The sequence below is a fragment of the Ascaphus truei genome, chromosome 6, assembly GCF_040206685.1.
Source record: "Ascaphus truei isolate aAscTru1 chromosome 6, aAscTru1.hap1, whole genome shotgun sequence".
NCBI classification, from domain to species: Eukaryota; Metazoa; Chordata; class Amphibia; order Anura; family Ascaphidae; genus Ascaphus; species Ascaphus truei.
The window spans coordinates 25,562,823-25,707,001 of record NC_134488.1 but is presented as its reverse complement, the minus strand read 5'-3'; the positions used below and the strand labels follow the sequence as shown (position 1 = coordinate 25,707,001).

Here is a 144,179-nt window from a genome sequence, read left to right as displayed (position 1 = left end):
CCCAGTCACCGTCACCCAGTCACCGTCACCCAGTCACTGTCACCCAGTCACCCAGTCACTGTCACCCAGTCACTGTCACCCAGTCACTGTCACCCAGTCACTGTCACCCAGTCACTGTCACCCAGTCACTGTCACCCAATCACCGTCACCCAGTCACCGTCACCCAGTCACCGTCACCCAGTCACTGTCACCCAGTCACTGTCACCCAGTCACCCAGTCACTGTCACCCAGTCACCCAGTCACTGTCACCCAGTCACCCAGTCACTGTCACCCAGTCACTGTCACCCAGTCACTGTCACCCAGTCACTGTCACCCAGTCACTGTCACCCAGTCACTGTCTCCCACCCACCCAGTCACTGTCACCCAGTCACGGTCACCCAGTCACGGTCACCCAGTCACTGTCACCAAGTCACCCAGTCACTGTCACCCAGTCACTGTCACCCAGTCACTGTCACCCAGTCACTGTCACCCAGTCACTGTCACCCAGTCACTGTCACCCTGTCACCCAGTCACTGTCACCCACCCACCCAGTCACTGTCACCCACCCAGTCACTGTCACCCACCCACACAGTCACTGTCACCCACCCAGTCACCTTGTCACCCAGTCACTGTCACCCAGTCACCCAGTCACTGTCACCCAGTCACCCAGTCACTGTCACCCAGTCACTGTCACCCTGTCACCCAGTCACTGTCTCCCACCCACCCAGTCACTGTCTCCCACCCACCCAGTCACTGTCACCCACCCACCCAGTCACTGTCACCCACCCAGTCACTGTCACCCACCCAGTCACTGTCACCCACCCAGTCACTGTCACCCAGTCACCCAGTCACTGTCACCCAGTCACCCAGTCACCCAGTCACCCAGTCACAGTCACCCAGTCACCCAGTCACCCAGTCACCCAGTCACCCAGTCACAGTCACCCAGTCACAGTCACAGTCACCCAGTCACTGTCACCCAGTCACTGTCACCCAGTCACTGTCACCCAGTCACTGTCACCCAGTCACTGTCACCCAGTCACTGTCACCCTGTCACTGTCTCCCACCCACCCAGTCACTGTCTCCCACCCACCCAGTCACTGTCACCCACCCAGTCACTGTCACCCACCCAGTCACTGTCACCCACCCAGTCACTGTCACCCACCCAGTCACTGTCACCCACCCAGTCACTGTCACCCACCCAGTCACTGTCACCCACCCAGTCACTGTCACCCAGTCACCCAGTCACTGTCACCCAGTCACTGTCACCCAGTCACTGTTACACTGTCACCCAGTCACTGTCACCCAGTCACTGTCACCCAGTCACTGTCACCCAGTCACTGTCACCCAGTCACTGTCACCCAGTCACCCAGTCACTGTCACCCAGTCACTGTCACCCAGTCACCCAGTCACTGTCTCCCACCCACCCAATCACTGTCACCCAGTCACTGTCTCCCACCCACCCAGTCACTGTCACCCAGTCACAGTCACCCAGTCACGGTCACCCAGTCACTGTCACCCAGTCACTGTCACCCAGTCACTGTCACCCAGTCACTGTCACCCAGTCACTGTCACCCAGTCACCCAGTCACTGTCACCCAGTCACTGTCACCCAATCACTGTCACCCAGTCACCGTCACCCAGTCACCGTCACCCAGTCACCGTCACCCAGTCACTGTCACCCAGTCACCCAGTCACTGTCACCCAGTCACTGTCACCCAGTCACTGTCACCCAGTCACTGTCACCCAGTCACTGTCACCCAGTCACTGTCACCCAGTCACTGTCACCCAGTCACTGTCACACAGTCACCGTCACCCAATCACCGTCACCCAGTCACCGTCACCCAGTCACCGTCACCCAGTCACTGTCACCCAGTCACTGTCACCCAGTCACCCAGTCACTGTCACCCAGTCACCCAGTCACTGTCACCCAGTCACTGTCACCCAGTCACTGTCACCCAGTCACTGTCACCCAGTCACTGTCTCCCACCCACCCAGTCACTGTCACCCAGTCACGGTCACCCAGTCACGGTCACCCAGTCACTGTCACCAAGTCACCCAGTCACTGTCACCCAGTCACTGTCACCCAGTCACTGTCACCCAGTCACTGTCACCCAGTCACTGTCACCCAGTCACTGTCACCCAGTCACTGTCACCCTGTCACCCAGTCACTGTCACCCACCCACCCAGTCACTGTCACCCACCCAGTCACTGTCACCCACCCACCCAGTCACTGTCACCCACCCAGTCACCTTGTCACCCAGTCACTGTCACCCAGTCACCCAGTCACTGTCACCCAGTCACCCAGTCACTGTCACCCAGTCACCCAGTCACTGTCACCCAGTCACTGTCACCCTGTCACCCAGTCACTGTCTCCCACCCACCCAGTCACTGTCTCCCACCCACCCAGTCACTGTCACCCACCCACCCAGTCACTGTCACCCACCCAGTCACTGTCACCCACCCAGTCACTGTCACCCACCCAGTCACTGTCACCCAGTCACCCAGTCACTGTCACCCAGTCACCCAGTCACCCACCCACCCACTGTCACCCACCCACCCAGTCACTGTCACCCAGTCACTGTCACCAAGTCACTGTCACCAAGTCACCCAGTCACTGTCACCCAGTCACTGTCACCCTGTCACCCAGTCACTGTCTCCCACCCACCCAGTCACTGTCTCCCACCCACCCAGTCACTGTCACCCACCCACCCAGTCACTGTCACCCACCCACCCAGTCACTGTCACCCACCCAGTCACTGTCACCCACCCACCCAGTCACTGTCACCCACCCAGTCACTGTCACCTTGTCACCCAGTCACTGTCACCCAGTCACCCAGTCACTGTCACCCAGTCACCCAGTCACTGTCACCCAGTCACCCAGTCACTGTCACCCAGTCACTGTCACCCTGTCACCCAGTCACTGTCTCCCACCCACCCAGTCACTGTCTCCCACCCACCCAGTCACTGTCACCCACCCACCCAGTCACTGTCACCCACCCACCCAGTCACTGTCACCCACCCACCCAGTCACTGTCACCCACCCAGTCACTGTCACCCAGTCACTGTCACCCACCCAGTCACTGTCACCCACCCAGTCACTGTCACCCACCCAGTCACTGTCACCCAGTCACCCAGTCACTGTCACCCAGTCACTGTCACCCAGTCACTGTCACCCAGTCACCCAGTCACTGTCACCCAGTCACCCAGTCACTGTCACCCAGTCACCCAGTCACTGTCACCCAGTCACCCAGTCACTGTCACCCAGTCACCCAGTCACTGTCACCCAGTCACTGTCACCCAGTCACTGTCACCCAGTCACTGTCACCCTGTCACTGTCACCCTGTCACTGTCACCCTGTCACCCAGTCACTGTCACCCTGTCACCCAGTCACTGTCTCCCACCCACCCAGTCACTGTCACCCACCCAGTCACTGTCACCCACCCAGTCACTGTCACCCACCCACCCAGTCACTGTCACCCACCCAGTCACTGTCACCCACCCAGTCACTGTCACCCACCCAGTCACTGTCACCCACCCAGTCACTGTCACCCACCCAGTCACTGTCACCCAGTCACCCAGTCACTGTCACCCAGTCACCCAGTCACTGTCTCCCAGTCACTGTCACCCAGTCACTGTCACCCAGTCACTGTCACCCAGTCACTGTCACCCAGTCACTGTCACCCAGTCACTGTCACCCAGTCACTGTCACCCAGTCACCCAGTCACTGTCACCCAGTCACCCAGTCACTGTCACCCAGTCACTGTCTCCCACCCACCCAATCACTGTCACCCAGTCACTGTCTCCCACCCACCCAGTCACTGTCACCCAGTCACGGCCACCCAGTCACTGTCACCCAGTCACTGTCACCAAGTCACTGTCACCAAGTCACTGTCACCCAGTCACTGTCACCCAGTCACTGTCACCCAGTCACTGTCACCCTGTCACTGTCACACTGTCACCCAGTCACTGTCACCCAGTCACTGTCACCCTGTCACTGTCACCCTGTCACTGTCACCCTGTCACTGTCACCCTGTCACTGTCACCCAGTCACTGTCACCCTGTCACTGTCACCCAGTCACTGTCACCCAGTCACTGTCACCCTGTCACCCAGTCACTGTCACCCTGTCACCCAGTCACTGTCACCCTGTCACCCAGTCACTGTCACCCTGTCACCCAGTCACTGTCACCCTGTCACCCAGTCACTGTCACCCTGTCACCCAATCACTGTCACCCTGTCACCCAGTCACTGTCACCCACCCACCCAGTCACTGTCACCCACCCACCCACTGTCACCCACCCACCCAGTCACTGTCACCCAGTCACTGTCACCCAGTCACTGTCACCCAGTCACTGTCACCCAGTCACTGTCACCCAGTCACCCAGTCACTGTCACCCAGTCACCCAGTCACTGTCACCCAGTCACTGTCACCCAGTCACTGTCACCCAGTCACTGTCACCCAGTCACCCAGTCACTGTCACCCAGTCACTGTCACCCAGTCACTGTCACCCAGTCACTGTCACACTGTCACCCAGTCACTGTCACCCAGTCACTGTCACCCAGTCACTGTCACCCAGTCACCCAGTCACCCAGTCACCCAGTCACCCAGTCACTTTCACCCAGTCACTGTCACCCAGTCACTGTCACCCAGTCACTGTCACCCAGTCACCCAGTCACTGTCACCCAGTCACTGTCACCCAGTCACCCAGTCACTGTCACCCAGTCACCCAGTCACTGTCACCCAGTCACTGTCACCCAGTCACTGTCTCCCACCCACCCAGTCACTGTCACCCAGTCACGGTCACCCAGTCACCCAGTCACTGTCACCCAGTCACTGTCACCCAGTCACTGTCACCCAGTCACTGTCACCCAGTCACTGTCACCCAGTCACTGTCACCAAGTCACTGTCACCAAGTCACTGTCACCAAGTCACTGTCACCAAGTCACCCAGTCACTGTCACCCAGTCACTGTCACCCAGTCACTGTCACCCAGTCACTGTCACCCAGTCACTGTCACACTGTCACACTGTCACTGTCACACTGTCACTGTCACACTGTCACTGTCACACGGTCACTGTCACACGGTCACTGTCACACGGTCACTGTCACACGGTCACTGTCACACTGTCACCCAGTCACTGTCACCCAGTCACTGTCACCCAGTCACTGTCACCCAGTCACTGTCACCCAGTCACTGTCACCCTGTCACCCAGTCACTGTCACCCAGTCACTGTCACCCAGTCACTGTCACCCAGTCACTGTCACCCAGTCACTGTCACCCAATCACTGTCACCCAGTCACGGTCACCCAGTCACTGTCACCAAGTCACCCAGTCACTGTCACCCAGTCACTGTCACCCAGTCACTGTCACCCAGTCACTGTCACCCAGTCACTGTCACCCAGTCACTGTCACCCAGTCACTGTCACCAAGTCACTGTCACCAAGTCACTGTCACCAAGTCACTGTCACCAAGTCACCCAGTCACTGTCACCCAGTCACTGTCACCCAGTCACTGTCACCCAGTCACTGTCACCCAGTCACTGTCACCCAGTCACTGTCACACTGTCACACTGTCACTGTCACACTGTCACTGTCACACTGTCACTGTCACACGGTCACTGTCACACGGTCACTGTCACACGGTCACTGTCACACGGTCACTGTCACACGGTCACTGTCACACGGTCACTGTCACACTGTCACTGTCACCCAGTCACCCAGTCACTGTCACTCAGTCACCCAGTCACTGTCACTCAGTCACTGTCACCCAGTCACTGTCACCCAGTCACTGTCACCCAGTCACTGTCACCCAGTCACTGTCACCCTGTCACCCAGTCACTGTCACCCAGTCACTGTCACCCAGTCACTGTCACCCAGTCACTGTCACCCAATCACTGTCACCCAGTCACCGTCACCCAGTCACCGTCACCCAGTCACTGTCACCCAGTCACCCAGTCACTGTCACCCAGTCACTGTCACCCAGTCACTGTCACCCAGTCACTGTCACCCAGTCACTGTCACCCAATCACCGTCACCCAGTCACCGTCACCCAGTCACCGTCACCCAGTCACTGTCACCCAGTCACTGTCACCCAGTCACCCAGTCACTGTCACCCAGTCACCCAGTCACTGTCACCCAGTCACCCAGTCACTGTCACCCAGTCACTGTCACCCAGTCACTGTCACCCAGTCACTGTCACCCAGTCACTGTCTCCCACCCACCCAGTCACTGTCACCCAGTCACGGTCACCCAGTCACGGTCACCCAGTCACTGTCACCAAGTCACCCAGTCACTGTCACCCAGTCACTGTCACCCAGTCACTGTCACCCAGTCACTGTCACCCAGTCACTGTCACCCAGTCACTGTCACCCAGTCACTGTCACCCAGTCACCCAGTCACTGTCACCCAGTCACCCAGTCACTGTCACCCAGTCACTGTCTCCCACCCACCCAATCACTGTCACCCAGTCACTGTCTCCCACCCACCCAGTCACTGTCACCCAGTCACGGCCACCCAGTCACTGTCACCCAGTCACTGTCACCAAGTCACTGTCACCAAGTCACTGTCACCCAGTCACTGTCACCCAGTCACTGTCACCCAGTCACTGTCACCCTGTCACTGTCACACTGTCACCCAGTCACTGTCACCCAGTCACTGTCACCCTGTCACTGTCACCCTGTCACTGTCACCCTGTCACTGTCACCCTGTCACTGTCACCCAGTCACTGTCACCCTGTCACTGTCACCCAGTCACTGTCACCCAGTCACTGTCACCCTGTCACCCAGTCACTGTCACCCTGTCACCCAGTCACTGTCACCCTGTCACCCAGTCACTGTCACCCTGTCACCCAGTCACTGTCACCCTGTCACCCAGTCACTGTCACCCTGTCACCCAATCACTGTCACCCTGTCACCCAGTCACTGTCACCCACCCACCCAGTCACTGTCACCCACCCACCCACTGTCACCCACCCACCCAGTCACTGTCACCCAGTCACTGTCACCCAGTCACTGTCACCCAGTCACTGTCACCCAGTCACTGTCACCCAGTCACCCAGTCACTGTCACCCAGTCACCCAGTCACTGTCACCCAGTCACTGTCACCCAGTCACTGTCACCCAGTCACTGTCACCCAGTCACCCAGTCACTGTCACCCAGTCACTGTCACCCAGTCACTGTCACCCAGTCACTGTCACACTGTCACCCAGTCACTGTCACCCAGTCACTGTCACCCAGTCACTGTCACCCAGTCACCCAGTCACCCAGTCACTTTCACCCAGTCACTGTCACCCAGTCACTGTCACCCAGTCACTGTCACCCAGTCACCCAGTCACTGTCACCCAGTCACTGTCACCCAGTCACCCAGTCACTGTCACCCAGTCACCCAGTCACTGTCACCCAGTCACTGTCACCCAGTCACTGTCTCCCACCCACCCAGTCACTGTCACCCAGTCACCCAGTCACTGTCACCCAGTCACTGTCACCCAGTCACTGTCACCCAGTCACTGTCACCCAGTCACTGTCACCCAGTCACTGTCACCCAGTCACTGTCACCAAGTCACTGTCACCAAGTCACTGTCACCAAGTCACCCAGTCACTGTCACCCAGTCACTGTCACCCAGTCACTGTCACCCAGTCACTGTCACCCAGTCACTGTCACACTGTCACACTGTCACTGTCACACTGTCACTGTCACACTGTCACTGTCACACGGTCACTGTCACACGGTCACTGTCACACGGTCACTGTCACACGGTCACTGTCACACTGTCACCCAGTCACCCAGTCACTGTCACCCAGTCACTGTCACCCAGTCACTGTCACCCAGTCACTGTCACCCAGTCACTGTCACCCTGTCACCCAGTCACTGTCACCCAGTCACTGTCACCCAGTCACTGTCACCCAGTCACTGTCACCCAGTCACTGTCACCCAATCACTGTCACCCAGTCACGGTCACCCAGTCACTGTCACCAAGTCACCCAGTCACTGTCACCCAGTCACTGTCACCCAGTCACTGTCACCCAGTCACTGTCACCCAGTCACTGTCACCCAGTCACTGTCACCCAGTCACTGTCACCAAGTCACTGTCACCAAGTCACTGTCACCAAGTCACTGTCACCAAGTCACCCAGTCACTGTCACCCAGTCACTGTCACCCAGTCACTGTCACCCAGTCACTGTCACCCAGTCACTGTCACCCAGTCACTGTCACACTGTCACACTGTCACTGTCACACTGTCACTGTCACACTGTCACTGTCACACGGTCACTGTCACACGGTCACTGTCACACGGTCACTGTCACACGGTCACTGTCACACGGTCACTGTCACACGGTCACTGTCACACTGTCACTGTCACACTGTCACTGTCACCCAGTCACCCAGTCACTGTCACTCAGTCACCCAGTCACTGTCACTCAGTCACTGTCACCCAGTCACTGTCACCCAGTCACTGTCACCCAGTCACTGTCACCCAGTCACTGTCACCCTGTCACCCAGTCACTGTCACCCAGTCACTGTCACCCAGTCACTGTCACCCAGTCACTGTCACCCAATCACTGTCACCCAGTCACCGTCACCCAGTCACCGTCACCCAGTCACTGTCACCCAGTCACCCAGTCACTGTCACCCAGTCACTGTCACCCAGTCACTGTCACCCAGTCACTGTCACCCAGTCACTGTCACCCAATCACCGTCACCCAGTCACCGTCACCCAGTCACCGTCACCCAGTCACTGTCACCCAGTCACTGTCACCCAGTCACCCAGTCACTGTCACCCAGTCACCCAGTCACTGTCACCCAGTCACCCAGTCACTGTCACCCAGTCACTGTCACCCAGTCACTGTCACCCAGTCACTGTCACCCAGTCACTGTCTCCCACCCACCCAGTCACTGTCACCCAGTCACGGTCACCCAGTCACGGTCACCCAGTCACTGTCACCAAGTCACCCAGTCACTGTCACCCAGTCACTGTCACCCAGTCACTGTCACCCAGTCACTGTCACCCAGTCACTGTCACCCAGTCACTGTCACCCAGTCACTGTCACCCAGTCACTGTCACCCTGTCACCCAGTCACTGTCACCCACCCACCCAGTCACTGTCACCCACCCAGTCACTGTCACCCACCCACCCAGTCACTGTCACCCACCCAGTCACCTTGTCACCCAGTCACTGTCACCCAGTCACCCAGTCACTGTCACCCAGTCACCCAGTCACTGTCACCCAGTCACCCAGTCACTGTCACCCAGTCACTGTCACCCTGTCACCCAGTCACTGTCTCCCACCCACCCAGTCACTGTCTCCCACCCACCCAGTCACTGTCACCCACCCACCCAGTCACTGTCACCCACCCAGTCACTGTCACCCACCCAGTCACTGTCACCCACCCAGTCACTGTCACCCAGTCACCCAGTCACTGTCACCCAGTCACCCAGTCACCCAGTCACAGTCACCCAGTCACCCAGTCACCCAGTCACCCAGTCACCCAGTCACAGTCACAGTCACCCAGTCACTGTCACCCAGTCACTGTCACCCAGTCACTGTCACCCAGTCACTGTCACCCAGTCACTGTCACCCAGTCACTGTCACCCTGTCACTGTCTCCCACCCACCCAGTCACTGTCTCCCACCCACCCAGTCACTGTCACCCACCCAGTCACTGTCACCCACCCAGTCACTGTCACCCACCCAGTCACTGTCACCCACCCAGTCACTGTCACCCACCCAGTCACTGTCACCCACCCAGTCACTGTCACCCACCCAGTCACTGTCACCCACCCAGTCACTGTCACCCAGTCACCCAGTCACTGTCACCCAGTCACTGTCACCCAGTCACTGTTACACTGTCACCCAGTCACTGTCACCCAGTCACTGTCACCCAGTCACTGTCACCCAGTCACTGTCACCCAGTCACTGTCACCCAGTCACCCAGTCACTGTCACCCAGTCACTGTCACCCAGTCACCCAGTCACTGTCTCCCACCCACCCAATCACTGTCACCCAGTCACTGTCTCCCACCCACCCAGTCACTGTCACCCAGTCACAGTCACCCAGTCACGGTCACCCAGTCACTGTCACCCAGTCACTGTCACCAAGTCACTGTCACCCAGTCACTGTCACCCAGTCACTGTCACCCAGTCACTGTCACCCAGTCACTGTCACCCAGTCACCCAGTCACTGTCACCCAGTCACTGTCACCCAATCACTGTCACCCAGTCACCGTCACCCAGTCACCGTCACCCAGTCACCGTCACCCAGTCACTGTCACCCAGTCACCCAGTCACTGTCACCCAGTCACTGTCACCCAGTCACTGTCACCCAGTCACTGTCACCCAGTCACTGTCACCCAGTCACTGTCACCCAGTCACTGTCACCCAGTCACTGTCACCCAGTCACCGTCACCCAATCACCGTCACCCAGTCACCGTCACCCAGTCACCGTCACCCAGTCACTGTCACCCAGTCACTGTCACCCAGTCACCCAGTCACTGTCACCCAGTCACCCAGTCACTGTCACCCAGTCACTGTCACCCAGTCACTGTCACCCAGTCACTGTCACCCAGTCACTGTCTCCCACCCACCCAGTCACTGTCACCCAGTCACGGTCACCCAGTCACGGTCACCCAGTCACTGTCACCAAGTCACCCAGTCACTGTCACCCAGTCACTGTCACCCAGTCACTGTCACCCAGTCACTGTCACCCAGTCACTGTCACCCAGTCACTGTCACCCTGTCACCCAGTCACTGTCACCCACCCACCCAGTCACTGTCACCCACCCAGTCACTGTCACCCACCCACCCAGTCACTGTCACCCACCCAGTCACCTTGTCACCCAGTCACTGTCACCCAGTCACCCAGTCACTGTCACCCAGTCACCCAGTCACTGTCACCCAGTCACCCAGTCACTGTCACCCAGTCACTGTCACCCTGTCACCCAGTCACTGTCTCCCACCCACCCAGTCACTGTCTCCCACCCACCCAGTCACTGTCACCCACCCACCCAGTCACTGTCACCCACCCAGTCACTGTCACCCACCCAGTCACTGTTACCCACCCAGTCACTGTCACCCAGTCACCCAGTCACTGTCACCCAGTCACCCAGTCACCCAGTCACCCAGTCACAGTCACCCAGTCACCCAGTCACCCAGTCACCCAGTCACTGTCACCCAGTCACTGTCACCCAGTCACTGTTACACTGTCACCCAGTCACTGTCACCCAGTCACTGTCACCCAGTCACTGTCACCCAGTCACTGTCACCCAGTCACTGTCACCCAGTCACCCAGTCACTGTCACCCACCCACCCAGTCACTGTCACCCACCCAGTCACTGTCACCCACCCACCCAGTCACTGTCACCCACCCAGTCACCTTGTCACCCAGTCACTGTCACCCAGTCACCCAGTCACTGTCACCCAGTCACTGTCACCCAGTCACTGTCACCCAGTCACTGTCACCCAGTCACTGTCACCCAGTCACTGTCACCCTGTCACCCAGTCACTGTCACCCACCCACCCAGTCACTGTCACCCACCCAGTCACTGTCACCCACCCACCCAGTCACTGTCACCCACCCAGTCACCTTGTCACCCAGTCACTGTCACCCAGTCACCCAGTCACTGTCACCCAGTCACCCAGTCACTGTCACCCAGTCACCCAGTCACTGTCACCCAGTCACTGTCACCCTGTCACCCAGTCACTGTCTCCCACCCACCCAGTCACTGTCTCCCACCCACGCAGTCACTGTCACCCACCCACCCAGTCACTGTCACCCACCCAGTCACTGTCACCCACCCAGTCACTGTCACCCACCCAGTCACTGTCACCCACCCAGTCACTGTCACCCAGTCACCCAGTCACTGTCACCCAGTCACCCAGTCACTGTCACCCAGTCACTGTCACCCTGTCACCCAGTCACTGTCTCCCACCCACCCAGTCACTGTCTCCCACCCACCCAGTCACTGTCACCCACCCACCCAGTCACTGTCACCCACCCAGTCACTGTCACCCACCCAGTCACTGTCACCCACCCAGTCACTGTCACCCAGTCACCCAGTCACTGTCACCCAGTCACCCAGTCACCCAGTCACCCAGTCACCCAGTCACCCAGTCACCCAGTCACCCAGTCACTGTCACCCAGTCACTGTCACCCAGTCACTGTTACACTGTCACCCAGTCACTGTCACCCAGTCACTGTCACCCAGTCACTGTCACCCAGTCACTGTCACCCAGTCACCCAGTCACTGTCACCCAGTCACTGTCACCCAGTCACCCAGTCACTGTCTCCCACCCACCCAATCACTGTCACCCAGTCACTGTCTCCCACCCACCCAGTCACTGTCACCCAGTCACAGTCACCCAGTCACGGTCACCCAGTCACTGTCACCCAGTCACTGTCACCAAGTCACTGTCACCCAGTCACTGTCACCCAGTCACTGTCACCCAGTCACTGTCACCCAGTCACTGTCACCCAGTCACTGTCACCCAGTCACCCAGTCACTGTCACCCAGTCACTGTCACCCAGTCACTGTCACCCAGTCACTGTCACCCAGTCACTGTCACCCAGTCACTGTCACCCAGTCACCCAGTCACTGTCACCCAGTCACTGTCACCCAGTCACTGTCACCCAGTCACTGTCACCCAGTCACTGTCACCCAGTCACTGTCACCCAGTCACTGTCACCAAGTCACTGTCACCCAGTCACTGTCACCCAGTCACTGTCACCCAGTCACTGTCACCCAGTCACTGTCACCCAGTCACTGTCACCCAGTCACCCAGTCACTGTCACCCAGTCACTGTCACCCAGTCACTGTCACCCAGTCACCCAGTCACTGTCACCCAGTCACTGTCACCCAGTCACTGTCACCCAGTCACTGTCACCCAGTCACTGTCACCCAGTCACTGTCACCCAGTCACTGTCACCCTGTCACCCAGTCACTGTCACCCTGTCACCCAGTCACTGTCACCCTGTCACCCAGTCACTGTCACCCTGTCACCCAGTCACTGTCACCCTGTCACCCAGTCACTGTCACCCTGTCACCCAGTCACTGTCACCCACCCACCCAGTCACTGTCACCCACCCACCCAGTCACTGTCACCCACCCACCCAGTCACTGTCACCCAGTCACTGTCACCCAGTCACTGTCACCCAGTCACTGTCACCAAGTCACTGTCACCAAGTCACTGTCACCAAGTCACTGTCACCAAGTCACTGTCACCAAGTCACCCAGTCACTGTCACCCAGTCACTGTCACCCAGTCACTGTCACCCAGTCACTGTCACCCTGTCACTGTCACTGTCACACGGTCACTGTCACACGGTCACTGTCACACGGTCACTGTCACACGGTCACCCAGTCACTGTCACCCAGTCACCCAGTCACTGTCACCCAGTCACTGTCACCCAGTCACTGTCACCCAGTCACTGTCACCCAGTCACTGTCACCCAGTCACTGTCACCCAGTCACTGTCACCCTGTCACCCAGTCACTGTCACCCAGTCACTGTCACCCAGTCACTGTCACCCAGTCACTGTCACCCAGTCACTGTCACCCAGTCACCCAGTCACTGTCACCCAGTCACCCAGTCACTGTCACCCAGTCACTGTCACCCAGTCACTGTCACCCAGTCACTGTCTCCCACCCACCCAGTCACTGTCACCCAGTCACGGTCACCCAGTCACTGTCACCCAGTCACTGTCACCCAGTCACTGTCACCCAGTCACTGTCACCCAGTCACTGTCACCCAGTCACTGTCACCCAGTCACTGTCACCCAGTCACTGTCACCCAGTCACTGTCACCCACCCAGTCACTGTCACCCACCCAGTCACTGTCACCCACCCACCCAGTCACTGTCACCCATTCACTGTCACCCAGTCACTGTCACCCAGTCACTGTCACCCAGTCACTGTCACCCAGTCACTGTCACCCAGTCACTGTCACCCTGTCACAAAGTGACTGTCACCCTGTCACCCAGTCACTGTCACCCACCCACCCAGTCACTGTCACCCACCCAGTCACTGTCACCCACCCAGTCACTGTCACCCACCCACCCAGTCACTGTCACCCACCCAGTCACTGTCAAGTCACTGTCACTGTCTCCCACCCAGTCACTGTCTCCCACCCAGTCACTGTCTCCCACCCAGTCACTGTCTCCCACCCAGTCACTGTCACCCACCCACCCAGTATTCCACCCACCCAGTCACTGTCACCCACCCACCCACCCAGTCACTGTCAAAGTCACTGTCACCCACCCAGTCACTGTCACCCACCCAGTCACTGTCACCCACCCAGTCACTGTCAAGTCACTGTCTCCCACCCACCCGTCTCCCACCCACCCACCCAGTCACTGTCTCCCACCCACCCAGTCACTGTCTCCCACCCACCCATCGTCATTCACCCAAGGGTGAGAGTGATGTGAGGTGCAAGGGGGAGAGTGATGTGAGGTGCAAGGGGGGAGAGGGATGTGAGGTGCAAGGGGGGAGAGGGATGTGAGGTACAAGGGGGGAGAGGGATGTGAGGTGCAAGGGGGGAGAGGGATGTGAGGTGCAAGGGGGGAGAGGGATGTGAGGTGCAAGGGGGGAGAGGGATGTGAGGTGCAAGGGGGGAGAGGGATGTGAGCTGCAAGGGGGAGAGGGATGTGAGCTGGAAGGGGGGAGAGGGATGTGAGCTGCAAGGGGGGAGAGGGATGTGAGCTGCAAGGGGGGGAGGGATGTGAAGTGTGTTTGATGTGGAAGGGGGGTATTATGTGTGTGGGTGAGGGGGAGAGATGGGGGTATGGGAGATAGATGGGGAGTATCGCAAAGGTTGATAGTGTTGGGTTCTGGGGGAGAGATGATGGATGATGGGTGATGGGTGATGGGTGATGGGTGATGGGTGATGGGTGATGGGTGATGGGTGATGGGTGATGATGATGATGATGATGATGAGTGCTGGAGGAGAGATGATGATGATGATGATGATGATTATTTTACCCGTGCGGCCCAATTTATTTTTCCTTGGAGCAGTTCGGCCCTTCGCACTTTACGAGTTGTGCAGGCCTGGTTTACATGTTTGTACGTACTTCACGAGATTTCTTCTTCGCCTTTCCAATGCTGTTTTTCTTTTTAAAATGTCATGTTCTGTTAAGGTGACATAAGTGATTTCAATATTAAGTGCCTGGGTGCTTAAAATGGCAGTCCATCCCAGTGCAGACTAAAGGTTACTATGGTTACCTCAGAAGCTGGAGATTAAGAAAATCATTCTAACACTAAGCAGTACATGCTTAGGGGGCAAGATACTAACATTATATGAGTTAAAGCAGCAAAACGTGGACAACCCTATGGTTTTTTTGTTTTGCTTTTTAATAAATTAGTTTTGTAGTATTAGAAAATACTGTCTGCATTTTTTTTAACTCCTAATGCACATCTCACACACACACACCTTTTTGAGCTTTGCACATTGGCAACAAAGTATCACAAACAGCCCTGTTGCTGTATTCCAAACAGCAGACTGTCTATTACTCTTCAGAATAACATGCTGTAACAATAATGTGTTACATTTAGTAATATAATGTTACATATCAGCTGCAGCATTTCACTGACTGTAGCACAAAATCAGAAGGCGGCCATTATGTTAGGCACACAATCAGGATTTTGACAGATTTATAGCAGGAGCACAAAACGATTGCCAGCTTAGGTTGGAAGGTAGAATTATACATTGTCACACGCATTACATATACAAATAAGAAGAAAAAAAAGGGGAGGGGGAGTAGTAATGCTGCTTTAAGTACCCAGGACTTCTACATGTGGGGCACGAGTAGTGAATAAGTGGGGTATTGCGATTTGTTGCACCCCAAAAATCAGTTTACACATGGAAAATGAGAAGGCAGCGCTGTACGAGGTCTTCTAGCCCAGATCGTCCCCCGTCTGCGCCTATCCCCCATGAGAAGGGGGCAAAACCCCCACCCCCATGGTAAGAATTTCTTTAGGGTGGAGGCAAGAAGGACAGGCCAATAACCAGACATAGACCCATTAAAACATACGTTTTATCAATTGAGAACCTTGCAGTTATTCCTGAACAAAACCCTTTATTTAAGTAAATACGATAAAATACTAATATTGTTGAATTAGATTGTAATATATATTAGCAAGTTAACTATATCAAGCAAAATAATTTCCCCTTAGGCCACGAATATAGTGGTCGCGCGCATCGCGAGCCACGAGTACAAATGTGTGTCCCTCAATGAGGCCGCCCATAGTGCGTGCGAGCGCTAGAGAGCGATCGCGTGGGCGATTTTTGAAAATACAAATGAATTTGTTTTTTTTTTTGGCGCAATGGCCGCGTCACGTGAACGGTTCAGCCAACGAGGGCGGACCAGCCTATGACGCGTCCGCTACACCTCCGCCACGCCTCCCCAATCGCTGGAAGCTGAGTTCACCCATCGCTCGGGCTGGGGGGGCACACGCGACGCCATGCGCTCGCGCACACACGCCCCCACTATAATATCAGCCTTACTCCCTGTGAATCATTGAAGATTTTACCTTTATCCCAGGCTGTGCTGATAAGTTGTGTAATGCGGCAGGCATAATAAGCTTATAGGGGTCCATGTTAAAATGGATTAGAAGTAAAGAGTGACACACTGTGCTCATTTGCATATCATTACCCAGAATCCCTGGCTGCAGTGAAAGCACTGTTTGCTAAGAGATAATGGGGAAAGGCAGGGTTGCAGACGTGAATGTGCTCACAAGTAGTATTTTTTATTTACGGTGCACCTTTGCTATTGAAACTAAACCGTTTAGGCTTCACATTCCCTAAATACTCAAAACTATTTAACTTCCCACACATACTCCTATGAATGCCAAGATTCTTTAACCCCTTCCAGGACCGTATGCTACATTAACCCTCTGATTGCCGGAAGGGTCTGGCCGTTTTGCAGGAAACAGAAGACCGTTTCCTCACTGGGCAGGTAGCGTCCGGGACTTCATGGGAACGTAAAAACCGGGACAAATGTCACGCATGCGCCGACTGCGCAGGTTCGATGAGCACTTGACGACCGCACATGTGCAATCGGTGTTTGCCTGTCGCGCATGCGCGATCAGAGCTTGCCAGTTGTGCATGTACATGAGCGATCGGCAGACGCCGATCACACATGCGCACGAGCAGCCGGCAAGTGCCAATCGCGCATGCACAGTCAACGGGCTAAAAAAATCTGAGACGGCACCCCAAAAAGTCAAGGCAGGGCCCTTAAAAATCGGGACTGTCCCGGCTAAACCGGGACATCTGGTCACCCTACTGATGACTGAAAACCCTGTGTCTTGGCACTTTTTGCTGGCCTTTTGGTCGAAAAAGGACTAAGTTGGAGGATGATTAGAAACTTCTGAGGAAGATATCCGCTGACTCATTACAGCCAATCTCCTTGGCCTTCTATCTAAAGATCTAATGGACTGAGAAGGATCGAGCTAAACCTGTGTGAAAACGGTCACAAGTTCGAGCACTTCTCTGAGAGCTTCTCTGTCTTTTAGCTTAGATCAGGGGTGTTCAACTCGAGTCCCCAAGACCCCCCCAACAGGTCAGGTTTTCAGGATTTCCCTGCTTCAGCACCTGTGCTGAAGCTGGGTTATCCTGATAACCTGACCTGTTAGGGGGTCTTGAGAACTGGAGTTGAGCACCCCTAACATAGATTAAGTTGAAGTGGTTTACACTTGATTCTCTGGCCTGGCGGGAAGCAGACAAGAGAGTACTGTACACAGGGATGGTGCTATTGATACAGAATACATGATGTGAACATGACTAGGCACTATGCATCTACACTTTTGCACAAACATTCTTTTCCTCACTAACGGGCCTATGCAGAGAGCAGCGGTGGAATTAATTGGAGATAGTAATAAATAGTACCTTTTTTGGCGTGATTTAATCTCCATATGCAGAAAGGTCATAAAACTGCATTTAAAATCATGTCTGCATATGGAGAGTTTCAATCGGCGATATGCGCGCTGTTGAAACTTGTTGTAAAAAAATCGCGTTTTTTTTTTCCCCCCCCCACCGGCCGCCGAGCTCCAGCTTTTTGCCAACTTTTGTTGGCGGAGGTAAATGTTGAAAATCGCGCCATTTTGTTGGCGTGAACAGCCGCTAGATGGCGATCGCGCCTTTCTGAATACGGACGTTTTTAACACTGGAGAGATTTAGGTTCTCGCCAGCCGTGCGGCGAGATTTTCAAATAAAAAAAAAAATGGCGCTTGTTTCAAAACTCGCCATTACCTGCCTTTCTAAAGGCAGATTTTGCCAAAAAAATGGCGCTTTTCCCGATAACGCTGCTCTCTGCATGAGGCCCTAAGTACCTACATCGGCCATGAGAGCAGGGAAATTGCTGAACTTCCAAACCTACTCGGCCTGGTCAGGGTGCATATGCACAGTTCTGAGGCACTATGCACGAAAAAGACTATTGTTTAGTGTTGCAGGATACATGCAACCACACACGCGGGTTCTTTGGATAAGGCTTATTTATTTGAGCCTTAAAACATACAGACCACCAAAAACAAATAGCTTCTCATCAGCAAACAAAAGAAAATAGCTTCTTCTTCAGCAGACAGAACAAAATAGCTTCTCTTTAGTATGCAGGAGACAGACAGTTCATCACACATGTACTTTGCATCACAGACTTTACAGCAGTAATCTCTTCAGCACTTTCAGTCCTGTCTCCTCACCAGCTCGCTTGCATGTGTGTACAGCCTGGGGTTTTAACACCTTCATTATGCAACTGGGGTCAGACTAATTAAGCAGCCCTTCTCAACTTAACCTCGTCACTGCTGCACTGCAAGCCTAAACATAGGTTTTCCAGGCATATTCTGACGTTCATTCACCCTGTCACATTCTTCCCCTGTTAGTGTGTGGCTGGGGCCACGCACGGCTGAAGCCCGATCCTCCACCCCTTCTCTAGAAAATAAGTCAGCATTCGCATTTTCTTTTCCAGGCCTGTGCTGAATCTCAAATGAGAAGGGTTGGAGGGCCATATACCACCTGGTCAATCTAGCATTGGAGTCCTTCATGCTATTTAACCACTTTAATGGAGCATGCTCCGTCACTAGAGTAAAATGGACTCCTGCCAGGTAATGCCTCAAAGCCTCGATTGCCCACTTTACTGCGAGGCACTCCTTCTCAATCACCGAGTAGTTTTTTTCCCTCGGGAACAATTTCCTACTCAGAAAAAGGATCGGATGTTCCACTCCCTCAAACTGTTGTGACAACACTGCCCCTAGCCCTATCTCTGATGCATCGGTTTGCACTAAAAAAGGCCTGTTGAAGTCTGGGCTTCTAAGGACGGGACCCTCTGATAGACACCTTTTTATGTCCTCGAAGGCTCTCTGACACTCCCTTGACCATACCACTTGTGTAGGGGCGGACTTTTTTGTGGGGTCCGTTAATGGGGCTGCAACTTCCGAGTAGTTGGGGATGAACCGCCGATTGTACCCTGCTAAACCCAGCAGAGCATACCTGTGTTTTTATTGGGGGGGGTCGGAACTTCTTTCAGGGCAACTACCTTGTCGGCTAGTGGCCTTACTTTTCCACCACCCACTGCATACCCTAAGTATTTGGTTTCTGCCTTACCTAAGGCACATTTCTTAGGTTGGCTGTGAGCCTTGCCTCTCTTAGAGATTTGAGGACCGCTTTCAGCCTATTTAGATGGGCCCGCCAGTGTTTACTATAAATGACAATGTCATCTAGGTAGGCTGCGGCATAAGCCCTATGGGGTCACAGCACCTTATCCATGAGTCTCTGAAATGTGGCTGGGTCTCCATGCAGTCCAAATGGCATTGTCACAAACTGGTATAAACCCATGGGAGTGGCAAAGGCTGTTTTGCTCTTGGACTTTTCCTCTAAAGGTATTTGCCAGTATCCTTTTGTTAAGTCTAGCGTGGATATATATTCCGCGTTACCAATGGCGTCAATTAACGCATCCACCCTTGGCATCGGATATGCGTCAAACTTGGATACCGCATTGACCTTTCGGATGTCCACAAAAAAAAAATCTTACCTTCCCATCGGGTTTAGGGACAATAACTAGTGGACTACACCACTCACTGCATGATTCCTCAATCACTCCTAAGTGTAACATTTCTTGTACCTCCTTCTCTACCAGGGCCCTACGACTCTCAGGCAACCTATAAGGACGGGAACTTACTTTTACCCCAGGAATCTGTCTCAATCACATATGAAATTAAATTAGTTTGCCTGGCAAATCAGAAAAAACATCATGGAATTGTGTAATTATTTCTAACAAGTCCCCTTTTTGTTCAGAGGACAACTGTCTACCCATTGGGATTTTATCATCACCCACTATGTTCTCCCGTGGGGGCTGAGGACCCAAGTCCGTTTCCTTCTCCACCGGGTGGATGAATAGAGCCCGCTGCATCTTCCAGGGTTTCAGCAAGTTCACATGGTAAACTTGTTTACCCTTCCTGAACCCTGGTTGAGCGATCTCGTAATCCACATCACCCGTGCGGCGGAGTACTTCGAATGGGCCCTGCCATTTGGCTAGGAGTTTGCTTTCACAACTGGATAACAACAACATCACCTGGTCTCCCGGGTGAAACACTCATGCGAGCATTTTGATTGTAATGTCTCTCCTGACTGTCCTAGGCTGATCTAAGATTCTCCCTAGCAAAATGGCCGACCACATCTAGGCGCTTCCTAAGGTCTAGTACATATTGCAGGATATTCTTAGAAGGGGACCACTGTTCCTCCCAGGACTCCTTTAGGAGGTCTAGGATACCCCGGGGTTGGCGTCCATACAGCAGTTCAAATGGAGAGAATCCCGTGGAGGCCTGGGGAACTTCCCGCACTGCAAACAGCAGAAAAGGGAGAAGTTCATCCCAGGCTCTCTTCTCTGAATCTACAAATTTCCTCAGCATCCCTTTTAGAGTTCGGTTAAATCTTTCCACCAATCCGTCAGTCTGTGGATGGTAGACCGATGTCCGAACCAACTTGACCTCTAGTAATTTTAAGACATCCTGCATCAGTTTAGCCATAAAATTTGTACCTTGGTCTGTCAACATAACCTGGGGAAGTCCAACCCGTGAGAACAGCACCAACAACTTGTTGGCTACTTGCTTCGCCGTTGCTGTTCTCAGGGGGAACGCCTCAGGATACCTTGTTGCATAGTCAACTATTACAAGAATAAACCTGTGTCCTTTCGCAGAAGGTTCTAGAGGTCCTACCAAGTCTACCCCAATCCTTTCAAAGGGAACTGATACCAAGGCTAGAGGAACCAAAGGGGCTGTTTTTTGTCCCTTCGGACTAGTTCGCTGGCACTCCGGACATGCCGCACATAACTTCGCAATATCACTATGCATCCCTGGCCAATAGAATCGGGACGAAATACGGTCCAATGTTTTATCCCTGCCCAGGTGACCACCCCAAGGGACAGTATGGGCTAGAGTGAACACAGATTTAACAAACGCCTTGGGAACCAATATCTGTCTGGTGACCTCCCTTGTTTGTGTCTGCCTATTCACCCTATACAGGATATCATTTGATAATTCAAAATGGGGGAATACTATCACCCCCTGTGCATATAAAATCTGCTCATCAATTTTTACCACCATGTCATACTGTCTAGCAAGGACTGGGTCTTCCCTTTGCCTCTGGCGAAAATCAGGGAGGTATAGGTCTGGTAAATCTCCAGGGCCCATATCCCCCTCCCTTTGGCCATCCCCAGCCATCACTTGTGACCTCTGGCTACTAGAATGGTCACCTTGAGACCCAGATTTCTGCAACCAGTCCTGTTTGTCGGAGCATCTTTGCTTCCGAGTCTTTGGAACCCGGTGTCGCCTGGGGAAAAGGTCTGCCGAGAAGGGGAACAGTTGCCAGGGATCTCCTGAGCCACAGAATAAGGCTCCTCGTGAGAGACTGGGGCCATTAGGTCCGAAAAGAAAGGCCAGTCCCGGCCGAGCACAACGGGGGCAGGGAGCCAAGGAGCGAGTCCTACTTCGAGGTAGGCCTCCTGACCCTTTACGTGTAGCCGGATTTTGGCCGTCGGATACCGTCTTACATCGCCGTGTATACATTCTATGCTCCATGGAGAGTCAAAAGAACACACGTTAGGCGGTAACAGTCCCTGGAAGACCAGAGTTTTCCCAGAGCCCGAATCTACAAGGGCCTGGACGGTTTTTCCCCCAACCTGGGCTGGAAGTAGCCAGGGCTTGTAGTTTTCTCCCGTGAAGGCCGAGGCGACGGTCCTGCCGAATGAACAATCCATCCGTGGACAGTCCACATGCCGGTGGCCTTGTTCTCCGCAGGCGGAACATGGAGAGGGTTCCCTCGCAGGAGGGGCCCGTAGATAGCGCTCCGCTGGACCGGATACTGGAGACCAAGCATCTGGTGGGTCCTGTGGGCGACGTCCTCGGAAGCTCTCATTTTGCTACGAGCCGACATCAGGAAGTAGATGAGGGTCTCGGCAGGAGCCAGCATTTGGACTCCGCCCTTGCTGGAACGACTGCTTCTTCCGTTGGACTTGGTGGTAGCGCGTGGATGGGCCGTAGGTTCCCCGTTGATCTGACCTCCCTCTTTGGGCTTCCGTAGGTGCTGGTGGAGTCGGATCCGTCGGGTCCAGGACACTCGCCTGCTTCTCAGCCCCAAGGAAGTTCTCCACGAGTCGGACCGCCAAAGCTAGGGTTTCAGCAGCGTGGCGTTTTACCCACGAGCGTGCGGAAGGGGGTATTATTTGTAGGAATTGTTCCAAAACCACCTGCTCAAGAATTGCCTCAGTGCACTCCTCGGGTTGTATCCAGCGCGTACACAAGTCCAATAACTGCTGAGCGAGGACCCGGGGTCTCATCTTAGCGGTGTACTTCATGTTCCGGAACTGCTGCCGGTAGGTCTCTGGGGTCAGACCTAAGCGATCCAGTATGGCGGCTTTTACTTGTCGGTAGTCCATTTCCTGATCTGCAGGGAGGCCCTGATATGAGGCCTGGGCTTCTCCTATGAGGAGCGGGGCCAAAGCAGTGGCCCAGCGATCTGCAGCCCAGCCCTGAGCTTCGGCAACTCTTTCAAATGTCAGTAAAAAAGCCTCTGGATCCTCGTTTGGAGCCATTTTCCTCAGGAGTACCGGGGGTTTGTTTGCAAGTTCTGGACTGGCAGACCCCTGGAATTGGGTCAACAGCTTGGCCATCCGCTCCTCCTGTGCTGCCTGCTGCTAGGTTAGGAAGAAACAAAAAAACAAGGCGCACAACGCACATAGTGAAGTACAATAAAAATTTAAGTTTACTTATAAAAATATATATAATCTGCGTACATCAATAGAGTAATATATGAGCAGTTGGTAATTGGGTATACCACACCAGTACACAGCTCCAGAAGGCACTCCTCACTCGATTGTAGGGTGCAGGGGATCTCTCCTCATCTGATGTCAAGCTGGTAGTTGTGGAAGCCGTCTCCCTCTCACTCAAGACGGGGCAGGTCTCAATCTCTGCTGCCGGATAGTCCTGGAACATCGATCCTCATCAGCGTGTAGCAGCCTCCGCTCACATCCGCATCCAAGCACGTTAGTCACGTGTCGCTACTCCTCCATGGAGCGCCCGATAGTGACGTCACAGTCCGGTCGCACTCTTCTACGAACCGCCTGCAAGGGCTCACTCAGTGCGGTGTAGCGAAGGATACACGCGGCTTCCTCTCTATGGTTTTCAAGACGCTCTATCTCCGCCTCAAGAAGGGCTGCAGACGCACCATATGTGACTTTTCCACATTCAAGGTTGAATTTTTCTGATTATATTATCACTGTGCACTGCATATTGTTTATTGTGTTTCACTAATTATTAGCTGCGCACCAATCACTTATTTGCTAGGTTAGGAGCTGGGTTTGCTGCTGCAATAGTCTTTCATCTCTCTCTGCTTGTAGCCGGGCCTGCGCCTGCATCAACTGTCCCTGCTGTCTGGTCTGCTCACACAGAAACTCTTAAAAAAATTCTTCCATTTTTCTCATTCTTGTGTGTGTGTGTGGCCCTTTAACTGCAGGGGCCTTTCAAAATCCCGGCACTTCTTGACACCATATGTTGCAGGGTACATGCAACCACACACACACACACACACACACACGGGTTCTTTGGATAAGGCTTATTTATTTGAGCCTTAAAACATACAGCACACCAAAAACAAGTAGATTCTCATCAGCAAACAAAAGAAAATAGCTTCTTTTTAGCAGACAGAACAAAATAGCTTCTCTTTAGTATGCAGGAGACAGACAGTTCATCATCACACATGTACTTTGCACCACAGACCTTACAGCAGTAATCTCTTCAGCACTTTCAGTCCTGTCTCCTCACCAGCTCTCCTGCATGTGTGTACAGCCTGGGGTTTTAACACCTTGATTATGCAGCTGGGGTCAGACTAATTAAGCAGCCCCTCTCAACTTAACCTCGTCACTGCTGCACTGCAAGCCTAAACATAGGTTTTCCAGGCATATGGCTGGTGAAGTTCATTCACCCTGTCACATTTAGTAAGCGTTTTGGCTGAAAACTGCGTGTCTTGAAAGCTCTTGTAGGACTTTCGGCCAGAAAGAATAGCAAGTGAAGATATTCTGAATCCGTAATGAAGAAGACACCTGAGAACCGTGAAACCCTGCTGATCTTCCATGCCTTTTGGCTGAAAGTTTAAGGGAGTGTAACAGACCTGTCTAACCTTGGGCAAGACGGTCATACGACAACCTTCACCCTCCCCCCCAATCATGAGTACTCTGTGAATTTGAGCACCAGTAAGGATATTCTTCTTGTGCCCATTCAATAAAATAGCTTTCTGTTAGTAGGTTTGCAGGTCATGCACATCTTTATCCCAGCCTTGGATGTAAAAGCTGTGTAAAACAGCAGGCAAGCTTACATGGATCCATATTGAAGAGGATACGATTTTGGCTATGAGTCCCATCTTAGGCTTTGGGCCACCAGCCTCTTTCCTCCAGTCTGGAGGTCCCCGCTGGCTCCTTACGGCATGGCCGACTGCGTGCTGTGACGCGTTAGCCAGCCGGAGCTACAAGGAGCTTGTGGTTTCGGCGAGTGTCGCGTCACGTGACACGCAAGGGAGCCAATCACAGATTGGATCCCAGCAGCCAATCCGATTCCCCCCTTTGCTCCGATCCCCCCCACCTACGATTTCTCCCTTCTGCTCCTCCGATCCCCCTTCTGATTACCCCCCTGCTCCAATCCCCCCCCCGTTCCGATTCACCCACCCCCGTGTGTATTTGCCTGTGTGTGTATGAGTGCCTGTGTGTGAGTGCCTGTGTGTGTGTGAGTGCCTGTGTGTGTCCTTCCCTCTGTGCTGTTCGCCCCTGGGACTCGTGGATTCAGAGTGCGAGGGGCTCAGGGAGTGAGAGAGGTCCCCGACGGGTGGGGGGGGAGGAGGTACGACAGCCCTCCGTTCAAACCACGCCCCCCCCGCTCAAACCACGCCCCCCCCGCTCAAACCACGCCCCTCCCGCTCCGGCTCCCTACGGTCAATTGCCTCTCGGCGCGCTGCCTACATGCAGTGCGGGCACGCTGACTGAGGGAGCGGGGCCTCAGCCTTAAGTGTCACATTTAAAGTGTGTGGCAGAGTTAATTTTGGAGTTGACATTGGAGGTGAAGATTTGTGGAAGTTCTGGACTCTGCACAACAACTTTGCATCTGTGAGAAATGCAAATGTTTCCAAAAGCTGTGATTCTTTGTGCTCTTCCTATCCTCCAGTACCTGGGAAGTCTCTCCTCCTGCATCTCACTATGCCCTCCCTTCTGCTTTTTCTGTTTCCCGTTTCCTCACTCCTTTGCGAACGTCTCCCTTCTCTCCAACATCCCCACTCCACCATTATTTATATACTTCTCTCCCAACAACTTCTTTACCCCTCAATAAAAAACACCCACACAAATCCTCTATTCACACCCTCTATCTACTCCTTCCTGCTGCTGGGGATGTCCCCTAATCCTGAACCCAGACATACACACCTGTTTTCACCCATGCCTCCCTGCCATCTCTTCCCCTGTAAAGTGTGTTAACCCTCTCATTTTAATACTGACTAACCTTAAAAAACTCGCCCCACAAATCCAGCATCCCAATAGCCTGCACTCATGGCTACTGTCCCACATTCAATCACTCCTACCACCCATTGTGATCAAGCACTGCCATTTACAGCACTTATTCCCTCACCTGCTGTCACTGTATGTTCCCCATAAAACCTCTTAGATTGTAAGCTCTTCAGGGCAGGGATTTCCTTTCCTATTGTCTGATTTTGCGACACTTATTGTATTATAATTCCCTTTACTGTATTCTTTGTGAAGCGCTGTGTACAGTTTTGGCGCTATATAAATAAAGACATACAGTACAAGAAGCAAAAAGTGACTCAGTAGGAGTGTGCATTTGCATGGCATTATCCAAGCAGTGGAAGCACTGTATGCTATGTGATTATGGTGTAAAGCAGGTTCTTGTGACTGTGCTCATGAGTATCCTTTATCTGTCCAGGTTTTGTGTTCCCATTTGCTGGTCTGGAACAATTGTGTCAGTTCTGAAGAAACACTACATAGAATGTTGTAGTTCCTGCCCTTAAGAGCTTACAATCTAATATTGGTAATACAGTGACTTTTCCAAGGTCCCAAGGAGCTGACACGGGGATTTAAAATGAGTTCACCCACTTCAAAGACAGGTGACATTACCACTGAGCTACTCCTTCAAGTTACAGGTTATTTCAGCTACAAAAGGGGTTAAACTTGATGTCAGCAGGGTTTATTGTCTGCCTGGGCTGTTATTCTAACATGCTTTTGTAAAGGTGGATAATGGTGAATAGGCTGGCTTAGCCATTCACACTGCATTAATCTCCAAGTGAATGGATGTACCCTGGCCCTGTAACATCCATTTCTGTGTGTTTACTGGAGGGGGAAGGGAGAGGGGGGGAGGAGGAGAAGTTGTCAATTTAGATAAATGATTGGTTGGAACAGCAATCATTCTCAGAGGGAAAAAAACACAAACTTTTTCACTGAACCATGTAATTTCTACTTTATTGTGACACCCCCCAAGTAAAAAAAGAGATTTTTATGCTGGTCCCTTAAAAACTGCTCTATAACCTAGCACTAATCACTGAAACTTTGCTGCATTTTATGTATCTATGTATATCTTTATTTATATAGCGCCATTTATGTTCATAGCTCTTCACAGCAGTAATACACGTAACAGAATAATATAACATAATGGGAATAAGTGCTTCAGACATGACAGTAACAATAGGAAGGGGGGTCCCTGCTCCGAAGAGCTTACAGTCTAAGTGGTAATTAGGGAGAATTTACAGAGATCGTAGGAAGGTGTTATGGTAAGTACGTCTGCAATGGGTCAAGGTCAGTGCATCTGAGATATATAGTATCAGCCAGCGGAGCTACCCATATGTTCCGTTAAAGAAGTGCGTTTTTATCATTTCAGTTTCATATACTGTATATTGCATGCTGAAGTTCCCTCTCCCTGATTACAGGCCACGGTGCAGATCGCTCAGAGACGCCATTGTATATGTGGTTGTTCTGGCGTTCAGCTTTTGGGGCCTGTTAGTTCAGATATTGTGCACAAACAATATTAAAGTCCCCAGCGCTAAAGTCCAAGATACCGTGATCTTCAGATAGTCTCTGATCTTAAAGATGATAGCTGGGCTCTGTTGAAAATGTTCCAGATGGGATGTGTCCTTGGAATAGACAGATGCACGTCTGAAATACAGATGAGAGGCACACCTGATTGCGCAGCGTTTTTCTAGCAATCAGATCCCTATCTAAGACAGTGAAGATTCCTACTCACATGATGAACGCCAAAGTATTCAGTGGAGAGAATCTGTGCTTGTTCCCCTTCTTTCAGCTCCTCTCACGACCCCACGTGCAGGCAGCTTACTGGAGGTGGCCTCAATCCACAATGGCGTCGGGGGTGGCTCCGTTGCGGACCCCCACCGAAGAGGGAAGGAATGGGCACAATATGGTGTAGTTTGAAACACTTTTAATTGGCTAAAACATTAAAAAACACAGTAAAATACACTCACATGGTGCAATATCGATTGGTATTGCTCAAATTGCCGTCCGCAGCTTGCAAATCCTGCCCGTAGAATGCACAGAGTCCCTGCATGCAGACACGCTGGTAGACTGAGCGTGTGACGTCACCGCTGCCGGGAACTCTCCTTGTAAAAGCTACGGTTGCTGGGATGGCTCAAAAGACTAGGCTCCTCCCTACGCGTTTCGTGACACGTGGTCACTTCGTCAGGGGGTAGTGGAGCCCAGTCTGTGATGCCTTTTGTACTATCCCAAATTGAGAGAACCTCCTACTTAGGGTGGGACCTGGCTGTTTGAAGGGAGGAATATCAGCTCTGATATTAGCAGCGCGATAGGGGTTGATTCCTAAGCATGAATAAGCGCATGTACCCACATAGTATAAAAAGACTGAAATTTCTTAGTAGTAATGGCAATACCCACATTAAAAAAATCGAACAGAAATGGAATAAAAGTATATCCCAATTGCATAAGGACAATAGGGGATTGCCATGATGCAATTAGCACATTTGGAATTGGTCAATATAAAGACATTTTATGGTCAAACTGCACTACATCGGTAAATAGTAAAGCTTGATCAGTATTACCCCTTATACTATCCCAAATGGAGAGAACCTCCTACTGGGGGTGGGACTAGGCTAATGAAAAAAAGATTATCGGCTCTGATAATGCCAGCGCGATAGGGGTTAATTCCTTGGTGTAAATAAACACATGTCCCCGCATAGTGGTGGCAATATTCACAATCATAAAATCAACCTAAAATCAAATAAAGGTACATCCCAATCACATAGGACAAATGTGGGTTACCATAATGCAATTGGCTTGATCTAAAATTGATAATAATAATAATAATAACAATACAGTTCATGCCTAAAATATACCACATATGAATAGGAATAGACTAATGGTCCTTCAAGAAGGCTGCCAAGTCAAAATCAATGTTTAGACCTAGGGGGGTCAGGGTCTTAAGTGTGTAAATCCAATAGCTTTCTCTTTTGGAGACTAGATTAAGCCTGTCCCCCCCACGCCAGCTACTCTTGGGATTGTCAATTCCTACACACAATAACCCTTCAGGACTCTGATTATGATGTTGCCTGAAATTATTTGAGACACTGTGTGTCTCGAGGCCCCTTCTGATGTTATAAACGTGTTCTGCGAACCTGCGTTTAAGGGGTCTCCCCGTGCGGCCCACATATTGTAGGCCGCACGGGCATTCCAGTAAATAGACGCAGAAGTTGGTTTTGCAATTAATGAATGTTTTTATGTCATAGCTTTTACCTGTCACATTGGATCTGAAGGTCTTAGTTTTTTTACTATGTTTGCAACCAATGCAGCTTTGACATGTATAGTAGAAGCCTTTGAGATCTTTTAGCCATGTGACATGGTGATCTCTTAGACTGTCTAGCGGACAGCTGGGAGATAGGGAGGATTTTAAATTTTTTGCTCGCTTAAAGACTATTTTTGGTTTATTGGGGAGTATAGTTTTAAGGATTGGGTCTCGTTGGAGAATGCTCCAATGTTTGGTTAGTGTCTTGGATATAATTGGAGCTATACCACTATACTGTGTGATAAAAAACGGGAATGGGGCCTGACCCACGTCGGCCGTCTGTTTCCTACCACACAGTAGGGATGCTCTGTTGGTCTCATTGACCTCCTTAAACGCGAGATCCAATTCCTGATTCTTATACTCACGTTCAATGAACTTAGTTTTCAACTCCCTAATTTGTTGTTGGTATACAGAAGTTTCGGAACAATTCCGTTTGATCCTAAGTGCTTGCCCCTTTGGGATGTTACGTAACCAATTGGGGTGATGGTGGCTGGATGCCAAAAGGTAAGTGTTGGCATCTACTTCCTTATGGTAGGTTTTCGTGTGGATGATGTCATTTACTACATAAAGGGAGAGATCGAGAAAATTAATTGAAGTCCTATCATGACTGAACGTGAATCTCAGGTTCCGCATATTGTCATTCAGATATAGTTTGAATTCCTCAAGTCTGTCTAATGACCCCCTCCAGACACACAGCACATCGTCGATATATCTTTTCCAGAGCACCAGGTTTGCACCAAATGGGTGGGAGGACCTGATATGATCCTCTTCCCAGATGGACATAAACAAGTTAGCGTAACTCGGGGCAAACCTGGTGCCCATGGCAGTGCCGCATGTCTGGAGGTAGAACCTATGGTCATGACTGAAGAAATTATGCGTCAGAATAAATTTGATTCCATCCAGAATAAAATGTTTCAGTTTCTCGTCTACCTCAACGTCCTGTTCTAGGACTCTTTGAATTGCATCCAGTCCCATCTGATGGTCAATGACCGTATATAGCGAGACTACATCGCAGGTGACCCAACACAGATCTTCCCCCCACGTCAGGTCCTGTACAAGATTTAACACCTGTGACGTGTCCCTAATGTATGACGGGACCTGTACCACATATTTTTGGAGTAGATGATCTAGGAATTGGGAAAGGTTGGAGGTGAGGGAATGAATCCCGGATATTATCGGGCGGCCGGGGGGTCGGGTGAGGCTCTTATGGATCTTTGGGATGAAATAGAATACAGGGATTCTGGGCTGTTCAATCATAAGAAATTCCCTTTCCCTGGAGCTGATGATCTCATCCCTAAGACCCTGATCCAAAAGAGCCACACTTTCTTCTCTGAAGGTGTCAGTTGGATTAGACTCTAATACCTTATAGGTAGTAGTGTCTCCCAGAATTCTGAGTGACTCCTCCCTATAGTATGAAGAGTTCATCACCACAACTCCTCCCCCTTTGTCTGCTGCTTTGATTACTATCTGGGAATTGGATTCGAGGGATTTAACTGCCGCCTTTTCCTCCTTACTTAGGTTTTGTTTGTGACACTTGAAATCATTACTGGCTTCCTCTAAATCCGAGATTACCATTTCTGCAAAGGTGTCTACAAAGTTCCCCTTCATGCCTCTCGGGTAAAAGGTGGACGGCTTTTTGAATGGAGTGAGGGGAGGTTTTACCACTACTGGATTGGCATTCGGTGATATCACTGATCTACTCACTGCATCCTTCAGATAGTACTTCTTGAGGGATATTTTCCTAAGGAATCTGTGGACATCAACATAGATGTTGAACATGTTTGGTCCACTTACTGGGGCAAAGTTTAAACCTCGAGATAGAACTTCTAACTCTACTGGTTTGAGAACTACACTGCTAATATTGAATACATTGTTCTTTACCAATCCCTTTTTGGGTTTGGTCTTCTTCTTTCCCTTTCTCTTCCTTGTACCTCCTCTTTTCCCTCGAGCTCTTCTAATCTCTGCCTCTTCTTTTCTACCCTTACTGGCTCCTGCCTGTCTGGTTGGGCTCTTGTATCCCTCCAATGCTCCCGCATTGGTGCTCGGCCCTGGCGCTGTTCTAAAAAAGAAGAGGAAGAGGATGAATTCTTACTTTGATTATTTGTCTCATAATTACCTCTGTGGGTTCTATCTATGGGTGATATTTCACGATAATGATGGCCCTCATATTTCCTATCAACCGGCGATCTATCCCTATAATCATGTCCCACATGGTGTTGTTCCTCTAGAGGACCTGTATGTGTACTTACATCTCTCTGCTCTTGCTTATTAGATTTCTTTTTCCCTTTCCCAGGGTTTGAGCTGGACTTGATGTCTTTTTTTAGGGTTTCACCTTTCCTTTCCACTGTTAAATCTTCTGACATATTGCTCCTAGTGGAATCTATCCTACCTCTGGGTGGATCTGATACTTGATTTGATTCATAATCTCCTGCTTCTACTTCAACTATTGTAATTGTTTTTTCTATTTTCCAGTTCCTCTGTCTATTTTCATCATAGTCCTTCTTATCCCTGCTAAATTTTTTATGCTTTGTTAGTTTGACCTCCTTCTCAACCTTATCAATTCGTGAAGATGTCTTTTCTTCCAGGGTTTTGTACTCTGGAAGCTCTGTGAAGGGTTCCAACTGTTCTTTAATTGAATTTATTTGCCCATCCAAAGCCTCCAGTGTAACAGCCCTACGTTTGATAAGGTGTAGCATGAGATTGACTGAACATGTATCTAATATACAGTTCCATTCTTTCAGGAATTCCTCATTGTCATAGTCAGATGTTGGTGGTTTCAGGACTCTAAGCCCTCTGGGAATCCTTTTGTTCTCTAGATACTGTTTTAGAGTGAAGGTTTCCCAGACCTGCCTCATCTCCTGCGTCAATAATTTCTCTAATTTTGAAAACTGGGTCTCCAGGCTTTCCTTATCTGTTTCCATAAGGTCACTGGTATCATTGAAGAAACCGGCTAGGGTTTGTCCCCTCAGTGCTCTATTGGTGAATAGTGCCATGGTATGTGTGGTTGGCTGCTGAGGGGTTAAGGAATACAAAAGATACAAAACAAAGAAAATAACCCCTCTAAAAGCGCTTACCTACACTAAATTAAAGGTGTGATGAATAATGTGCTAAACAATAATAAGTGCTAAAACAACAAACAATCTAACAATTGCTGTAAGAGCAAGCAGCTAGGTGACAATAATGTCAGGTTATTCCAAACCTGATACAATAGGTGCACAAACAATATTAAAGTCCCCAGCGCTAAAGTCCAAGATACCGTGATCTTCAGATAGTCTCTGATCTTAAAGATGATAGCTGGGCTCTGTTGAAAATGTTCCAGATGGGATGTGTCCTTGGAATAGACAGATGCACGTCTGAAATACAGATGAGAGGCACACCTGATTGCGCAGCGTTTTTCTAGCAATCAGATCCCTATCCTAGCCGGTTTCTTCAATGATACCAGTGACCTTATGGAAACAGATAAGGAAAGCCTGGAGACCCAGTTTTCAAAATTAGAGAAATTATTGACGCAGGAGATGAGGCAGGTCTGGGAAACCTTCACTCTAAAACAGTATCTAGAGAACAAAAGGATTCCCAGAGGGCTTAGAGTCCTGAAACCACCAACATCTGACTATGACAATGAGGAATTCCTGAAAGAATGGAACTGTATATTAGATACATGTTCAGTCAATCTCATGCTACACCTTATCAAACGTAGGGCTGTTACACTGGAGGCTTTGGATGGGCAAATAAATTCAATTAAAGAACAGTTGGAACCCTTCACAGAGCTTCCAGAGTACAAAACCCTGGAAGAAAAGACATCTTCACGAATTGATAAGGTTGAGAAGGAGGTCAAACTAACAAAGCATAAAAAATTTAGCAGGGATAAGAAGGACTATGATGAAAATAGACAGAGGAACTGGAAAATAGAAAAAACAATTACAATAGTTGAAGTAGAAGCAGGAGATTATGAATCAAATCAAGTATCAGATCCACCCAGAGGTAGGATAGATTCCACTAGGAGCAATATGTCAGAAGATTTAACAGTGGAAAGGAAAGGTGAAACCCTAAAAAAAGACATCAAGTCCAGCTCAAACCCTGGGAAAGGGAAAAAGAAATCTAATAAGCAAGAGCAGAGAGATGTAAGTACACATACAGGTCCTCTAGAGGAACAACACCGTGTGGGACATGATTATAGGGATAGATCGCCGGTTGATAGGAAATATGAGGGCCATCATTATCGTGAAAGATCACCCATAGATAGAACCCACAGAGGTAATTATGAGACAAATAATCAAAGTAAGAATTCATCCTCTTCCTCTTCTTTTTTAGAACAGCGCCAGGGCCGAGCACCAATGCGGGAGCATTGGAGGGATACAAGAGCCCAACCAGACAGGCAGGAGCCAGTAAGGGTAGAAAAGAAGAGGCAGAGATTAGAAGAGCTCGAGGGAAAAGAGGAGGTACAAGGAAGAGAAAGGGAAAGAAGAAGACCAAACCCAAAAAGGGACTGGTAAAGAACAATGTATTCAATATTAGCAGTGTAGTTCTCAAACCAGTAGAGTTAGAAGTTCTATCTCGAGGTTTAAACTTTGCCCCAGTAAGTGGACCAAACATGTTCAACATCTATGTTGATGTCCACAGATTCCTTAGGAAAATATCCCTCAAGAAGTACTATCTGAAGGATGCAGTGAGTAAATCAGTGATATCACCGAATGCCAATCCAGTAGTGGTAAAACCTCCCCTCACTCCATTCAAAAAGCCGTCCACCTTTTACCCGAGAGGCATGAAGGGGAACTTTGTAGACACCTTTGCAGAAATGGTAATCTCGGATTTAGAGGAAGCCAGTAATGATTTCAAGTGTCACAAACAAAACCTAAGTAAGGAGGAAAAGGCGGCAGTTAAATCCCTCGAATCCAATTCCCAGATAGTAATCAAAGCAGCAGACAAAGGGGGAGGAGTTGTGGTGATGAACTCTTCATACTATAGGGAGGAGTCACTCAGAATTCTGGGAGACACTACTACCTATAAGGTTTTAGAGTCTAATCCAACTGACACCTTCAGAGAAGAAATGGTGGCTCTTTTGGATCAGGGTCTTAGGGATGAGATCATCAGCTCCAGGGAAAGGGAATTTCTTATGATTGAACAGCCCAGAATCCCTGTATTCTATTTCATCCCAAAGATCCATAAGAGCCTCACCCGACCCCCCGGCCGCCCGATAATATCCGGGATTCATTCCCTCACCTCCAACCTTTCCCAATTCCTAGATCATCTACTCCAAAAATATGTGGTACAGGTCCCGTCATACATTAGGGACACGTCACAGGTGTTAAATCTTGTACAGGACCTGACGTGGGGGGAAGATCTGTGTTGGGTCACCTGCGATGTAGTCTCGCTATATACGGTCATTGACCATCAGATGGGACTGGATGCAATTCAAAGAGTCCTAGAACAGGACGTTGAGGTAGACGAGAAACTGAAACATTTTATTCTGGATGGAATCAAATTTATTCTGACGCATAATTTCTTCAGTCATGACCATAGGTTCTACCTCCAGACATGCGGCACTGCCATGGGCACCAGGTTTGCCCCGAGTTACGCTAACTTGTTTATGTCCATCTGGGAAGAGGATCATATCAGGTCCTCCCACCCATTTGGTGCAAACCTGGTGCTCTGGAAAAGATATATCGACGATGTGCTGTGTGTCTGGAGGGGGTCATTAGACAGACTTGAGGAATTCAAACTATATCTGAATGACAATATGCGGAACCTGAGATTCACGTTCAGTCATGATAGGACTTCAATTAATTTTCTCGATCTCTCCCTTTATGTAGTAAATGACATCATCCACACGAAAACCTACCATAAGGAAGTAGATGCCAACACTTACCTTTTGGCATCCAGCCACCATCACCCCAATTGGTTACGTAACATCCCAAAGGGGCAAGCACTTAGGATCAAACGGAATTGTTCCGAAACTTCTGTATACCAACAACAAATTAGGGAGTTGAAAACTAAGTTCATTGAACGTGAGTATAAGAATCAGGAATTGGATCTCGCGTTTAAGGAGGTCAATGAGACCAACAGAGCATCCCTACTGTGTGGTAGGAAACAGACGGCCGACGTGGGTCAGGCCCCATTCCCGTTTTTTATCACACAGTATAGTGGTATAGCTCCAATTATATCCAAGACACTAACCAAACATTGGAGCATTCTCCAACGAGACCCAATCCTTAAAACTATACTCCCCAATAAACCAAAAATAGTCTTTAAGCGAGCAAAAAATTTAAAATCCTCCCTATCTCCCAGCTGTCCGCTAGACAGTCTAAGAGATCACCATGTCACATGGCTAAAAGATCTCAAAGGCTTCTACTATACATGTCAAAGCTGCATTGGTTGCAAACATAGTAAAAAAACTAAGACCTTCAGATCCAATGTGACAGGTAAAAGCTATGACATAAAAACATTCATTAATTGCAAAACCAACTTCTGCGTCTATTTACTGGAATGCCCGTGCGGCCTACAATATGTGGGCCGCACGGGGAGACCCCTTAAACGCAGGGTCGCAGAACACGTTTATAACATCAGAAGGGGCCTCGAGACACACAGTGTCTCAAATAATTTCAGGCAACATCATAATCAGAGTCCTGAAGGGTTATTGTGTGTAGGAATTGACAATCCCAAGAGTAGCTGGCGTGGGGGGGACAGGCTTAATCTAGTCTCCAAAAGAGAAAGCTATTGGATTTACACACTTAAGACCCTGACCCCCCTAGGTCTAAACATTGATTTTGACTTGGCAGCCTTCTTGAAGGACCATTAGTCTATTCCTATTCATATGTGGTATATTTTAGGCATGAACTGTATTGTTATTATTATTATTATCAATTTTAGATCAAGCCAATTGCATTATGGTAACCCACATTTGTCCTATGTGATTGGGATGTACCTTTATTTGATTTTAGGTTGATTTTATGATTGTGAATATTGCCACCACTATGCGGGGACATGTGTTTATTTACACCAAGGAATTAACCCCTATCGCGCTGGCATTATCAGAGCCGATAATCTTTTTTTCATTAGCCTAGTCCCACCCCCAGTAGGAGGTTCTCTCCATTTGGGATAGTATAAGGGGTAATACTGATCAAGCTTTACTATTTACCAATGTAGTGCAGTTTGACCATAAAATGTCTTTATATTGACCAATTCCAAATGTGCTAATTGCATCATGGCAATCCCCTATTGTCCTTATGCAATTGGGATATACTTTTATTCCATTTCTGTTCGATTTTTTTAATGTGGGTATTGCCATTACTACTAAGAAATTTCAGTCTTTTTATACTATGTGGGTACATGCGCTTATTCATGCTTAGGAATCAACCCCTATCGCGCTGCTAATATCAGAGCTGATATTCCTCCCTTCAAACAGCCAGGTCCCACCCTAAGTAGGAGGTTCTCTCAATTTGGGATAGTACAAAAGGCATCACAGACTGGGCTCCACTACCCCCTGACGAAGTGACCACGTGTCACGAAACGCGTAGGGAGGAGCCTAGTCTTTTGAGCCATCCCAGCAACCGTAGCTTTTACAAGGAGAGTTCCCGGCAGCGGTGACGTCACACGCTCAGTCTACCAGCGTGTCTGCATGCAGGGACTCTGTGCATTCTACGGGCAGGATTTGCAAGCTGCGGACGGCAATTTGAGCAATACCAATCGATATTGCACCATGTGAGTGTATTTTACTGTGTTTTTTAATGTTTTAGCCAATTAAAAGTGTTTCAAACTACACCATATTGTGCCCATTCCTTCCCTCTTCGGTGGGGGTCCGCAACGGAGCCACCCCCGACGCCATTGTGGATTGAGGCCACCTCCAGTAAGCTGCCTGCACGTGGGGTCGTGAGAGGAGCTGAAAGAAGGGGAACAAGCACAGATTCTCTCCACTGAATACTTTGGCGTTCATCATGTGAGTAGGAATCTTCACTGTCTTAGATAGGGATCTGATTGCTAGAAAAACGCTGCGCAATCAGGTGTGCCTCTCATCTGTATTTCAGACGTGCATCTGTCTATTCCAAGGACACATCCCATCTGGAACATTTTCAACAGAGCCCAGCTATCATCTTTAAGATCAGAGACTATCTGAAGATCACGGTATCTTGGACTTTAGCGCTGGGGACTTTAATATTGTTTGTGCACCTATTGTATCAGGTTTGGAATAACCTGACATTATTGTCACCTAGCTGCTTGCTCTTACAGCAATTGTTAGATTGTTTGTTGTTTTAGCACTTATTATTGTTTAGCACATTATTCATCACACCTTTAATTTAGTGTAGGTAAGCGCTTTTAGAGGGGTTATTTTCTTTGTTTTGTAGTTCAGATATTGTGTTTATTCTCATAAAATATATTATGACACTTCTGTGCACTCTGTCTTTTTCTTTATATTCCATATATTTGCAAAGCAATGAACGTATGTTAAATTATGAAATAACCATGTGTGTATATGTGTGTTTGTCTATATATATATATATATATATATATATATATATATATATATATATATATAGGGCCCCGGGTATACGGCGGGTTCCGTTCCAGGGGCCCGCCGTATAGTGAAAATCGCCGGAAAGCGGATCCGGCGATTTTCAGGTGTTTGCATGCGCAAATCGGCATTTTTGCCGTTCTGCGCATGCGCGACCTACAGTATGCGCGCGCAAACTACGGTCTGCGCATGCGTGCCGGGCGCACCCGCCCGTTCTGCGCATGCGCGATTTAAGATCCAAGATGGCGACCCCCTTCTCGGTGCCGCCGTATCGCCGACAAGCTGCCATTTAAACCTATGAGAAGTCTGTGCTACTCTACGTTTTAATAGGATATGTTGTGGAAGAATGAGGCTGGGGGGGGGGGGGGGTGTGGGTGTGTAGTGTGTGGGTGTGTGTTATGAACAACAGAGGGTAGAGAGCAGTAGTTTATAACCTTTTTTTAGTTAAGGAACCCCAAGTGAAATTCTGAGGAACCCCGAACCATCTCAAATAGCAACTCTGAGATCAGATGCAATGTAAATTCTTCTATATTTGATACACTTTTCAAATCACCAGAAAATGACAGGGAACCCTTTAGGGATGCCCGGGGAACCCAAGGGTTCCTAGAAACCCTGGTACAGAGGGTATGTTAGTGGTGCTGATCATACACCTGTTAAAAAATGGAATGACAAGGATACATCAGAATTTTTTTCTCCTAGCTGTATACTTACTAAATAGTGACTACATGGTATAAAAGGGTGAGAGGTGAGTCCTTTGAGCATATGAAATTTACGAGCTCTTTCACGGATTAGGTGACACACCTGCAGTCCTTCTTTCCCCTATATCTAGATGTTAAAAACATCTATCGGCAGGTTTTAAATACAAGAAACTAGATAAACACATTTCTTACATATGACGCAGCCACAGTAAATTAAAGTTTCACTTTCAGGTGGATTAAACACAGCTTTTCAATATCTTAACAGTGCTATAGGTCAGGTGGGGCACAATCTTTTTCCCCTGCGCCCCCCTGCTGGCTTTACCCCTCTCCTTGCCCCCCCCCCCCCCCCATCTTACCTTGATTCAGACATCCTGGCGTCACATTTTCATGGCATCGTGACGTCACATGACCCCGCAGCATCATTTGACTTCGCGTTGTCATGATGACGCGTCACCAGGAGCGTCAATTGAATCAAGGTAAGTAATGGTTACAGAGGCCTTGCAGCTCCCCCGGCATTAATTTAAATGCCCTCGGGAAGCGTGCGGGAGCCTCTGTAAACCCCACGCGCCCCCTCCCCCTTTGCATAACACTGCTATAGGTAAGATTTGGTAATCAGATTGTGTATTTAACGAACAGTCAGAGTGACGGTTCCGCAGTTACTAAGGACGGCATTTTCTGTACTTAAAGATGCATAGTACCAATCCTTCTTGATGTGAAAATCTAGTTTCCGAGTATGTGTGTAGCCAAAAAAAAAGAGTGAACCATGCTATTAATCATTATGATTAGTAGCATTACTGTCATTAACTGTCATTATTTGTAATATTAGGGTCATTATTATTATTAGCAGCAACATCAATATAATTATTACTTTTATTAGTATCTGTAGCACTGTTCCCTCCCCCCCACCTCCATCCCTGTGGGAGATACACAGCCTCTGCTACCTGTGTGTGGTGTGGATACCTGTTAGGACCAGGAGAGCCGAGTTGGATCTGCAATGATATGGAGATCAGGACAGGCTTAGGTTCTTTCTGTAGTTCTTCTCATTGGTGTTAGCGCCTCCAGCCGTAGTGGGTTCCTGGGTGTCCAGAAGTCAGCCCCCACCAATTGCATTCGTCTCCCTCCTGCCCAAGGACTGATACTTAGACAGGAGTTGGTTAACAAGGGTCTTTATTGTATGGCATGCATCCACTGCAGATCTTCTTACAGCGATGCAGTTTCGGAGGTCCCAGACCTCTGGCTGGTGATGGCCCCTGGTCTTACAGGGCCTCTGTGGCTGAATCAGATGTTCCCCCAGCAGCACGCTCATCCCGCCATGGGAGAGACTCACAGCGCTCTGCTTCCTCTCTCCTCCAGAGCAGGAACAGGACTCAACCAAATTTGCCACTCCCTCCTAGGAGGAACAAGGGGCAGGCTCATGGTCTATACCTATACCAGATAGGTATACACAGGCCATGAGTAACCACCTCTTATTTCACTCATAAGAGGGGCATGAGGGGGTCAACAAGCCCACAGATTAACCCCTTACAGCCTGCAGCTAGCAGGACTTACATAACAGGATGGGGAAAGATAAGCAGAAACGACATACCCTGATCATATAATTATTATTACCACTGTCATTAATATTATTATTATTAGTACCACCAATGTAAGAGAAAAAAATTAGTGTTTCTAAAATGAGGTGCAAAAATTATTTTTTGTGCCACTCCTCAATGTTAGACACAGCACCCACACTTTTTAATGTCTAGTTAGTGCCACTGACCCGCACCCCCATGTTGTCCCACTAGCAGCCATCACAACTTATGATCAGACTACTGATACAGTACACTCACATATAATTTGTAATGGCACATTCCACTGCAACCTAAACAGAGGGGGGGTGACCACACCCATTGCTCCCAACACCAGCCTCCGCCTCACCTCATCCCACACATATGTACAGTACAAGGGGATGATAATTGGGGGGTAATCACACGCTGAGGTCCCTGTGGTGTGTTTGAGGAGATGGGGGCGGTAAGGTGCATTCACACACCCCGCCGCAGCAGTTGGTGCGGTCCTCTGTGACGTCACCATCGCGGCGGTTGGCCGGTTGCCGGGGAGGAGACGCCATTGCTGTGTCTGTGGCACAGTGAAAGGAAGGCGCGGGAGGGGCGGACGCTGGGCCCGGAGTCTCCCTGTCCATCGGTTTTTTAATTCGGTGTCCCCGCCTGTCTCACGGTTTCTCGCAGCAGCTGCCCGGGGGGGATTGGTATCTCGCCCGCCATGGCGTGCGGGGCGACGTTGAAGCGCTCGTTGGAGTTTGAGGCCCTGCTGAGCCCTCAGTCGCAGTCTCCGAAACGCCGCAGATGCGCCCCCCTCCCGGGCTCCCCGGCGAACCCTTCCCCGCAGCGGTGCGGCCTTCGGCCCGAGAGTCTGCAGCAGGGCCAGCAGCAGCCGCCGCAGCTGGGAGGAGACCGCAGGCTCACCCCGGGTAATAAGGGAGGCGGCGGGGTATATATATATATATATATATATATGTGTGTGTGTGTGTATATATATACACACATTTATACACACAGATGCTTAATAGAATGTATATACAAAGTGTACCTGTATAGAAACACATCAATGTGTGTGTATATACATATTTATGAACATAAATATTAGATAAACATATGTACTTATTTCATTTTATGGGCCTCATCGATATTACATAGTACATTTATAGTGTTCTGGGCAGGTAGCCATCAAGCAATTTTATTCTCTCCTCTTTGTGTGTGTGTGTGTGTGTGTGTGTGTGTGTGTGTGTCATATCTAGATCAAATATTGCAAATGAGGATGTGATTAACCTGTAACACCATTCTCCAAAGTGATTTTGTCATTATTAAAAGTAGGCCATGCATGGGTATCTGTTATAAAAGCATTATAGAAAAGGGTAACATGAGTTGCCGTTTTAATGAGAAACATCCATTAGGTTTAGGCTTGTTTATCAGGTAATCTTCAACTCTCATTTCATCCACAACTAAATACAATTCTAGCTAATGTCCTGGTTTTAGTCTCACTTTGACCTTCTCCTGACAGTTTCTTGAATATTGTATATATTTTGCCGAAGGATTTTAATTTCATTGCTTTATGTCCGTCCCACTGCTATTTTAATTTCCACATACCTTTGTGTGAGTCCCAGCATTCATCTTTCTGTGCTCTCTTTTGGATTGTCATATTTAGGGACTCTCATTTTGGCTACAGTGGCAGGTTGGGATTCTCCCTGGTGCTTTCCAACCCATCGATCTTATCCCTGAAGGCCTGACCTTTATTCTCTGACCAAGTTATTGAAAAATAGTTTGAGGTTTATGTTCTTGTTCAAAAAGTAGAGGCCTGGTTCATTGTTGATCTGGGCTTCTGACAAATGCAGTACTGTCGTCAGCAGTGTGTATTTATATAAAGCATCATTGGTTTTTAATCTTTTGTTTTGTTTTTGTTTTTTTTTCATTTTTATAGCTTAGCAAATTGTTTCATTAGGAGAAGCTGTGGTGACATTTTCACACTAATCTGAATCCTCAATCTTATTTCTAGATGGTAAATACCAAGTTGCAACCTCGCATTCATTAGTTTTTAGGTCATTTCTTAAAGCAAATATACGTAATCAATCTTTTCTGTCCCCCAGGTTAAAATGATCTGACGATGATATATATGTATATGGAAGAGACCTCTATTTGAATTAATTTTTTTTTCTTCCCCATGTTCATTTGATGAATATGTAGTGATACTCGGATGTGAAACACCAAGGATCTTATGTCGTTAATTTTTGCATTTTCCCCCTTATCTATTTTAATGTTTTTCTTTTGTACTCCATTTAAAAGACCAAAGTGCTCAGCATGGTAAAAAAATAATTATCTTTTTATATATGAATCATAGAATCTATAAACATAAGTTGATTCCTGACTTATGGTGTAAATGCAAGTGCTAACATATTTATTTACATTAGCAAACATTAAAGTATTCACAGCGTCAGTATGATTTCATGCTCCCATCAGTCAGTGCGAGACAAGTTTTCAGCCATATTTTTAGTCAAGCTGGCAACTGCACAGTAAATTAATCTGATTCTTTTCTGAGACCGATTTTATAAGTTGACATTGGGAGCAGTAAACAGTGTTTCTCATTGTCACCATGCAGAGTAATTATGCATTCCAGTCTTCTCAATAAAGCTGATGCAATTGTACTTGAGGCAGCCAAGAATTCCTTAGTCTTAAGTGTTAATCAGGAGGATAAATAATTCTAACTCTGGCAGAGTCTAACAAAGACATCCGCTACCTATCCTCATACATAGTCATTCAGTTAACAGATACGGGTTTGTTTCACCTCTTGCATGCTAGAGTTCATGAAATTAGAGCTGAAAGGAAGTTTTAAATGTATATAATAAGTCTTGCACTATTTAAAAACCCACCAGATAAATGAGCTTGCTAGTTTTCATTACTGCGCTTTGCATTCTGCAGAGGGAGCCTTGTAGATTTTCCTTAGTGGCTAAAATGGCTGCTGTTTTTAATTGAGGAATCAATGGTTTTGTCTCGATTTGTAAATGCCTATTACATTGTTTAATCAATGCTTTGGTGCCACAATGGTAGGAAAGGGGTTAAAGGAAACCTTACCATTTAGTCTTTTAATTACACATTGTTTTTTAAAGTTTCCTTTAGTGATTGCGCCTGAAAAATATCACACTTAAAAATGTCAGTGTTGCAGGTTTCAAAGCCTTGAACAAAACTTTTTGAGAACTGCTGTCTGACGATCACGATTTTATTATCTGCAATTTTTGCGTCTGCTGTAGGTCCATCAATGGTTATTAATTTCCCCCATAAATGTTTACGTTTTGGAAAATACTAGATGTTGAAACCTGGGATGGGGGGGAGGTTGTTGTCTTGTCCCCTTGTGTGGTGTCCTTATGTTTAACAAGAGTTTGCATGGGAAATGCCCCCCCCCTCTCTGTTTTTTTTATTTATTTTATTAGTCCTTGTCCGTAGACCAGGTGGGAAGAGATGGAGGGAACACTTGATTGCCAAGGTACCCCTTAGGTAATTTCTAAGGAGCAATTTGAGTACATTTTTGCTTTAAGCATTTTGCATTACATTTGTTTAAGCAACTCAATTACATTAAGTTATTGACATATGGTAATTTTTATTTTATTTTATCCGCATCGTTCCATTAAAAGATCTGCAGTGTTACAGAAATTAAAGCCTGAGCCACATTTACCGACCTACATTGGTAGGCCAATATGTTTGGACCACTTACCACCCAACAAAGACTAGGTCCCTGCTGCTGCGCGCGCTGTGGCGTAGGCTGCATGGACAAGAACTGACCCTCAACAGGGCCGGCCTGCTACCTACCTTGGCTTCTGCGCTGCACAGCCAGATTTTTCTGAAGACAAAAACTGTCTTCAGAACTGGCGACAGAGCGCTGGCAATGCCCCCGCGGCGGTTCAGCCAATGAGGGCGAACCTGCCGGGTGACGTCATGACCCCTGTCCCAGTCACGCCCACCCGTCATTCCCCCTACAGCTCAGTGCAGACCGGGGATCTCTGCTGCACGCACTGCGAGCCTGGCAGGCGCACGTGCTCCACCGGGGCCGCTGCCTAACTACTGTACTAAGCGCTGCGTATATGTTTGGCACCATATACATATATATATATAATTGCAAAAAGCCGAGTGTCAACGGTATTTTCTGAGCCAGTGAGACTTGTGCTCATAGATAAAGATCAGAAAGTCCTCAAAGCATTTGGTTACCATAAAAACATTGACTTTTTTTTTTTTCTTTATCGTCTACATTTAACCAAATAAACAGGCTGATGCTGGCAGCTCACTTTGGATCTACAGTAGATTGACTGACTGAGTTGTTTAGACTAGTAATGGGAGAATGAAGGGTTTAAACATTTGCTGGTGATTATTGGACAGTCTGGAGCCACACAGAAGAAGACTTTGTTTATTTGAGTCTTGTGTTTGACAGTAGACTGGCTAATCTTTTATTATATGGAAATTTACATTTGTTGCAAATAAATATGTTTAAGTTGGCCTTGGGCACATTGTGCATATTTAGCTGGATTATTTTATTTACAGCTGAATATCAGCTGTCTGTTCTCTGCAGTGTTTATAATCTTGTGAATGTTTACGTGAGAATTTGCTGTATTTAACCATTTTGGTATGAGACATTTTGGCACCAGGTCATGTGATTGTTACATAGATCACAGGCTCTGAACCCCCTCCCCAACCGCCAACTCATCTCTAGAGTAAACAAGATGGGTGTCCTGAGGATGTAATGGTTTTAAATATGCTACAGCAAATACAGTATTAATTTGCAATTTCAGTCCAAGATACTGTAATCTGGGTCCTGGTCTTCCTGCTGTGTTTTTTTTTTTTTTTTTTTTTGTGTTTGTTTGTTTTCATTGGTATATGGTGATGTTGATGGGTCATTTAATAAAACAGTGGTGTAATTGCATTCCTTAAAACAGGGGAGCGCAAACTTTTTTTTTTCCTGCGCCCCCATGCCTGCAGTTTTCCTCCCTCCTCGTCCCTTACCTTTGCTCCAGCGGCGTCATGCCATGGCAACATGGCGTCACGTGACCTCCTATTGAACCCCCAAAATAACCACAACATATATATAAGCATATGAGTGTCACAGAGGAGTGCTACTGAGCATGGCAATATATATTTAAAACCAGAGACAGAACATAAAACACAGACAAAGCTCAGTTTTAGCACATCCAGTGAAACTCATACACGGTACAGTGCCTAAATATATATGTATGGATGTGCTAAAACGGAGCTTTGTCTGTGTTTTATGTTCTGTCTCTGGTTTTAAATGGAAAATTATTTCTCCAGGATCTGATTTTTTTTTTTGTAACAATTTCTTTTATTGGTCATTTTTTCAAGCAAATTTTACATACATTTCTGTCTTGAGCCCAAGATAGTTGTACATCATGACCAATGTCTTTTTCTCATTTTCCGCAGAAGAAGACAGGATCTGATTTTTAAGCATATCCGCTACTAACGTTTGTCTGGCCTCATTGTTGCAAGCAAAGATAACAATTTACTTATGCTGTGGATGTGAGGACAATCCTTGCCAAAAGTTTGTAAAATAGAAACATTGGGAATATTTATCTGGTTTCATTAAAGCTGCAGTTCAAGCTGCCGTTTTTTATTTTTTTAATATATATTTTCCCATTCAATATGTGCATCAATACAATCTGCACACTGACAAGTGATTAGCTAAGCTGCAGATCGATCCGTTCTCCTGTAATCAATCGCTTGCTCAGGGTTATTTAATTCAGTTATTGCACAGCATTTTGGGTAATGTAGTTCCTGGAATATGATTGGCTGGGCAGTTAGTTACTAGATACAATTGGTTCACTGCTAGAGAGGGCGGGTCTTAAGAGCCATAGCCTATCAGAAGGGGATGGGGATGACACTTTGGAAATGGTTCCTACATTAGAAACATTAACAAGGTCTTTAAAAATTTTTTTATTTTTTTAAATGCTACAAGTATTTTCTCATAGTACAGAACTGATTTATTAAAAAACACACAAGTAGGGTATTGCTTGACCTGCTGTTTTTTTTTTTTGTTTTTTTTTACTTGCTGCTTTAAAGCCCTCATTTGCCTCCGTTTCAGATATTAAACATGTCACTACAATTGGTCAATCTTCTAAATTATCACACTTTGTTTTTCTGGAGTACATAGATATGTATGTATACACACGTGTGTGTGTGTGTGTGTGTGTGTGTGTGTATAATAACTTTAATGACCTTTTAACCCTGACATCTCTGCATTATTTTGTATTTCATAATGTTTCTTGCTTGGCTCTATCATATATATTTTTAAATCTTGTACTTATTTCTCATAATGTGAATTGGCCATGTACTTCAGGAATGACCCCTGTCTTATATGCATATAACAATCTTACTTTATTTGATCATATAACATAACTTGTATAAATTTGGTCTCTTGGTTTATACCTCGAGGGCAGGATCAAATTACAGGGGTTCTTGTTTTTGATGGGTGACCAGAATGAAATACGGTTTAGAACCTATTGTCTTTCATTTCTTGTAAAGCGGTTACCTTGTTCATATATTTAAATCAACATATGTCTAAACTGTTTTTCGGCTTAGCTGAAAGGTGGCAAGTGTCATTAATATGCAAGTAGAATAATTTTAATCAAACTTCTCCAGAAGCAGTTCACATTTTCTAGTAAAATTATTCCGTTTTAAAAGATTTCTAGCTTTTAGCTTCGTTAAATCGTATTTTAAAGAGGAAATCCAAGATGGTGGTTTTTTTAAATACAGGAATGAAGCAGGGGTCTCCGGAGCAGAACCCCATTAATTTCAGCTCGGGGGACCCCCTGCTTCGGAAGTACTTACCTCCGTAGGGAGTGCTAGTAGCCACTCCGGTGTTCACTGTGCTTTCAGAGCTCCTGGGCACTGCGGGCCAATAGAAACCAGTGACGTCATCAGGTTCGGCTTCCTGTTGGTCCATGTGAAGAGGAAGCTGAAACCTGCAGGAGATACTGTTACACGCTTCGGTAGTAAGTATCTCCGGAAGCAGAGGGTCCCGGAGCTGAAATTAATGGGTTCAGCTCCGGAGACCCCCTGTTTCAAACCTGTATTAAAGACAAAAACCGGCATGCCACATTAAGTGTACGTTATTGCCATGGTCCTGAGTGCTTTGTGCACTCAAGACAATATTTACCAAGCAGTTTTAAGTCATATAACGCACCTTGTGGTCCATTCACTTGAGTGGGGTCTGTAGACATGTTAAAAAAAAATCTGTCCCCTGATTTTATTCTTGTAATTAGAGATGAATAAAGTGTTTGTTTTTGTTTTTTGAGGGGGGGGGGGTGGTTCTTCATGAGGCGAAATGAGCCTTGTGCATTCACGAGATCACATTTTAATTGCTTTTCTTGGTGCAAACACACACCTGTACATTGATGTTCCAGGCTAAATATGAACATATATTCTTGCTTTCCACACCTGGGTGTTTAGTTAATTCAGCCATAAGAAGTGCTTTCATTGTAATCTAGATATTGTTGTTTCCTGAGAGGCTCATAGAAAATTGATTTTTTTTTCTAGTTACTTACCTGTTTGCTTTGCATATAAAAACTTCAACCAGAAAAATGAACCAACCATATGGATGAGCAATTTGATCAATAAAGGCGCAGTTCTGCCTATACTAAAAAAAAGTTTTTTTTTACATTTTGTGTGTATATACACATCTTACTGTAAAGTAAGGCTGTCTGTCTGTCTACACTAAGCTAGCTTCTTTTTCCCTGCTCACTTACGTTTTTAACTGTTCCTAAAAATGAGCCCATAATTAACATGGCTAAGAGCATTAATGAAAAGGCGGAAAAACAGCAGAGGTTTGTCATATGACCACACTACTGCAGGTGGGTGACGTGGAACCCTGAAAATTCAGTACCCAGTTTCTCAATATTTAGAGAAAAACCTATTTTTGCCATAAAAATATGGCAGCATTGCTATCGTCTGATAATGTTGTGACTTTCTGTTGGTCACCAGAGCAAGTCTGACCCTGGCAGAGGTTTTGTCTACCTTGTATATTGAGGACAGAGGGGTTCCCAGAGTAGGGCACGCTGCATTTGCATGTTCAGAGGCTAAAAATGAAACTAGCCGTGCAGATTGCTGCTTTAAGGGGCACCACTTTGATTTCATTGTGGGGTGTCATTCTTGTTTTTTTTAGAGTAATGCATTGGTACACTGCTCCAATGTCTTTCTTGGGCAACAATGGAGGGTGTGGTATGACGTCTGCCACAAAGTGACACACCACATGTGCATCTTAAATAGAAATATATAAAAATAGTAATTACTCGATGCTTTGTGTCTCGCCCCAAATGTGTCACCTCAATGTTTTGTGTTTTTGTTGTGGCATACTGTATGAAAGGGTTGCTCTTCAATACTATTTCATTTATCTCCATACTTTCTAGAGACACAATTAAGTTATAGTGGGTAAAAGCCAATTTGCCATATTTTCCCATTAGTTTTTTTTCTGGCTGCCATAAAATAGCCTCTTGTAATTAAGCATAAATGTAACCCGTTATTGTCTGTCCCTGGGGTGTGAATTACTTACGGGTGTTTATATAGCTTTTCAGAAAATGGTCCAATTTTATCAAGAGAAATAAACAATTTTGTGGGGAAACTTTTTTTTTTTTTTTTTTTTTTAAGTCCCACTTGTTTTATCCTGAAACCTTTTTGCTTCTTAAGCATGTACGTTGATGGAAAGCTCTTTGCAAAAGCATTTCAGAAAAAATTGAGCCATCTCGCATGCGAGTAAAGCGATATGCTTTTGCCTCAGCTCATTTGTCATGTAGATCATAATCAGAAGCAAACATTCTTGATAGGAATGCAGTCATATGCTTTAGGGTCCCCCCCTAACCTTTGTGTTTTGTTTTTTTCTCTTAAATAAACGTGACACATGGAATGTCTCTTTGATCAGGAGACCATTAAGAATGGCATATAGTGTGTGGGGTGTGTGTGTGTGTGTTCTCCCCCCCAGTAGCGCAGTTGGCACGCCCGTAGGCAAAACAATTTATGGTTGGTGCATATCCCATAAGAAACACGAGGGTAAAATTAGAAAGTGTATTTGTAAAGGTGGCACATCACAACCAACGTTTCGATCCTTGCAGAGGGACCGTCCTCGGGTCTTCCTCAAGATTGCTGCTTTGAGAGCTGGAATAAAATACATTCAGTAACCAATTCGGCATATTTATTTTAATCTCTTTGCAACAAAATGGTTAACTGCATTTTTAGTGTGTGTGTATACGATATAATTCATTTAGAGCGAGAATTAGGGGCCTTGGTTTTAAATTAGTTTTGATGTGGATGCTGATTGTGGACCTTGGATATGCTATGCAGTGGGGTAATTTGACCATAGTGGTAGTTCTAGAGCTGATCATATTTTGTTTTACCTTTTCAGAACAAATCTTTCAGAACATTAAACAAGAGTATAGCCGCTACCAGAGACGAAGGCAGCTGGAAGGAGCTTTCACTCAAAGTGAGGCTGGGCCTTCAAATGAGGCACATGTTAGCTGTTCATCCCTCACAGCACCAGCCTCTCCAGGTAAGGTGAACAAAACCCTCAAACCGTACTGGAGGTTTTTTTCTGAAGACCCATGCTATCAAACTGAGAGAACATATTCTTATATTGTGCTTGGGGTGTGTGGGCAAGGAGGTTTTGCCTGGGGGGGGGCGGCGCTTTAAGGGTGGGGCACTGAGGCTATATTGGGGGTGCAACAAGGCTATTTGGGGCATGGCATGTCTTGCATCTTAAATTGGCCTGTGGTCACATTGAAGCCAGGGCACACAGCCATTTAACAACACTTTTGCCTAGGTTCACTGGTGAAGAAGGACCAGCCGACTTTCAGCTTGCGACAAGTGGGAATCCTTTGTGAGCGTCTCCTGAAGGACCACGAGGACAAAATAAGGGAAGAATATGAGCAAATTCTCAATACAAAGCTACAAGGTTAGAAAAAATACTGGTTCATCTGTTTTTGCCTGAAGGGGGGGAGGGGTGGTCACTTCTAGCCATTTGTTTTTAAATAAACGTGGGTCCCCCCCTAACCTTTGTGTTTTTTTTTTTTCTCTTAATAAACGTGACACATGGAATGTCGGTAATAAAAAATAACAAAATTGGTGTTCCCCATATGTTCTATTTTGAAAGTGGGCTCCATGTGACGCCCTTTTATAGCCTGCAGTACGGTGTCCGCTTCTTTCTCTACCCGGGGAAAGATCCAATCAGGAACAACCGGTGCACAGCCGAATGAAACAAGGACACAGTGACCAACAAAAGGTTTTTATTGGATGAAAGAGTAGTGCTGGCTAATCTGACGCGTTTCAGGTTAGCCAACACTTCATGTTTTTTATACATTAAAACCCTTTTTTGGTCACTACGTCCTTGTTGCTTCATTCAGCTGTGCACCGGTTGTTCCTGATTGGATCTTTTCCCCTGCTACTTACCCTTGCTTGGGTGGGAGCACGCCTGACAGGAGTCATCTGGAGCGCTCCGTGATTATTACCCACTTGATCAACTTTGTTGTGCCTTATAACACGCTAGTTAATCTGCGTAGTGGTTACCGCTCTCTCCACAGCAGTGTGGTTGACAGCCCTGGTGGTTCTGTCCTTATGGGACGCCTGCAGTGGTTTCCCTCTCGTGTAGTTGTTATAACACTTGGAGTGTGTGTCACCACAGGACCGCATCCACCTTCATCTGATTTATCATTGATACAGTAAAGACATTTGGAATTGGTACATGGTTCATTATTCGTTACTGTGTTGTCATTGAGCACTGGTTTTGTTTTTAACCCACTCTTACCTATTCTTTCTCTACCCAACAAGGCGGACTACAAAAGCAAGGGGATTCATCAAGCTTCAATGGGGTGTGTTGCACCCTGCGGTAACTGCCATTCAAGTCAAAAGCCATTACTGGCAGATTGCTGTGCAATACCCCCACATCACAGCTTGATGTATCCCGGCTAAAAGAAGCTGATCGGAAAATGTCATATCGCAATGTTTTCCGGACTTGCTAACCGTACTCATGGAGTGTGAGGCTTAGCAGCCACACTCGTATGGGTTTTGGGCTAATTTATTTAGAAATAAAATGGTTAAAAAAAAATAAAAAATTAGGGGCGGGGTGGTTGGATTAGAAGGGAAAACATATTGTACTGTATTGTTAATACATCTTTAACATAAATATGCAGGAGAACAGCACCTCAACTTCTTTCTTTTATGTATTTTTTGTTCACTTGCTACAGAGGGGCCTTATTTACCCAGCTGGGCCGGGAACTGGACTTGTTGTGCCCCCTCAACCTTTATCCAGCCGCCTGGGATTGTACCAGTCTGCACTGGGATTAATAACAGGACATTTAAAAGCAATATGAATACATATTGATATTGTTCTTTAATGAACTATTATAAATGAATGGGTTAATATTTATATATAACATGCTTTCTGATCATTTTAGGCGCCTCTTAGAATGCAAGGTACACATTTCCTGTAAACAGTTTCCGGGGGCTTTTGGTCATTTTTTTCAGTGTACTTTCCAATATATTCACATTGATTTGTTACAAAGCAAGTTCTTCAGGTAAGTTGGTGAACTAGATTTTGCTGTTGAATGATTCTGTTTACACAGAACATTGATTGGAGTACAGAAGTTACGTGTAATTCATATAGTTTTTGCTGTGATTGATGGGGATAGATTTGCACATAGTAATGTTAAATATCTGACTTAACATATCTAGTTTTTACTGGCACTTGTGCTTGCCAAACTAAAGACACTTTGAGGATCTTTGATGTAAAATCTGTATAAGTAATTGGTAGAGAATTCTTGTATGACTTGAATGTGCACTATTTTAACCTAGGCCTTGGTGTTATTTTTAAGTGGTTTAAAAACACAGCAACAATGATTTACCTTTTTATGTAATTTAAACTGCAGGATAATCTGAACACCTGTAACTATCGTTTCATTTGAAAATAATCTTGGTCTTGAAAATAGATGTTATATAGACTGGCCAGGATTACCCATTCCAGTATGCAAATACTTTCTCCTGCTATATAGCCTGGATTTCGAGCTGGTGCTTCCCTTCCGTAGGCCATTTCCAGAGCCATATTACTAAGGTAACCACGGGTAAAAGCTCTGTCCCAGGTTATGTAGAAAAACAGCGAATACTTGGAAAAATGGTCATAGAAAATGAATTTGCGCCGAAGCATTTAACAGCTAATTATATCCACGGCAATCGCACACATCGTGGCAAAATAGGATGAAACCGTTCTCAGTCAAATTTGGCTTCCTTGCAAAAATAATCATTCTGTGTCATGTGAAAAATGAATGTTTTCCTTCTGGAGTACTGAATTAATGCTTTTCAGATACTTTTGTGATCGACTAAAGGTGGCATCTGAACTTCAGATAGAACAAGATAAATTTACTTGTAGGCTTGAGGACCGACTGTCATCACTGAGACATTAGATAGTTAAAATCATCCATGGAAACATTATGACCGTAATACCGCCAAAATTATCTTGGGTCAACCCCTCTGATTTTAGCGGGGTGTTTTTCCCCCTCCCGCCCACCCCGTACACTTGTTCCAGAGATGCTGGAGTTGCCTTACCTGTGTTTCTTCATGTGATTTAAATCTCTGTCCAATAGGAAGCCACAGGCATGTTTTCTTCCCATTTGCCACTGCTAATATACCTGCAGTTTTAATGCCTGTTTTACCATGTTAATCATAATGGCTGAAAAAGAATATCTGGACTGAATGTCGTGAATATACGCTGGTAATGGATGTGCCTAATGTACGTTCTTTCTCCCTAGAACAATATGAATCATTTGTGAAATTCACACACGATCAGATCATGCAACGGTACGGGACAAGGCCTACAAGCTGTAAGTATGAGCGGTAACAACCATATAATACATTTTGTACACATGACTAATTTAAAAAGCGAAATGCATTGGTACGCAGTTTTAGGGGCGGTATTTATTTATAAAATGTGTTACTAGGAAGTAATACATTGAGTTACCTCTAGTTTTCATGTCCTGGGCACAGAGTTATGACAAATACATGGTTACAAATACATAGTGAAAAGGGTTATACAGTACATTACATACAAGACATTGCATGCACAGTTAAAGATAATATATTCTAGGTGTATATAACAGTTGCCGACCAGATTAAAATGTGAGACAGATTTAGTTTAGAAAGAATTTAGACTGGTGGTGGCTGTGAGAGTCTCCGGTAGACTGTTCCAGTTGTGTATACGGTAAGAGGTGTAGAGGCCGGATACTTTGTTGAACCTTGGGACCATGAACAGTCTTTCTGAGTCAGATCTCAGATGAGTGCTGCATGTGGGAGGGGTGAGGAGCTTGTTGAGATAGGCGGGTAGCTTGCCCAGAAAGTATTTGAAGGCAAGACAGGAGAGATATTTACTTTGCGCCTAGACTCGAGTGATGATCAATCTAGTTCTTTGAGCATTTTGCAGTGGTGTTGTAATTGCATTGGAGGACAAAGCGGCATATTGAGTTGTAGAGGGTATAAAGTTTGCCAAGGTGAGTTTGGGGTGCCATATACTATGTCCCCATAGTCTATAATTGGCATCGGCATCTGCTGTGCAATACCCTTTCTGACCAACAGACTTCGGAATAGTAGTTTGCTTGCAAGTAACCAGAAGTGTTCTGCCATTGGCAGATGGCAAAGCTTACATGAGGTGGGATTCCTACATGGATTCCTGTTACGCATCCTCTGAAATCTTTGCAAGTTTATAACCTCCGGTTTGAGATGGCAAACTGATATACAAATATATCCGGTGACAGTACGAGGAGCTTTCAAAAGAACTATTCATCCCAAGGGCAGTACAGAGGACTATGGGTCATCCTTTAAGGTTGGAGGAAATTAGATTTCACCAGCAACAAAGGAAAGAGTTCTTTACAGTAAGGGCAGTTACAATGTGGAATTCATTACCCATTGAGACTGTTGGCAGATACAATAGATTTGTTCAAAAAAAGGTTGGACATCTTTTAGAAGGGAAAGGTATACAGGGATATACCAAATAAGTAAACACGGGAAGGATGTTGATCCAGGAAGTAATCTGATTGCCAATTATTGGATTCAGGAAGGAATTTATTTTCCCCTTTATGAGATTATTGGATGATATAACACTGGGGTTTTTTGTTTGCCTTCCTTTGGATCAATATACAGTAAGGCTTCGTTCAGGGTGTCAGCTGCAGGACTCGGAGGGAGGGCGTGAGGGAGGCAGTGCTGCAGTTTGCTGGGCGATCTGTGTTTATCCCCCAGCAGACTTTTCAGTGTTGGGGAGGGGGCGGGGTTACACACGGCAGGGTAAGTATCCAAGTTGCAGTCATGAAATCATTCTGAAGAATGATTTCATTGGCTGCCTTGGTCCCTGTGACGCTGCTGCAGCTCCAAAAAACGAAATTTTCGTTTATTTAAACTGTTGTCAGCTTCAACTCCTGACTTCGGAGACAGGGCAGTTGCTACCCTGAAAACCAGTATTCAAATTGAATACTTTGTTTCTCACGGCAGCACGCCCTCCCTCCGAAGCCAGCACCCTGAACGAGGCCTAAGGAAGGATATAGGATAAAGTATCTGTCTAAATTTAGCATAGGTTGAACTTGATGGACGCATGTCTTTTTTTCAACCTCATCTACTATGTAACTATATGTAGTGGGCGATAGATACTACAGTGTGTTCAGAGGGAAGCTGATGACAGCTTAATTATTTCATGCAATTAGAATCAATTTTGGGGGGGTAATCAAGGAAGCTGCTGGGAAATGATCATGTGAACTGGCCAGAAATAACCGATAGGACTTTTGGAAGGAAAAAAAACCCATACATTTCATGCCCGGGGATAGAATCAAACTGACTTATAAAAAGTAATGATACTGTGTAGAATTGATACATTTACTGGCCAACTGATGTTCAAAATTGCAAGCATCTTGGACCTTGAAACCCCTTCAGACATATCTGAGATCTAGGCACAAACCCTCCCTCCCTTTCATTCCACAGATAATGAAACAATGTTTAGTAATGCTGCTCTTTAGTAATGCTGCTCTTTAGTATAGTTTCCTTGTCTAACAAAGCTGTCAAATTAAAAGGGGTATCTCTTTGAACTCTGAGGGACCATATTTCTGAAGGGGGTTTAAATCTTACAAGACTGCCTGAAAGTATATTGAATAAGGGGGCATTAGTGTATGAGACCTGAAGGTGCAAGGAATAACGGGAGTATGGGCATAGTTTACACCAGTGGTGTCGTCGTCCCCCTCTCCCCCTTAGTAACATTTTTTAAAAGTACTGTATATGTATTTCAAGAGAAACTTGGCCTATTACTAGTTCTGCTCTCCGAAGTTGTGCTTGGCAGAAAACAATGCAAATAGTTGTGGGTCGTAACTTGGACGGTTTGCGTCCCTCTAAATTACCCACTGTTGATACTGTACAGTACTGCAATATATTTCATTACAACTAATACTGTTCCATGTGTTTCTCTGCAGATGTGTCTTGAAGTTTTCTCTGGCTGTCCGGATACTAGCTCTGGTTTAAAGATTACAGCTGCTCTACATTCTTGCAACCTGCACCACTTATTTTTTTTTTTTTTTCTTTGTTCCATCCTGAGAATTGTACAAATTATTGCTGGCTCTTTTGCTCCTGCTGAAAAACCTTCCAAGTTTTCCAGTTCCATCAATGGACATTTTTTGTTTTTATACTGCTCGCTCAATAAAAAAAAGTGACTGTAGTCTGCCATGTTGTATTTTTTAAGAATGCTTTAACAGCAACTGCTTACCACATCCTGCCCTCAAAGGCATTAAACACCTGGACCATTTTTTTTAATTTTTTTTTAACGGAGTGATCATATATATTTTTTTTTTTTGGTTCATTTTACCTCTGTGAATAATTCATTTAAAAGGATTTTTGACTGTTTTTGATGCACTACAATTACGTTTAAGAAACAGGCTTAGGGTCCGACAAGGATACACGATGTAAGGACCCCGCAGGTTATAACTATGGCGTATCTAGTGAATAGTGATTGTAATTTAGTTGCTGTATAATTGCACCTATCCCGCCCTGTTTGTTCTGAAATCCGTGTGGAACGCTCTTTTGGGTTCCGGATGGAAAATTGATGATTGTTTATCAAGTGTGTATTTTTATTAATCGCTGGGAAATGGAAGTGTGGTTGTTTTATTAACAAAGTTAAAGAAAACCTTTCATTTTATATCTCACTTAGCATGAAAATATGGGGGGGTGGGGTGTTTGTTCATGTGAGCTGCACTAAAATGTTGTTTGGGGAGGATAGGTAAATCGATTTTTACACAGCCTTTGGATTAAATTGTGCCTCTAGTTTCCTTTTTGAAGTGGCAAATATCTGTCTACACCAGGGGTGGCCAACTCCAGTCCTCAACAGGCCAGGGTTTCAGGCTATCCCTGCTTCAGCACAGCTGGTGCAGTCTTCAACTGAGACACCTGTGCTGAAGCAGGGATATCCTGAAAACCTGACCTGTTGGTAGCTCTTGGGGACTGGAGTTGGCTACCTCTGGTCTACACTGACTTCTTGTGAACACGTAAGCCGGGAATGTGAGTAGCGTGTGTTTTTGGTTAATAAGGGAAAGTACGTAGTCTTCATGTTAACTTGCATGCTCTGGCTGGATATAAGGTCAGTCTGTAGCACCTCTAAATCATAAAGAGCATTAAGTCACTGGCATGTGTTTCTGCAATCGTTTGACAGGTTATGTATATCCCCTTTAACAGTGCAGTTTCCTCTGTGCGTTAAATTTTCACATTTTGCGCTTTCTTCCTCACTATACAAAAGGGCTGCCTGTTCATCTTTCTAGTTTTCACTCCTGGCAGAACTTTTATTCCTAATAAATGAAACCTAAAGCTGAACTTAATATGGTTGATAAGCCCCCACCTTTTGTGACATATCTGGATTCAAAGAGAACTATTCGAATAAGTACAATGGCGGGTATCGCTGGTTCAGGCGCGGTACAGCAGAACACGCTGTGACTCTGGGCTGTGTCTAAAAGTCGGTGTGGAAAACGGCTGTGTGGTGGAGCACGTTGGAACAAGCAGAAGTTGCCAGGAAGACAAAATCTACTGTGTGGTTTGGGGGCCTTTTTAAGCTAAATTGAACATAAAAACAGCGATGGGGAAAAATAAAAAAAAGGTAATCTGCTTTTAAAGCCATCACACTGAACTCAAGATTGGTTTGTTTTTTGGGGGGGAAATGCATATTTAAAAAATGCTGGAGGGACTTTTATTAACTGATGTTGCACAGGAAAGAAGTAGGAGGTTCATTTAAAACGGATTACGGATGTTAAACCAGTCGTTTCTATGAGCTATATAATACATAGTGTTAAAATGACCCATACTGTACTTAGGAGTCATGTTTTGTCAGAAGCTGAAATGCATTGAGATTCTTTACGAAACCCATGAATTCCTGCTTCATTTAGACCAGTCCTCAGTGTTGCTGCCAGGGAAAGAGGACACAAAATGAAACTCTGCATTTTAGCTGCCGAGTATCCAAAGGAACATCACTAAACATGGAGCGACCGTGTGCACATTAGTGAACAATATCTCAATTGTAGAGTATATATTGTGTAGCTTCTGAATTGTACAGTACTTCTAAGATTTGACCACTTAAAGGGATAGCCATATAGTGGGCTTTCTCTTCAGTGTCTTCATTAGATGGATTCAGTCACCATAAACTTTTACTTATTTTTAGCCCAAGAAAAATGTATGTTTTGATATTCTCCTAGAACACCGAATTCATGCATGTCTGCTATTTATCTGTTTGATAATTGCTGAACAAAATAAGATGGGTATTTAGTCTGATCAGAAATACATTGGATAAAGATTGTCTAGCCCTCCAGAGCATTTACCATAGATATGTAAAAGATGAAGTTTGCAATCAACTCTTAAACCTATTGAACATGCATTTAATAAATGCAGTCTTTATTGCTGGAGTTAAAATTCAGATGCTCTTTGGAGCATTTAAGCATTGTCCTAGCTGCTTTTATATTTGCTTCTGCCAGGCTTGGTGATTGTTATATTGGGTTTTGTTGTATAACAAGTTTACTCAATTGCTGTAAAACTAAATAACAATATCTACTTTACAGCCTGGAAAGTTTGCATCCAGTGTGCTTTTCTTATACTTTAGCAAAAGTTCAACACTTGGGCTTCTGGCTGAAACATCCCCTAACTCCTGATGTGGTGAAAACTGGCAATTTATTAGTGTCGATTAAAACCAGGGAGTTGAGATCGTAGAGCAAGAAAAGTGTCCCTTAGGCTAAAGCCCCAGGGCACGTGCGCCATGGTGACTGGTGGCGCTCGTTACCTGCATCAGCGTGACCTGATGGGTGGCAGAGGTGCGGCGTGGCCATGTCACGCGGCTGGTTTGCCGTCATTGGCTAAACCAGCGGTGCGCAAACTGTGGGGCGCGACCCCCAGGGGGGGCGCGAGACTGCCGACGGGCGCGGGGTTTACAGAGGCCCCGCGCGCTTCCCGAAGGCACTTAAATTAAGTGCCGGGGGAGCTGCAGGGCCTCTGTAAACCTAACTTACCGTGGCTCCGGCGGCTTCCTCCCTGCGTCGCCATGGCAACGCGGCGCAAAATGACGCTGCGAGGTCATGTGACGTCCCGTTGCTATGGCAACGGGACGTCATTACGCCGGAGCGCGGGTAAGTTGGGGTTGGGGGGGGGGGCGCAGGAGTGAGGGGACAGCCGGCAGGGGGGCGCAGGGAAAAAAGTTTGCGCCCCCCTGGTCTAAACCACTGTCGTGATGTGACCAATGCTCAACCGCCACGCTAAAAGAGAAGTCTTGTCTTTTGGCAAAGGCGACCGCGTGGACAGCCTAAAATATTGCAACCCAGTTAACTGATGGATATTTGCAATCCCACCCACCGACCTTTAGGTCAAATCAAAGGTGGATCCTCTTTTTTTTTTTAGAAATTTTAAAATGTAGATGTATGTCTCTCCACCTCAAAATAATTCATATGTTAACAATGGGGTGAGTGATTGTTTCTTCCGGCTTTCTTAATGCTGGGGAAAATACACCAGAAGTAGGGCTGCTATCGGTGTTGGGGTAATTCACAATTGGAACCAGTCTTTTTAAATTGGAAGACCTAAGAACCTGGAACCCATAATAAAGTAAATGGGGTTTCCCCTCACACTCTGGCTGGCAGAACCTGTTCATCGAATTTGGGGTAACTCTAACCAAACATTAGATGTTAAACCAGTTGATGGCAGTCATGTATGACACATTAATTTTGAATAAATATGTCTGCTACACCATAAAGAGCCAAATATATTATGTGGCTCAAGTTCCTTTATTGAACCCTAAATACTGCTTACAATCAAAGTTTGGAGTAACACATTTGCTTTTTCCCACCTATCCCACAAAAGTTGGGTTTGTTTTTTTTGTTAAATTGGCTTTTTGCTAAAATGCACGTTCATGCCTTTCACAAGATAGTCCAAGCTGCTGAAACTTTTAATTGGTATGTGTGAAAATATTTGCCTTTTCTGTCTGCATTTATCGATACTTGCCAATGAATGTTTGACTAAACCTAACCAAAAACTGCAAACTTGGTTTGTACAATTTTTTTTTAATGTAGTGTTAACAATTCTTAGTTGCAAATCAATAAAAATATTCAAGATTGATCTGTGTCAATTTATTTGGGAATATGGTGTTGCTGTTGTGAGGTCCTTGACTATTGCGTTATTGATGTCAAATGTCTGGGCGGGGGGGGGGGGGGGTGTAAAGAAATGGTTAGTAGATTTCTTTGCTGCCTAATGCTGCAGTAATAGCATTTGTACTTTACTGTCGTTAACAAACTGGGTTAGGCAAGGGTGGCCAAAAGAACATCAAACTAGGAGCCAGCCAGCAGTTATAGGTCTGCCATCCTGCCTTTCCCCATTATCTGTTTGCAAGCAGTGCTTCCACTGCAGCCAGGGATTCTGGGTAATGGCATGCAAATGAGCACACAGTACCACTTTTTGCTTCTTATCCATTTTAACACAGACCCCTATAAGAGTATACCTGCTGCATTACACCGCTTTTTGGCACAGCCTGGTTTAAAGACGTGCAGAGCTAGTAAACCTACTCAAAGACACATTTCCACCTTTTGTCTCTTATTAGTGTGAGGATTATAGCAGAATAAAATCACATTGGAGTTCCATGGCATGGATTACTTTTGCTCTATTATACCTTTTATTATAGGATCATTGTTGCAGCACTGCACTTAAAAGGAGTTGGTGCAGTGCAGGCCGTTTGGCATTCAAGGGGTTACATTTGTAAAGTGGATCCAGAACCACATGACCGTAGCGTCAAACCTGTCATCCATCGTCCTTTCGCCCTGGAGATGGCATATGGCTGCACCAGTTAATATTAATGCAGCATTGCCACCTGCAGGTCACTTCCAGTGGTAGAATCAGTAGTGCTATTAAAAGACGACACATAGAAGCAACAGCAATCCAGACCATTTTCAGTATTTTTAAAGATTTGAAAGCAGGGGTCCTCCTTGCAGCTTCCTATTGGATGACTATAATCCAGGGGTGGGCAACTCCAGTAATCGAGAACCACCAAACAGGTCAGGCTTTCAGGATATCCTAGCTTCAGCACATTTAGCTCAATCTGTCGCTCAGTTTCGACTTGTGGGCTGGAGTTGCCCACCGTTGGTATAATCCCTTAAAACCCAATCATGTAAGCCACCAGGAAAGGAGGTTTGCTTCCCATGATGTGGCCGTGTCATGGTTTTTAAGCTCGGGCTTCTAAGGTGAGATCGCATTTAAACGCCATCAGGCAGGAGAATGGAAGAGGACTCCCAACTTTTCCCTTTTCTTCTTCTGAACCAATGGTCCGTATCTTGAGAACCGGTGTTTCCCTGGAACTGGAGACAACACGGTTCCTCTCCAGACAGAATTGCTGCTTTCAGTTGCAATCCTGGTCGGACACCCTTGTTTCTTGGATACTTAACAATTTAGTTGCTGGTGTTCCTGTCTGGTCATTTAAAGCAATAGAAAGCCACATCATTGTACCCCCCCCCCCCCCCCCCCCCAATGGCATTGCAGCTTGTTATTGGTCTACAGAACCCACTACATTTGGATGCCATTTTGATTGACCTAAAAGGGAGGAAAACGGGCATCTAGCCAGTACGCATCTCTGAAACTAGCGGGTCCAAGGAGCTAAAAAGAGCACGTTTCAGCTCCAGACAGGATTACTGCTTTCAGTTGCAATCATGATCTCTGCTTTTCAACTAATAAGAAGAATCAACACATGTTCAGGTGTTACAGATTTGTCAAAGGTCCAAATGATGGAGAAAGAAATGCTGGGTATTCCCCAAAGAGACCGAAAAAAGAAGGAATGGGTTAGAGACCAAGTCCGTGACATCACCAGAAGGGGGAAGTGTTAAATTGTCTTTAATACATTATCACAGCTACATATAATAATTCTGCATTTAGTTTAGCACACAAAGGAAATGTTTATTTGTCCGAAGTTACTTACAGATACAATAGTAGATATATGATAGATCACATCAAATATGTCATATGCTTTTCAAAGATGGTAACCTGTCATTCCTTCCGCTCTCTGTGTGAAATCCATTCTCTCAGCTTTGCTGTTACTCTGTCTCTCTAGCTAACTAATCTGTCAGTCTTTTATACAGAGAATATTACATACACCGCATCCTGTTCTCCGTAGTATGACTGAATATGGTATCGCATGTCTTTCCAGAAGGATCGATAGCTTCCTAACCATTATGGTAATCACCCTGGTATCTCCTTGAAATCTTATGACCGAATCCGTTCACAGGTAGATGTGACATACTGCTGTCTTGGGCTAACTATAAATTAGCTACACCTCTTTTACTTAGAATAATCCCCTTGTAACTTTATCTATTGAAACTAGCCATATTCTTTGCCATCAGATGAACCTCATGTAACATCTGCCTTTACATCAATAATTTCTAGGAGGAGAAAAAACATCCTAACATTCCCCTCTGAATTATATTTCTAAAACATAAATAAATCCTTCCACAATCCCGCAGCATTCGTATCACATCCAAAAATGATAAAGACAGTATGTCAGAAGATCATTCTAAAGTAAAGAATTCTCGCAGGAGAAATGTGATGTCTTTTGTAAATTCCCTGTGGAGTTTACAATCTATGTTGTTGGTGCCTGAGGCACGGGGAGATTAAGTGACTTGCCCAAGGTCACAAGCTGACACCGGGAATTGAACCAGGCTCCCCTGCATTAAACTCTCAGTGCCAGTCAGTGTCTTTACTCACTGAACCACTCCTTCTCCCGTCTTCCCATTTTGAAAATGCATCTACCACTATCAAAGCATATTTTAACCCATTCTTCCCTAAAGGTAAGGGACGAATGTAATCAATTTAGAATGTGAACCATGGACCATCTATAGGTGCAATGCGTTGTATAGGTGTTTTGTGTCCTTTGAGCCTAGGATTAATTTGTGCACAAATGAGACAAGATTATACTACCTTCTGTACAGTATCTTCCATCTCATCCCAAAAGAATTTTCATTTGAGTACTTCTAACAATCTCTGTTGCCCTATGTGACCCAAACTTTGAGGATTGTAACGTGTAAAGCAAATCTTTAAATGTCAAAGTACAACAGGACGTAACTCCCCATTCTGGTCATGACATAAAACCCTATTCTCAAAAACAAAAGGAGGGTTTAAATCGACCCGAGAAAAAGCAGTAGATGCACCTTTCGCTCGTTCCTTTGAAAAAGAAAGAAATTACGTATCTGCATGTCTGCTTTTAAAATAGGATCTGTGATTACTACAAATACTGCTGTTAACACCATTTGTTTAGCCAAAGAGACAACTGTATCACTTCCTTCAGTACTAAAAATAACTGTCCTGTTTTATGCTTTGGTTTTTGCAATTCAACTGAACAAACACTAGGTGTCACTAGAGAATTCCTTCTGATTCATCAGCTGGCAGTAAACCTCTTACTCTGCCTGTGGTGATCTCTAGTGGTGTTCAGATAGAGCATGGTGTGCTGCTGTACATCAACCATTACATGTGTGGTCTCCTACAATAATTTTTATTCTGCGCCCACAATGTTGGAAATTGTTGCACGATCTGTTTAATCATGAACTATCATTAACATCAGGCCACTGATAATCACTATCGATCAATTCAACTGTATAAACACTTCCTACAGGGCCATATTCAGAAGGATCTTTCTGCCCTTACAATCTTCCCAGATCACTTTATTTCCTAAATCCACAATCCGTCCTCGTTTTTTTCATGACATCTGTACCAATGATATTATCAACACCTTTGCTGTTCCAGATATCAATTTTAATCTGTAAATGTCCTGGTATTTCTAGAGACATTTCAGATACCAATGTAGCAGTGGAACTTCCCTTACCATTAAATCCTACAATAGTACAGAGAGATGTCCCTGGCAATGATGGTAACTTCAGTCGTGTCACACTCACTGTGCTCCAGTATCAATCAAAAACTTTGTATCATAACTCCCTAAGATTCCCTTTACAAAAAGGTCTTCCTTCTCTGTCCAAATTTACCGGGATTAATAGTTCAAGGGGACATGGTTTCAGATTTTCTAGTCCTGTTGAATTAAGTCATCAGTCTGTGTGAGTTGAGTTACAAACTGAACCCTACTTTTGTGTCATATCATTAGTGTCGGTGTAAGTACTGGTTTCAAATCCTGTTTATGTGTCGAGTCATTAAACTCTGTAAAACTGGTTACCATGTCTCCAATCTGTTTAGCAAGTGGTGCATATGCCACGGGAGCTGTAAACTGGACCAATCCATTCTCGTTCCCCAAACTTTCGTGTTTGTTGAAAAAACTGTTTGTAATTCTTTTTAAAATGTCCATTTTGCTTACAAAAACAACATTGGAAATTGTCATGCTGCGGAGATTTAACTCTCCGTGTGTTGTAATAATTCCTGTGATTTTGAGCTGTGTGAGTAATTTGACTATCCCAGGGACTGTTAACCCTTTGAGTGCATAATAGAAATCCCTGTTTTTAACCATTTCTGAGAGTTTAAGTCTAGGATTATTCTCTTTATCAGGATCCATTCATTGTTCTTGAATACTTAAAAATGATTTATCAAGATCCTTTTTTTTTGTTTTGTTTCAAATCAATTTAATCTTTATCACTAACATTCAGATCTGTATTAATGTTAGGATTATATGAAGAAAACCCTTATTCCTGCACGCACACATTTCATATTACACAGTACATGCTTCAATCTGTTGCTGTAGATCATGTATGTGTCTATTTAAAATGTCACAGTTTGACATCTATCTGTTTTAGTAGGAACAACATGTGACTTCTCATCTTTGAAACCATAAAATTAAACATCTTTACCACTTTCATAACATTTCATAGTTTTTATTTACTTATGGTTACACCACTGCTTCCATGGGATTTAAGATGCTAAGTAGCAGACAGGTGCTGCTAATCAAATGCCCTTGATTAATTGATCATCAGCAAGTGTGACCACCTCTATAAAAGCCGAAGTTTTAGCAGTTTGCTGGTCTGGAGCATTCAGGTGTGTGTTAACACAATGCCAAGGAGGAAAGACATCAGCAATGATCTTGGAGAAGCAATTGTTGCTGCCCACCAATCTGGGAAGGGGTATAAGGCCATTTCCAAATAATTTTAAGTCCATCATCCTACAGTGAGAAAGATTATTCAAAAGTGGAAAACATACAAGACAGTTGCCAATCTTTCCAGGAGTGGACGTCCCAGCAAATTCACCCCAATGTCTGACCGTGCAATGCTCAGAGAAATTGCAAAATACCCAAGAGTTACATCTCAAACTCTACAGGCCTCAGTTAGCATGTTAAATGTTAAAGTTCATGACAGTACAATTAGAAAAAGACTGAACAAGTATGGTTTGTTTGGAAGGGTTGCCAGGAGAAAGCCTTTTCTCTCTAAAAAGAACATGGCAGCACGGCTTGGGTTTGCAAAGTTGCATCTGAACAAACCACAAGACTTCTGGAACAATGTCCTTTGGACAGACGAGACCAAAGTGGAGATGTTTGGCCATAATGCACAGCGCCACGTTTGGCGAAAACCAAACACAGCATATCACACAAACACCTCATACCAACTGTCAAGCACGGTGGTGGAGGGGTATGATTTGGGCTTGTTTTGCAGCCACAGGATCTGGGAACCTTGCAGTCATTGAAAAAGAAAAGAATCAAGATGTTGCAATGGCCCAGTCAAAGTCCAGTCCTCAACCCGATTGAAATCCTGTGGCTGGACCTTAAGAGAGCTGTGCATAAACAAATGCCCACAAACCTCAATGAATTGAAGCAACTTTGTAAAGAAGAGTGGGCCAAAATTCCTCCACAACGATGTGAGAGACTGATAAAGTCATACAGAAAACGATTTCTTCAAGTTATTGCTGCTAAAAGTGGTTCTACAAGCGACTGAATCATAAGGTGTACTTAGTTTTTCACACATGGCTTCTCCATTTTGGCTTTATTTTGTTAAATAAATCATGACACAGTGTAATATGTAATGTGTTGTTGTTCATCTGAGGTTGTATTTACCTAATTTTAAGACCTGCTAAGGAACAGATGATTGTTATTATGTCCTGATATGTAAAACCATGGAATTCAAAGAGGGTGTACTTTCTTTTTTACACAACTGTGTAATATATACAGTAAATATATATATATATATATATATATATATATATATATATATATATATATATATATATATATATATATATATGTAGAGGTATCAGTACCGTGTTAGCCGAGCTTCAATAATCAAAAAATAAATAGATGATACCGTTCTGTGGCTAACGAAATGCTTTTATTTGTGCGAGCTTTCGAGATACACTGATCTCTTCTTCCGGCGATGTTACAATGCCACCATTTATATCCCTCTCACTCCACACACACCTTGTGTAGAGCACTGTTTATACTGTGGGCTCTCCATTCATTTTTATTCACACTGATACACATACACACTCTTTCTTCACTTGCCTTCAGTTACCCTTTGACACCTCTAGCCATAAAACACATCCACACCGGGGGAAGGAACAGCACAGATAACATTCCAAGAGACACTGTTTTCAAGTTATCCTTGCTTCATTCATTGTAACATCGCCGGAAGAAGAGATCAGTGTATCTCGAAAGCTCGCACAAATAAAAGCATTTCGTTAGCCACAGAACGGTATCATCTATTTATTTTTTGAATATATATATATATATATATATATATATATATATATATATATACTGTATATATATAATATGTATAATTATATAAGGGTTTTATATACATAATAAAGACCTCAGTGGCATTTTATTTAATATTTAGATATTTCAATGGAATGTTAAAATAATTTTCCTTTTCTCCAACAATTCTAAAAAAGATAATCTGAAATATTCCCTATTTGTCTCTGAAAAAGTTGATGCCTGTGATTTTTTCCCCCTAAATCTGATTGGTCCTTTCCTTAAAATTAGACCGACTTCATTATTGAGCGACACCTTGTAATGCTATTCAGAGTTACATGAAGATGCAAATGGGTTTCACAGGTGAATTTAGAATGGTGTTTTTCTTATTGTTGATTTTATAGACACGTGACCCTCCCAGCTCGGCTCCTGGGGAGCTTACATCGGATAGTCTATATATTGGGCTTCCTCGGTGTATTACCTTATCAGGGTGCTGGGTCCGTGCAGCCAACAGCGGCCCCCTGCGTGGCCGTGCCCCTCGATAAATCCCGTCGCCCGGTCCCCACAGGGTGACAGGATTTAGCGCGCTCGCGATGCACCAGGCAGCGCGCTCGCGATGCACCAGGCAGCGCGCGTCTCTGCAAATGGAAGGGGGGAAAAAAACCTCCCCTCTCTCCTGATTGGCTGGCGTGTGCTGGCACGCTGCCAGGATTTCGTGGCCCGCAGCAAGCTCTATCAGAGCTTGCAAAGCGAGGCCCGCCTCTTCCTGCAAGTAAGGTAACTACCGCTCATGCCTCCCTTGCTTCCCCCTTGCCCCCCTGCTCCGATTTCACTCCCCCCCCCCGCTCCGATTTCACCCCCCCGCTCCGATTCCCCTCCCCCGTTCCAATTCCCTCGCTCTGATTTCCCTCCCCCCCGCTCCGATTTCCCCCCCGTTCCGATTTCCCCCTTGTGTATGTGAGAGTGTCTGAGTGTGTGTGTGTCTGAGTGAGAGTGTGTGTGAGTGTGTGTGAGTGTGTGATTTCCCACCCGCTCCGATTCCCCCCCCGTTCCGATTCCCCCCCCGTTCCGATTTCCCCCATGTGTATGTGAGAGTGTCTGAGTGTGTGTGTGTCTGAGTGAGAGTGTGTGTGTGAGTGTGTGATTTCCCCTGCTCCGATTTCTCCCCCCCTTACTCTGATGGTCCCCCCTGTGTATGTGAGAGTGTCTGAGAGAGTGTCTGAGAGTGTGAGAGTGTCTGAGAGTGTGGGAGAGTGTTTGAGAAAGTGTTTGCAAGAGTGTCTGAGAGTGTGTGTGTGTGTGTGTGTGTGTGTGTGTGTGTGTGTTTGTGTGTGTGTGTGTGTCTGAGAGAGTGTGTCTGAGAGAGTGTGTCTGAGAGAGTGTGTCTGAGAGAGTGTGTCTGAGAAAGTGTGTCTGAGAGAGAGTGTCTGAGAGAGAGTGTCTGAGAGAGAGTGTGTGTGTGTGACACAGAGAGTGTGTGAGTGAGACAGAGAGTGTGAGTGAGACAGCATGTGAGTGAGACAGAGTGCGTGTGCGTGTGCGTGTGCGTGTGCGTGTGCGTGTGCGTGTGTGTGTGTGTGTGTGTGTGTGTGTGTGTGTGTGTGTGTGTGTGTGTGTGTGTGTGTGAGTCTGTGAATGAATACAGACACCAACCCACAGTCGGTCATAGTCATCCACCTGTCAGTCAGTCACCCACCCAAGTGTCACCCACCCAAGAGTCAGTCACCCATCCAAGAGTCAGTCACCCAGCCCGTCACCCACCCAACCTCCACACCCACTCTCTCTCTCTGTCTCTCATTCACCCACACTCTCTCTGTCTTATCTTAACTGCCCTATACCTACACCGAAATAACCTATACTGCTTTCTTCCAGATCTGACTCTCAAGCTTCACACGGAAGACATCGGAACCCCCCCTAACCCAGAAAGACAGGTAAGGAACACCCCAGGCCCATACTGAATCCCCCCCCCCCAGGTCTTTTGTCACATAGGATGTAGCATTGGGTATCTTTGTCTTGGTTGTAAATATTAAAATAAACAGATTTGCATTGTAATGTTTTTTTATTAACAAGAAAAAAGTTAAGTAAAAGTTACGCACTAAAAAAAATTTCTGCGGTAGGTGCGCTATTGGGGGAGGGGGGGGCTGCTTCTTTCATTTGTCCTGGACCCCATGATTTCTGTTGGCGGCCCTGCGTGCAGCTGGGTGTTGATGGAGAAAGGATGGGCGCCAGCAACTTTGTGGTTATGAACAAGATGGTCTTTGTTTAGCAGGTTCTTAGAAACACAGCATCCCCAGGTCCATGGCTGCAGTCCTGGGAGGCAGAGTCTGATCACAACTGAAATAGTTACTCAATCATATCAGATAGCTCAGGGATGCGCAAACCTTTCCCCCTGCACCCCCCTGCTCGCGCCACCCCCCCTCTCCCCCTTTCCTTGGCTCCGGCCTCAAATGATACCTCACGGTCATGCTGCCATGGTAATGTGACATCACGTGAACCCCGCTGAGTCGTTTGACGCGTTGCTTGAAGCCAAGGCGAGATACAGAAGCCTTACACGGTCCCACAGCATTTAATTTAAATGCCTCGGGGGAGAGCTTCTGTAAAGCGCCGTGCCCTCCCCCCCCCCCCCCCCATGAAAATCTCAGGCCCCCCAGTTTGCGCACCCCTGAGATAGTTTATTCCACATTTTGATCACTCTCTTCTGGGTCCTTGCTTGAGCTTCCCCTTTATCTCTTTGTTCAGTGAGACCTTGGATTCTGTCGCTTTCCTCTGACCCTCCTCTTAGGATGCTCACAGCGGGAGGGTGTCCACAGACACAAATCACTATTCCTTTCTTCTGCTTACTAGAGAGATCTAGATCTCTGCTCTATGCCCATCCCACATTCATGCCTCAGTGCTGGGGTGGCAGGGGTAAATCCTTTTAAGAGTGTTCCACCCATTAATGCGGACCACAGGAATAAGTCAGAGAAGTTCCATGTTACTGCTTCTCTATGCCAGTCCCAGAGCTACTATTTGGGTAACCCCTAGTGGACACAGGGCTCCCCTCTGGGAGCCTGTACTTATATTCCTCATCTTTCTAGAGAGCCTGACTACAAGGGCACTTCCCTATCTATACAAAAAGAAGGGGAAACCTACCCCATACTACTTATTTACATTTCTACATGCAGGGGAGATCCCAACACTGTCTCTCCTCCTGAGGTCTGAGGGTAGAGCTCTTCCCCCCTCCTATTTATAACCTCTACCCCACTCCCTGTCTCTAGGCAGAAAAGGGGGCGGAGCTAAACCTCTGCGGAGTCACTCTGGACCAGGTGACCCATCCAGCATATTCCAGAAACAAGGTGTGGCTAAGCCCCAGGCTGGTCACTTTGCAACATACTATTTAAGGGGGCAGCTGTTCAATATCTAACTCCTTCAACCCCATGCACCATATGGTCATCCCAAGGGGGTTTCCATACACCTGGTCATTTCAGTGAGTGATTTGTAAATCATTCGGTGCTGTGAATTAGTTCTCTCGGACTTTACTCAATGAATAAAACACTGTGACCGGCCAAAATAATTAGACTGTAAGCTCTTTGAGCCTCTGACCTTTAAGTTCTACTCTGCCCAGCACATATGCTGTTAGCTGTACCTAAAAGCACATCAATATTCTAATGATTAGCTTTCAGTCCATATAGTAAGTTAAGTGTGCAGTTTATTGCAATTCATAGCATCAACATTCAACGCTCAAATGTTGCATGATAAATGACAATGAGAGTTACTAAGAAACTAAATGGCTTATTCTGTTGCCGGAGCTGTGACTGAGAATCAGGAGCTGGTGGGAGGGGTGTAAGGAGTGATCTCCGTCCCTGATCCACAGGCGAGTGGAATTGGTACCTCTGGCAAAATACTGTGTGTTTACATCTGTACAGTTTGACATACAGGAAGAACAGGATCAGTGAGGGAGAGTCTTTGGAAGGAGCTCGCACATAAAGTTGCTGACTGCACAGCCACATAGAAACCAAGAAGGAAATAAGAGCAGATATAAGGTAAGCGATTACTGCTCTGTGTTCAGCTGTGTTCAAACTGAAATGAAGGTGTCACTGCTTGTTGGGGACCCTGGATTCCGGCATATCGGCTACGTGTGCTATCCGTGCGATTAGTGATGGCGTCATAATGCGTTTAAAGCAGTGGTTCCCAGCTCCAGTCCTCAAGATCCCCCAACAGGTCCGAATAGGAGGATATCCCTGCTTGAGGTGGGTCAGTCATTTTTGCTGGGCTGCACAGTCGGGAAAACGGGATCCCAGGAAACGAGGCAACTCCTCTTGGGGGATTGCACTGGAAGAGTGGTGTAGAACTGGTCGCAAGTAGAGTGGCAAAGAGGGAGGTACGGTGCCTACCAGGGCTACTGCTCGGAGGGATAGGAGGTGCACGGTGGTGAGACAGCAGGGAGTGCACTTAGGAACTAAAGTCCTGGGTAGGGGTGAGGTTAGGGTAGTGCTGGAGGATTGTAGGGAGTTAAGAGACTGCTTAGTAATATGAACATTTGAATAGTGACTGATGGACAGAGTGTCATTAAGTGTTATTGTGTTACTGAGTGTATTAAATGTCAGTGTTTGGATAATTAGTATTATTGTCTCAGCAATGGGCAATAGTAGAGGATTTAGCAAATGAGCAAAAATTGCAATGCTCATTGACGTAACCCTTTGAGTGCGCTGAGAGGTAGCTGCTCTGTAACGGGGTCTGCTGCTCCGTTCTTTGCTCGGGGTGACTTACACTGATCAGGAATGGAAGTGGGAGGACCAGAGGTGGAGCTACGGGGGGCACGCAGGGCATTTGGCCCAGGCACCGCAACTGAGGGGGTGCAGGGTGGGCGGACCGGGAGAGCGGAGGAGGGAGCAGAATGGCACAGATGGTGGAGCAGGGAGTAAGAGGGCACGACCCAGCGGTTCGACCCGGAAGGCCGTTTCATCTTCCAGTTGTCTGCCATTAGGACGCACCCCCATCTGCTCCACAGGTAGGGACTTTTTTTTATCTGAGTGTGTGTGTGTGGGGGGGGGGTATGAAGGGGGAGTGAGGGCATAAGGGGTGTCTGAAAGAGAATGGGGTAGGAGGAGGGGGGCTGTAGAGAAAAGACGAGAAGGAGGGCTGAGAGAGAATGGGGAGGAGGGAGAGAGACTGGGGGAGGGAGAGAGACTGCGGGAGAGAGAGAGAGACTGGGGGTGGTTGAGGAGGGAGACTGGGGGGTGAATGGGGAAGGGAGACTGGGGGTGGATGAGGGGAAGGAGAGAGAGACTGGAGGGGGGAGGAAGAGAGAGTCTGGAGGGTTGAGGGGGGAGGGAGAGAGGGACTAGAGGGATGAGGTGGGAGGTAGAGAGAGACCGGAGGGATGAGGTGGGAGGGAGAGAGAGACTGGGGTGGAGCGGGGACAGAGACTGGGAGATGGATAGGAGAGTGAGAGATTCACTGGGGAGTGGATGAAGGGAGAGAGAGACTGGGGAGTGGACGGGGGAGGGAGAGAGAGACTTGGGAATACAGGGGGAGAGAGAGAATGGGAGGTAAAGGGCGGGTAGAGAGACTGGGAGGTGGAAGGGGGTAGAGAGACTTGGGGTGGAGGTGGAAGGGCAGGAGAGACACTGGGGAGTGGATGATGGGGGAGAGACTTTGCGGTGGAGGGGAGAGACTGTGGGTTGGAGGGGAGGGAGAGACTGGGAGTGCAGGGGGGAGAGTGAGACTAGGGGTGCAGGGGGAGAGAGACTGGGGAGTGAAGGGGGAAGGGGGAGAGACACTGGGAGGAGAAATACTGGAGAGAGGAGAGGGGGAGAGAGAGACTGGGGAGGAGGGAGGTAGACAGAGACTGTAGGGAGGGCAGAGAGACAGGGGAGGGGAAGAGAGACTGGGGGGAGGATGGGGAGGGAAAATAGAAACTGCGGGGAGGAAGGGGGAGAGACTGGGGGAGGAGGGGGAGAGAGACTGAGGGGAAGAGGGGGGAGAGAGGAGACTGGAAGAAGGAGAGACAGAGACTTTGTGGTGCAGGTGGAGAGACTGTGGGGTGGAGGGGGAGGGAGAGACTAGGAGTGCAGGGGGAGAGTGAGACTGGGGGTGCAGGGGGGAGAGAGACTGTGGAGTAGAGGTGGAAGAGAGAGAGAGACAATGGGAGGAGAGGAATACTGGAGGGAGGAGAGGGGGGAGAGAGTGACTTGGTGGAAGAGAGGACAGAGGGCGGAAAGAGAGACTGGGGTGGAGGAGGGCGAGAGAGACTTGGGGAGGAGGGGAAGAGAGATATTGGAGGGAGGAGTGGGGAGAGAGATACGGGGGGATTACGGGGAGAGAGGGATATTGGGGGGAGAGAGAGAGACTGGGGATGGAAATGGGGAGAAAGACCGGGGGGTAGAGAAACTGAGGGTGGAGAGGGAAGAGAGACTGGGGGGAGGGTGAGTGAGACTGGGGGGGGGAGTGAAATTGGGGGAGTGAGACTGGGGAGGGGGGAGTGAGACTGGGGGGAGGTGTGGGGAGGAGGCGGGAGTGTGAGAGAATCGGGGAAGGAGGGAAGAGGGAGAATGAAGGGAGTGAGAGAATGAGGGGAGTGAGTTAGAATGAGGGGAGTGAGTTAGTGTGAGGGGAGTGAGGGTAGTGAGTTAGAATGAGGGGAGTGAGGGGAGTGAGTTAGAATGAGGGGAGTGAGAGAGAATGAGGGGAGTGATGGGAGTGAGAGAGAATGAGGGGAGTGAGTTAGAATGAGGGGAGTGAGGGGAGTGAGTTAGAATAAGGGGAGTGAGGGGACTGAGTTAGAATGAGGGGAGTGAGTTAGAATGAGGGGAGTGAGTTAGAATGAGGGGAGTGAGGGGAGTGAGTTAGAATGAGGGGAGTGAGAGAGAATGAGGGGAGTGATGGGAGTGAGAGAGAATGAGGGGAGTGAGGGGAGTGAGTTAGAATGAGGGAAGTGAGTTAGAATGAGGGGAGTGAGGGTGTGAGAGAGAATGAGGGGAGTATGGGGAGTGAGAGAGAATGAGGGGAGTGATGGGAGTGAGAGAGAATGAGGGGAGTGAGTTAGAATGAGGGAAGTGAGTTAGAATGAGGGAAGTGAGTTAGAATAAGGGGAGTGAGGGTGTGAGAGAGAATGAGGGGAGTGTGGGAAGTGAGAGAGAATGAGGGGAGTGAGGTGTCACGGTAACTTATGACAATCTATAATATACACCAAAAATACCTGGGTTGAACTGAACACGACTAAGATATAAATAAATATAGTTTACTCCTTGAAAAAGTGAACACACAAGATATACAAATAACAGACAAAATATACACTTACTTAGGGTTGGAATGATGAAATAATCAGGAATCTTGATTAGCAATTCATACAGCAATCTCAAAATGACACATAAGACAATGGGCATAGGCTGAGCCTTGTTTATATACAATCTCAGTCCTATCCCTTAACCTTGGGGCGCCTGGCTGGATAGCAAATTCCTTTGAAGTAGGATCTCACTTATCTGCAAGTGTGAATTATGACACTTACAGACCACTCAGGCCCTTTGTTCCTCCGCCCTATTGTATACAATCAGAGCGGTCAACCTTTGATCAGAGGGGGTATGGTAGGCCACTTGTCTGCTATTAACATAGCAGATGGGCTCTGATTTCTCATATCAGACACAAAATACCATTCACAGTTTAATATCTTCACATATTAAAATAAGCGGTTCTGTCGGGCCCAGTGGGCTGATACTTGCTAGTTTTTCCCGCCGAAAGTGACTCTTCATTGTGGCCAAGTTTCAGCCCTGTGTGACCCCCAGAACCGGAGATACACAAATGCAGGTTAAAACACTTTTAAAATTCAGGATTCTTCCCTTTCAAAATGAATCTCTGCCTTTCACTCTTTCCCCATTGAAATCAACAGGCTCCGCCACCATAGGTGTTCAATGGAGCAACTCCGCCGTTGAAGTCAATGGGACTTCTCCGCCATAGCCTTTCAATGGGAAAACGCCGCCATTGACGGCTATGGGGAAATTCACCAAACTTTACATTTGCCCACACTCCGTCTGGTTGTTCGGAGAGGGCTGGGAATGGCCATGCATTCATGCCGGAGCCTTGGCTACATGCCACCCAAATCCCAGCCCTCTGGTCCTTCCAGAACCGGAGATATGGACTTACATTTTTCACAATTTCGGACTTAGCCGTTTTCACGCCACGCGGCTTTTCCCCATTGGAAACAATGGCCGGTGCTGCCATAGACGAGAGCCGCCATTGGATTCAATGGGACCTCCGCTCCGCCATTAAAGTCAATGGCGCGACCCTCTTTCTCCGCTCGACCCTTTACGGGGGTCCCTCATTCCCGGACCCGATGGGGGTCGTATGGGGGGGCCCCTAGGGGCTAGGGGCAAAAAGAATTTTATTCCCAGGTGCCCTAGAACCTAAGATTCCCACGCCACTTGTCATTGAACTTGAACTAACAGTGATCAAAGCTCTCTTTTAGAAAATGTTTCCGCTCTTGAGGTCTGCGGTTTGGATGGCTCCAACCTGTTCCTGGAGGTCAGCGTCGTGGAATCCCCATTGAAGTCAATGGCCCCATTGACTTACAATGGGAAACCGCCGTTCCTCCTCTCGGACGCCACCTGCTGGTCGTCGCTGGAAAACAGGTCCAAAACCGCTACTTCTGCCATTGAAATGCATGGAGTCTCAATGGCGACCTATGGAAGGCTGCAAACTGGAGCCTGAAAAGGCGGGAAAAGGGAACAAAGGGCTATAATCACTGAATTAACATTAACCCCTTCCCTCCCGCATCAACCCTAGTGTATGTGTTGGTGCAAACACTGGGATGAGACAATACATTTTTACAGGGGAATAAACAGTTGGATTCTGAAGCAAGGTAAAAACACATTACTGGACCACAGTCCAGTTAACCCCTTGCTTCCCAAGTGAGAGCAGGGGGTGGCCAAATGGGGTGTAACCCCTTTAATCCCGGGCCAAACCCCCTCTCCCATGACATGAGGGGAGTGAGAGAGAATGAGGGGAGTGATGGGAGAGAGAGAGAATGAGGGGAGTGAGGGGAGTGAGTTAGAATGAAGGGAGTGAGAGAGAATGAGGGGAGTGATGGAAGTGAGAGAGAATGAGGGGAGTCGGTTAGAATGAGGGGAGTGAGTTAGAATGAGGGGAGTGAGTTAGAATGAGGGGAATGAGGGGAGTGAGTTAGAATGAGGGGAGTGAGGGGAGTGAGTTAGAATGAGGGGAGTGAGTTAAAATGAGGGGAGTGAGGGGAGTGAGTTAAAATGAGGGGAGTGAGTTAGAATGAGGGGAGTGAGGGGAGTGAGTTAGAATGAGGGGAGTGAGGGGAGTGAGTTAGAATGAGGGGAGTGAGAGAGAATGAGGGGAGTGAGAGAGAATGAGGGGAGTGAGAGAGAATGAGGGGAGTGAGAGAGAATGAGGGGAGTTAGAATATGAAGGGAGTGAGAATATGAGGGGAGTGAGAATATGAGGGGAGTGAGGGGAGTGAGTTAGAATGAGGGGAGTGTGGGGAGTGAGAGAGAATGAGGGGAGTGAGAGAGAATGAGGGGAGTGAGAGAGAATGAGGGGAGTGAGAGAGAATGAGGGGAGTGAGGGGAGTGAGAGAGAATGAGGGGAGTGAGAGAGAATGAGGGGAGTGAGAGAGAATGAGGGGAGTGAGAGAGAATGAGGGGAGTGAGAATATGAGGGGAGTGAGTGAGAATGATGGGTTGGAAATTCGTACAAAAGTTCACAAGTACAGTTACAAATCATAGTATTGTTTGGCGTTGATTCTTTTAAAAAGATGTTAGGTGACACAGTTGGTGGAACTTGTCCCGGGAACAAACATACCTAGTTCCTCCTCTGGGGAGGACTCTTTCCCTCCCGTTCTGTCATCAGTGTTGCGGCGGTCACATGCTCACGAGTGCTGGATGCATCGTGGCACTCAAAGGGTTAATGCGCGGCTAATCGCTTGCAAACTCTGACAAGGCCGTGACATTTTTCACCAGGAAAAAAACAAAAGCCAAACAGTGCATAGTTCACAAACTGTTGCAAAAGTTTCACACATCTATAACCCTCAGTGGCTATTTTAGGTATTACCATTATATAGAACCAGGGAAAATGTGAGGAACTACTGTACTTCTCCATGGAAAGGTAGTGGATACATGGAATCGTCTCCCAACAGAGGTGGTAGAGACTAATATGGTTAGGGAATAAAGTAATACAAAGTAGAAAAGAAAGCCAAGGTTGGGATAGGGTCCGATGTTTTGCAGCCGTGAGAAAGGGTTGCCTACGTTTGCGAACAACGAAATAAAGGTAAGCTAACAACGTTAAAGCTGCAGTTCAAGCAATATCCTACATGTGTGTGTATAAAAAAAAAATCTGTTCTGTACTATGAGAAAATACTTGTAGCATTTAAAAAAAAGAAGACATTTTTAATGTATTATAATATAACAAGCATTTTTTGTTCCTATAGCAACCATTTACAAAGTCACATCCCCTTCCTCTTCTGAAACAGGCTCTACCACACCCCTTTTTGAGCCCTGCCCTCTCTCTAGCAGTGCACTAATTGTATCTAGTGACTGCCTGGTCACATGATTTTCCCCACAGAACTTTGCATCTTTGGTCCTCTTCTGCTGCACTGACAGCCATTTAGTGAACCCCCGAGCCGAATTTTCTCCGATCGATCACAGGAGAATGGATCGATCGACAACTTAGCTAATCACTTGTCAGTGTGTAGATTGTATTGATGCACATATTGAATGGAATATATATATATATATATTTCTTTTCTTTTTTAACAGCAGCTTGAACTGCTGCTTTGAAAAATCTCCTATCAAAATATATTAGATAACAATTATAAAAGCCCTCTAAGCTTTTGTTTACCATAAAAAGTCCTATATACATTTTTTTTCTAAAATACCAATGCTTCTCTGATTATTTTCATTAAGTGCAAATCCGCTCTATTCAACCTATCCTGCCCTTAATAACCATAACCAGATTTGAAGTGTAGCAAATTAGAATGTATACGTCTCTCTGGTCTGTACAATGAAAGCACTGGAATAGGGCAGGATTCACTTATAATAGATTAGAAAGAGGAGTTCTGGAAAGATTAGATGCCCAGTATTATATCCAAGGAAAAGGGGGAAACTGAGAGCCCAGCAAAAAGCGTGGAACTGGCGGCCAATAGAAAAAATAAGGGTGCTTTATCAACCCTTGGCGAGAAACGCGTTAGAGGTTTCTCTTTTTAAACTAGGCATGTTTCAATAAAGTTGTTGTTATTTTTTCTATTGGCCGCCAGTTACATGCTTTTTGCTGTGCTCTCAGTTTTCCTTTTTCCTTATCCTGCACTTACCTGTGGATGCACGCTGCTGCTACCGGATGTCTTCGGTTCACCAGCGGTTGATTTTGTGAGTACCCCAATCATTGAACTGTATGCTGCGTTATTGTCCGTCACTAGGGGATTTGGTCTGGCATTGCGGGGGTCTGCTGGTTCCCGTCGGGGGATCTCATGATTGCCGTGGTCAGCTTTTCCCTATACCTATGTGATTGCTTATGGGCTTCATTTGCTACAGCTACAGCTTTCCGCTTTATACTCAGGACTCCGGTGCATCAAGGGTTAATGTGGATGCCTCCGTGTGATGCACACGTGCCTACTGGGCTAGTAGCGCCACACACTGAGGTTCATTCCTATCATTGCTGCAGTATTATATCCATCTCTGAATATATTAGTGATATTGTTGACTAAAGAGTTGGACTACGCTATCAGTTAGGGTTGCCAGGTGGCATCTCCAAAAATACTGGACACAATGGTGAAAGGTACGGCGTGCTCGAGACACACACACACCTCTCTCTGCTCGGTGCTGTTTCCTTCTCTCCTCGGCCCCACCCCGAGGGTCCTGATACCTCATCCTGATTGGCTGCTGCTGGGTAATGCAGCAAATCAGGATGGAGGAAATTGCCCAGCCCCCTAGCAATAGCCCTACTCTCTCCCTGCTTGGTGAAATCCCGCGGCCCCCCAAGCCGATCAGGCGACTGTCCAGAGAGGTAATACCGGTCACATACATGTCCAGTGTTAAATCTAATTTTTTTTACTTGACAGAGTGTCCAAATACAGGACAGTCCGGTTCAATACTGGACACCTGGCAACCCTCAGTATAAACCGCACTTTTAAAATATTAATGTTGTGTGTGTGTGTCCTTCTTTGTAACTTAATAATGAGCAACAGTTACGTTTTTATCTACTATTGCTTCACCTCTCGTGAACCTCATGGTACTGTGTGCAAACAAGAATGGACTCTCTTGTTTCTCTTTCGTTTTGTGTTCACTATTCTGTCCTTAGTTCACTTGCATCCGAGGAGGGACGGACCCTGTAACTAAAGCAGCAGAACGTGTTGTATTGCGTTTTTTTTTTTTAATTGGTCATTTATTTCATTACAAGATAGAAGCCGGGGGTCCCCCAGAGCTGAAATGAACACAGTTCAGCTCCGGAGACGCCCTGCATCATGTTCTGCTGCTTTAAAGCTCTTTCCTGAGTTTATGGGCAATGATTGCCAAGAAATCTGAGTTATAGGCATGGTGGTTGTGTTTGTCTTATTTATAGACACCTCAAGGCAGGAAGGGAAGACTAAATGAGGGGTTACACAGGGAGTGGCACAAAGCATGTGATTGATGCTCATTAGAGTGTGTGGTCACAGTGGACTGGGTATAAATTTCAGTGTCAAGGTTGTACATCTTAAAAGTTCTCCTACTATCCCAAAACTACTGTAAGCTTGGAACAATCTCAGCTACTTCAACAAGCAGCTCTTGAAAACATTAGTTCCTTCAACTGTGTGGGATAGAGGAGTTTCTAAACCAGTGGGTTTCTACCTTTTTCTTTGGTTAAGGAAACCTAAGTGAAATTCTGAGGAACCGCAACCCTGTCTAATAGCGTCAAAGATCAGATGCAGTGTAAGGAACCCCAACCCTCTCTAATGGCGCGTCTGAGATCAGATGCATTGTGAGGAACCCCAACCCTCTCTAATAGGGCGTCTGAGATCAGATGCTTTGTAAGGAACCCCAACCCTCTCTAATAGCGCGTCTGAGATCAGATGCATTGTAAGGAACCCCAACCCTCTCTAATAGCGCGTCTGAGATCAGATGCTTTGTAAGGAACCCCAACCCTCTATAATAGTGCGTCTGAGATCAGATGTAAATGCTTTTGGATTTGATACACTTTTCAAATGACCTGAAAATTGCTGTGAATCCTTTTGGGATGCCCGGGGAACCCATTCGTTCTTAGGAACCCTGGTTTGAAAAACACTCTTCTAAACAATTGAAAATCACCTGTTGGAAGTACGTTAATACATAACTTTTTATTTGATTTGCTTATTTGTAAACTGCACCCAGTAGCAGCGGGCATTAAACAGTTTGTCATATCTACTTTAGTTTTAAATGTTTAAAAGTCTTCAGCTATGAGCTGCTCTAATTAGCTGAATGTTCAGAGTATCACCCAATGCGGGCTGGAGACACAGGTTGGGAACCATCACAATCTTGTGGTCTCGTTTTATCCACTGACCCCGTTTAGGGAAACATATCAAATTTCTTCATGACTCTTTCCCCCTTGCTGATATTATTATTATTATTATTAATAATAATAATATTGTTCCTTTTTCCTTCAGCTGTCTTACAGGCATCCAGAAATATACTACCGGGAATTCCCCCCACACCTGGCTTCTCTGTGCCTTTTGTAAGTGTCACTGAAATATGAGATCTTCTTACATTGGGGGAGGAAAATCACCGTGGATTCTTATAAACGATGAGCAGTCCAGGAAGTTCGACAGATCCCCTCTTATCTGTAGCTCTTGCACAGCCTGTTTCACTAACACTGTATGTGGGAGATATACAGAGACAGTAAGATCAGCCTTTTAAAGTGCCCTTATGGCATAACAGGTATTTGATGGGCACTTGCTAATTTCTTAGGGGCTGATCGAGCTGACCGTATTGATGGCGCTGCCCAGCCCGATTGAAACAGAACTGGAGCCCTGTTGGTTCCTGGAATCCATGGGCTGCTCGCATCGTGCGAACGCTCCTGAAGCAATCGCGTGACGCGGAAGCGGCGGAGGTCTGGTTCTCCCAGGCACCAGTCACTGCAGAGGTTACGTTACTATGACACCCGCAGTGCCAGGCAGATCTGGAAGTGGATTAGGTGACAGGGGGCGTGTAGTGCATTCAAGGAATCTTAGAAAACAGGGGGGGGGGGGGACTTTTGAAAATGATAACGGGAGTAAAGGCATTAAACACGATAGAGAGATAAAGATGGAGGCAGAAAGGAGGTAGATGGGTGCAGAGGTCAAAAGAGGAACCCTCGCAGTGTAGTTGTTGCACATAAAAGGGGAACATTAGCACGTCCCACACTATGTGCTCAGCATGGAGCTCCATATAACCGCTCTCCTTTTGTGTTCTCAGGCAAATGGGGCAAACATGGAGAAAATGACCTATTCTCAATGCCTCAAAATACAGCAACGTGACAACAAGACGGGTTGATACTGGGGGGTCAGACAGGGAAAATAGGAATTGAATCTCCTTTCACCAGTTGAGGTCAGTGGTGCCCTGTGCCATTTAGAGCTGCCACGCCTGATGCCCTGTAGCCCACTGTACAAATTCACAGACCCACTTCACAGACTCACACTGATACACATACAGACACAGTGATGCTTACACAGTACACACAACACTGATACCCTGATATATACATATTTGCACATTTGTACACACATCCACACAAGCGAATACTTCCTTGAAATTACAAAAGCAGTGTCAAATATTCGCTTCAGAGATTCTTGCCCTTTCCAACGCTGTTTTTATTTTTGAAATCTGATACTTCGTTCAGGAGGTATATGCGTTTGAAATATGAAGTCTCTGGGAGGTTCAAATAGAGCTCTCCCCAGTGCAGTCTAAAAGGTTTGCGATGGTAACCGCAGAAGCTAGAGATAAAGAAAATCATGTTTTTATCACTGGAAAAAAGAATAATATATATAATCTCATCAGAACCCACCCTTGTCGATCCACTGCTGGATGAAGACCTCCCCAATGATCTTCCAGGTACTGTGGTTACAGCCTCTCTTCTCCACGTGGCTCTAACAAATGTTCTAATTTCATCCTCCCATCTTACTTTTGGTAGTCGTCTTGGTCTTTTAATCTCTCTTGGAATCCAGTTGTGTCATCTTTGTCCAATGATGATAACTTCTTCTTGTGATATGTCCGGCCCACCGCCATTTTAATTTCTTCACCCATGTGAAGATATCGCAGACTTTTGTTTGGTTTCGAACCCATTCATTCTTTTTCTGGTCTCCTCGTGTTAATACCCAGCATGCATCTCTCCATACTTGTTTGCGTTGTCTGAAGCTTCCGAATTATCTTCGCATTTAGGGTCTAAGTTTCACATCCATACTTGACCCACGGGCAGGATATACTGATCGACGATTTCCTCTTGAGACACAGTGGAAGGTTCCCTTGAAATATTGTTTTGTTTCTTCCAAATGTGCGTCCATCCCATCTTCATTCTCCTATGGATTTCATTCTGAAGGTTCCCACCCATTGCTATTTCCCAGCCAAGGTAGACATATTATTCGATGTCTTCTAGTTCCATCACATTTTTGCAGACTTTACATATTTGTGGAACATCACTTTGGTCTTGCTCAGACTCATACGGAGGCCCACCTTGTTACTTGCTTTGGACAGTTCTCTGATTTGTTGCTGGAGGTCTTCTGGACTTGTGGCAAAAATAACACTCATCAGCAAATCGTAGTTGACTCAAATATTCACAGTTGATTTTGATTCCTTTTTCTTCCCAATCCAATGCCTTGCACAATTCTTCAAGCGTTGCTGTGAAAAGCTTATGGTGACATGGTGTCTCCCTGCCGCTCTCCCTGGCTGAGTTGTATCTTGCTTGTGTATCTTCCTATTATTGTGTTAGAAGAGTGCCACCTGCTACTAAATGTGCGTGTATATACATATATTATTTTTTAAACAAAACCATAAAGTCACAGCGCCATATGATTAATGATGGATCATAGTTACCGTAATTGTAGCTGAATAGATTAGAGGAGAATAGCTATTATTAAATAGAATGTAGCAATTGCAGACAATGCAAATGAAACACACAAACAGACAACATATCTGACAAGGAAAAAGGAACTAGGAAAGGGAAATGGAAACAAAAGGAAAAAACATGAGGATGTGAAAGCCAAAAAATAAAATAAAACCTTAAATAAAAATGATATAAAACACTGGAACACCCGGACAGCTAATCCGCAGGAGCAACCACCTTCCTCGATACTTCTATAAAACAAAAAGGGACAGCGCGGGCTCCATAGTGTAAATAGTACAGCAGGGCCCCGCATCTCGGCGCTCCGCTTTTCGGCGATCCGCCGTTACGGCGGTGCCGAGAAGGGGGCCGCCACGGTTGCCGCCATGTCCGCGGAGAACGTGTACCGCTTTGCCGGGGGGCCGTTGAGTGGATACACATCGGAAGTGCCCGGCTGTGGAAGCGGAAGAGATTCACACGCATGCAGCCACGAGACTACAGCTCCATACCGACAGACAAACAACAGGATACTGGTGTCTATGTCCGATGCACATGTCCTGCCTCATTGCTGTGAGTGATCTGATTTTAGCTCGTGATAATAAAACCTATACTATTTACACTATGGAGCCCGCGTGTCCCTTTTTGTTTTATAAATTATTTTTTGTTTGTTAGTTTGTTTAAAGAGCAGGACATGCTTTGGGAGCAAGATACAAAGTTTATACGAGTAAGGCCGCGCGTATAGTGCCTGCGACTGGCGATGCGACGGGACGGGTGACATCACCCGTCGCCGCTAGCAAAAGTTATATTTCGCTTTGCGGTGGCGTCGCGGGCATACTGGCATTTGATTGGTTCACTGGCTGTCACATGAGGCGACAGCCCTTGAAAAATCAAATATTGCCAGCTTCCAAAGTTCGCGACGTGATGTCACTGGATTTCATTGTCGCCGTCGCGCTTACTATAAGTGCACGCGGCGACGGCAATGTATTTGTTTTTGGGCGACGTCGCGTCACCATCGCCCGTCGCAGGCACTATACGCACGGCCTTAACCTCACATTGGGTTCTGGGAAGAATTGCTGCTTTAAAACACGATAACTTTTGGGATTAAACAGTAAAGTAAGGTTGCCTTTTTTTGCCTTCTGAACATGTTTGATAGTCTTGAGAAGCCTTAACACTGGTTCCTTTAAGTTTCCTACACCAAATGCATGAAACCCCTGTGTTCGCTAAGTTAGGTGATTCAGTTTAAAAACAAGCTGCACTTTGTGCGATTCAGGTTTCATGTCAGGAATGAGGCAATAAACCAAACAAATAAATACAGTGTCCTTTTCATAATATTTAGTTAGTTGGGTGATCTTTAGTCACTTCTATTTCCAGCTGGATACTCTGAGTCATGTTTCCCTGTGGGTTTTGCTTGTGTAAGTTGAATTTCTTTAATGTTAGAGAGATTTCCTCAGAATGGCAGAGCCCAATTTTAATATTATATTGCTTCAGTGACTGAGGAATCGTCTGGCATTGACAGATCTCTGCACTCGCTGATTACCGGTGAGTCTCACTGATTTGGAGTCGGTCTCACTGACTTTTAACATGTCATAGACGGCAATGGAGTTTTACTGATAAAAATCAGCACTCATTTATTAAAGGGGCGATCCCTCGTAGGACCGAAGTGTACTAATGGCAGTGACATGTTTAAACCTCTCAGTGGTGGAAGGCTCATTCCATCACCAAGGCCATGGACTGACCGGCATTTCTGCTTCACGTGACCGCTCTTTGGAGAGATCACGGGATACGGATTTTGGTTCTGACCGTCGGGCCGGATGTGACAGGGAGGGGGTCCCTTTCAGTGTTACGAGCTCCAATCATGTACAGCCCCTAAAAACTAGTGTAGCCATGCATAATAATGACTGCGTACATCTTCCCTGTTGGCAGTAAGTCCTGGTAAGTACAGGCCTGCCAACAGTAGTTATGGAGGTTTCCCCTCACACCCTGGTGTGGTGCCCTGTGTAAGGAAGGGAGTGGCTGTATGCTCTGAGTCCCTGGATAGTGACCTCAGAGATGCGCCTGCCCCCTGAGGTATAAAGGGCACAACACTGTCAGTTATAGTGGTTGCAAGATTGGCAGAGAAGCATCTGGTAGAATGTATCTTCCTGCATAAGGGATTGGAGGAATACTTTTGTGACCCTAGTGCTGTAACTAGCGGTAGCAGAGTGACCAATCAAGTCTGTCTAAGCCACACTGTGTCCAGGGACCTGGCGCAGTGGTGATCTCCCTAGGAGAAAGGGAATCCCACTTCAATACGGGAGGGCGTACCTGGCAAAGGGACAGCACGGAGAGATGTGCGGCTAGAGCCGGCAGCTGCATGGGGCAGTCTGCTACATCCAAATCTACAATAAAGATGCCTTGTTCAAAGAAACCCCCACTGTGTGAGTGTGAAATTACTCTACAGTGGCAGTCACCACCGAGAAGGAGTTCCTCACCAGGACCATCTCCCTGCGGAAGCATAGATCCTGATGAGGTGGAGGCGCTGCACGTGAAGTAAGTTGGACTCGTACCCACTACCTCAGATACCTGTCCTGCTGCCATCCTCTATAACACCAAGCGGGAGACTCAGGAGTCCTGTTACTTGCAGGTGCACCACCACACACGACCTTATAATGGGGACCGGTTAGACCACACGGGCCAATGTGAGATTGGGTGGGTCAGACAAGGGGGGTCCAGCCGTTACAATTGGAGGCGCTGCTGAGATACCTGTCAACAGGACAGGCTTTTGCTAGGCACACATTAGGAAACAGGGAAAGTGTCTGCTGCCACTTTGTGCTGCGTGGGACGGAGCCAGGGGTAGTCGGGGAGATGCTGGAGCTGCATGCCGCAAAGACGCCTTGGGATCCGTTAGGGGTTAGTGAGTCTGGAGCCGGGGGCTATTGCTGTTCTAGTCGCCTTGAGGTAGCGCTAGCGGGGGACGCCTGAAGGGGTAAACTGGTAACTTAGGGCAGGAATTCTGGAAGGGTCCGCACTAGGCTAACCAACAGTAGGTCGACGCCCAAGGTACTGCATGGAAGAGCCAGAGTACTCTAGTCTCCATTCCAGATCACTTACCAAGGAGCACAGACTGGAGGAACGTGTTACAGTAGACACAGAAAGAGTGAGCCTAGCCTGAGGTAGTGCAAACACGAGTCAGATCTACGTTAGGTACACAAGGTGGTGCACAAGGCATGTTTATTGTACGGATGTGGTAGCTGCCCCGCAGAGTGGAGCTCAACGTACAGGAAATCAGTGTTCAACGATCAAGAGAGACCTGTCAGAATGGAGGATCTGCACAGAGCAGAAGGTCCAGGATGGCAGGGAAAGAGAACCGTCCGAATGGAGGATCTGCACAGAGTAGAAGGTCCAGGATGGCAGGGAGAGAGAACCGTCCGAATGGAGGATCTGCACAGAGTAGAAGGTCCAGGATGGCGGGGAGAGAGAACCACAAGAATGGAGGATCTGCATAGAGCAGAAGGTCCAGGATTGCGGTCAGAGGAAGAACACGCATATGAACTGTGCGTGGACGAAGAACAAGCTACAGGAGAGACTCTTGTGTGTTTGCTCTGGAATGGCGTGAAAGCCGTGGCTGCACCGTGTTTATCATGTTTTTGTTCTCGGGATGATACCCCTGAGAATAATGAGCATGACAGTGTGATCCGATGGGAGGAACGAAATGGACTTTGTTATACCCCAATTAACAAACAGCCAGACGCTGCCTTCAATGGGAAAAAGGACAATACTTACCAAGATGGTGGTTCCCGCGTTCCCGGGACACCGCGTGGGCATGCTGCAGAAAGTCTTGCAACTTTGCAGTTTGCTAATTGTTGGCCAGGATTGGCGCCAACGAGAAAACTCCACCCCGATGGGGAGTTTGGCGCGAAAGCTGGAGCCGTGCCCTCATGGACTATGACTCACTCCGCACCTGTGCTGGGTCAGCCTACAAGTCTACGAGACATCCCCCTAGTTTCAACCAGGGGGAGTGGTTTGCGGTTCCACCGGATGTCGACAGAGAAAGTGGGAGGAGGGGTTGCTACATCAGCCCATGCCTTTCAGTTGCGAAGAGCCATTGACCAGTATAGACCTCTGAGACGAGTGCCTCCGCTGGTAAAGATGGCTGAAGCTGCTGAAAAAGTGGACCAGAGTCCGGTGATCTCCACTCACCCCTATTCGGCTCCAGGAGGCTTCCTGGTAATCCGTGTGGAGGGTGTGGAGACTGTGGCGTGTCTTTGCCTGCAGTGCAGACTGCCGGGCGGAGCCGTGGGCAGCGAGGCCCGATGCCCCCACTGTGGACTGCAGTATATGTGGCCCATGACCACGTTTGTACCGGTGCAAGCTGTGGGAGTGACCGGAAATGTCCCGATGCCGATAGAGGAGCAGCCGGGAGCCCTCTGGAACAAGAGTGCAAGTCCCGCGGAGTCGGAGTCAGGTCTGGTGCTTCCGACGGAGAAACCCAGCCATCGGAGAGGTGATCACCGAGGAGCCCATCGCCGGTCTCCTACTGGGATGCCTCGGCCGAATTGCAAGTTAGAATCCTCGGACGAGGAGTGTGCTAGGCTGGCGAGTAAGACAGTCATAAGAAGAGACTGTCATACCATTGGTACGCCATGGAGGGATGCCATTCCCCGTGGTGTGGAGACACGGAGTCGAGTGTCTCCAGTACCACGACCACCCGATCGTCCCACTGCCGTGGTGACTAGTGGATCGGACGGAGGTCGATCCACCCCGACCCTGCGAGGTACTAAGATGACACCGTGCCTGTCGCAGACCCAAGGGGTGGAGGAGCAGGAAGAGCGAGTCCAGAGCCAGACTGGATCGCGCAGCAGACGGGCGTTGCCGGATATCCTCGTGGAGGAAGAGATCCCGATTGGGGATTCAACCCAAGATGGCGTCGCAGCACGTGCGTGTGCGGAGGTGGTTCCGGATGACCAGAGCGGCATCGAGTGGGAGATGGTGGCGCCTCTACGGTCGAGCAGCGGAAGACGATCTCCTACTACCAGGGGGAACGGGCGTTCGAGTTGCAGAACAAGAAGCCCAGCTGCTGGAGACAAGAACGGACTTTGTGGCGACGTTAAGGCAGGTATCGCTGGAGAGCAGGTCGTAACCCTGTCAATGCCTACTGTTCGGTCCCGTCCCCAAACCCCGTCCACACCCAAGGTTAGCCCCAAGGCCCTAGCTAAAGCCCCTGTCCCCGTCACTATTTTATTTGGGTCCAGTTCCAGCTTAGGGTTGTCCGGGGAGTCACGGGGTCCTTCCGATGATCGGACTGGAAGCCTGGACTTGGGAACTTCGGATGATGGGTCGGAGGGAGGAGGGAGGATGTCCCGACAAGTGTCGGTATCCAGTGATTGCCCTAGTGTGCTAAGCATTACCGTTAGAAACACCTCACAGTATAAAGGAGTTGTCGAGCGATCTGAGGGTAAGTCCGGGGTATCTTCTGGTGGGCCTGATGAGGAGTCCATAGAGGAGTCTATAGACCCTAGCTCCGAAGAACGGAAGGAGACTAGGTGGTGGGCCCCGTTGTACGAGGGGTATGTAGCCTGGTTCGACCGCACCCGATTTATCCTAGAAAGGGAGGGGGTGGTTGATCACTGGTGGGCTGCTGGTGACTTTGACGATGAGGCATACCTTAGGGCCCTAAGGGTAAGGTGGGATCGTATCCAGGCAGGTCTTATTATCCCCTAAGGGGTCCGCAGGGTTGGAAGACCCGGTAGAGACCGATGAGCCCTTGTCTTGGGTGTTGCCCGGGGCGGCTGGCGAAAGTAAGCTAACCAGGGCTTGCCGAGCTGAACGGGCTATCGCGGCAAAATACAGGAAGTCACATGGGCTTGATTACCCGTATGTCCCGGAACCTCTAATGAGAGAGATAGAGGAGAATAGGGAGAGATGGCTTAAAAATTATATCCAACACTATATCATAGAGAAAGGGGGAGCCATTAAAGGGATGCAGGCCGAGCAGAGGGTGTCCCAGCTTATGCGGGTCTGGAAAATAGGACGCAGTGTGTACATGCACAAAGTGGTGTATTACAATGAGCGAGGGATACCACGGGAATACAGCGTGACTGTGCATGATGCTGCGGGGCGGGAGGTGAAGAAGCCAGATCCTCGACATTATTATTGAATAACAAAATAGAGTGGTCTGCTGTTTTCTTTAGCGCTCCCTGCTGGTCAGGAGTGAGATGGGCTTTCATTATTATGTCAATGTGATGATGTTTGCCATGTTATTTGTGTGTTCTTTTGCAGTGTTTCCTGGCGCAAGGTACACCAAATTTAGGTCCCAGCCGGGACGGTGGGTATTAACCAGGGGGAGTATGTAGCCATGCATAATAATGACTGCATACATCTTCCCTGTTTGGCAGTAAGTCCTGGTAAGTACAGGCCTGCCAACAGTAGTTATGGAGGTTTTCCCTCACACCCTGGTGTGGTGCCCTGTGTAGGGAAGGGAGTGGCTATATGCTCTGAGTCCCTGGATAGTGACCTCAGAGATGCGCCTGCCCCCTGAGGTATAAAGGGCACAACACTGTCAGTTAGTGTTGTTGCAAGATTGGCAGAGAAGCATCTGGTAGAATGTATCTTCCTGCATAAGGGATTGGAGGAATACTTTTGTGACCCTAGTGCTGTAACTAGCGGTAGCAGAGTGACCAATCAAGTCTGTCTAAGCCACACTGTGTCCAGGGACCTGGCGCAGTGGTGATCTCCCTAGGAGAAAGGGAATCCCACTTCAATACGGGAGGGCGTACCTGGCAAAGGGACAGCACGGAGAGATGTGCGGCTAGAGCCGGCAGCTGCATGGGGCAGTCTGCTACATCCAAATCTACAATAAAGATGCCTTGTTCAAAGAAACCCCCACTGTGTGAGTGTGAGATTACTCTACAGTGGCAGTCACCACCGAGAAGGAGTTCCTCACCAGGACCATCTCCCTGCGGAAGCATAGATCCTGATGAGGTGGAGGCGCTGCACGTGAAGTAAGTTGGACTCGTACCCACTACCTCAGATACCTGTCCTGCTGCCATCCTCTATAACACCAAGCGGGAGACTCAGGAGTCCTGTTACTTGCAGGTGCACCACCACACACGGGGAAAAGGGGTGCACCACCACACACGACCTTGTAATGGGGACCGGTTAGACCACACGGGCCAATGTGAGATTGGGTGGGTCAGACAAGGGGGGTCCAGCCGTTACACTAGCAAAGGCCAATAACGTACGTTGGACGTCAAAACGGCCCCTTGGTTGGCACCTTTCTTGATGTACGCCATTAGAACATTCAAGGGTTAATATCTGTGTAATTGACTTTTTAAAACAAAATTCAGCAGTGATCCCCGTCCCCCCTCCCTGCTGATGTAAATGGTAGTAGCTGGCATGTACAATAGTAGGGGCTCCACTTCTGTTTTGATTGGGAAAACTGCTCTGTTGAAGTGGTCTACCCCATGAGCCCCATGAAAACAAGCATTTCCCCATGACGTACCTGGTATGTCAACAGGGCCTCCTGCATGCCAGGTACATGAAAAGGACGTCTTGTGTGCTAGGTATCGTTGGACCACTGAACAGGTTTAAGCATGTCACCATATTGAGACTCTGCAGAGATTAATTGTTTCTGAACAAAATACTGGAAGCCAAAAATATAGGCCTAGGAGACAGCTATAATCTGCATACCTATTCAGTATACAAGCCAGGAGTGGGGCTTTCAGGAAATATAACAAATGATGCATTCTCTCTACACAGTGTAGCCTGAAGCCAGGGGAAGACTGTGTGGGAGGACGGATCTTGAAGCAGCACACCCAACATCTGTATTTTGGTTACAGGCAGAAGAGTAAAAACAGGAGCAGAAGGTTGAAGGAAAGCAGGTAGGAATTCCCTCTCCTCTTTTGACTGCATTCTAGTCCGTGCCAGAAGTCTCCCCGCATGCCGATGTGATTGTAAGCTCTTGGGTCAGGAACTCCTTTCTCCAAATGTTACATTTTTGTCTTGATGCACTTATCCCAACTGTATTACTATATCCCCTGCACTTTAATGTTTGTAAAAATTGGGAAACGCTGCATGTCTGGTTTGGCGTTACAACGGTGTACATATACAGTTCCGGTGACATCGAGGATGTGGTTATTGCATGTAACAGGAAAGGCAAAACCAAACCTGACTATCGTTTATACAGGTTGCCCAAGACGTCATCCCATAGACATTAGAGAGGACAAGAGTTACTAAATAGTGGTAATTATTAACCGTTTGGCTGTCAGGAGGGCTAGCTTGTTACAAGCCTCTCTGGAAACAAAGGGTTTAGGGCACCTGGTAACCCATTCACTTGAGACTTTAACTATAGACGCATGCTGTTTTTGTTTCGGGTTAATTGCAAGCTCACACGTAATTGCAGAAAGACTTTGTTCCAAAGTTGGAGTAGTCGGTGATCAGTTATACAGTAGTTTTTGAGAAGCCGCGCTGGCTGCCTTCATGTAACTAACCCCCCCGAGTTCAGGAAGGGTCAGCGGCATATTACTTTGCAGGTGCCCAGGAGGTTAAATAGTGGGCGTGAGTTCGATATTCCCCCTTTTGCTGTATAGGTTAAAGTAGACCTGCATTTGGTAAACATTGAGGCAAAGCTGTTTAGACTATTTTAATAATAATAATAATAATAGCATGTTCTTGTATAGCGCAGCTAGCTTTTTACGTAGCGCTTTACAGAGACATTTTGCAGGCACAGGTCCCTGCCCCGTGGAGCTTACAATCTATGATTTTGGTGCCTGAGGCACAGGGAGATAAAGTGACTTGCCCAAGGTCACAAGGAGCCGACACCAGGAATTTAACCAGGCTCCCCTGCTCCCCTGTGTCTTTACTCACTGAGCCACTCCATTTTAGAAAGATCTAAGCAACATTTACATACGGGGAGAGACTTTCTAAATGAAATCCCCTTTTCTGTACCCCATAGTACAGGGGTGGGCAACTCCAGTCTCCAATGGCCACCAACAGGTTTTAAAGATATCCATGCTTCAGCACAGATGAGCCACTGATTGAGCCACCTATGCTGAAGCCGGGGTATCCTTAAAACCTGACTTGTTGGTGGCCCTTGATGGCTGGAGTTGCGCACCCCTACCCTAGTATAATCATACTTCAACCACTGGGGTTAAAGGGCTTTACAACACAAAGATGCCAGATAGTGATTGTAGATCACTATTGTATGACCCATGTCCTATGATCACCATTGATATATTATGTGCCAGTTTAAACACGAGAGGCCATGGCCCTATACATCCCTCGCCAGCTAGCAGAGCTAGCCACAGTAAATCACATTCCTGCTACTTCAATCTGTAACATTCATCTTCACTGGCAGCGGGGCCTGAGAGGGAGCGGGGCCTGAGAGGGAGCGGGGCCTGAGAGGGAGCGGGGCCTGAGAGTGAGCGGGGCCTGAGAGGAAGCGGGGCCTGAGAGGGAGCGGGGCCTGAGAGGGAGCGGGGCCTGAGAGTGAGCGGGGCCTGAGAGGAAGCGGGGCCTGAGAGGGAGCGGGGCCTGAGAGGGAGCGGGGCCTGAGAGGGAGCGGCTCAGTGAGTAAAGACACTTACTGGCACTGAGTTTGGAGAGGAACCTGGTTCAATTCCTGTAAGCTCCACGGGGCAGGGACTGTGTCTGCAAAATGTCTCTGTATAGCGCTATGTGAAACTAGCAGCGCTATACAAGAACATGCTGTTATTATTATTATTATTATTATGCATGAACGCAAGTTTCATACAACTTTCCATGTTTTTGTTCCTCCTAAATCCAAAAGCTACTTTTCCTCTGGTTATGTTGGATGCTGCTTCTAAACCACTAACTTATAAATAGAACTGAAGCCTGATTTTCAGAGTCTTTTTTCCCCCTTTCAACAGTGAACGTGGATTTCAATCTTACACATTGTCCTCTCGCAGACCTGTTTTAAAAATTACTGCAGAACTGTCAACACAGCGAGTGTTATCTTCATATCTGTTAATTGACATCAACATTTTCAAGTTGGTACAGCCCGGGTTTTTAAACAGGGATGCCCTAGCAGGGATGTAGGATTCATATAAGCAAAACAAAGCCCAGCTTCACATTGCACAGCCAGTATAACCAGCCTCACACTGATGAGACCCAAAATGTCGAAACAACTGTCTGTGAGTAGGGTTACTGGCTCTGCACTTCTTTAACCCAGGCTGTGCTGAAAAGCCGTGTAATGCGGCAGGCAGAAGCTTATAGGGCTACATGTCAAAATGAATTTGAAGCAAAAGTTGACACTGCGTGTTCATTTGCATGTAACTTCCCAGAATCCCTTGCCGCAGTGGAAGCACTGTATGCTACGAGATAATGGGGAAAGGCAGGGTTGCAGACCTGTCTGAGACGTGAATGTGCTCACAAGTGATATTTTCATTTGCTGAATCCCAGTATATAAGTATTTGTCAGTGTGAGCCTTTGTTACATGTACAAACCAACGTCTATATCATCCAGGCCGACTGACCCCTTTCCTGGGGCCCAGAACTAAAATCTTGACCAGGGCCTCAGGGTGTTGAGTGGGGGAGGTGGATGTTTGCTGGTAGACTGTCGAGCATGAGGGGGCAAGGAATGGGATACCTCTTTCTGTCCTCACGTATCTTCCTCATGCTTCTCCACAACATGAGTATCTTAGCCTAATAGAGGAAAGGACCCGGCCAGCAGATCAGGGACGTTTGTGCCTTCCTGACAAAGGTGCAGCAGCCTCGAAACATTGATATAATAAAATAACTTTTTTATGAATGATGGAGTCGCCCAGGACATCATTGTCAGTGTTCGACAAATCACCCAAAAATCTACTCGCCACCTAGTCCCGCCCCAACCCCGCCCCTAGTAGTCCCCCCCCTAGTCCCGCCCCTAGTCCCGCCCCCAACCCCGCTTTAAAATAAAATATATAAATAAAATACATTTAATAAATTCCTAGTCAGAACAACATTCGTTTTTGACAAATGTATTTATTACATTATACTACAATTAGTCCTTGTTACGTGTGTGTGTGTGTGTGTGTGTGTGTGTGTGTGTGTGTGTGTGTGTGTGTGTGTGTGTGTGTGTGTGTGTGTGTGTGTGTGTGTGTGTGTGTGTGTGTGTGTGTGTGTGTGTGTGTGTGTGTGTGTGTGTGTGTGTGTGTAAATGTCGGATCTAGAAATAAAAGCCACAGGTGAATGACAAGTTTCCTGAACCCCTTAACCAGTGTCTGGACGTCCCCGCTTCACAATATCTAAAGCAGCAATCCCGCCTGGGATCTTACCTGATCCACAGTCCCTCAATGTCCAGGTACCTCATTCCCGCAATGTTATAAGTTGGAGGGGAGGTGTTCCCTACCTGTCTTCTGGGTTAGGGGGGATTCCGATGTCTTCTGTGTGAAGCTTGAGTCAGATCTGAAAGAAAGCAGTATAAGTTATTTTGGTGTAGTATAGGACAGTTAAGATATATAGGGTAAATAAGATATCCAGATACAGAGAGGGGAGAGAGGGGGAGAATGAGAGGGGAGGAGAGTGAGAGGGGAGGAGAGTGAGAGGGGAAGAGAGTGAGAGGGGAAGAGAGTGAGAGGGGAGGAGAGTGAGAGGGGAGGAGAGTGAGAGGGGAGGAGAGTGAGAGGGGGAGAGAGTGAGAGGGGGAGAGAGTGAGAGGGGGAGAGAGTGGGAGGGGGAGAGAGTGGGAGGGGGAGAGAGTGAGAGGGGGAGAGAGAGAGAGAGAGAGAGAGAGAGAGAGGGGAAGAGAGAGAGAGAGAGAGGAGAGAAAGAGAGAAAGAGAGAGGGGAGAGAAAGAGAGAGGGGAGAGAAAGAGAGAGGGGAGAGAAAGAGAGAAAGAGAGAGAAGAGAGAAAGAGAGAGGGGAGAGAAAGAGAGAGGGGAGAGAAAGAGAGAGGGAAGAGAGAGACCAGAGATGGGGAGACCAGAGAGAGGGGAGACGGGGGAGACCAGAGAGGGGAGACGGGGAGACCAGAGAGAGAGGGGAGACGGGGGAGACCAGAGAGAGGGGAGACGGGGGAGACCAGAGAGGGGGGAGACCAGAGAGAGGGGAGACGGGGGAGACCAGAGAGGGGGGAGACCAGAGAGAGGGGAGACGGGGGAGACCAGAGAGAGGGGAGATAGGGTGACTGACTGACCGGGGCAGGGGTGACTGACTGACCGGGGCAGGGGTGGGTGACTGACCGGGGAAGGGGTGGGTGACTGACCGGTGCAGGGGTGGGTGACTGACAGGGGCAGGGGGGTACCTCTGATGTCACACACATACTCCCATACACACATACATATACTCCCATATATATATACTGTGACAGAAACGCCCAGAGTTCAATAGCGGACCATAACGAAGTATTAGAAGAAATAAATCCTTTCCCGTTTTCAGAAATGGAGGTTGACGAGGGCCCAAATAAGAAGGGGGAAAAGGAGGAGTGCTGTAAAATTCCCTTTCCCATCACTACTTTGGTAGGGAATACCCCAAATCAAGATGTTGATCAGACACTTACCACCCCAGAACCGGATAAGACCCTCGCTGACCTAGAGGTCAGTCCTGGGAGTTTTAAGAAGGCCCAGTGGGAGGCTTACCCCTACTTCGAGGTAGAGAACGACCTAGTATATCGGGTTGATAAAAGGAAATCAGTTACAACTAAACAATTGTTGGTACCACAGACATTCCGTAACGTAGTATTACACCTCGCACATAGTCATCCATTGGGGGGACACCTTGGGGTGGAAAAGACAAAGGAAAAGGTTCTCCGAAGCTTCTATTGGCCTGGGGTTCTGGCAGAAATTACGAATTATTGTTCCTCATGCCCAGCATGTCAGATCACCGCCCCGTTCAAGGCGTACCGCAGCCCATTGGTACCCCTTCCCATAATAGAGGTACCATTTGACCGGATTGCTATGGATCTAGTAGGACCCCTAATAAAGTCTGCTAGGGGACATCAGCATATATGGTAATATTAGATTATGCTACCCGATATCCGGAGGCAGTTCCCCTACGTAGCACCTCTGCCAAAAACATAGCAAAAGAGTTGGTAGTTCTGTTTTCCCGGGTTGGAATTCCTAAAGAGATTCTATCTGACCAGGGAACACCATTTATGTCCCAAGTAACAAAAGAGTTATGTAAACTCCTAAAAATCAAGCATCTCAGAACCTCAGTCTATCATCCACAAACAGATGGTTTAGTGGAAAGGTTCAATAAAACCTTAAAGAGCATGTTACGCCGGGCGGTCGAGAAAGATGGGAAAAACTGGGATTGTTTGTTACCGTACCTGTTATTTGCCATTAGGGAAGTTCCCCAATCATCCACAGGCTTCTCCCCGTTTGAACTATTGTATGGCCGACACCCAAGGGGCTTACTGGATATAGCCAAAGAGACTTGGGAACACGAGGTTACACCTTACAGAAGTGTAATAGAGCATGTTGCCCAGATGCAGGACCGCATTGCTGCAGTCCTACCCATAGTGAGGGAACACATGGAGAAAGCTCAAGAAGCACAGAGGAATACGTATAATAAGGGTGCTAGGGTCAGAATTTTTTTTCCAGGTGATAGGGTACTAGTTCTGGTTCCCACCGTGGAAAGTAAATTCCTTGCTAAATGGCATGGGCCATATGAGGTCTTGGAAAGAGTGGGAGAAGTAAATTATAAGGTAAGACAGCCAGGTAGGAGGAAACCTGAGCAAATTTACCATATAAACCTACTCAAGCCCTGGAAAGATAGAGAAGTCTTGTCAACCCTAGTAACCCCAGGTCCGTCAGAGAGTCAAGAAACTGACCCAGAGGTTAGCATAGCTGAAACCCTGTCCGTTCATCAGAAACAAGAGGTTCAGAATTTAGTGAGAAGAAACAAAGAAATCTTCTCCACACAGCCAGGTAGAACTAGCGTAATTGAACATGACCTAGTCTCTGAACCGGGGGTCCGAGTTAACCTTAAACCGTACCGAATCCCAGAGGCCAAAAGAGAGGCTATAAGTTTAGAGGTTAAAAAAATGCTAAAACTAGGCGTAATTGAGGAATCCCAAAGTGGGTGGAACAGCCCTATAGTCTTAGTCCCAAAGCCAGATGGTACAACAAGGTTTTGTAATGACTACCGGAAACTAAACGCGGTGTCAAAATTTGATACTTATCCTATGCCCAGGGTAGATGAACTTGTAGAGAGACTGGGCAAAGCCCGATATCTCACAACCCTAGACCTAACAAAAGGGTACTGGCAGGTTCCCCTCACAGAAAGGGCAAAAGAAAAGACAGCCTTCTCAACCCCAGAAGGCCTCTTTCAGTATAGGGTGCTGCCTTTTGGCTTACATGGAGCTCCCGCCACATTCCAAAGAATGATGGATAAAATTTTAAAACCACATGCTCGGTATGCTGCTGCCTACCTGGATGATGTGGTAATCTATAGTGAAGATTGGCAATCCCACCTTCCAAAGGTCCAAGCTGTGCTCGACGCAGTTCGGTCTGCTGGACTAACTGCTAACCCCGCTAAATGCACCATTGGTCTGGAGGAGGCCAAGTATCTGGGGTATTCTATTGGCAGAGGTTTACTCAAACCCCAAACACTCAAAGTGGAGGCGATACAAGGTTGGCCAAGGCCAGTTACAAAAAAACAAGTAAGGACCTTTTTGGGGTTAATTGGGTACTATAGAAGGTTTATTCCCAATTTTGCAACTAAGGCAACCCCACTAACCGACCTCACAAAAGCAAGAGGACCGCTTATGGTAAAGTGGTCCCCCGAAACCGAACAGACCTTTAGAAGCCTGAAAGAAGCTCTCTGTGCCCAACCAGTGTTGGTCACACCTGACTTCTCCAAAGAGTTCGTAGTCCAAACCGACGCATCTGAGGTAGGGCTGGGGGCGGTACTCTCCGGTTGGTCACAGATCATGCACCCCTTACCTGGATGTGTCAAAACAGGGAGAAGAATGCTAGAGTGACCAGGTGGTTCCTAAGCCTACAACCCTTTAAATTTTCTGTGGAACACAGGTCAGGGCACAAACATGGCAATGCTGACGGGTTGTCAAGGATGCACTCCCTAATATCCATGGTCGCTCATCCCTCGGGGTCTGAGCTGGGGGGGAGGATATGTGACAGAAACCAGGGGATGGTAATAAATTCCATATATAGGGCTCCCAGGATACTGAACAGTTTCTATCCTGTCTGGCCTGGGAGTGCAGCCTTATAATACATGCACTCCATCCCACAGTTTGGCAAGCGCTGGAACTGAGGGATGAGAGATCCAGACCAGAGTTTGTCTGGCTGCCTGATTTCTGTCACCTGTCATGCTAATTAGAAATCAGGTATGTAAGACTGATTTCCTGGTTGCTCTTGTCTCTTCTCCAGAGCCTGGAAGGCTGCTGAACACAGTGGGGAGAAGCCTCTTCCCCACACAGGTTCAATCGTTCTGTTCATTTGGCTAAGTCTGAAAAAGTACCTTGTTTTGTTGTTGGAAAGTGGAAAAGCCACTTCCAACCCTGAGTTAGGGAAATCTAAGTTAAGTTATCGCTCAGGTGAGCAGCTTTTGTTTTGATGTGTTTTGTTGTATGCACTGTGGCAGTCTCAGTGCCTGGGACTGAATAAACCAGGCCCAGCCTGTTTAAAGGAACAGTACGTGACGCCTCCTCATTTTAACCTACCCTAAAAGACCGTGTTCTAACCGTCCCGGACAAGCGGCGGAGCCCCGGAGTAAGCTGTTTGTCACAATACACACAAACACACACATACACACATATATATACACACAAACACACACACACACACACTCCCATATATACACACACACACACACACTCCCATATTTACACACACACACCCATATATACACACACACCCATATATACACACACATACACACACCTATATACACACACACACACTCTCCCATATACACACACACACATTCTCCCATGCACACACACACTCACTCTCTCTCTACACACCTTTTGGAAAGCCGCAACCAGCACCACCACGCTCCCCCCCCCCCACCCGCCCATCTCCTGCTCCGCGGGGACATCCCCGCTCCCATGACCCGCCACGCTCTCTGACGCGGGACCGAGGGGAAGCGGGGGGGGGGGGGGGGGGAAAGCAGGGACATGAGGGGGCATCCCCGCTCCCATCACCCGCCGCGCTCTCTGATGCGGGACCGGGGGGGAAGCGGGGTGGGGAAGCAGGGACATGAGGGGGTATCCCCGCTCCCATCACCCGCCGCGCTCTCTGACGCAGGACCAGGGGGGGATGTGGGGGGGGGGAAGCAGGGACATGAGGGGGCATCCCCGCTCCCATCACCCGCCGCGCTCTCTGACGCGGGATCGGGGGGGGGGGGAAGTGGGGGAAGCAGGGACATGAGGGGGCATCCCCGCTACCATCTCCATAACTGCGGGCAGCAGGAGCGCCGAGGGGGGAGGGAGGTGGGGGAAGGCACAGATAATACTTACTGTGTCCTCCATGGGAAAAGAATGGCCGCTCGTTAGGGGCGGGCTCATATAGAGCCTGGCCGCGCGCCCACAAAGCCTGGGAGCGCGCTCCAATCAGCTGTCAGGTAGGGGGAGTTTTTTTGTTTTTTTCAGCCAGCGCGAGCAGGGAAATTTCAGCGTGAGCAGGGAAATTTAAAAAAAACAAACACGTGTGCTGCTTGGGCCAATATTTACTCTCCCGGGGGTTAAATCCTCTCGCCCCGGGCGTGTAAATGTATATGATTGTCGAACACTGATCACTGTTATGTATATATTTCATGGACCAGACAGCACACTGAGCTGGCAGCACCCAGGGAAACCCTGTAACCACTTTACACTTACTGCACCACTTCATTAGGAATCTGTTCCAATTTAACCATGATCCCAGAAACCTCCAACATGAACTCCACCCTTCCACATAGCACAGGCTGAAAACCAATGCACTTGTGTTTGAGATGGGTCATTGCACCATTGAAGGTTATGTATTTTCTGTTCTTTTTCCAATAATGTAATGCCCTGTTATCCTGGGATACTTTAACATACCTATTGACAATCCCACTGTCAGCTCGGCTGCCCATCTTATCTTTCTAACCTCCTCATACAGTACCTTTCTAACCTTCTCGACTGGGATAGGTGGTCTCTCCCAGTCGACCACCTCTCCTACTCACTGCAATGGCCACACCCTTGACCTGGTTTACTCCCACTTCTGCTCTGTCTCTAACCCTTCTAACATGCCCTTCCCACTCTCTGATCATCACTACCTTACTCTACCCTATGCACCTTCCACATGTACTTCCACAAGCATCTACAGATACCTACATACCCGAGACTCCCTCTAATTTTCAACATCTCCACAACCTCTCTCTCCCAACTCTATCCTTTCCTGTCCCAACCTAGCAACTTCTCTATACAACAGCATACTCTCTTCAACCTTAGACAGGACTGCTCCCACCACCACACGTTGCCCCCGGCAAGCCACGACCGTTCACACCCACCACACGTTGCCCCCGACAAGCCACGACCGTTCACTCACCTTTCACCCGCTAGCTCCAAAAGTGCTCATGCACTGCAGAATAATTCTGATGAAATTCCGCTCCAAAGCAGACTTCTTCCACTATAAATGTATGTTCTCTTCACTCATACAAACTTTGTCCTCCAGCCCTCAATGCCTATTTTCCACCTTTAACTCCCTTCTCCGCCCAGCTACACCGCCCTCAACCTTCCTGGCCCAATACCTCTCCACCTAGTTCACAGACAAGATTAAGTCAGCCATGACATCTCTTCATGTAAAGCTCCACATGCAACACCAATCTCCCCGCAGACACCTAAATCCACTCTCATTTTCCCCTGTGATGGGGATGAGGTCTACACACTCCTCTCATCATCTCATCCTAGATCCTGCCCCCTTGATCCTATTCCCTCACATCTTCTCCGTACCCTCTCTGGCATACTAAGACCCATACTAACTCACCTTTTTAACCTCTCTCTCACCTCTGGCATATTCCCATCTTCTTTCAAATACGCACTCATCACAACTATTCTAAAGAAACTCTCACTTGAGTCCTCCTCCTCTAACTACCACCATATCTCTCTTCTCACCTTTGACTCCAAGCTTCTTGAGTGACTGGTATACAACTGCCTGACTCACTTTATCTACTCCAACTCCCTGCTTGACACTTTGCAATCTTGTTTTGTCATCTACACTCTACAGAAACAGCACTAACAAAAGAGACCAATGACCTACTCAGAGCTAACTCTAAGGATAACTTCTCCCTACTAATTTAACTGGATCTCTCTGCTGCCTTCGAGACTGTCGATCACCCCCTTCTACTAAACATTTTCCACTACATTTGCCTCCATGATGCAGCCTTCTTCTGGCTCACGTCCTACCTTTCCAACCGTTCCTTCGTTGGTTCCTTCGCTGATGTCTTCTCCTCTTCACTCCATCTTTCTGTTGGAGTCCCACAAGGCTCTCTCCTCTGCTCTTCTCACTCTTTACATCCAGTCTTTGTGAACTAATACAATCTTTTGGCTTTCAATAACATCTTTATGCCGATAACACCCAAATCTAGCTCTCCTCCCCTAACCTCTCCCCTTCCATGTCTCCAACTGTCTCTCTGCAATCTCCTCCTTGATGTCTCACTGCTACCTGAAGCTTAACATGTCCAAAACAGAATTAATATTCTTTCTTCCTTCCACTGCCACCACTATACCAACGCTCTCCCTCACTGTCAATAACACCACAATCTCTTCCACACCTCAAGATCACTGTCTAGGGGTTGTCTTTGACTCTGATCACTCCTTCATTCCTCACATTCAGTCCCTCATGAAGTCCTGCCATCCGCACCTCCGAAATATTGCCAAGATATGCCCTTTTCTCACTAATAATGCAACTAAAATCACTCATCGTGTCCCGCCTTGATTACTGCAACCTCCTCTTAGTTGGCATTCCCCTTGTCCACGTCTCCCAATTCCAATCCATCCAAAATGCTGCTGCCAGACTCATCTACCTCACTCACCGCTCCACTTCTACTGCTCCACTACGCATATCCCAACACCAGCTTCCCATATCCTGTACCTCACTCACCGCTCCACTTCTACTGCTCCACTACGCATATCCCTACACCAGCTTCCCATATCCTGTACCTCACTCACCGCTCCACTTCTACTGCTCCACTACGCATATCCCTACACCCGATTCCCATATCCTGTACCTCACTCACCGCTCCACTTCTACTGCTCCACTACGCATATCCCTACACCAGCTTCCCATATCCTGTACCTCACTCACCGCTCCACTTCTACTGCTCCACTACCCATATCCCTACACCAGCTTCCCATATCCTGTACCTCACTCACCGCTCCACTTCTACTGCTCCACTACGCATATCCCTACACCAGCTTCCCATATCCTGTACCTCTCACCGCTCCACTTCTACTGCTCCACTACACATATCCCTACACCAGCTTCCCATATCCTGTACCTCACTCACCGCTCCACTTCTACTGCTCCACTACGCATATCCCTACACCAGCTTCCCATATCCTGTACCTCACTCACCGCTCCACTTCTACTGCTCCACTACGCATATCCCTACACCAGCTTCCCATATCCTGTACCTCACTCACCGCTCCACTTCTACTGCTCCACTACGCATATCTCTGCACTAGCTTCCCATATCCTGTACCTCACTCACCGCTCCACTTCTACTGCTCCACTACGCATATCCCTACACCAGCTTCCCATATCCTGTACCTCACTCACCAATCCACTTCTACTGCTCCACTACGCATATCCCTACACCAGCTTCCCATATCCTGTACCTCACTCACCGCTCCACTTCTACTGCTCCACTACGCATATCCCTACACCAGCTTCCCATATCCTGTACCTCACTCACCGCTCCACTTCTACTGCTCCACTACGCATATCCCTACACCAGCTTCCCATATCCTGCACCTCACTCACCGCTCCACTTCTACTGCTCCACTACGCATATCCCTACACCAGCTTCCCATATCCTGTACCTCACTCACCGCTCCACTTCTACTGCTCCACTACGCATATCCCTACACCAGCTTCCCATATCCTGTACCTCACTCACCGCTCCACTTCTACTGCTCCACTACGCATATCCCTACACCAGCTTCCCATATCCTGTACCTCACTCACCGCTCCACTTCTACTGCCCCACTACGCATATCCCTACACCAGCTTCCCATATCCTGTACCTCACTCACCGCTCCACTTCTACTGCTCCACTACGCATATCCCAACACCAGCTTCCCATATCCTGTACCTCACTCACCGCTCCACTTCTACTGCTCCACTACGCATATCCCAACACCAGCTTCCCATATCCTGTACCTCACTCACCGCTCCACTTCTACTGCTCCACTACGCATATCCCTACACCAGCTTCCCATATCCTGTACCTCCCTCACAGCTCCACTTCTACTGCTCCACTACGCATATCCCTACACCAGCTTCCCATATCCTGTACCTCACTCACCGCTCCACTTCTACTGCTCCACTACGCATATCCCTACACCAGCTTCCCATATCCTGTACCTCACTCACCTCTCCACTTCTACTGCTCCACTACGCATATCCCTACACCAGCTTCCCATATCCTGTACCTCACTCACCGCTCCACTTCTACTGCTCCACTACGCATATCCCTACACCAGCTTCCCAAATCCTGTACCTCACTCACCGCTCCACTATGCATATCCCTACACCAGCTTCCCATATCCTGTACCTCACTCACCGCTCCACTTCTACTGCTCCACTACGCATAGCCCTACACCAGCTTCCCATATCCTGTACCTCACTCACCGCTCCACTTCTACTGCTCCACTACGCATATCCCTACACCAGCTTCCCATATCCTGTACCTCACTCACCGCTCCACTTCTACTGCTCCACTACGCATATCCCTACACAAGCTTCCCATATCCTGTACCTCACTCACAGCTCCACTTCTACTGCTCCACTACGCATATCCCTACACCAGCTTCCCATATCCTGTACCTCTCACCGCTCCACTTCTACTGCTCCACTACACATATCCCTACACCAGCTTCCCATATCCTGTACCTCACTCACCGCTCCACTTCTACTGCTCCACTACGCATATCCCTACACCAGCTTCCCATATCCTGTACCTCACTCACCGCTCCACTTCTACTGCTCCACTACGCATATCCCTACACCAGCTTCCCATATCCTGTACCTCACTCACCGCTCCACTTCTACTGCTCCACTACGCATATCCCTACACCAGCTTCCCATATCCTGTACCTCACTCACCGCTCCACTTCTACTGCTCCACTACGCATATCCCTACACCAGCTTCCCATATCCTGTACCTCACTCACCAATCCACTTCTACTGCTCCACTACGCATATCCCTACACCAGCTTCCCATATCCTGTACCTCACTCACCGCTCCACTTCTACTGCTCCACTACGCATATCCCTACACCAGCTTCCCATATCCTGTACCTCACTCACCGCTCCACTTCTACTGCTCCACTACGCATATCCCTACACCAGCTTCCCATATCCTGCACCTCACTCACCGCTCCACTTCTACTGCTCCACTACGCATATCCCTACACCAGCTTCCCATATCCTGTACCTCACTCACCGCTCCACTTCTACTGCTCCACTACGCATATCCCTACACCAGCTTCCCATATCCTGTACCTCACTCACCGCTCCACTTCTACTGCTCCACTACGCATATCCCTACACCAGCTTCCCATATCCTGTACCTCACTCACCGCTCCACTTCTACTGCCCCACTACGCATATCCCTACACCAGCTTCCCATATCCTGTACCTCACTCACCGCTCCACTTCTACTGCTCCACTACGCATATCCCAACACCAGCTTCCCATATCCTGTACCTCACTCACCGCTCCACTTCTACTGCTCCACTACGCATATCCCAACACCAGCTTCCCATATCCTGTACCTCACTCACCGCTCCACTTCTACTGCTCCACTACGCATATCCCTACACCAGCTTCCCATATCCTGTACCTCCCTCACAGCTCCACTTCTACTGCTCCACTACGCATATCCCTACACCAGCTTCCCATATCCTGTACCTCACTCACCGCTCCACTTCTACTGCTCCACTACGCATATCCCTATACCAGCTTCCTATATCCTGTACCTCACTCACCGCTCCACTTCTACTGCTCCAGTACGCATATCCCTACACCAGCTTCCCATATCCTGTACCTCACTCACCGCTCCACTTCTACTGCTCCACTACGCATATCCCTACACCAGCTTCCCATATCCTGTACCTCACTCACCGCTCCACTTCTACTGCTCCACTACGCATATCTCTGCACCAGCTTCCCATATCCTGTACCTCACTCACAGCTCCACTTCTACTGCTCCACTACGCATATCCCTACACCAGCTTCCCAAATCCTGTACCTCACTCACCGCTCCACTATGCATATCCCTACACCAGCTTCCCATATCCTGTACCTCACTCACCGCTCCACTTCTACTGCTCCACTACGCATAGCCCTACACCAGCTTCCCATATCCTGTACCTCACTCACCGCTCCACTTCTACTGCTCCACTACGCATATCCCTACACCAGCTTCCCATATCCTGTACCTCACTCACCGCTCCACTTCTACTGCTCCACTACGCATATCCCTACACCAGCTTCCCATATCCTGTACCTCACTCACCGCTCCACTTCTACTGCTCCACTACGCATATCCCTACACCAGCTTCCCATATCCTGTACCTCACTCACCGCTCCACTTCTACTGCTCCACTACGCATATCCCTATACCAGCTTCCTATATCCTGTACCTCACTCACCGCTCCACTTCTACTGCTCCACTATGCATATCCCTACACCAGCTTCCCATATCCTGTACCTCACTCACCGCTCCACTTCTACTGCTCCACTACGCATATCCCTACACCAGCTTCCCATATCCTGTACCTCACTCACCGCTCCACTTCTACTGCTCCACTACGCATATCTCTGCACCAGCTTCCCATATCCTGTACCTCACTCACAGCTCCACTTCTACTGCTCCACTACGCATATCTCTGCACTAGCTTCCCATAGCCTCTAGAATGAAATGTAAAACCCTAGTAATGACTTACAAAGGTCTGAACAACAGTTCCTCCCCTTACATCTCATCCACAAATACATACCTAAAGGTATCTTATGTTCTGCTCACGACATCCGCCTTTCCTCTCACCTTATTACCTCCTGTCACTCCCACCTTCAACACTTGTCCTCTGCTGCCCTTTCTCTGGAATTCCCCACCACGTACCCTACCCAGAACTTCCAGGTGTTTAATAACTCCCTGAAAAGCTCACCTTTTCATGGAAGCCTACTCGCCATATTACTAACATCCAACTCTCTTCGCCCCCCAACGCCACTGGGACCAGCTGTATGGCTGGACCAATCTCCACCTTATGTAACACCCCCTGAAGAAAAACCTTACCGGCTTCAGCTATCACACTGGGCCATAGTCTCACCTGAGCCACACCTTATCCTACAAAGAGCAGCCACTGTAGCTTCTTGATCAACATTGTCCCTCATTCCCTCTAGATTGTAAGCTCTCATGAGCATCGCCTTCATTACCGCTTTGTATCTGTTTGTGCATGTCCATCCTCACCTGTATGTAACTGTTTATGTAATATACATAACTCTGTACCCCCATTGTACCGCGCTGCGGAATATGTTGGCGCTTCACAAATGATAATAATAATGCATGTCCACCACACAGGTGATATTCCATCAGCGTAGTACGTTGGGTCCCAGACACCATGGAGCTTGAAAGGATGACTCCACGTGATACTTGGGAAGATGACACAGAAGTCACCGTAGAGCCAAACAAAGCAGCTTCCTGCTGCGACAAGATTCACGAAACCATCTCCAACTGGATGCTTCCCACAGACCACCGACCCACCTACTTAAAGAGGGCCAACTGCCTGCCCCCTCCTGTATTCATTATCCTCATCAGCGTCGCAGAGGTACGTGGAAGTACCAAGCATTTTCTCACTCATCAACCAATATGATGAAGCCTTTTACCAGTGCTGGAGAACAGTTTAGCCCCATTCAGATGAATGGGACTGAAATCTTCTCCAGGGAGGGGAAGAGAGCTTCGCAGCATACTGAATAAAGGTCTTGGCTGATGAAGGGACCAGTAGCACAGTTTTAAGAGCATTGGTGTTCATTTTAAAGGAGTGGTCCTCCCTAGTATATATCATGGCAGTGGCTTGTCCGGTAGGGTAATTATCAATGACTGAATTGACATTTTGTTTACAAAAAAAAAAAAAAATAGATAGGTTAAAGTATTTAATTTTATATTTTTTTTAATGTCTCCTTTAGTATTTAAGCGCTGTGTTGTTTTTACAGTCCTTAACTAATCTCTTTCAGGCTAAAACTATTTATTCTGTATATATATACACAAGGACATTGTTTCTTTTGTTGATTTATGTAAAGTAATTTTGCTGGCATCATTAGCCAACGAGATAAAGGCAAAAAAAAAAACAATTATTACCAGGCAAGGTAGTATAATACAGGACCCCAGAGAAAATAGAAAGGTATTACTTAAAAAATGGAAAAAAAATAAAAAAAATAAGTAATATGTTATTTTGAGAAGTTAGAAAATCTTGAGAAAAACAAGAGTGCTTGTCAGGACTTTGTCCTTATGTGCTTTTAATCCAATAAATCTCTGAAATTATTCCTGGTATCCCACATTGCTTTGGTGAGGCTGTGCTCCAGTTCCTGTTTGGATCTCGATGGCAAAGAAGGGGGGGGGGGGGGGGGTGACCGTGATGGTTCTTTCTTCCATGTAGTAACAAAGGAGGGGGAGGGAAAGGGATTAGGGAGTATGATACCTTGTGTTGGACCAAGGAGCAGTTGGTATGTTACAAGCTTTCCAACATCTCAGGGTCCCTAGAGAAGTTAGGGGAGGTGTACTCGACACAACATTGTAATAGCATATACCACATTTTGCATCTATAACTAGTGCAGTTTTCTGTTTAACATGCATCAGTTTGATCCTCAGGAGCTGAGGTTAACCTTATAAAAACCCAACATGCCAGCATCAAAATGTAACCAGTTCACTTAACCCGTGTCATACATCTGACGCGGGTGCAAGCTGAGGCCAGAGAAAAACTTTGTACTGTGTGAGGGAAAAAACTGCATTCTGGTAAAGCAGATCCTGCAATATTTCAAGGGCTTCTCAGCACAAGGTTTCAAACAGTACAAAAAATACAAACTGAAACAACACTTAGAATGTAAGCTCAGCGGGGCACGGATTCCCTTCCCGATCATGTGCTTGTATGTTTGATGCACTGTTATATTATTATTATTTATTATTATTATTATTATAATACATTATTTACCCTTATCGTTTTGATATAGTGATGCATACATTGCTAGCACTATACAACTATATATATATATATATATATATATATATATATATATATATATATATATATATATATATATAATTATATATATATATATATATTTATATATATATATATATATATATATATATATATATATATATATATATATATATATATATATATATATATATATGAGAAAAAATTTGCAGGGAAAAATGTAGAAGATAAATGGGCAGTCTTTAAAACATTGTTGGAAAAGCACACTTATCAGTGTATACCCGTGGGTAATGGTGCACAATAAATGAGTACTTCAGTATTCGGTGATACTTTTTTTATTTGGACTAACAATTTGTCATAGGACAAGCTTTCGAGAGTTCTCCTCTCTTCTTCAGGTCAGCAATACTGATATACAAAGGAATCTATGGCTAAAACAGAGGTTTGGAAAGCAGAAAAAAACAGAGATTTAGATACGGGTGGGTGACAAATGGATGTTTGAAGAAATTGGAAGGGTAATAAAACGGTGACAAGTAACAGCATGGAGGGGGAAGGGGATGCTGCGGGGGGGGGGAAGTTGTGGATAAGAACAATGGCAAAGAGGCAGGCAGGATAATTACAAACAATTGTGAGTGTGTGAGAAACCCCATATCCGCATTAAGTCCTCTTGTTTTGGTGTCAAAGAGTCTTATCATTCTGAGTGCAAATGTTTTCCGTTCTTGGGTGCGTTTAAACATTCCATTGAGGATTTTGTTTTTTAGATCATTTATGGAATGATCTGATTGTGAGAAATGATGTCCCACTGGTGAGCAGTATTTTCCTTCTTCGTGGTGTTGTATTGAGTGTCTGTGCATATTCATTCTGCCTTGAAGTTTTGGGCTGGTTTCCCCAATATAGCATCCTTGGTCACATTTGTTGCACTGAATCCTATACACTATATTCCTGGATGTGCAGCTGTATGATCCTTTAACATTGAGTGTTCCATTGTTGTGACTGGCTGTGGGATCCTGGCATATATGTTTGCAGAGTTTGCAACGTGTGTTGTTGCACGGTTTTGTGCCATTATCAATGTCTATAAGTTTGTTATTACGTTTTCTGTTGACTAATTTCTGTTTGAGGTTTGGTGGTTGCCGGAACGCAAGAATGGGAGGTTTGGGGAAGATTTATTTTAATGTCGCATCCTCTGCCATGGGTTGCAGATCTTTGATTATTTTTCATATACCCTCTAGGGTAGGGTTGTATGTGGCCACTAGTGGTATGCGTGTGGTAGGTTCTTTCTGTCTGTATTGTAGAAGGTGTTCTTGTGGGGCTTTTAGTGCAGATGTAATAGTTCTGGCCATGGTCTTTGGTTTGTATCCCTTCTGTCTGAACGATTCTGTCAGGGTTGTGAGATGCCTGTTTCTGTCTTTAGTGTCAGAGAATATGCGGCGGTATCTTATAGCCTGGCTGTGTACGATACCTTGTTTTGTATGAGTGGGATGGAAGCTGGAGTTGTGGAGGTAACTGCATCTGTCTGTTGGTTTCTTGTATTCAGATGTGTGTAGTTTACCATTTTTCATTGTTACTGTTGTATCTAGAAAGTTTACTAGGTTTGCAGAATAATCCATTTTGAGTTTAATTGATGGATGGAATGAGTTCAGGGACTGGTGGAATTGTTTTAGGTTTCCTTCATCCTCTGTCCATATTATAAACAGGTCATCAATGTATCTGAAGTATTTGTAGGGGTTGTGGGAGCATGCAGTTAGGAATCTTTGTTCAAGATTTGCCATGAAAAGATTGGCATATTGCGGTGCCATCTTTGTACCCATTGCAGTCCCTACTAGTTGTAGATACATTTCCTTGTTGAAGCTGAAGTAGTTGTGTGTGAGGATATATTCTATCAGTTTGGTAATTACATCAGCGCTGTATTTCTGATCCAGGGGAGATGTTGTAAGGAAATGCAGGCATGCCTCAATACCATGCTTGTGGGGGATGTTGCTGTAAAGGGATTCTACATCCATGGTAACTAGCAGTGTGTTGGATGGTAGTTGGTTGATGTTGTTAAGATTATTGAAAATCTGTGGTATCTTGTATGAAGCTGTTGGTGCTTCTGACTAAAGGCTTGAGGATATTCTCCAATAAGCCTGATATTTGTTCCGTGAGTGTATCCATACCTATTATAATTGGTCTGCCGGGGTTTCCTGGTTTGTGGATTTTGGGAAGCATGTAGAAGATCCCAACTCCTGGGTTGTCAGGTATTAGTTGCTTCAATTGTGGTTGCAGGTGGTTAGGGAATAATTTGATGAGATTCATGAGTTGCTTTGTATATTCCTGGGTTGGATCATGCGTGAGTTTCTTGTAGTAGGTGTTGTCTGTGAGTTGTCTATTGCCTATGTATTTATTTGTGTTCATAAGCACCACTGCGCCTCCTTTATCTGCTGGTTTGATGTTGGTTGTTTCGCAGTTCCTTGATAGCAGATCTCTCCATGGGGGATAGGTTGTACATTGTTTTTTTCTGCTGTGCTGATGCTAGTGAGGAAACTCGCGATCTGAAGCTCTGTATGTAGCCGTCTAGTTTGACGTTGCGTCCTGTTGGTGATGTGAAGTAGGTCTTCTTCTTGTTGTTGTTCTCCATCATTATGGGGATGCTCTCTTTTTTGTGGAAGTATTCTTTCAGTCGTAGTCTCCTGAAGAATTCTTCTAGGTCTGAGTACAATTGGATTTGATCCAGTTTGGTGGGGGGACAGAATGTTAGTCCCTTGGAGAGAACAGAGATCTCAGGTTTTGAGAGTTTTTTTCAACCTCATCTACTATGTAACTATGTACTATGTAACTATGTACTATGTAACTATGTACTGTATATACACACACACGCACAACACAAACAATTGTATGAAATCTTATTTTTGCCGCTCTTAATTATTGAAGTATTGTTTGACTGTACTTTTTGCAGAGTGGCTATTTTTAGTTCTTGCCAAAAATATTGTGACTAATAGCTATTTATCTTCTAAGAAATTCCCAAAATGTTGGTACTATGTCCTGAATTTTCTTCCTGGGGCTGAAGAAGATTTCAGTCCTAATTATTTAAATGGGGTTAAACTTTGCAGCAATGGGGAAGCAGCTCCGCAGCATAGGGGACCTGTGAATACTTTCTGAGAAGAAGCTTTTTTTGTTTGATAAATCCGGAGCTGTCTCTTTGCCCCAGTATTGTACCAGTTATGCGGCATGAAATCTATAATGTGAAGCTCCATCTCTCGTTTCACTTAGCCTTTAATGTGGGTGGTGCTGTCCCAGCGGCGGATTTCAAGATCCGCCGCCCCTCGGCACTTACATGTGGCGGGCGCCTCCTTGCTGCCGCCCTCCTTCTCCTCCCCGGATCACAGGGTCAAATGACACCATGGACGTCACCAACGTGACATTGCACGACGTTGCCATGGTAACGCGATGTCATTCGACGGGGGGCTCCATGGCATCGTGACGCAGTGTGATGTCACATTGGTGACGTCCGCGGCGTCATTTGACGCTGCGATTCAGAAAGAGAAGAAGGGCGGCAGCAAGGAGGCGCCCAACACATGTAAGTGCATTCCCATCAGGCCCAATAGGTCTGAGAGCGCGGCATCTGTATATGGGGGCGGACATTTTTGCTGCCCTGGGCCTATTGGGCCTGATGGGAAATCCAACACTGTGCACTCCCTAAGTTTCACATACATCAATGTACAGGAACAAAGCATGTTTCAGAGAAAGAAGTACTAGAGCCAGAATGGAAAGGGTGGTGGATTAGTGGAACAGTCACTCAGCAGGGGTGGTAGCGGCTAATACAATAACAGAATTCCCAAACTTCTAAACGTCCAATAACAATTCTTCCTCCGGACATGTTGCGCCACAGGAATAATCCTCTTCATAAACCCTACACACGCCAGAGGACTCCTGGGACTCGGACCCTTTTAATGGCACCCGTCAGATTTCTCTCTCCACATCGCCCGCAGCGGGTTATGCCCTGAAGACTTTCGGCAGTTTATTCTGCCACTCTCATATGACCACCATGGCGTGGGCGGTCTGGAAAATGACTTTTCGATACATTTAAAATACATTCTTCTGCAGACGACTTGGATAGAGAAATGTATTGGTGGAGGGATCCCTGCCGCGTGTGCCTGGCTTTGCATTGCTCTGCGCTGGCGGAGACGCTGTCCTTGTGTTTTCAGGAAACTGCATGTTAACTCGAGGAGGTTACGCAGTCATGCCACACAGTGCGGGTTTTGTGGTCCGACGTTCGGTGTGTCTCTCTCGTTTCAGCTGGCCGTGTTTATTTACTATGCAGTGTGGCTGCCGCAGGAGCAGTGGATCACTCTGGATTCGGGGGTGTGGCACAGCCCTTTAATATACCGAGCCGACAAGCGGGAGGAGGCCTGGAGATTCATTTCTTATATGTTTGTCCATGCTGGGTGAGCAGGAACATTACTCTCAGCTTCTCTCTGTGGTCCGTGCTGTGAAGTTGTCTTCCTTGTGCTGGACAGAGAAAAAGATTAGCCCCCTTCAACTGAATACTTCTCTGACATTGCTTCCCAATGGCTTCACATGAATAAGTAGGCTCTGCACCAAGGGGTGGCCAACTCCAGTCCTCAAAGGCCACCAACAGGTCAAGTTTTAAGAATATCCCAGCTTCAGCACAGGTGGCTCAGTCAAAGACTAAGCCACTGATTGGGCCACCTGTGCTGAAGCAGGGATATCCTTAAAACCTGACATGTTGGTGGCCCTTGAGGACTGGAGTTGGCAACCCCTGCTCTAATAGGTTGAATGGTCTTAAAGGTCTGGATGTAATTACTTCTAGAGCATGAACACCAGCCGCTACAAAATAACACTGCTAGGTCAGATGCTGTCCATCAACATTTAATATAATCTTGTTTTCTTATATTTACTTTATATATATATATATATTTGTAGAGTCTGTATATTTACTTTTCTTGAAAGGATCAGTCCTTTTGCAGCTGCCTGTTGCATGGTGCAGTACACCGCTTGTACAGAGAACCCTAGGACAGGGAAGTGCAGTCAGGGGACACACCCAGAGGCAGCTTTTTCATTCTTTTAAGCTTGATCACTGATTCTGTATTGTGCAGCCGTCAATGGCTGTAAACACAATGACGTGACAAACACAAACCTCTCCCATACACAGTACAGTGAAGATGAAATAGCCACGAGTGCATCTTGTGACAGACAAAGCCTCTATTATGTTAACCTTTATATAACACTAGCACTAGCTGACCTATTTAACTTGTGGTACGCTCTACCTCGTGTCCTGTCTCACGACATGCCACCTGGTATCAGGAATGGAAGAGGTAGTCCTCCTCCAACCTCCTCCAGCGACAGACAAAGACTGACACCATGTGGCCCCTCCCTGTGACTTCCAGTGGACCCATAGGTTTACAGTTAAGCACACGGTGCGCTCGGGTCAGTGATGCCTACTTATCATTTGCAGAGTTGAACACATCATCGGGAACCTGTTTGTCCAGCTGGTCCTTGGAATCCCATTGGAGCTGGTTCACAAAGGACATCGCATTGGGCTCGTATACCTGGCAGGAGTCATCGGAGGTGAGATGCTCCTCATGGGGAATCGCTGGTCTTTGAAGTGGGACTTTGCCGTACTTGTTTTATGGCATCCCACCGTTTCAGACTAATAAACATATCCCTGTTATTTTAATATGGGAATGCACATTTAAACATTGCAATAGATAGTCGGAAATGCTATTGATTGGGGGTCTCTTCTGTGTGAGTACGTTTTCACTGATGCTCTTCCCCAGGATGTCTTTCATTGAATTGTACTGCCATTATTAGCCAAACAAATTAAGGTGAAAAGTCTGGATAAACATCAAACCTGTGTACGGGCATACCCCGCATTAACGTACGCAATGGGACCGGAGCATGTATGTAAAGCAAAACTGTACTTAAAGTGACGCACTCCCTTTCCCCCACTTATCGATGCATGTACTGTACTGCAATCGTCATATGCGTGCATAACTGATGTAAATAACGCATTTGCACCAAGCTCAATAGTCCCCCCGCGTGCGCACAGCTGCGGTACAGGTAGGGAGCCGGTATTGCTGTTCAGGGCGTGCTGAGAGGCGCATGCGTGAGCTGCTGTTTGCTTATTGGGCGATATGTCCTTACTTGTGAGTGTACTTAAAGTGAGTGTCCTTAAACCGGGGTATGCCTGTATACAACAGTTTGCAAATAGTGTCATCATAAAAGCGATGCAATTAAGCTTGTAAAAACACTGCAAAGTATCTAGCCCATCAAAAGTTTAAAAATATCAATTTGAATGACTTTTCTGATTTTTTTTTTAAACTGAGGTCAGTAGCATATGACTAAAGGTGCACCCTGCCCCCCCCCCTCCCCCAAGGTGCACCTCCCACCCAAGATGCACTCACCCACCAAAGGTGCACCCCCCCCCCCCCCCCCAAAAGGTGTTATTCTTTATTTTTTAGGACGGCGCATAAGATTGAAATACGCTTAAAATATACAACACTGCTCTTTTTTTTCTTTTGTTTTTTTCAATCATTATTAGAAATGCTAAAAAAACAAATAAGCATGTGTCACTCAAGCATCCGCCTTTATGATTTCTATGGGGGGAAATGGCGGCCATCTTAATTTCGGTCAACAGTCTAAGACTTTGAATGCTGATATCTCAGGATTGCAATATCATAAAAATAAAAGGAAAATATCACCTCAAAAGCACAATAGACTCTGTTACATTTCTACATTATCAAATAGAAAGCACTGGGACTATGCACCTTTCATCTGATAATTAACGCCATTACCTTTGTAACGGTGTTTTCCCCACCCGGTGGGAGATTTGGCCATTACTGGTCGTGTGGTGCATGATACCTGCTGGCAACAGGAGAGCTGAGTCGTACGCCGGTGGTAGTGGGGACACTGGACTAGGATCTGGGGTTCATACCCCACATATCTCTTTAGCAGTGCAGCGCCCCCATCTGCAGTAGGCTCCAGGAACTGAAGGTGATCTCCCACGGTAGAACTTATTACCTCCCCCCCAGTAAGGTCACGCACCAGGCAGGAGGTATATGCAAACAGGGAACGGGTTTATTACTCTTCTGTACAGTTACAGGAACAAGGCAGGATCTGCCCGATGCAGTAACTCTCAGCTATTCACTCGAGGATGGTCCTTGGACCGTCACTACAGGCCAAGGGCACCCGCAGCCATCCTAGCTCTTCCCTGCCTCCCTGGCAGAGGAATGGTCCACACTCACTATCCCCCCAAGGGGTAGAGGACTGGAGAAGGCCCAATCTCAGCCTTTCCACTCTGTGACCTGCCTTCCTCAGCGGGGAAGGACAACCAACAAATTTGGGGCGGTACTGAGGACACCAGGTCTGGCTCATGATTGGTTATGCCCAGGCCTGATGCCACCGCCACCCACTGTCACTCAAGTGCAGCTCCTCGGAGGAGGAAAACCCCATATCAACTAGTGGCAACCTGATTGTACCAGGGGTTACTGCCAGCCCAAGGGCAGAATAGTAGCCATCAGATGACCTGGCTACACCTTTATTTTACTTTGATCCTCTAGCTTCATTCTCTCTAAAAGGGTTTGTGGGAAACAGAGTAAAACAGAGAATATGATGTTTGCTACATTTATTGTCCTTTTCTTTGTTAATTTTGCAATAGCAGTGTAACAGGGACAAGCCTGTTTAGAATAGGTAGAGCTTTTGGGTGTCGGCCAGGCCGTGGTTAATCCCTGCCTGGAGGAAGGCAGGTCTACTAACAAGACCAGCTGTGTCTAGAAAAGCAGGTTAAAAGGCAGGAAAGGGAACCATGTATCTGTCTCTCCGTGGTCTGTGTACAGACCACATTTGCGTGTCCTTGACCCCTGGGGATACCAGGGCGTGCAGACCATATCCACGTGTCCTTGGTGCCAGGGGACACCGGATCTATATGGACTTCCATGCACTGGGGAAACGGAACTTTGACCTAGGAAAGCCCTATCCTGTATATAGCTGACCTGCTTTTTGCTGCACCTTGGCTGAGGCAAAGCCTGTGTTTTTTGTTTATTGCACTTTGGCTGTAATAAAAGCCTACATTTATTTTCCTAAAGCGAGTCTCCTGTCTTCACCTCTGCACGCATTACCTACAAGTAGCTGTTACATAAAGTGATTATAACAATAAGAACATTAATCCTGCATTTCCTTGCACACCCTTTTAGCCCTGAATTCCTTCATTTACCAAACGCCTGACTTAGTAGTAACTACACACAGAGATGTCAGCCTCCGGGGACAGACACATCGGTGAAGTTTGGAGATTATGATATGAATCACAAAGACATTTTAATAGAGAGGTGCTGATATCAGTCAGGGAGAGTTGGCAGGTCTCCCCATAAAATGAATATGCTGTAGTCTCCTACGGCATTGAAGGGTTAATGTATGAATAGAAAGGGAGAGTGCAAGGAACCGTACCGACAAGGCAAATTATTCACAACACCAATACATTAGGGCCCAAATTTGCTAAGCGGTGCTATGCCATAAGACTGTGATTGAGCAAAAAGGTGTCTAATGGCAAAGCACCACTTAGTAACTATGGCCCCAAATCTGCACTTACATGTAGGCCCCTGTTTGCTAAGTGGTGTTATTCCAGGAGAAACCTTTCGGCCCATTCACAGCGTAGTAAATGCAGGTTATAACATTCAGTCTGGAACCCAGACACAACAAAATAGTTCACCTGGGACCTGACATCGGCGTGTATGTAATGTCTCTGTGCTCGCGTCATTCTGACGCGTTCCGCTCAATTGTGGCTTTATTACAGATAACATAGGTTTAACCCTGCAGAGTTCTCATTATTACCAGGGTCTCTGGCCAGTTCCATTTTCGATCCCCTCCTCGCTCTGGTCGGTGCTTCTGGGGGAGTCTACGCACTCATCGGTGGTTATTTTATGAATAGCATTGTGGTAAGTGTCTTATTTTTTTTGATTTCTTTTATAAATAACATTTTATTCAAAGTTTTTTTTTTTTAGGATAAGGAGAACGAAAGAGGGGATACATACATGGGGAAAAAAGAAATATAAATAATAATAAAAAAATCAATGTCAAATCGTTAAAAACAAAAGGACTTACCGTAATAAATAAATGATTAAACAAAATGGGATTTTCTGCAAACCTTCCTGCACTTTTCAAAGTACAGTAATTATATATATACACACACAGATGTAGCCAGATTTAATCTACTTGCTGATAACGAAAAATGATCGCATTATAACTCAGAATAACAGAGTATCCATAAGGTTCAATTGCAATGATAACGCAAAATATCCCAACACATTTCACCATAACGCGACACAGGTTTAAATAACCCTGGCTACAGCCATATATAGTAAATGTGTGTATATTCATCCTCTGATTAAAAGTGAACACACATTTGGGTTTACAAATGAAAAAACTGCTAACTTTTGCACCTAGTTTGGAATTTTGAAAATTTCTATTGCATTTTCCTGCTTGTTTTTTTTTTTCTTTTCCCATAAAAAAAATGTTTTCCAATTCCAAAACGAAAAGCAAGCGAGTTCTGGCAAAACCTAAAAAGTACCAAGACAATGTACAGTAAGGGATACTTTGCTGGTTGACTCGGCGTAATAACCCAAATTGTTTCTCCTTACAGAATAGAAATATAACTTAAGCATTCTGCACCATCAGTTCACTACAAAATCAGCCAAAAATGTTTTTTCAGTATTGCATCTTTCCAACATCATCATTAACAAAATATACCTCCATTATTATTGGTTTGCATTTGAAATGATGTATTTCCGGTTTCTTCCTAGAATTTCAAAGAAATGGTACCATTGTGTGGTATATTTAGAATTCTACTCATCGTAATAATAGGTAAGTACATTTTTCAAATGGACCAGTGAATTCACGGGATATACTTGCTTAAAGAAGCATATGAGTAGCACTGTAGATAATACTAGACACACGATATATAAAGCTTGGCCCCCTGCAGACGCATTTACCAAAATGCCCTCCTACTGTTTCTGTACGTTCCTCCTACATACTGTGACAGAAACCAGGGGATGGTAATAAATTCCGTATATAGGGCTCCCAGGATACTAGACAGTTTCTATCCTGTTTGGCCTGGGAGTGCAGCCTTATAATACATACACTCCATCCCACAGTTTGGCAAGCGCTGGAACTGAGGGATGAGAGATCCAGACCAGAGTTTGTCTGCTGCCTGATTTCTGTCACCTGTCATGCTAATTAGGAATCAGGTATGAAAGACTGATTTCCTGTTTGCTCTGGTCTCCCCACAAGAGCCAGGAGGCTGGAAGGCTGCTGAACTACAGAGGGGAGAAGCCTCTTCCCCAAACAGGTTCAATCTTTCTGTTCATTTGTGTAAGACTGCAAAAGTACCGTGTTTTGATGTTGGAAGTGGAAAAGCCACTTCCAACCCTGAGTCAGGGATATCTAAGTTAAGTTATCGCTCAGGTGAGCAGCTTTTGTTTTGATCTGTTTTCTGTTGTATGCACTGTGGCAGTCTCAGTGCCTGGGACTGAATAAACCAGGCATAGCCTGTTTAAAGGAACAGTACGTGACGCCTCATCATTTAACCTACCCTAAAAGACCGTGTTCTAAACAGTCCCGGACAAACGACGGAGCCCCGGAGTAAGCCGTTTGTCACATATGGTGGAGAATGCGGGCAGAGCACTAGGGGGTCTGCGGGTTGAAGAACTTTGAAAAAAAAAAAAAAAAAGTTTTTTTCATCCTCTGCAAACAAGATGGAAGACGTGGTGGGTGCGCTGGTACGCAATGTCGCTGCCCAGAAAGACGCGAATGAAACCCAGCAACAGCTGTTAATAGCCCAGCAAGAAACTAATGCAAACCAGCAGCAGACGAATGCAGCCCAGCAACAGCTGCTAATAGCCCAGCAAGAGATTAATGCCAACCAGCAACAGGCGAATGCCAACCAGCAACAGGCGAATGCAAACCAGCAACAGACGAATGAAGCCCTGCAAAACGCGAATGCAAACCAGCAAGAGACAAACCGCTTGCTGAGAGAGGAGCAACAGCGGTTCGCTCAGGGCTTACAGCAGGAACTCGAGATCCTGAGGGGGACTATCAGTAACCTTCCACTGGCAGCGGCAGCCCCAGTACCGAAAATGACCAGGGCAAGCCACTACCTTCAGAAGATGGGACCCTCGGATGATGTGGAAGCCTATCTTCTCACGTTTGAACGCACGGCACAGAGAGAGGGATGGCCAGAAGCTGAGTGGGCTGGTCTAATCGCACCCTTCCTAAGCGGCGAACCCCAGAAGGCTTACTTTGATCTAGAGCCAGCCGAAGCTAACGTCTATGCAAAATTGAAGTTCGAGATCCTCGCCCGCCTCGGCGTAACCACGGCTGTTCGCGCCCAAAGGTTTCACGCATGGTCCTTCACGATGGATAAAGCCACCCGAAGCCAGATGTATGACCTCATCCACCTCGCCCGGAAGTGGCTACAACCCGAGATCAACTCAGCCAGCCACATCGTGGAACGGTTGGTCATGGACCAGTTCTTGAGGAAACTTCCCTCTGCCTTACGCCGTTGGGTCAGTCGGAGTGACCCCCACAATGCGGATGAGCTTGTGGCCCTCGTAGAAAGGTACAATGCAGCAGAAGAGCACCCGCAACCCACAGTCGTGGAGCAACCCCACTACCCGAGGTTCCAGGACTCTTCCAGAGACGGTAAAAGGGTACCGGGGTTAAGGGGCGCTGAAGAGCGGCGACCACCTTCACGCAGCACCAGCAACAGTGGTTCGCACACTAAGGGCAATAGCCAACATGGGGAGCCGGGAAAAGGCTCTAAGTGGGACACAGACTATGTACCTAAATGTGTAAATTGTCATGAGAGGGGCCACACAGCAAAAATCTGCCCACTAAATGATGAGCCCATGCAATGCAACAGCGTGGAACCTTATTCGCTGTTGTCCCAATGTATGGGCCCTAGCCCAGAGGACCCCTTGAATAACCATCTGTGGGCATTTGTAAAGGTTAATGGTAAGAGGGTTCGGGCACTTCTTGACTCTGTTGATGTTTTTTTTGAAACAGAGTTTGGTTCTTTAGATTTCAAGGTGGGTATTGTACCCAAACTGGCACATGATGTGTTAATAGGGACCGACTTTCCCCATTTTCTAAAAATGTGGTCCCCCGCTCAGAATAGCGCCCAGAGTTCAATAGCGGACCATAACGAAGTATTAGAAGAAACAAATCCTTTCCCTTTTTCAGAAATGGAGGTTGACGAGGGCCCAAATAAGAAGGGGGAAAAGGAGGAGTGCTGTAAAATTCCCTTCCCCATCACTACTTTGGTAGGGAATACCCCAAATCAAGATGTTGAGCAGACACTTACCACCCCAGAACCGGATAAGACCCTCGCTGACCTAGAGGTCAGTCCTGGGAGTTTTAAGAAGGCCCAGTGGGAGGACCCCACATTAGCGGTAGCAAGGGGAAATATACGGGACCAGAATAGTACTCCTGGCCAACCAGATAGGTCACTTGCTTACCCCTACTTCGAGGTAGAGAACGACCTAGTATATCGGGTTGATAAAAGGAAATCAGTTACAACTAAACAATTGTTGGTACCACGGACATTCCGTAACGTAGTATTACACCTCGCACATAGTCATCCATTGGGGGGACACCTAGGGGTGGAAAAGACAAAAGAAAAGGTTCTCCGAAGCTTCTATTGGCCTGGGGTTCTGGCAGAAATTACGAATTATTGTTCCTCATGCCCAGAATGTCAGATCACCGCCCCGTTCAAGGCGTACCGCAGCCCATTGGTACCCCTTCCCATAATAGAGGTACCATTTGACCGGATTGCTATGGATCTAGTAGGACCCCTAATAAAGTCTGCTAGGGGACATCAGCATATATTGGTAATATTAGATTATGCCACCCGATATCCGGAGGCAGTTCCCCTACGTAGCACCTCAGCTAAAAACATAGCAAAAGAGTTAGTAGTTCTGTTTTCCCGGGTCGGGATTCCTAAAGAGATTCTATCTGACCAGGGAACACCATTTATGTCCCAAGTAACGAAAGAGCTATGTAAACTCCTAAAAATCAAGCATCTCAGAACCTCAGTCTATCATCCACAAACAGATGGTTTAGTGGAAAGGTTCAATAAAACCTTAAAGAGCATGTTACGGCGGGCGGTTGATAAAGATGGGAAAAACTGGGATTGTTTGTTACCGTACCTGTTATTTGCCATTAGGGAAGTTCCCCAATCATCCACTGGCTTCTCCCCGTTTGAACTATTGTATGGCCGACACCCAAGGGGCTTACTGGATATAGCCAAAGAGACTTGGGAACACGAGGTTACCCCTTACAGAAGTGTAATAGAGCATGTTGCCCAGATGCAGGACCGCATTGCTGCAGTCCTACCCATAGTGAGGGAACACATGGAGAAAGCTCAAGAAGCACAGAGGAATACATATAATAAGGGTGCTAGGGTCAGAATTTTTTCTCCAGGTGATAGGGTACTAGTTCTGGTTCCCACCGTGGAGAGTAAATTCCTTGCTAAATGGCATGGGCCATATGAGGTCTTGGAAAGAGTGGGAGAAGTAAATTATAAGGTAAGACAGCCAGGTAGGAGGAAACCTGAGCAAATTTACCATATAAACCTACTCAAGCCCTGGAAAGATAGAGAAGTCTTGTTAACCCTAGTACCCCCAGGTCCGTCAGAGAATCAAGAAACTGACCCAGAGGTTAGCATAGCTGAAACCCTGTCTGTTCATCAGAAACGAGAGGTTCAGAATTTAGTGAAAAGAAACAAAGAAATCTTCTCTATACGGCCAGGTAGAACTAGCGTAATTGAACATGACCTAGTCTCTGAACCGGGGGTCCGAGTTAACCTTAAACCGTACCGAATCCCAGAGGCCAAAAGAAAGGCTATAAGTTTAGAGGTTAAAAAAATGCTAAAACTAGGTGTAATTGAGGAATCCCAAAGTGGGTGGAACAGCCCTATAGTCTTAGTCCCAAAGCCAGATGGTACAACAAGGTTTTGTAATGACTACCGGAAACTAAACGCGGTGTCAAAATTTGATACTTATCCTATGCCCAGGGTAGATGAACTTGTAGAGAGACTGGGCAAAGCCCGATATCTCACAACCCTAGACCTAACAAAAGGGTACTGGCAGGTTCCCCTCACAGAAAGGGCAAAAGAAAAGACAGCCTTCTCAACCCCAGACGGCCTCTTTCAGTATAAGGTGTTGCCTTTTGGCTTACATGGAGCTCCCGCCACATTCCAAAGAATGATGGATAACATTTTAAAACCACATGCTCGGTATGCTGCCGCCTACCTGGATGATGTGGTAATCCATAGTGAAGATTGGCAATCCCACCTTCCAAAGGTCCAAGCTGTGCTTGACGCAGTCCGGTCTGCTGGACTAACTGCTAACCCCGCTAAATGCACTATTGGTCTGGAGGAGGCCCGGTATCTGGGATATTCTATTGGCAGAGGTTTACTCAAACCCCAAACACTCAAAGTGGAGGCGATACAAAATTGGTCAAGGCCAGTTACAAAAAAACAAGTAAGGACCTTTTTGGGGTTAATTGGGTACTATAGAAGGTTTATTCCCAATTTTGCAACTAAGGCAACCCCACTAACTGACCTCACAAAAGCAAGAGGACCGCTAATGGTAAAGTGGTCCCCCGAAACCGAACAGGCCTTTAGAAGCCTGAAAGAAGCTCTCTGTGCCCAACCAGTGTTGGTCACACCTGACTTCTCCAAAGAGTTCGTAGTCCAAACCGACGCATCTGAGGTAGGGCTGGGGGCGGTACTCTCCCAGGAGTCTCAAGGTGAGGAGCACCCCATCCTTTATTTAAGTAGGAAACTAAATCCCCAGGAGAAAAATTACTCCATAGTAGAGAAAGAGTGTCTCGCAATAAAGTGGGCTGTAGAGACGCTCAAATACTACCTGTTGGGGAGAAAATTCCGGTTGGTCACAGATCATGCACCCCTTACCTGGATGTGTCAAAACAGGGAAAAGAATGCTAGAGTGACCAGGTGGTTCCTAAGCCTACAACCCTTTAAATTTTCTGTGGAACACAGGTCAGGGCACAAACATGGCAATGCTGACGGGTTGTCAAGGATGCACTCCCTAATATCCATGGTCGCTCATCCCTCGAGGTCTGAGCTGGGGGGGAGGATATGTGACAGAAACCAGGGGATGGTAATAAATTCCGTATATAGGGCTCCCAGGATACTAGACAGTTTCTATCCTGTTTGGCCTGGGAGTGCAGCCTTATAATACATACACTCCATCCCACAGTTTGGCAAGCGCTGGAACTGAGGGATGAGAGATCCAGACCAGAGTTTGTCTGCTGCCTGATTTCTGTCACCTGTCATGCTAATTAGGAATCAGGTATGAAAGACTGATTTCCTGTTTGCTCTGGTCTCCCCACAAGAGCCAGGAGGCTGGAAGGCTGCTGAACTACAGAGGGGAGAAGCCTCTTCCCCAAACAGGTTCAATCTTTCTGTTCATTTGTGTAAGACTGCAAAAGTACCGTGTTTTGATGTTGGAAGTGGAAAAGCCACTTCCAACCCTGAGTCAGGGATATCTAAGTTAAGTTATCGCTCAGGTGAGCAGCTTTTGTTTTGATCTGTTTTCTGTTGTATGCACTGTGGCAGTCTCAGTGCCTGGGACTGAATAAACCAGGCATAGCCTGTTTAAAGGAACAGTACGTGACGCCTCATCATTTAACCTACCCTAAAAGACCGTGTTCTAAACAGTCCCGGACAAACGACGGAGCCCCGGAGTAAGCCGTTTGTCACAATACCAATTAGGTTGTAAGCTCCTCGGAGCAGGGACTCCTCTTCCTAAATGTTACGTTTGTCTGAAGCGCTTATTCCCATGATCTGTTATTTATAATTATTTATTATTTGTTATTTATATGATTACCACGTGTATTACTACTGTGAAGCGCAATGTACATTAATGGCGCTATACAAATAAAGACATACAATATTCAAATGTTAAATGTTTCCTAGTAATGCACTCATTGAAATGCAGAACAACAATCTTCCAAATCACTTTAATGTATACTGGGATACCCCATGAAATGCTCAAAGCCCATATTCATTCAGAATTATATCCCAGTGCTGGGCTTAGACTCAAGTTCAGTTACTTATTATGGGTAAGCTCTGCGCCCTTGTGCATCTCAAACTTCTCCTTAAGACTCCAAGGATGACCTTGTTTTCCAGGCAAACAACCAATGTCCCGTCCCTTTCATCTGCAACATAGATGCATTCACCTGTGTGCAAACGCAGTGGCTATTCCTAAAATCTGATGCGGCCGGTAGTCCCTCAGGAAAGAGGTTATAAATATAGTTATAGATCAGCAGCCGGAGAGAGAAGGGAGAGAAGGGTTCAAGACTACTAATTCACTCATTCGCTCATTTTGGCCCGCCTGGACTACTGCAACCGTGTCTTAGTTGTCTTAGTTGGCATTCCCCTTGAATGTCTGGTGGAACGTGTTAACGTAACTGCAATATGTGTCTAGGAGTTTAGTTGTGCTACAGTGCAATCGTATTATGGGGGTATGTGTGCTCAATAAGTATGAAGGATGACCGTTTCAAACCTTAACCAATAGGAGAAAGGATTGTCAAATGGACTGTCTTACACATGCTTAAACTTATTAACTGTGACCCCTGCAATTTCAATATGGCGCTGCATATTTAATCATTTCAAACCATTGTTGGATTTGTAGTGATTTGGTAATGCTGTAGGGTAGATGGGATGTATGCGTATATATATATATATATATACACATACATACATACATGCATACATACATACATACATACATACATACATACATACACAAGAATGCCACATCAACCATTAGATTACAAGAAGATACAAGCAAGATAAGGAGCAGCAAGGGAGTGTGGCAGGGAGACACAATGTCACCAAGCATTTCACAGCAATGGTTGAACAATTGTTCAAGACATTGGGATAAAAAAGGAATACAAATTAATGGTGAATATTTGAGTCACCTACAATTTGCAGATTACTTTATTTTTGCCACAAGTCCAGAAGACCTCCATCAACAATTGAGAGAACTTCCCGAAGCAAGTAAGAATGTGGGTCTCCACATAAATCTCATAAAGATGTTCAACAGATGTGTCAACTCAACAAATATCAAAATAAATGGAATAGAACTAGAAGAAGTCAAATACTATGTCTACCTTGGCTGACAAGTAACAATGGATGGCAACCTTTCGAATTAAGTCAATAGAACAATGAAGATGGAATCGAGCACATTTAGAAGACACAAGACCATCTTTCAAGAAAATCTTCCACTGTGACTCAAGAGGAAAGTTTTCGACCAGTGTATTCTGCCGGTGCTCACGTATCGATGTGAAACTTGGACCCTAAATGCAAATATAATTCAGAAGCTTCAGACAACGCAAAGAAGTATGAAGAGACGTACTGTATGCTGGGTATCACCAGAAGAGGCCAGAAAAAGAAAGAATGGGTTCGAAAGCAAACAAAAGTCTGTGACATCATCACAAGGGTGATACACTTAAATTGTCAGTGGGCCGGACACATCGCAAGAAGAAAAAAGACCATTGTGGGACAAAGATAGTACTCGACTGGATTCCAAGGGATATTAAAAGACCAAAACCACGACCAAAAGTAAGTTGAAAAGATAAAATAACAAACTTTGTTGTAGCAACGAGGATAAGAGAGGCTTCTAACAGCAGAACCTGGAAGATGATTGGGGAGGCCTTCATTTGGCAGTGGATCGACAAGGGCTGAAGAAGATGATGATGATATATATATATATAACAATTACCTTGGAATATTTCATTGATCTTCACTTACATCTGATAACCCACTGAAGACTTTTCCCAATCATAATTTATCTGATATCATCGAGGCCTCCACCTTTTGTTATACATATATACTGTGTAAAATGTATATTTGTTTTTTGATAATGTGGCTGATTGCTTTATATTGCTGTATCAGGGGGCCTTCCCCGACTAAGTAGTTTTGTAGGGAAAGCTGTGTGGAGAGCTTGAGCCCAGCTCTGACCCGGTTAATTCAGAGCAGACTGTCCTAATTAACCCACTCGGCTGGCTTGTTATCACCTTTAAAAAGCCTGCAGTATACACTGCAAGGAGATCTCTAGTCCAGGGAGACACCCTGAAAAGTGGGCAACAGGGAAACTACATCTCTCTGGACGCTGAGGAGAGAAACCCGGCAAAAGGACTTTCAGACTTTCAGACCCCTACCGCAGCCGAAGGTAACTGACCTGACCCTGTTTTGTCATTTGTTGTTGGTAAGGGGTTTAGCCCCCCAACCCCTAAACAGGAGATATGCAGTTATTTAGTTAGCGCTCCATATATGAGTTAGGTCTCCCCCTCCCCCCCCCCCCACTTTTATCCCTATTTTGCTTATCCCAAGCTGTTTGTTTTAAAGGTTCCAGCTAATAAAAGGCTATTTTAATTTTCTCTTAAAAACGCCTCCTGTTTTAAAAATCCCCCTGCGCACATCTGCTACAATAGCCTATATATTTCACTGCATTAATCTGACTGTTAAACCTTTCTTTTCTTCAGTTCTAACAGATGTTGGGTTTGCCGTTTACAGAAGATACATTGTCCATGCCACTGGGCCACAGGTTAGATGATTGTACCTATATGCTTTCATATTCAAGAAATGCTGTGGAGAGGAAAACATAGGACATACTGTATATAATGGAAACGGATGGTATATATGGAATCTTTGACCCAACTTGTCTATATATTTTACTGAGCTCCTATGAAGCATCAGACCGCATGTCACCCCTGACTTTTTTTCCATATGTACAGTATGCAGGGCCGGTAAAACTACTACTGTAGGCGTCTCAGGTGGGGTCACCTATGGTGGCACATTTTAGGAAGTGGCGGCCGGAGCAGGGCAGCAGCAGCAGCAGAAGAGGAGGAGGATGGCAGGAGCGGAGCAGGGTGGCAGCAGCAGAAGAGGAGGAGGATGGCAGGAGCGGAGCAGGGTGGCAGCAGCAGAAGAGGAGGAGGATGGCAGGAGCGGAGCAGGGCGGCAGCAGCAGAAGAGGAGGAGGATGGCAGGAGTGGAGCAGGGTGGCAGCAGCAGAAGAGGAGGAGGATGGCAGGAGCGGAGCAGGGCGGCAGCAGCAGAAGAGGAGGAGGAGGATGGCAGGAGCGGAGCAGGGCGGCAGCAGCAGAAGAGGAGGAGGATGGCAGGAGCGGAGCAGGGTGGCAGCAGCAGAAGAGGAGGAGGATGGCAGGAGCGGAGCAGGGTGGCAGCAGCAGAAGAGGAGGAGGATGGCAGGAGCGGAGCAGGGTGGCAGCAGCAGAAGAGGAGGAGGATGGCAGGAGCGGAGCAGGGTGGCAGCAGCAGAAGAGGAGGAGGATGGCAGGAGCGGAGCAGGGTGGCAGCAGCAGAAGAGGAGGAGGATGGCAGGAGCGGAGCAGGGTGGCAGCAGCAGAAGAGGAGGAGGATGGCAGGAGCGGAGCAGGGCGGCAGCAGCAGAAGAGGAGGAGGATGGCAGGAGTGGAGCAGGGTGGCAGCAGCAGAAGAGGAGGAGGATGGCAGGAGCGGAGCAGGGCGGCAGCAGCAGAAGAGGAGGAGGAGGATGGCAGGAGCGGAGCAGGGCGGCAGCAGCAGAAGAGGAGGAGGATGGCAGGAGCGGAGCAGGGTGGCAGCAGCAGAAGAGGAGGAGGATGGCAGGAGCGGAGCAGGGTGGCAGCAGCAGAAGAGGAGGAGGATGGCAGGAGCGGAGCAGGGTGGCAGCAGCAGAAGAGGAGGAGGATGGCAGGAGCGGAGCAGGGTGGCAGCAGCAGAAGAGGAGGAGGATGGCAGGAGCGGAGCAGGGTGGCAGCAGCAGAAGAGGAGGAGGATGGCAGGAGCGGAGCAGGGTGGCAGCAGCAGAAGAGGAGGAGGATGGCAGGAGCGGAGCAGGGCGGCAGCAGCAGAAGAGGAGGAGGATGGCAGGAGCGGAGCAGGGTGGCAGCAGCAGAAGAGGAGGAGGATGGCAGGAGCGGAGCAGGGTGGCAGCAGCAGAAGAGGAGGAGGATGGCAGGAGCGGAGCAGGGCGGCAGCAGCAGAAGAGGAGGAGGATGGCAGGAGCGGAGCAGGGCGGCAGCAGCAGAAGAGGAGGAGGATGGCAGGAGCGGAGCAGGGCGGCAGCAGCAGAAGAGGAGGAGGATGGCAGGAGCGGAGCAGGGTGGCAGCAGCAGAAGAGGAGGATGGCAGGAGTGGAGCAGGGTGGCAGCAGCAGAAGAGGAGGAGGATGGCAGGAGCGGAGCAGGGTGGCAGAGGAGAACGGCCGGGGAGGAACGTGCCCCTGCGTTCTGACCTGGAAGTCTTCACTGACTTCTGGTGTCTGCCGCTGCTACAGAGCAGCTCCTCACTGGCCGTCCTGCTCCGCTCCCGCCATTCTTCTCCCCCCTTCTCCTGCTGCCATCTTCCTCCTCCTCTGCTGCCCTGCTCCACCCCAGACCAATAGGCATTGTTAAAGGAGTGAGAGAAGAGGAGGAGGGTGAGAGAAGAGGAGGAGGATGAGGAGGAGGGGGGTGAGAGAGGAGGGGTGAGAGAAGAGGAGGGGGGGCTGACAGGAGGAGGAGGTGGGTGAGGATAGGAGTGGGAGGGGGTGAGAGGGTGAGGAGGGAGGTTGAGAGAAAGATGATGAGGAGGGGGGAGAGAAGATGAGGAGGAGGGGGGAGAGGAGGAGGAGGGGGAGAGAGGAAGAGGAGGGGGAGAGAGGAGGAGGAGGGAGAGAGAGGAGGAGGAGGGAGAGAGAGGAGGAGGAGGGGGAGAGAGGAGGAGGGGGAGAGAGAGGAGGAGGAGGGGGAGAGAGAGGAGGAGGGGGAGAGAGAGGAGGAGGAGGGGGGGAGAGAGAGGAGGAGGAGGGGGGAGAGAGAGGAGGAGGAGGAGGGGGGAGAGAGAGGATGAGGAGGGGGGAGAGAGAGGATGAGGCGGGGGGAGTGAGGATGAGGAGGGGGGAGACGTAGGATGAGGAAGGGTGGAGAGAGAGATGATGAGCTAGGGGGATAGAGGGTGAGGATGGGGGGGAGAGGATGAGGAGGGGGGAGAGAGGATGAGGAAGGGGGGAGAGAGGGGATGAGGAAGGGGGGAGAGAAGGGATGAGGAAGGGGGAGAGAGGGGTGAGAAGGGGGGGGAAGAGGATGGGTAGAGGAGGGAGGGTGAGAGGATGAGGTGAGGGGTTGAGAGACGGGGGTGAGAGTGGGAGGATGAGCAGGGGTGGGCGAGAGAGGGAGGATGAGGTGGGGAGGGTGAGAGGGAGGAGAGGGTGAGAGTGTGGGGAGGGTGCGAAGGAGGGGAGGGTGAGAGGAAGGATGAGGAGGGGAGGGTGAGAGAGAGGATTAGGAGGGGGAGAGAGAGAGGATTAGGAGGGGGAGAGAGAGAGAGAGGATGAGGAGGGAAGGGGGAGAGAGGAGGAGGGGGAGAGGAGGAGGAGGAGGAGGGTGAGAGAGGAGAGGAGGGGGGAGAGGAGGGGGGAGAGGATGAGGAAGAGGGAGAGAGAGGATGAGGAGGGGGGAGAGGATGAGGAAGGGGGAGAGAAGATGAGGAAGGGGGAGAGGTAGGATGAGGAAGGGTGGAGAGAGATGATGAGCTAGGGGGGAGAGAGGATGAGGAGGGGGAGAGAGGATGAGGAAGGGGGGAGAGAGGGGATGAGGAAGGGGGAGAGAGGGGATGAGAAGGGGGGGAAGAGGATGGGTAGAGGAGGGAGGGTGAGAGGATGAGGTGAGGGGTGAGAGGAGGAGGAGGGGGAGAGAGGAAGAGGAGGGGGAGAGAGGAGGAGGAGGGAGAGAGAGGAGGAGGAGGGGGAGAGAGGAGGAGGAGGGGAGAGAGGAGGAGGAGGGGAGAGAGGAGGAGGGGGAGAGAGAGGAGGAGGAGGGGGAGAGAGAGAGGAGGAGGGGGGAGAGAGAGGAGGAGGAGGGGGGAGAGAGAGGAGGAGGAGGGGGGAGAGAGAGGAGGAGGAGGGGGGAGAGAGAGGATGAGGAGGGGGGAGAGAGAGGATGAGGAGGGGGGAGACGTAGGATGAGGAAGGGTGGAGAGAGAGATGATGAGCTAGGGGGATAGAGGGTGAGGATGGGGGGGAGAGGATGAGGAGGGGGGAGAGAGGATGAGGAAGGGGGGAGAGAGGGGATGAGGAAGGGGAGAGAGAAGGGATGAGGAAGGGGGAGAGAGGGGTGAGAAGGGGGGGGAAGAGGATGGGTAGAGGAGGGAGGGTGAGAGGATGAGGTGAGGGGTTGAGAGACGGGGGTGAGAGTGGGAGGATGAGCAGGGGTGGGCGAGAGAGGGAGGATGAGGTGGGGAGGGTGAGAGGGAGGAGAGGGTGAGAGTGTGGGGAGGGTGCGAAGGAGGGGAGGGTGAGAGGAAGGTTGAGGAGGGGAGGGTGAGAGAGAGGATTAGGAGGGGGAGAGAGAGAGGATTAGGAGGGGGAGAGAGAGAGAGAGGATGAGGAGGGAGGGGGGAGAGAGGAGGAGGGGGAGAGGAGGAGGAGGAGGGTGAGAGAGGAGAGGAGGGGGGAGAGGATGAGGAAGAGGGAGAGAGAGGATGAGGAGGGGGGAGAGGATGAGGAAGGGGGAGAGAAGATGAGGAAGGGGGAGAGGTAGGATGAGGAAGGGTGGAGAGAGATGATGAGCTAGGGGGGAGAGAGGATGAGGAGGGGGAGAGAGGATGAGGAAGGGGGGAGAGAGGGGATGAGGAAGGGGGAGAGAGGGGATGAGAAGGGGGGGAAGAGGATGGGTAGAGGAGGGAGGGTGAGAGGATGAGGTGAGGGGTTGAGAGACGGGGGTGAGAGTGGGAGGATGAGCAGGGGTGGGCGAGAGAGGGAGGATGAGGTGGGGAGGGTGAGAGGGAGGAGAGGGTGAGAGTGTGGGGAGGGTGCGAAGGAGGGGAGGGTGAGAGGAAGGATGAGGAGGGGAGGGTGAGTGGGAGGAGAGTGTGGGGAGGGTGCGAAGGAGGGGAGGGTGAGAGCGGAAGTAGGGTGGGTTAGAGAGAGGATGAGGAGGGGAGGGTGAGAGAGAGGATGAGGAGGGAGGAGGGAGAGAGGAGGAGAGGAGGGAGGGTGATAGGGTGTATCTCCAGAAGCAGGGGGTCCCCAGAGTTGAAATTAATGGGGTTCAGCTCCAAAAAAAACCCTCCTTCAAACCTATGTTTAAAAAAAAAAAAAAGATTTCCTGTAATACTGTTGCAGCCAGAGAGGGGCCCTGCAGCTCTTTAAATCATTTAACCCTCGGCTTTCTGCTTGCCTTTGTAGGTGTCCTTTGTGGCTCACTTTGCCGGTGGCTTGGCTGGAATGTCGATCGGTTACACCGTCTTCAGCTGCTTCGATGGAAACTTAATAAAAGACCCGAGGTTCTGGATTTGCATTGCGGCCTACGCCGCCTTTGTTATATTTGCTGTGTTTTTCAACATTTTCCTGTCCCCGGCACACTGACCCGCGGCAGATCTGACCACGGAGTCGGCAGTATGAATAATTTTTTAAACGGACGAGCAACCACCACACTTTATCAGCCGTCTTTAAACCTCCAACTGCTCACATTTTATTGCTGGTCCCGCGAGCTAAGAAGTCGCAATCCTTTTGCCTTATTGCCTTTATTGCTTTGAAGCACAGGAAATCCTTTTCTGCAAGAGGTGTTCGGATGTACTGAACTATTCCTGGCACTTCCCCTCCCCTTCCCCCCCCCCCCCCTTGCAATTACAGGGAAAAGACATTGAAAAATAAACTTTCAGCAAATATTTAGATATAATCTGACACCTGACAAGGTCAGTTTGCTTGCTCCCTACATTTCGGGCGCCAGTGTCCGGGGACAATAAGGTTAGAGACCTCCTCACCAACCTGCTCCTGGCATTAGCTAAGCTGGCTATTTATAAGAGCAGGAAGCAGTGTTTGTAAGGGGGGGGGGGTGTCCCAATGAAGATCGTGGCGATGTTCTGGGCACTGATGCGCTCTCGTACCCCGAGTACACTGGGATGGTTTCAGAGTTGGGCACCCAGTGGGCATTCCCCACATGGATTTCTTTTTGTTACGTTTTACCCCTCTCTCCACTTATTTTAGTTTACAGTGCACTTGTTATCGGTTCCTTTTAATATTTGTCTATTTGGTTTGTTTCTATCCTCCTTGGTCCTAAAGGCCATGTAGGTTCCATCTCAACTGATTGGCCGGCTTTGGCTTTGCCGGCCAATCGGGACAACCAGAACAAAATAGGCTCCTAAAATTCATGTACTGTTGTAACCGTGCGAAGTGCCTGAGAGTTTCAGTATTATATCTTCTGAGTTCCACTTCTCCTCCAGACCCTGAAATGAAGACAGTTGAGGATCATTGTTTTCTTATTGTTTTAGTTTTTTTATTATTTTTGAGAAATGTCCTGCTCCGCACGAAATGAGCTTGTTCATTGATCTGATGTTTGAAAAGCAGGATTCATGTGCAATTTTAGCTCCATTTACAAAGCAGGCGGTAGAGGACGGATAAAAGAAATCGCAAAATCCCAAAAGTTAAAGACTGTCATAATACGGATAATTTCACTGTTCTAATATCGGTCGCCGATTATAATTTTGACATTCATTATAATGGCAACAGTTCCAAAAAAGTGATACTTTTCTCTATAAAGTTAGGTACACAGACACAATTTCAGAGTTACAATAACCAGTGTGTGTAATAAAATACAGAATGAGGAACATTCATATAACTATTTTAGGAATATTGAATTAACATTTAAATATAAAACTTTTTGAAGAATGGGAGTTCCAAGAAAAAAGAACAACATACTGAAGGTAAAAGTATATTGTAGGACATCGCCGACAGACGGACGTTGGCTGGAATGTTTTTGACCATGGGAAAGTAAACAGAGCTTGGTTTTATTTTATTTTAGCTAGTATGGCTATTCCAGGTCCGGTTTACTATTGTCATTCTGTGTCTTTCTAACAGCATTTTCTATATTTTTTTTATTCTCTTTATATACATTGTCAAGTGTTGTATTTGCAGATATTGTTTTGATATAAACAGACCAATTTAATTATACTCTCCAGGTGTGATTACTAGATCTTGGGGACTGTATGAGGCATTACCCTTTAAACAAAACTTAGCTGAATTGAAATAACTTACACCAGACGCATACATAAGGTGGGGGTAAGGCCGTAGCACCATTTATTAAACCGTCATAACAATACTTAACTCACGCCATTACATAATGAAGTTAACCCCTCGCCTCCCAGTCAGAGAAACATATTTCATAAATAACAATGGCTCTGCCTCCCAGCTAGGAACCTAAATTACAATCACAACTAACAATGTAACCCTTCCTGGGACCATGCTCAGAAACAACCAACTAACAATGTAACCCTTCCTGAGACCATGCTCAGAAATAACCAACTAACAATGTAACCCTTCCTTGGACCGTGCTCAGAAATAACTAACTAACAATGTAACCCTTCCTTGGACCGTGCTCAGAAATAACCAACTAACAATGTAACCCTTCCTGAGACCATGCTCAGAAATAACCAACTAACAATGTAACCCTTCCTGAGACCATGCTCAGAAACAACCAACTAACAATGTAACCCTTCCTGAGACCATGCTCAGAAACAACCAACTAACAATGTAACCCTTCATGAGACCATGCTCAGAAATAACCAACTAACAATGTAACCCTTCCTTGGACCGTGCTCAGAAATAACCAACTAACAATGTAACCCTTCCTGAGACCATGCTCAGAAATAACCAACTAACAATGTAACCCTTCCTGGGACCATGCTCAGAAACAACCAACTAACAATGTAACCCTTCCTGGGACCATGCTCAGAAACAACCAACTAACAATGTAACCCTTCCTGAGACCATGCTCAGAAACAACCAACTAACAATGTAACCCTTCCTGAGACCATGCTCAGAAACAACCAACTAACAATGTAACCCTTCCTGGGACCATGCTCAGAAATAACCAACTAACAATGTAACCCTTCCTGAGACCATGCTCAGAAACAACCAACTAACAATGTAACCCTTCCTGAGACCATGCTCAGAAACAACCAACTAACAATGTAACCCGTCCTGGGACCATGCTCAGAAATAACCAACTAACAATGTAACCCTTCCTGAGACCATGCTCAGAAACAACCAACTAACAATGTAACCCGTCCTGAGACCATGCTCAGAAACAACCAACAAACTATGTAACCCTTCCTGGGACCATGCTCAGAAACAACCAACTAACAATATAACCCGTCCTGGGACCATGCTCAGAAACAACCAACTAACAATGTAACCCTTCCTGGGACCATGCTCAGAAACAACCAACTAACAATGTAACCCTTCCTGAGACCATGCTCAGAAATAACCAACTAACAATGTAACCCTTCCTGGGACCATGCTCAGAAATAACCAACTAACAATGTAACCCATCCTGAGACCGTGCTCAGAAATAACCAACTAACAATGTAACCCTTCCTGAGACCGTGCTCAGAAACAACCAACTAACAATGTAACCCTTCCTGGGACCATGCTCAGAAACAACCAACTAACAATGTAACCCTTCCAGGGACCATGCTCAGAAATAACCAACTAACAATGTAACCCTTCCTGGGACCATGCTCAGAAACAACCAACTAACAATGTAACCCTTCCTGGAACCATGCTCAGAAACAACCAACTAACAATGTAACCCGTCCTGAGACCGTGCTCAGAAATAACCAACTAACAATGTAACCCTTCCTGAGATCATGCTCAGAAATACCCAACTAACAATGTAACCCGTCCTGAGACCATGCTCAGAAATAACCAACTAACAATGTAACCCTTCCTGAGACCATTTACTAAACACCTGCCTTATCTCTACATTGTAACAACCTACACCATTCTCGCCTAATTCACCAGCTTCCCATTAACCAATCACCTATTCGGCCACTTTGACTGAAGTGAATAAGTGGTCATCCCCAGTCCCAGGTCGCCCTATGACTAATTGCCTCTGGGGCTTTCAAAATAGTTAACAGAGTTAACGTTTGTCAGAGGTAATTCGTTGACAAATAAATCAGAATGAATTTTTTTGAGGGCCAACCTCCTCAACACATACTCATTATTTACAGAGGGATGTGTCCATACTTCCAAAAATATTCATCTGCATCCTGATCCTTGATGCTGCATGTAACGCAAGGCGTTCAATCACCGTATCATGAATTAAGGATATTTTAGTTTTTTGATCAAATAATAATCCTCTGAGAACAGGGCTTTACCTGGCCATAAATGCCCCGGCTGAGGGAGGTTCTACATATAACAGCTACTTTTCCCCCCTTCATCTTACCTGAAATCGGGGTCCCCTGAAACGCAATGGTGGTCTCCCGGTTCCAGAAATATTTGTAGGTTTTTTGTTTTTTTTTAAATACTGGCGGACTACAAACGTGGCTGCCAGGGTTTAATAGAAAGCCATACCCTCATCCTTTTCTATTGGCCCTAACCCGCCTAGTGGCCATATTGTTTCCCCAGTGCAACCCTGGTCCATCATGGATTTGCCACTAATGAACCCAGGGGGTCACAGGACTTCGAAGGACCATTAATCAGCACGGTTCAGGTAACTTGGCCGGAGAATGAATCCTCCAAATTCCCTGTTCTTCAGGCATTATCACTAATATACGCTACATTTGTTTGAATTAGTTTTTTTTTTATGTTAACATTTCATTTAATGTTAGCAGCTGCTACTGCTTCAAATTTATAGGTCGCTAAGATCCAGAATTTCAAGTGAGTTACCGCCTACAATTTGCTTTTTTTTAGTTAGCATAGGTTTGAAGCAGGGGGTCTCCAGAGCGGAACGGCGTTAATTTCAGCTCCAGGGACCTCCTGCTGCCAAGATACTAACCTCTCAAGGCGCCCCTGGTACCTGCTAGGGAAACAAAATGGAGTATTAAATCTCCCACGGCACGTGGTCCAATAGGAAGCCACACCCTCACCTGACGCAGCTTCCTCTTGGCCCTCTACCGTAGAAGATTTAAGAACCAGGAAGTACCGGCAACTCATACGGAAGTATCTCGGAAGCAAGGGGTCCCCGGAGCTGGTTTTTCTCTACTCAACTGGAACACTGTCATTTTTTTCTCTTACTAATGACTTCTTGTCCTCCAGTTGTCTGATCTCATCATTATATTTCCCAAGGATAAACAAGGGAATAACTAATGGGAGTGACGTTTTCACAGTCCTATCACCAACAGCGTTATATAAACATTGTAATGACATTCCCAAGCATCTGGGTATCAGGAAACATGAAGTGGTTTGTGTATCAGAAAAGTGTGTGTGTGTGTGTGTGTGTGTGTGTGTTGACGCACTGCACCGTTTTTCCGTGAGACCCCGTTTCGTCCTTCCAGTGCAGATTGTTTGAAGACAGAAAATGAGGTTCAATTTATTTCACGCAGATTAAAGGGAGAGAAACTGACATAGGCAGACTCCTAATTTGATGTATCTCATTATAGTCTGCGCATCATGTAACTTCTTAGTGACTCGTCCTCTTGACACCCCCCAAATCACAAACTGATGCACGCAGAGCAAAAATTGGAGCAAACCCCTTAATTGCCGCTAACAGGCGCAGAATGAAAATGATATCCTGCAATTTTTGCTCCAAAAGTGCCTCAGCTTAGTACACAGACATTGAAGAGTTATATATTGAAAAATCCTTCCGCTTGTCTGAACGTCTGTGTTTACAAAAAGCATCAATCTCTTGGGCATGGTTCAATATATCTGAACTCTTCTCCCCCATGGGCAACGTGACTTAAAACAAAACAAAAAACAAAAGAGTACTGCTGTGTCTGGCATCAAAAGATTTAAAATATACGTTACACTGAGAAAAAAAACTATATTTAGATCCTATTTCAGATTCATATTATACTGCAGGAAGGGGGGAGAATCTTCATAAAATAAATGAAATAAAATGTTAAAAAATGTCTTTAAATATGAAGAGGACGAATAAGTCTAGTGAAGTACCATCCCGTAATGACAGCGGTTTCACAGCACGTTGATAAAGCGGCCTTTGGTTTAACTCATTAGATCTCTTTGGTCCTAGATAAGACTCCATCACCATCTCTTGCCAGTTAGCTTTTGACTATTTCCTAACACAGTTCTCCTCTTTCTAGCCATCACTAACAATAACGTGGGCAATACGTGAGATAATGACTCTTTCCCAGAGGAGCTCATGTATAAGTAAGGGAAGTACGGCATGAACACGGGCTGAGGCCGCAGGGACGCTGGCAGGCGCTTATCCCCCTGTGTTTTGGGAAATCCTTTTAGGTCAGCCGAATGTAGAAACTAGAAATCAATGCTGTAAACAGCGTGGGCACTATTGACCAGGCAGAATTAAAATGCTTTTGATCTTATGATACACTATTGTTCGACCAATTCTTCCTATAACATGAGGTATCCTATACCAGTTTTCTAACTGAGTGACCTTGATAATATGTGTAATATTTGATTATGTTGTTTGAATTAGAGTAATGGGCCCAAGTGTGAAAATGTAGTCAAGTTATTAAAGAGGATGTGTTACTACAGGGGTAACGTTACTGCTGTTGTAGCAGGAGACCCTGCTAAGGAGAGAGAGTAAATATATACGTACGCATCACATCACATCACATATACATTTGTGTGCGTTATAATCAAATAAGAGGAATTGTAATAAAGAGTCAGTATTTGGGACCCCTGTACATTTATCATGGCAATGATACAACCAGGCAACTCCTAGTGCAAGTCTCAGTCCTAGCTCCTGTTAAATCATCATCTCCCTGGCACAGAAAAGGAGACCATGTCCTGCCTTACTACCTGGCTCTACCTATTATAAAAAGAAAAAAGGCTCCCCCAGCAAAAATGAATCTTTTATTACAATGATAATAAAGTGACTGCGTGTTTTACCTCAATAGGTTTTAAAGGCGCCTGCTACTTGATTAAATTGGGGCAGGGTTTCATTTAACTATGAAATCGGACATGACCGATTGATTGTCTCTCACTTGCTTGGTGCCAGGCTAGCAGGGTATGTATTGATTATGCTGCGCCTCCCTCCACTGCAGGGTGAAGCCTGTTACACTGTTAGAATGTCAGCACAGGGTGTATGTAACATTGCAGTGCGCACAATTACATTGCTGAGTTTTATTCAAATGATCCTATGCTGATGACCATGCATTTGATGATGTATGAATATTTGGTTGATAAAATCCATCTAGAGTACTTGAAGAATGCAATGATTTTGCAATAAAAAGGAACACAATGTATTATTAAATGAAACATGTATTATATATGTCTATACAGATGTGTTTACATTTTATATATAACTGTGTATGTCTATATACATATAAGTGCATGTATACTGTATGTGTATACTTGTGTGTTTGCATGTATATATATATATATATATATATATATATATATATATATATATATATATATATATATATATATATTTTTTATCTTTAGCCCTTGTCGATCCACTGCTGGATGAAGGCCTCTCCACCGATCTTTCAGAAACTGTGGCTGTCAGCCACTCTTCTCCACATGGACCCAACACATTTTTACTTTATCCTCCCATCTTACTTTTGATCGTCATCTTGGTCTTTTAATAACCATTTTAATTCAGTTGAGTACCATCTTTGTCCAACAATAGTAATTTCTTCTTGCGATATGTCCGTCCCACCACCATTTAACTTTCTTCGCTTTTGGGATGATGTCACAGACTTTGTTGGCTCTTGAACCTATTCATTCTTTTTCCTATCTATTTGGTTAATACCCAGCATGCATCTCTCCATACTTCTTTGAGTTGTCAGAAGCTAATGAATTGTCTTCGCATTTAGGGTCCACGTTTCACATCCACACGTGAGCACGGGCAGAATACACTGGTCAAACCCTTTCCTTTTAAGGCACAGTGGAAGATACCCTTGTAAGACTTGTCTTGTTTCTTCCAAATGTGCTCCATCCCATCTTTATCCTCCTATTGATTTAATTCAAAAGGTTCCCATCCATTGATACGTGCTAGCCAAGGTAGACTGTCTTCAAATTCTTCTAGTTGTAATTCCGTTTATTTTGATCTTTGTAGAATTGACACATTTGTTGGACATCCCTTTGGTCTTGCTGAGATTCTTATGGAAGCCCACCTTCTTACTTGCTTTGACAACTTCTCTGGTTAGTTGCTGGAGGTATTCTGGACTTGTTGCAAAAATAACATTGTCATCTTCAAATCGTAGGTGACTCAAGTATTCACCATTGCTTTTGATTCTTTTTTTCTGCTCCCAATAACATGGCTTGAACAATTCTTCAAATGTCGCTTTGAAAAGCTTGGCTGACATAGGCGGATATTCTAGTAGCAGCGAGTTGTGCGGAAAGAGCCCTTGCTGGTCGGTTTTGCTATTCTGTATGTCCTCCTCGCATGTCCAAACCGTGGGGAAAAGGCTTTTTTAGAAGTGATTTTATTCTGGCTGTGCAAATCCAGGCGGAATGAGCTAAAAGGCTCAAACTCACATTTTTGGATAACGAGATGAATTGTAGCAGCGCCATTATGTGCAAAAGGAAAAACCGCTTCTAATAACTCACATTTCTTTTATCGCCTCGTTCAAAGTGCTGAGATTGGTATTGTGAGTTTCATTCAAAGCCTGTAATATGGGGTTTGCTGAGAGAGACAGACAGAGCAAAACCCATATCTCAGCAAAACCCATATCTCAGCAAAACCCATATCTCAGCAAACCCCATATCTCAGCAAAACCCATATCTCAGCAAAACCCATATCTCAGCAAAACCCATATCTCAGCAAAACCCATATCTCAGCAAAACCCATATCTCAGCAAAACCCATATTTCAGGCTCTGGATGGAGTAAGCATCACCTTCATAAGCGTTCCTCTTCAAAAGCAAGTGCAATCTGGGTGGTTTGTCTGTTAAACCGTGTGGTTTGTCACTTTTTATAGATGTGGTTTAAATTATGCATTACAGAATACACCATACAGATTTTTGGCTAGTTTTAATCTGCTACTTATGACCATGTCAAACTGTGCGGTTTTACCAGGACAAAAGAGGTTGTGAAAAGATCAACTGAGGTCAATCCCAATATGTTCCCCATAGAAGAAAGGAGAAGGGTGGTAGGCTCAAGGGAAATGTCAGAGAGATGTATTCAATTTAAGAGTAGTAGATCCATAGAACAGCCTCTTGGCAGAGGTGGACGAGTTTAATACAGTAAACCGAATGGGATAGACACAAGGGTTTCCTATACATGGATTGATGCCAGGGATAAAGTAGGGTGTGAGCTTTCATAGCAAGTAGGAAAATGGAAAGACTACGTGGGGAAACGCTGTCTTTGAGTGGGTCTTCTGGTTCTGTACTTCCTGAAACCAGGATTGGTTATAAATGCTGCAAGCTGAAGCTTTTAGGGAGACTGTTGTTTGAAGGCAACTGTGGAAGCTAAAATGTGGCATGCTTATATCAAGCGTTTCTGCAGTTTTAATGTTGTGGGATGTTCTTGGGACAGTCGAAACCTTGGGAAACCCATGAAGAGACACGATTTAGTATCTTTGTCCTTCTGGGCCTTCTTCTTTGAAGTGCAATAGCACCGATCTGGTGCCACCACGCAGAAAGTCGTGGTTAAAGAGGCAATCCAGGCGGCACTTAAAGAAAAAAGAAAAAAAGATATCACACCCCGGGGTCACATGACATGTTGCCATGGCAATGTCAGAACGTCGGAGACGAGGAAAGGAGGGGAGGGGGAGAGCAGTCAGGGGGGCACAGGGGAAAAAGTTTGCGCTTCCCTGCTTTAGTCAGTGTAACTCAGTAGCTACAATGTATTCTTATATTACTAAGGTAACATTGTCTATTGTTATAGTTTGCAGCTCAAACTGCTGGGAACATTGGCAACACCTGCTATAGAAATCAAAAGATGCGCTGTATATTAAAACGGGGGCACGCAAAAAAAAATTTGCGGCGCCCCCCCCGCCTTACCTCCTCAGTTGGCCGCCCCCCTCCTTACCTCGCGCGGCGTCAAATGACGCTGCAGGGTCGTGTGACGTCATGTCAAGTGACCCGCGGCGTCATTTGATGTCATGTTACCAGGGCAACCGTGACATCACATGACGCCGTGTTGCCATGGTCACGCGTCATGAAGCCGGCTAAATCCAGGTAAGTAGATTTTGCAGAGGCCTTGCGCGGTCCCCCGGCATTTCATTTAAATGCCTTGGGGAAGAGCGCGGGACCTCTGCAACCACCCGCGCCCCCCAACAAAAATATCCCGCCCCCCTGGTGCTCGCTCCATATACATAATATAAACAATATTGCAGCTCCCTGAGGGACCGAAACGTTGGAGCTCATGTGCTATTTGTGTTTTAATACACTTATTTGATATTTCTATTTCTGAGTGCTGCCTGGTGATTTCTATTTTGGTGGGGATTGCAGTATTGTATATACACACATACTTTATATTTCTTTAAGTTATGGTGGGTGAAAAACGCGACAAAAACCCTCCACCGTATCGCATATAGCAAATAAAAATATCACTTGTGAACACATTCACATGTCTTAGACAGGTCTGCAATGCTGCCTTTCACCATTATCACCGAGCATGCAGTGCCTCCACTGCGGCAAGGGATTCTGGGAAATGACATTTGCACCTTTGTGGGGTCCAGCACTCCCTCCTCCTGTTGGTGCCGGGATCCAACGTCCTCCCAACCAGATGAGGGAGCTGGGGAGACTCTGTAGTGGCGCAATATCGCTCCTCACCCCAAGGTAGGTAAGTGTGTGTGGTGAGAGTGGGCGCTTATCTTCTCCAGAGCGGCCCTCGTCTTGCAGCGTCACATTGTCATGGCGACCAAACATCAAATAACGTTGCGACGTCACATGGCATTGCGGCGCCGTGATGTCATGACGCTGCAGGAGAAGGGCCACTCTTCAAGGTAAGTACTGGAGGGCCACCGCTGCCAGCATGCCGCCTTGTGGCCTGCAAATGCTAAGGCCAGCCCATATAGATACATGTGTATATACAGTATGTGTGCACACAAACTGTATATCCCATTGTACAGGACCAATGCAGCAATCACACTTTGCACTAAACACTCAATGTGAATGAAAACACTTAATAAACTTCTATTGCAAGTGGCACTTTTGTGGCCCATATGCAAAATGAAATGTTCCTCATACTAGAATAAATAATGCTAGGATGCAAAGATTGAATTTATATCATGAGACAGCGGGATATTGTATTTATGTGGCAGTATTATGGGCATGAAGTTAGACTGATTTGTTTCTATTTTTAGACCCTGGCATGGCATATAGATACAATGCAGACAGAATAACTTGTGGGTGACTGGATGTCTATATGTAAAGGTCAATGCATATGGATCGCATTACACGTGGTTTATAACCAACATTAATGCCTTACAGCTGCGATCCCTCCTCAATGCATTACTGAGCAATATAACAACATTCAGGGAAATGTTCCGTGGACTCCCCCGGCAGTCAAGGGGTTAATGCCAGACTCTGCCATTTATAGCTACTGACTCCTTAATGCCATCACCTGATGCTCTTTAACCAGTGCCCAAAGTTACTAACACACTGCATACACACATTAACACACAGACACTGATACATATACTGCATATGTAAAGTAAGATACTGATGCACATACTGCATACACACATTAACACACTGATCCACATACTGCATACACACATTAACACACTGATCCACATACTGCATACACACATTAACACACAGACACTGATACATATACTGTATATGTAAAGTAAGACACTGATACACATACTGCATACACACATTAACACACAGACACTGATACATATACTGTATATGTAAAGTAACACACTGATCCACATACTGCATACACACATTAACACACAGACACTGATACATATACTGTATATGTAAAGTAAGACACTGATACACATACTGTATACACATTAACACACTGATACACATACTAATACAGATGCAACACAATCTAAACAGACACACTGGTATATACGATACACACAGATTTCATGTACACACACGTACAAAGATCCACATGTGTTAGACAGTGCATGAAATTGCATGCCTGTGTTCCTTTGCCTATGTGAGTTTTCTGCCCTTGACAGATGGTGTTTGTACTGTGCTTTTGCACCCCCAAAACTCTCAGTTTAGGGGCTGAAGTAATAGCTTGGTGGTAATGTCACTGCCTTACCCAGTATCACTCCATGTGAATTTGGGCAAGTAACTTAATCTCCCCGTGCCACAGGCACCAAAAATTAGATTCTAAACTCTATGGGGCAGGGACTCATTGTGCTTGCAAAATTCTACGTACAGCGCTATGTGCACTGTCAGCACTATACAAGGAACAAAAAATATTGTTATAATGACAAGATCTGTGTAAGAGTTTTCTGCAGTCGGAGCAGGAACTAGTATCTATTTGACAGCTCTCACTTCCTTGACTAGTGCAGGGGTGGCCAACTGCAGTCTTCAAGGGCCACCAGTCCTAATGACTGAGCCACTCATTGACCCACCTGTGCTGAAGCAGGGATATCCTGAGAACCTGACCTGTTGGTGGCCCTTGAGGACTGGAGTTGGCCACCGCTGGACTAGTGCCTTAGGCTCAGTGCTGCTCCATGTAATTGATGATTGTCACTGGGAGAACATACTGTAAGTCAATAGAAAGGATCTTTAATGCAAAATCAAAAGTGTTACTGTTGTTTGTATGATGCTTTGGGTCATTTGAATCTTTGCTGCTTAGGAGCAGTGATGGTATCGTGGTTGTGATGCCACAGTCCCTTTTGGACCAAGATGATTAAGTGTAGGTGATTGAAGCATTCATATAAATAGGCAGGTATAAGTATTTTGATGTCATGTTGTGAACCTGTAGTGTCACCCAGAAGATGGGACGAAAGGTGGCAGAGCCAGTAGTATCTGTCTGTCTGTGGTGCACCTGTTGCCTATGTTGGTCAAACATTCCATTAAATATGCTTTGAGTATAGACGAAATTCCAATCGTTTTTCATTACAGAGACTGTTGAGGACTACTGACTTTTTCCATAGTAATCAAACACTTTGTTTTGTTATTACCGTAAGTTCTTTTCCTTGTATATAACTTTTGGGGTCATCCTAATTCTCTTCCACGCTGTACCCTGTACAGTAGATTTTATTTGAACCAAAATAGGGCTTATTGAATGTGATTTGCAGCCTTCATTCTAGGTTGCACAATGTGGAACAGCAGACAACCTCGTTAAAACTGATGCATCCAGAAAAAAATAATCAAAGACATCCTTCAATGGGTATCTGGTTCTATACTTAACTCAAGTTTGCCTTTACTGCGCATTGCAGCAGACTATGGGACTTATACTATATCCGCCAAAGCAGCTGATTGTGCTGTTTTCTGCCAAAATTCTCCATTGACGCCCCTTAAAGTTTGGATTACCCCTGAGAAGGAACACACTGAGCTATGTGAAACGTATGAATGAACGCAACCATTTTCTGCCAGAAGGATGCGATAGGTTCAACTTGATGGACATATGTCTTTTTTCAACTTGATCTACTATGTAATATGTGAATCATTAACTTTTTCACTAAACAAAATACCATTTTGTATGGGAATTGCATGCATAATCCGGCACAATTACATAGTTACATA

The 144,179-nt window shown here is 46.9% G+C and overlaps 2 protein-coding genes across 9 annotated transcripts; both read left to right on the top strand.

The window, feature by feature from the left end:
- Nucleotides 1-40,584: 40,584 nt before the first annotated feature.
- On the top strand, nucleotides 40,585-59,689 carry AKIRIN1 (akirin 1). 3 transcript variants are annotated; one of them, XR_012802107.1, is made up of 6 exons: nucleotides 40,585-40,971; nucleotides 49,446-49,589; nucleotides 49,860-49,991; nucleotides 52,084-52,142; nucleotides 52,837-52,908; nucleotides 55,531-59,689. XR_012802107.1 is itself a non-coding variant. In XM_075603692.1 (5 exons), exons 1-5 carry the CDS (start codon nucleotides 40,764-40,766, stop codon nucleotides 55,539-55,541), a joined length of 567 nt encoding a protein of 188 aa, XP_075459807.1. In that variant the 5' UTR covers nucleotides 40,590-40,763; the 3' UTR covers nucleotides 55,542-59,689. The 3 variants fall into 3 exon arrangements, 1 of the variants encoding a protein (XP_075459807.1); XR_012802106.1 differs by lacking the exon at nucleotides 52,084-52,142 and having other exon boundaries at nucleotides 40,590-40,971; nucleotides 55,531-56,388; nucleotides 56,558-59,689; XM_075603692.1 differs by lacking the exon at nucleotides 52,084-52,142 and having other exon boundaries at nucleotides 40,590-40,971.
- A 10,369-nt stretch (nucleotides 59,690-70,058) lies between these two features.
- On the top strand, nucleotides 70,059-132,777 carry RHBDL2 (rhomboid like 2). 6 transcript variants are annotated; one of them, XM_075603691.1, is made up of 9 exons: nucleotides 70,059-70,246; nucleotides 90,059-90,100; nucleotides 105,944-106,190; nucleotides 111,849-111,997; nucleotides 113,029-113,141; nucleotides 116,403-116,503; nucleotides 117,368-117,428; nucleotides 126,138-126,199; nucleotides 130,826-132,777. In XM_075603691.1, exons 3-9 carry the CDS (start codon nucleotides 105,984-105,986, stop codon nucleotides 131,003-131,005), a joined length of 873 nt encoding a protein of 290 aa, XP_075459806.1. In that variant the 5' UTR covers nucleotides 70,059-70,246; nucleotides 90,059-90,100; nucleotides 105,944-105,983; the 3' UTR covers nucleotides 131,006-132,777. The 6 variants fall into 6 exon arrangements, with proteins under 6 accessions (XP_075459806.1, XP_075459805.1, XP_075459800.1 ...); XM_075603690.1 differs by having other exon boundaries at nucleotides 89,984-90,100; XM_075603685.1 differs by having other exon boundaries at nucleotides 89,979-90,100.
- The last annotated feature ends 11,402 nt before the right edge of the window (nucleotides 132,778-144,179 follow it).

Excerpts from the sequence above, each read along its gene's own strand:
- AKIRIN1 (XM_075603692.1), top strand. The coding sequence starts at position 40,764 with ATGGCGTGCGGGGCGACGTTGAAGCGCTCGTTGGAGTTTGAGGCCCTG. Across the intron at positions 40,972-49,445 it reads AGACCGCAGGCTCACCCCGG|AACAAATCTTTCAGAACATT; the intron begins GTAATAAGGGAG and ends TTACCTTTTCAG. Across the intron at positions 49,992-52,836 it reads TCTCAATACAAAGCTACAAG|AACAATATGAATCATTTGTG; the intron begins GTTAGAAAAAAT and ends CTTTCTCCCTAG.
- RHBDL2 (XM_075603691.1), top strand. The coding sequence starts at position 105,984 with ATGGAGCTTGAAAGGATGACTCCACGTGATACTTGGGAAGATGACACA. Across the intron at positions 117,429-126,137 it reads TCTACTCATCGTAATAATAG|TTCTAACAGATGTTGGGTTT; the intron begins GTAAGTACATTT and ends TCTTTTCTTCAG. Across the intron at positions 126,200-130,825 it reads TCCATGCCACTGGGCCACAG|GTGTCCTTTGTGGCTCACTT; the intron begins GTTAGATGATTG and ends TTGCCTTTGTAG.